The sequence below is a fragment of the Orcinus orca genome, chromosome 5 (genome assembly GCF_937001465.1).
Source record: "Orcinus orca chromosome 5, mOrcOrc1.1, whole genome shotgun sequence".
In the NCBI taxonomy this organism is placed as follows: domain Eukaryota; kingdom Metazoa; phylum Chordata; class Mammalia; order Artiodactyla; family Delphinidae; genus Orcinus; species Orcinus orca.
Window position 1 is genome coordinate 45,941,648 of NC_064563.1, and position 144,179 is coordinate 46,085,826.

At 39.9% G+C, this 144,179-nt stretch overlaps 1 protein-coding gene and 1 long non-coding RNA gene across 7 annotated transcripts; one reads left to right on the forward strand and one right to left on the reverse strand.

Annotated features, from left to right (window-relative positions):
* The first annotated feature begins 17,587 nt into the window (after window positions 1-17,587).
* Window positions 17,588-90,170, forward strand: LOC117197477 (uncharacterized). Its single transcript, XR_004478123.2, has 6 exons — window positions 17,588-17,766; window positions 25,688-25,892; window positions 57,948-58,117; window positions 62,594-62,728; window positions 87,295-88,545; window positions 89,519-90,170. It is a non-coding gene; the product is annotated as an uncharacterized LOC117197477 (long non-coding RNA).
* Window positions 90,171-109,845: 19,675 nt separating this feature from the next.
* SPTSSB (serine palmitoyltransferase small subunit B) lies at window positions 109,846-141,416 on the reverse strand. 6 transcript variants are annotated; one of them, XM_049710531.1, is made up of 4 exons: window positions 139,531-141,416; window positions 131,201-131,309; window positions 129,911-130,007; window positions 109,846-112,503 (listed from the first exon to the last, which is right to left on the reverse strand). In XM_049710531.1, the coding sequence occupies exon 4, from the start codon at window positions 112,469-112,471 to the stop codon at window positions 112,241-112,243; it is 231 nt and encodes a 76-aa protein (XP_049566488.1). In that variant the 5' UTR covers window positions 112,472-112,503; window positions 129,911-130,007; window positions 131,201-131,309; window positions 139,531-141,416; the 3' UTR covers window positions 109,846-112,240. The 6 variants fall into 6 exon arrangements, with proteins under 6 accessions (XP_049566488.1, XP_049566487.1, XP_049566484.1 ...); XM_049710530.1 differs by having other exon boundaries at window positions 131,201-131,337; XM_049710527.1 differs by lacking the exon at window positions 131,201-131,309 and having other exon boundaries at window positions 139,531-140,407; window positions 140,619-141,415.
* Between the last annotated feature and the right edge of the window lie 2,763 nt (window positions 141,417-144,179).

Below are 144,179 nucleotides of genomic sequence, written 5' to 3' on the forward strand. Positions count from 1 at the left end.
GCCTGTTTATTTTTGTACCTTCTTTTCTCTTTAACATTATTTTATAAATCTTCTCTAAACCGTTAAATTTTTTAAAAGGTATTTAATAATAAAACAATATTCCACTGGTAGATTGCAGAAATAGCCCCAATTCTTTACTCTTCACTGTGTCCATTCCCTTTACTGTAATTTTACAATAAGACTAAATAATAAACATTTAAGGATTTTCAGGTTATATGGTCTCTGTCACAACTATTCTGCTGTTGTAGCCTGAAAGATCCATAGAAAATATGTAAATGAAAGGAAGTGTCTATATTCTAATAAAACTTCATTTTAAAAAAAGGCAGGGGCTTCCCTGGTGGCACAGTGGTTGAGAGTCCGCCTGCCGATGCAGGGGACACGGGTTCGGGACACGGGTTCGGGACACCGGTTCATGCCCCGGTCCGGGAAGATCCCACATGCCGCGGAGCGGCTGGGCCCGTGAGCCATGGCCACTGAGCCTGCGCGTCCGGAGCCTGTGCTCCGCAACGAGAGAGGCCACAACAGTGAGGCCTGCGTACTGCAAAAAAAAAAAAAAAAAAAAAAATTAGTAGGTCACATTTTGCCTGTAGCCTATTGTTTGTTGACCCCAGATGTAACTTTGTAGTGCCCTTATACTCTTCTCTGGGTTTTGGTGATTAGAATGAGGTGGAAGTTCTGAGTGTAAGGCTCAGGAGGACTTGCACCTCTGTCTTAACTGTGAAAACATGCCTAGTTGAGTGTTGGAGGAAGAGATACAGGTGGCACAGACCAAGTTGCCCCATTGCCCTGTATGAAGCCAGCCAACCCTCAGACATTGAGCAAGCCCAGCTAAGATCAGCAGAACTGCTGAGCTGACCCCTGACTAACCCGACACGTGAGTAGTAAACTTATATGCCCCTGAAGGTTTGTGTTCACCTCATAGCGTTGTTGTGGCATTAGACAATTGGTAGACTGATGTGCCAGCATTTAATTATCCAATTTCTAAAGTTGGTCATTGCCAGGTGTTTTTCATTTTTTTCCTTTTCTTATAAAAATCTGTCCATTTTGCTCATTATTTTCTTAGGAGTGAAATTACCGTCAAAGAGCATGTATGAATCTCAGGACACATTACAAAAATCCTTTCCAGAAAGATGCTTTCCATGGGGTAGAATTTTTAGGAGTGTCTCTTTTACAGTTTTACTATTCTTGATATTGACATGTTTCTCTTTTCACTTAATATTTTCTGCTTAAGTAGGTGAGGCCCAGTCCACAGTGATCTGTTTGCTGAACTTCTGTAGCATTACTGTCTGTTCTACTTGGTTAGTTTTTACATGCCTCCTGAGTTATCATTACTATTTTTATGTGTATTTCTCTCTAACTAGACTGCATTTCCTTAAGGCAACACAAATATAATGCATAAGTCCTCAAATATATAGGTAGTAGTATGATTTGACTGAAGTCAATATTTTGAAAAATGGGTATGGTTTTGTTTTAAATAATTCCTTACGAGTCTGGCATGAAATAAGAAATCAAGCAGATCTTACTGGCGTTAGAGAGGCAGTAAGTGGGATTTGTAGGGAGAGTTGTTCATGTTGGTCAAGACTTCATTTTACTTAATAGAAACAAAACCTGCATCTAATTCTAAGCTTGGTAAATTTTATGTGAGTAGTGCTAATTATAATTAATTAACCACAGAAGTCGTATGTTGTAGTATTAACACCAACTGTTCAATGTAACACACAGTAAATAGTTTTCTTACTTTAGGGTACTTTATTGTATATAATAGCACAAATGGTATTTGTAAATGATCATGTGGACAGAGAAGTACAAATGACCTATGCAGGGAAGGTAGCTTGTAATCAGAACGATAAACTCTTGGGCAGTATTCAAGAAGTATGAAATATGTCTGGTAGTTTTCCTGTGTTTATGCATTTGGATCAGAATAATGTTGATGTGCTGACTACTTGACAGAGGCTGAGATAAATCAGTGTTCATTTGGGTTCTGGAGTGTCATCATAAACAAATGCTATAGAAGTCTCCACGGAGTGTTGTGAGACTGGGTTGGTGACACTCTGAATAGTCTGGAATGTGGAATTCTGTGTTTCTGAGAGGATCTTAAAAATATCTGTGTTCTGATTGTAGAGTTCCATTTTGGCATTTTTCCTTTTTATTTTTATTGGAGAATAGTTGGTTTACAATGCTGTGTTAGTTTCTAAGTGAATCAGTTATACATATACACATATCCACTCTTTTTTAGATTCTTTTCATATATATATATATATACCATTAGAGTATTGAGTAGAGTTCCCTGTGCTATACAGTAGGTCCTTATTAGTTATCTGTTTTATATATAGTAGTGTGTATATGTCAGTCCCAATTTCCCAATTTATCCCCCCCCTACACCCAGCCTTCCCTCCTGGTAACCATAAGTTTGTTTTCTACATCTGTGACTATTTCTGTGGCATTTTGCCTTTTATTTTGTGAGAATAGATAGACTCTGATCCTAGGTAAATTTGTAATTTGCAGAAAGTTTGTTTGGGGTTGTTCCCCCAGTCCCTTACTCTGCCTTCCCTAGTCATGTTTGTGTTTTCTTCTTTTCATAGGAAATGGTTTGATATTCATAGTAAGGGATAGAATAAATAGTTATGGAGTAAAGTGTTACTCCTGAGAGTATTTTCATTTTTGTTAGGGACTTAAGCAAAGGCACATTCAAATGGAGGAAATATATTTTGGGAGATAGCAAATCATCTGAGTGTGGTAGATTGAATTGTTGGTCACAATTCTTAATTCCTCTGTAAGTAATCAATAGCCTTATATTGCCCCAGTCCTTATGGTGGTGGAGTGTATTTCTTTGTCCGTTAACTTTGGATTTGGCTGTGTGACTTGCTTTGGCAGTGGGGTGTTAGTGGATATGGTAAGAAGATTAAAATGCCTTTGCTTATTTGCATTTGTGTTCCTGTCTTTCTGCCTTCACCACGAGAAGAAATGTCCTGAATAGTCACTGCCTCATCTGGGCTCAGAATGGAACATTTGAAGCAGTGTCACTCTAAACAACCCCGAGTGTAAGAATAAATGATTAGTTGTTAAGCCTTTGAGTTTTGGGGTGGTTTCTTATGTAGTATCATTGGCAATAGCTAACTGATAGTCTCTTCATCTTTAAAATTCATTAAGTAGTTGTCAGTGGATACCTTCTCTGATTGTAGAAATAGCCAATCTCCCTTCCTCCATTCATTGGATAGGGTTAAAGTTAAGATGATAGTGGATATACTCCTGTAGAGTCCCTTAATGCAGCCTGGCGTTTACTGCTGCTTGCACTGTTATGAACAAGTACAAAAATTTTATTGGGTTCATTCCCATGCATTCTCCTTTCTGTCTGTATTATAGGCTTTACTGGTTTAAATAATGGTACCTTGGGCAGATGGGGGAGGCCAAGAAGACCTAGCTCCATTTGTTCCCAACTCTGCTTCAGGCAAGCAGCTTCACTTTTATTTAGGTATTTGGTTTTCATGTAAGATTTTGTTAGGAAAAAAGTATTTTTTAGAAAATTTAAAATTGCTTATAAACAAACTTGTACATTCCTACCATGGGATATTATTCATCAAAAAGGAATGAACTCTTGATACACATAACTTGGATGAATCTCAAGGGAATTATGCTGAGTGAAAAGAGTCAATCTCAAAAGGTTATATATTGTGTCATTCCATTTATATAACATTCTTGAAACAACAAATTTATAGATAGAAAATGGCTTAGTGATTGCCAGGGTTTAGGGATGGGTGTGTGTGTGGAGGTTGGGTGTGGCTATAACTGGGTAGCACAAGGGAGGTTTTTGAGGATGGAACAGTTCTGAGGTTTGACTGTGGTGATGATCACATGAAACTACACAGGTGATAAAATTGCACAGACAGGCAGACAGATACACATACACATGCTTGTAAAACTAATAAGATCTGAATAAGCTCTGTGGATTGTCTCAGCGTCAGTTTCCTGGTTTTGGTCCTGTATTCTAGTTATGCAAGATGTTACCCTGGTGGGAGGATAGGTGGAGAATACACAGGACCTCCCTGTACATTTTTTTAATTTGTTATTTCAGAATTAAAAGGGGAATTAAAGGCATTGCCATGTGTAAGAGCTAATATTAGAGGAAAAAATTTTTCCTTTAATAAATCAAATAATCATAATAAATAAATGATTTATTTGAAAGAAATTTAAGTGAATATTGATACATTTTATTGGCAAGTTATTCATTTCTGATAATCTAAGATGTTCCTTAAAGTTAATGTGACAGAAGAGAGGGTGCATGTGTGTATGTGTGTGTCTTTATTCAGTTCTGTCAAGTGGAATTTATAGGAGTCCCACAAAAGGACCCATTGTTATTGCTGATATTAGCAAAAGGAAAGAGGAGGATATTAAGTAAGGGAAAAGAGAAGAGAGGGTCTACATTTTATGAGGCAGAAGGCAACTGACAGAGGACTAGCAATTTTCAGTTTTGGCAATCCAGGGAGACCTTTGTGTTAGGAAACTAAAAGCAGTTTTCTTTCCATTAGCAATGTTCAAAGCTGTAAATGTTCACAGTAACATGACCCCTTTCTGTCACATATTTGGGACTAAACTGAAGTTCACAGGAGTTGGATTGAGGCTTACTGGTTTGAGAATAAAATCATCTAACAGCCCCTAGCTTTGGACTCTAATCTAATTCAGTGATGTTAACATCACCAATGTCCTATACAAATTTCCCCATTGTTCTGTGATTTGAGAATTTCCAGTGCAAGCAAAAAAATAGAAATGCTTTTTTTAAAAAAGAATTTTAAAGATTGTGATATGATTTGTCTTAGTACTTCTTTTAGTTATTAAAAAAAAATAGTTTATGATGCAAAACAATCTAACATGAGTTACGGGTCTGATAATATGTTTACCCAGTCTGGTGCTTCCCACTGACTAAACCATGGAAAGTTGAGCATCAGACCTGTAGTATGAAATATGGAACCATATTTACCCCAAGCATATGAATGAATGTATCAAGAAGGAAGGGAGGTCAGTCATATCCTTTTTTGTATAACTGCTTTTTCATATTTTCCTTTTTCTAAGGTATGAGGATACAAAATAAAAGGCGCACAGGTGGTACTCAGCTGTCTTTACCGTACAGTCACATTTTCTTTTTTTATGTGACATCATATGGTAATACAGTTTTACTCTACTTATATGTGTGTGAAAGGAAGTGCAGAATATAGTTAAGTGCATAGGCTCAAGAGCCAAATGTCCTGAGTTCAGATCCCAGCTGTGATCCTCAGGCAAGTACTTCCCTTCTTTGACTCAATCTGCTTATCTGTAAAATGGGAATTCTGTTGTTTAAAATTGTAGTGTCCTATTATTGTGAGGGTAATAGAAATGCAGTATTTTTCAGATGGTCTGTACTGTCTCTACTCACATAAAGGGGCTGGAAGTGCAAAAAGGAAAACAAGTGGGCCTGGAGCAGTAAAAAGGAAGATGAAGGGATGATACCCAGAGATAGAAGTGCAGATGCTGCCGCCCTTGTGTTGACCTGCTGCTGTACTCTTGAAGGCACAGAGGCAGACCTGGATCTGCTGAAGAGGTGTCACTTAACCAAAGGCTGCTGCTGCTGCCCTGGCTGCTCATTTGGAATCCATTTCCATAGCAGCAAGAGTGTCTGCCAGCAATGGTCACACATTGGGAGCCAGGGCCTTTCTCTTTCTTCAGCTTCCTCAGTTCCTTTCAGTGCCTAACAGGATGCTACCTGGCAAGAGAACTTAGAAGTATAGTTTGATGTTTCCCAGCCCCAGATGTTCACAGTAGCATATAGAAGGGTAGGTGGGATGAAATATAACAGGTAACTAACCTGTGCAAAGACTATGTATATGCACGTATCTTCTATAATCAGTAACTGTGTCTCTAGGAAGGAGAACTTGGGGGCTTGAGCACAGCAGTGGAGGGATGCATTCATTTTATTCCTTGTCTTTGGGGCTTTGTTTTTAATGCCTTTAGATCTACAGAATTAAGTTGATTTTATTCATTTCATAACATGTTGATTTTTGTTCATTCAATGCATCATGCCATTCCTTTTTCCCATTGTCACTTATGCCATGTATGTCTACCTCCCATACTTTTATATAGATATATTGAAATTCTTGAAAGAGATTGGGCTGGCGAAAAGGTTCATTAGGTTTTTTTCTGTAAGATGGGCTCTAGTAGCACTTAGTTGTCTTTAACTTCATTCAAAACAATTTTGTTAGATTGTATGCGACAGCTGTCATCATTAGCATGCCTTTAAAAAAAGACCAAAATTGGTGAATTTTTGTGTAGCCATTTTAACACTGAAGATGGAAAAAAGCAACATTTTTGGCATATTATGCTTTATTGTTTCAAGAAAGGTAACGCAGCTGAAACGCAAAAAAAAGAGTTCTGCAGTGTACGGAGACAGTGCTGTGACTGATCGAACATATCAAATGTGGTTTGCCAAGTTTCGTGCTGGAGATTTCCCGCTGGATGATGCTCCATGGTCGGGTAGACCAGTTGAAGTTGATAGCGATCAAATCGAGACATTAATTGAGAACAATCAGTGTTATACCACGCGGGAGATAGCCGACATACTCAAAATATCCAAATCAAGCGCTGAAAATCATTTGCACCATCTTGGTTATGTTCATCACTTTGATGTTTGGGTTCCACGTAAGTTAAGCAAAGAAAACCTCCTTGACCGTATTTCTGCATGTGGTTCTCTACTTAAACGTAATGAAAACGTTCTGTTTTTAAAATAAATTGTGATGGGGGATGAAAAGTGGATACTGTACAATAATGTGGAATGGAAGAGATCGTGGGGCAAGCGAAATGAAGCACCACCAACCACACCAAAGGCCGGTCTTCATCCCAAGAAGGTGATGTTGTGTATATGGTAGGATTGGAAGGCAGTCCTCTATTACGAGCTCCTTCCAGTTAATTCCAACAATTAATTCCAACAAGTACTGCTCCCAATTAGACCAACTGAAAGCAGCACTCAATGAAAAGCGTCCGGAATTAGTCAACAGGAAACGCATAATCTTCCATCAGGATAACGCAAGACCACATGTTTCTTTGATGACCAGGCAAAAACTGTTACAGCTTGGCTGGGAAGTTGATTCATCCGCCGTATTCACCAGACATTGCACCTTCGGATTTCCATTTATTTCGGTCTTTACAAAATTCTCTTAATGGAAAGAATGTCAATTCCCTGGAAGACTGTAAAAGGCACCTGGAAGAGTTCTTTGCTCAAAAAGATAAAAAGTTTTGGGAAGATGGAATTATGGAGTTGCCTGAAAAATGGCAGAAGGTAGTGGAACAAAAGGGTGAATACGTTGTTCAATGAAGTTCTTGGTGAAAATGAAAAATGTGTCTTTTATTTTTACTTAGAAACCAAAGGCACTTTTTGGCCCACCCAATATGTAATGTTATCCATGGGTTAAATTTAAATAAATGCTGTTGTGCTAAAATTTTTATTCTGTATTACTTTTTTACACTTAGCATTAGGTTTCTGAAATGGATCCATGTTGCTGTATATAAATTTGGTTCACTATTTTTTGTTGCATGATATTCTACCATATACATTTATCACCCTTTCTCTTCTCATCTGTTTTCCCATAGATGGGCATTTAAGTTGCCTGCAGTTATCTTGCATACAATACTGCAGTGAGCAGCTTCATCCCTGTTTTATTTACTTTATATTGATCTGTTGAGAGTTTCTGCGGTGTATATCCAGTGTGGCAGGCAGCCTCAAAAATAGCTCCCAATGATCCCTGCCTCCTAATATTCACACCTTGTTTAATCTCCTCCCCTTTCATGTGGACTGACCCTAGCAATTCTCTTCTGGTGAATAGCATCTGGCAATTGTGATGAGATGTCACTTCCCAGATTAGATTTTTAAAGACCTGTGACTTCTGTCTTACTTGCCATTTCTCATTCTCTCTTCTTTGGGGGAAGCAAGTTGCTGTGTTAGGAACCACCCTGTGGAGAGGTCCATGTAGCAGGGAACTTAAGTCTCTGACCAACAGCCAACAAGCCTCTGAGATCTGGCAACAGCTTTGTGAGTGAGCTTGGAAGCAGATACTTCCCAAGTTACCCTTGAGGTAACTGCGGCCCCAGCTGACTCTTGATTGTGACCTTCTGAGAGACCCTACTCAGGCACCTGACTAAACCACATCTGGATTCCTGACCCACAGAAACTTTGAGATAATAATCTTGGGTAATTTGTTGCACAGCAATAGGTAACTAATATACCCAGAAATGTGATTGTGGGGCTGTGGGATATATGCATACTTAAGTACTGTCAGATTTCTTTCTTGTCAGCAATACTTGAGGCTTTTGTTTCCTCACACTTTTCACTAGCACTTACTTGCTAGTATCAGGTGTTTCTAAATAATTTTTCGCAAACCTGATAGGTGTAAAGTGATATCTCATTTTAATTATATTTATTTGATAACATGCTGAATATCCAGTCATATCCCTTTTGGTCAGTGCTTATTTATATTCTTTGATTTTTCTGTCTTGTGTTGATTTCATGAAATGTCTTATAATAGCACTTACTGGTTTCAGAAATTGCAAATATCTTCACTCATTTTATTAGTTGTTAAATTGCAAATAATGTCCTTCATTAAACAGAAGTATTTAACTTTGATGTAGTTATAACAAGAAATTCTTTCTCCTTAAGGTTTGTGCTTCTCTGGATCTTGTTCAAGCAGGACCACTGATATCTATAATTTAGATTTTCTGAATAAATAAAAGTCTTCTCACTAAAAACTGTTGGATGAATTGAAGCAGGTTTAAAGATATGGACAAACACTATGCTCTGCTGTTGCCCATTTCATCTGAATTTGCTTTGCAACATCACTGCAAGTACTTATCTTACATATAATGTGGTAACTTAACCCATTCATAAATCTGGATAAAGATGAGATGTGGTTGTGTTGCAAGTGACCTGAATTAGGTTAATAGAACCTCGTGGGAGTGAATTAATGCATTGGTCCCCAAGTTATAGAAACTATAAGATAAAGTATGTTGCAAAATAATAAAAGGTATTCTTCTACTTTCTTTTTATTTAAGTTAGAGGAGAAAGCCCCAAACTCTTTTAAATAATACTTTTAGCTTTAGTTTTAAAATGTCCACCAGATGGCACCAGTGCATGATAAGTACTTAATGAAAATCAGAAGCATTATTCTCGCACTTATCTTAAAATCTGTTGAAATAAGAATGTATTGACAGTGTAATTATGGAGATAATTTTGGCTCCCTATTAATTAGTCTTGAGGAAACCCTTTCTGAGGCTCTAGGTTGGGTGAGATATCTTTCTTCTGTAATTATTTACTAGAGTCTATTTCTTTCACTTGAGGTAGAGATCAGGACATTCTTGGCCTCACTAGGCCATGAATAGTGGGACTTTTATTTTTCTAGTAATCATTAGATTATGAGTTAAAGCCAGGTTTGGGAGAAGAGAAACCTAAAATATAGACTTTCTAATTTAAACATATCTTTCAACGTGTATAAAACCTGCAGGTTGGGAAAATCATGGAAATAAACACTGCATTGCTTTAATTTTATATAATGAATTGATAATGAAAAAAATTAGGCAAGATTATCCACCTCATTCACTGGACTGATCTACAAGTACCATTTCCTTTTGGGAAGTAAGCATAGAGAAATTTGTAGACTTTGAAAAATAAATATTAATTAATATATCCAAGGACCATAAGAGTAACTTCCAAGCAACAATCTGTACTCCAAGTATAAAACTTTCATACCATTTATTCTGAATGGTACTGATGACTCAGGCTCTGTGCCTGGTTCCAAACATCCTAGAAAAGTTTCTGTGAGCTCCCTCTCTCTTGTCTTTTGGAGACATGATATCTTTTCTATGTTACTAATACATTGAGAGGCCCAGCCAAGCATCAGGCTTTCCATCCCTGATATCTCCAGAACCTTCTTACTGCTGTTCACTTGCGGCAGGTACTCAGCATGTTTTCACTATTGAATTCACTTTTAAAAAATGATCAATGCCAATATTTCCCAAAGTGTGATTAGTGAAACGATAATCTTTCCAGAAGCTACTTGGAAGGTGTTCTGTGGTTAAGCAAACTTTTTTCTCAGCACCGCTCACATTATCATGTTAAAGATTCTCTGAAGCCTTTTAGCCATGATTCTCAGTAGAGTGGTACTGCCCCCTAGGAGATATTTTATAAATTATAAATTTGTCGGAGTGTTCTTGTCACACCAGTTGGCCCAGATGTCATGGACAGTAGATAGTGTGCAGTGCACAGTCTGTCCTGTAAAAACAAGAGTTCTCCCTCACCCCCTGGGACTTACTTTTGTCCCTGTAGCTTTAAAATCTGTTTATAATTAAGCTTAGGACCTAACCCTGATAGGCATTCTCATTCTGTAAATGAAACAGAAGAAGAAAGAATTCAGGTGACTCATCGTAGGTCACTCAGAGGCCTGGGCCAGAGCTAGGATGAGAGGCCTGATTCCCAGATCCATGCCCTTTCTTCTGTATCTTACAGCTCTGGAAGTTTGCCAATCCTAGCACAGACGTCTCTCCATTCCTCTGTGCTTCTATAACCAGGGAGTAAGTAGGCAGGGAAGAGGTTGAACGCTGCGACAGAGCAGCGTTGGGGCAGGTGAAGCATTCCCCTGGTAAGGGGCTGTCTGTCCAGTCTGAAATGCACCAGTTTCTTATTTCCCTATTCCTACTTTTTGCTGCTTGCCTTTCAATTTCATCACCCTTCTTATATCTCTAGATCAAAAGGGTGATCAAGGGAAGGGAAAGCAAATGAAATCGCAGCTCACTAGTTAAAACTACCAGATGGAGTGTGGAATCTGTGATTTAGCACTGCTTTGTATTACTTTGTTTTCCCATTATCTTTTGTTCTTCCTGGGGCTTGTGGTTGGCATTTGCATAACCAACTCTAGTTGTGATTAGAGACCTATAGAATGTCTTTATTCTTAGGAAGAAATAATAGCAAACAGTGTGTACTACAAGTCAGACATTGTTTTAAGTGCCTTATGTAAATACATTAATTCATGTAATCCTTGTAAAAACTTTATGAGGTAGGTAATAGTGTTATCTTTATTCAGATGAGGAAACTGAGGCAAAAGAAGGTGAAATTGTGTACTCAAGGTTACACAGCTAGTAAGTGGTGGAGAAGGGACAGTATTTTGCCCCAAGTCATACAGTGGCAGAACCCAGATTTTAACCTGGGGAGTCTGGCTTCAGAGAAAAGCTTATAAGATTACCAAAGAGAAACAGGCTAGGGTATACTCAGAACAAGACAGGTGGAATCTTGTGGTTCTCTTTTAGGATGAGTATTGCAAGAACTTCTATTGAAAACTTAGTTGGCTGAATGAAAACATACAACCCAAAAGTTGCGACGTACGTTTTATTCAGGGAGCTTACTGAGGACTGTAGCCTGGGAGACAGCCCTCAGATAGCTCTGAAGAACTATTCCAAAGAGGTAAGGGAGGAGCCAGGATACATAGGAGTTTTTGCTGGGGAAAGAAAAAAGTGTAGTCAAACATCAAAAGATTACTGCTAATCACAAAAAATAGACATCTCAAGTTAATGGTTTCAGTGCTTTCCTATGTATGGGAAGGTGCATGAGTCTGGGCTCACTGAAGTTATTCCTTAGATATGCATCTTATCTAGGACCTGTGTCCTGTTTTTCTCTATCCTGAATTCCCTCTCAGGGGACACCAGTGGGGGTGGCTGCTGTGGCTGAGGGCTTGATGGCGGGCAGTATTTACTGGAATGGCAGGCAACGTTTTTTTGTCTGCAACTCATTACCAAGTTTGAGCTTTGTTTTGAAATCTAAAAGGGTGTCATGGTATAAGCAGTCTTAGAAGGAACTTCCTACCTCTAAATCTCTCCATTCAGTTGTCATAGTCGCTTAAATTCTATCCATAAAGTGTCAGACCTTTGAGTTTTCTTTGGGTTCAACTGTTAGAAAGATATATTCTTAAAAGAGTAACATATTAAACTAATTGACAGACAAGTATCAGTTACTTAGTAGTTTTGAGCAAAGCTGCAAAGAGGTGAGGCTAGACCCTCCTGTCCATCTTTCTTCTTTCTTCCTTCCTTCCTTCCTTCCTTCCTTCCTTCCTTCCTTTCTTTCTTTCTTTTTCTTTATTTCTTTCTTTTCTTTCTTTCTTTCTTTCTTTCTTTCTTTCCTTCCTTCCTTCCTTCCTTTCTCTTTCTTTCTTTCTTTCTTTCTTTCTTTCTTTCTTTCTTTCTTTCTTTCTTTCTTTCTTCCTTTCTTCCTTTCTTTCTTCCTTTCTTCCTTTCTTCCTTTCTTCCTTTCTTCCTTCTTTTCCTCCCTCCCTCCCTTCCTTCCTTCCTTCCTTCCTTCCTTCCCTGTTTCCTTCCTCTGTCCTTTGGCTTTGTTTATAGCTGCAATCTGAGTAATATCAACAGCAAATATCAGCAAAAATAGATTTAAAATGAGGAGCAGGACATTTTTATTTGATGCTTGCTGTCAAGTTTTATTAAGCTTTTTTACTGGACTGTCTATTTGTCCCTCTGTGAGTTTGGTGTAAATGTATTACCCATCCAACATGTGGGCCAATGCTCTTTTTCAAGCTTGTGCTAATTAATAAGAGAGACCAGAGCTGGAACTCAGACAAGGCAAATCTACAAGTGGAACACTGGATGGGGAAGCAGGTGCATATCCTGTCTTGAGGTGGTAGCATGTGCGTGACTAGAGGTGAGGTGCAGTGGACCAGCCTGGGAAAGACGGGGGACCAGTGGGTGTGCACCGAGGGAGTGCCTGCTTGCTCAGGGTTGGGCCCTGGGCACTTTCCATACAATGGCAAACAGGTAAAAGACTTCACTGGCATCCTTCCTGGTTCCTGAATTCAGAGTTTAAAATAAGGGAGGGGCTTCCCTGGTGGCGCAGTGGTTAAGAATCCACCTGCCAATGCAGGGGACACGGGTTCAAGCCCTGGTCCAGGAAGATCCCACATGCCGGGGAGCAGTGACGCCTGTGCGCCACAACTACTGAGCCTGAGCTCTGGAGCCTGCTAGCCACAACTACTGAAGCCCACATGCCTAGAACCCATGCTCCGCAACAAGAGAAGCTACTGCAGTGAGAAGCCCACGCACCACAACGAAGAGTAACCCCTGCTCGCCGCAACTGGAGAAAGCTTGCATGCAGCAACAAAGACCTGATGCAGCCATAAATAAATATATTAATTATTATTATTAATTAAAAACGAAATAAAGGGAATATGTGGAGACTTTAAAGTCTCAGTTGTGATGAAATTTTCCTCAGAACTTAGCAGCACATCTTATCTACCTTAAAATAGTTATCCAAATTGTGATTTTAGATATTTAAAAGCCTGATATAAAGCTAGTTTTACATTCCTTTTACTACATGCCAAAGGTAACATGCATCATAAAGAAAAGATAGATGAGAATTATTTTGTTTCAAACACTACTATGAACACTTTTCGTAAAGTGTGTAATAGGTATTAAGAACTAAGGTGCTCTGAATGCTGAACAGTCAGCTACAGAGCAATTCGTCACCTGAGCAACTCACATGGAAAGCATCTGACAGATGAAATCTGGAAATGGCTAAATAAAATGAGTGGATCACAGTGGTATTCCTGGTGGCCATATTTGGCCAGGATTAGGAAACCACAGAACTGGGAATTAGCCGCCTTGGGCTTGCCTCCTGTTTTACTGTGGAACCATGGGAGGTGCAGTTAACCTCTCTGTTAGTGTCTTACCTGCCTACTTCATCAGGGATTATTAGCACCATATACAATGATGAGTGGGAAAGTATCTTAAAAACTGAAACTCTGTACCAATTAAGATATTGTCATTACTCGTTAATCTAGTTCATAATGCAAATAATTTCAGTGAGGCTCATTTTTCCTTAGCAAATGTATTTTCTGTTATAACATTCTATTGATAACACTTATTTAAGTAACAGAAACATCAGGCAAACAATAAGTAGCAGTGCTGCAGCTGGAGCCCTGATGACGTTTCAGGGGAATATATGAATATCCTGATTCATCCTGGGGTGTTTCTTTAGGGTCTTTAGGTCACCTGCATTCAGTGCTACTAGGGGTCTCACTTCCTCTAATTTTGTGTAACTAGCTTCTTGCTCAGTGAAGTTGCTATTTTGTCTTCTAAATAGTCAAGAGAGACAAACTTCTGGTTTTAATACATCCCCACATCATTTTTACGGATCATGGACTTCTTCTTCCCACATGGGCTTCAGTATCTGGGCTCCAGCCTATTTCCTATAGTTGACTGCAGGTAAAAGGGTATCCCCCATTTTATGTCTACACCCATATGTTCAGACTAGTCTGAGTCTTCAGGGAGGCTCTGTGTTTTGATGACCTCAGGAGCTGGGGAAATTGCACAGGAGATTCCTGCTGGAGGTGAGCACAGAAAGCTAGCTATACTCTTAGAGGCTCGAGTGGTTCCAGGTCGTCTCTTGAGTCCCAGACTTCTCCATCTTGGCTCTGACCCACCTCATCAGACTTGGATCTGCAGGGCCAGCCCAGAAGAACCCAGAAACCCTCTGAGGGAGCCTTAGAACTGAAGAGAGTCCTGAGGCATCTTCCAGGCTGAGCTGCATGGACCACTGGCTGATCTCGGTGGAGAGCTGTGGTTGTCATAAGTTCCCAATATATGTCCTCAGGGTTCTTCTAGGACATCTCCAGTACGTCCTAGGCTTCCTGTGATAGAGACTTCTGTCAAACAGTTAGCTCTGTCTGCCAGAGGGGCACTAGCAGCCCTGAACTCACTCTGGTCTCAGGCTGGGCTGTTCTTCACAGAGTCCTCACTGTGTGGTCAATTTCATTCTTGTCATTATAAGTTCCCCTGAGATACTGCTTCCTATTTCAAGGCCCAGCTCAAATGTCACTTTTTTTCCCCTGTAGGCTTCCAACTTTAACAGAATAAATTACTCCATAAAGTGCTATCTGTGCTCGTAGTTATTTATCTGTAACTCTAGTGAAACAACACACAGGCGTCTAAAATGTGTCTGCCTTTATGCTTAAAGGGAGCTGTAAACTTCTTGAGAGAAAAGATTACATGTAACTCATTTCATCTATTCATATATTTGCAAGGTCTTGCACTGTGATTGGAACAATACATGTTTATTGACTTAAATTCCTTTAAAGGACAATAAGATGGAGATCAAAGACAGTACCACTCTTTTCCTAATTAATTATTTCAACAAATTTGTTGAGAACCTACTCACATATTAGACACTGGCATGCCCTGAAGAGGCAATTATGAATAAGACACATAATTCTTACCTCTAGGGAGCTTATAGTCTTCTCTACTTTCATGCCTTGGTCTCTCAGTTTAGTGATAAATCAGTTGTTGCTTCTGGTGGTGGTGAGCTGAGCCAGACCACTCCTTCTCACATACCCAGGACATGGAAAAGTGCTGCTGCTGGTGGTGGTAGAAGAAACAGACAGCATGGCAGAATTGTGCCCTCCTGACTATACTCATGATTATTGTAGCATGTCCAACCATCACGTACTGTTTGCCACTTCTTCCCAAGCAGATGTCAGATAAGCATCTGGATAATGACTAGTTTGGTCTGGGAGCCTAGGCTTGATCTCCTGGAGTAGATACTCAGGGTGGATGAGCCAGGAAATACGGAGGGGGTCAAATCAGAGAAGCCAAGTCCATTTCAGATCCAAAGGACAAGCATGGGATGGACAGTGGGGGACAGTGTTCAAAGTTTAGAGGCAATATTGGACAGGAATAAATCTGGGAATTACAGGAATGGAGCTGGAGGTTAAGAGTTAGGTAGTTGATGGATCCAAGAATCTTGTGGTAAATAAAGCTGGGATGTCCACATTTTTCCATTCATGAATTTCTCAGTTTGCTGAAAGATACAGGGCTGAGCTGTTTGGGGAGTGATGTCAGCCATATGGCTGAATAAGACATCACTCATTTGTGGCCTTCCCCCAACAACAACAATTTGGCATCCATCCAGGGACACAAGTGCCTTTGTGGGAGCTGTGGGATCCAGCCTCATAGGTCAAGGGGTCCAGGAAGAGTCTTGCCCACTCATGTGACAGATAATAGGCAACTGGACCTTGGTCCTGGCTCTGGACCCTGCAATGACCTGTGAACCGGCTCCAGTCCCTCTTGGCTACAGTCCAGGAGCCCCTGGAAAACACTGTCTTAGTCATCCATGAGCAAGAGAGCCTTTGGGGAAGTCAAAATTTCCAGTGGAAAAATCCTAGCACACCACTGAAACAAAAACATATGAGTTTGGATGCAATGGAGTGGGTAAGAGGAACAATTTGACTACCTGCATCACCCCATCCCCAAGACGGCACTGCTTAGGGCCAAGACAGATCTTCTCAGCCTGTGATTTATCCAGTGGGGGTAATGAGAGTGTGTGAATGAGCACCTGGATTCCCCATTGTGTGGGACACTCTCGAGGCTCATTTCTCTCACCCATCCAGGGTACTGAGTTGTGAGCTGCATGACTGGGCAGGTGCAGGGGAAGACTGGGAGGGCACCAGATTGGACTCTTGGAAGGCCTCAAAGGGACACAGATTCTCCTGTGTCACAGACTCCATCAAGAAGCTTGCCCATGAGCTGCTGGGGGCACCTTGCCAGCAGATCCCCCCAACTGGCCTATGGGTACCCCCAGTGTTCTGTGTGCTTCATTCCCCCCCGCCACCCCCGGCCTACTGTGGTGGCTCCCTGTGCATGCTCCCACTGGTGGCAGCAAGAGTGAGCTTTGGCAAATGGCTAGTGAGCATGTACAGAAAATCGACCTGAATCTGCGGACCAGGGAGAACCTACAAACTTGAGTTTTAGTGCTACTTCTGTAAAAACAAAAAGGAGGCCATCAGTACTCAGCCTGGTTTGTTGCAAAATCAAGAGAAGGTATACAGGCATATCTTTTTTTTTTAAACATCTTTATTGGAGTGTAATTGCTTTACAATGGTGTGTTAGTTTCTGCTTTATAACAAAGTGAGTCAGCTATACATATACACATATCCCCATATCTCCTCCCTCTTGCGTCTCCCTCCCACCCTCCCTACCCCACCCCTCTAGGTGGACACAAAGCACTGAGCTGATCTCCCTGTGCTATGCGGCTGCTTCCCACTAGCTATCTATTTTACGTTTGGTAGTGTATATATATCTTATTTTATTGTGCATGGCTTTACTGCAATTTGCAGATTATTCTGTTCTTTATAAATTGAAGGTTTGTGGCAACCCTGTGTTGAGCAAGTCTATTGGTACCATTTTTCCAACCACATTTGCTCACTTTGTGTCTCTGTGTCACATTTTGGTAATTCTCACAATATTTCAAACTTTTTCATTATAATTATATTTGTCATGGTGATCTATGATCAGTGATCTTTGATGTTACTATTGTAATTGTTTTGGGGTGCCACAAACTGTGCCCATATAAGATAGTGAACTTAATCGATTGTTGAAATGACAACAAAGGATTTAGAATATTACATATATTACATAGACTTAGTTGATAAAGCAACGGCAGGGTTTGAGAGGATTGATTCCAATTTTAGAAAAAGTTCTATTGTGGGTAAAATGCTATCAAACAGCATTGTGTGCTACAGAGAATCATTTGTAAAAGCAGGAATTGACGTGGCAAACTTCATTCCTGTCTTATTTTAGGAAATCGCCACAGCCACCCCACACTTCAGCAACCACCTGCCTGACGAGTCAGCAGCCATCAACATCGAGGCAAGACCCTCCACCAGCAAAAAAAAATGCAACTTGCTGAAGCCTCAGATGATGGTTAGTATTTTTTGGCAACAAAGTATTTTTTAATTAAGATATGTACATTTTTTAGACATAATGCTATTGGACACTTACTAGACTACAGTATAGTGTAGACATAACTTTTATATGCATTGGGAAACCAAAAACATCATGTGACTTTATTGCGGTATTCACTTTATTGTGGTGGTTTAGAACTGAACCTGCGATATCTTCAATGTATGCCTATAAATTAGGAATTCTTCCACAAGAGGGAGCAAGAAGCATGGAGCAGGTAGAAAGCCTCAGAATCACTAGCAGGGCTGGTGGAAGGTATTTCTTTCTCAAAGGAGGTTAATAAAGACTAAAGGAAGAGACTGTTACTTCAAATGAGAAGATGGCAACACAAAACTTCAAGGACATGAAAAAATCTAGGAAACAGGACATCACCAAAGGATTATAATTATTTTCCAGTAATTGATCTCAAAGACGTGAAAATCTGTACTTTACATGATAAAGATTTCAAAATAGTTGTTTTAAGGAAACTTAATGGGCTACAAGAAAATACAGTTCAAAAAAATCAGGAAAACAATACATAAACAAAATGAAAAGTTTAACAAAGAGACAGAAATCATAAAGAAATGAATAAAAATTCTGGAGCTGAAGAATACAAGGAATGAAATGAAAAATGAAATGGAGAGCATCAACATCAGAATGGATCAAGCCAAAGGAAAAATCTATGAGTTAGAAGATAGGAACTTTGAAGGTATCCAGTCAGAGAACAAAGGAAAAAGAATGAAAAAGAATGAAGGAAGCCTATGTGATTTATGGGATACCATGGAAAAAAATACTTTGTGAATTATTGGAGTTCCAATAGCAAGAGAGGAAGAGAAAGGGGCAGAAAGCTTATTTAAGGAAATAACAGCTGAGAACTTCTCAAATTTGGACAGAGATTTGGATATCCAAGTTTATGGATCTCATAGGTCACCAAACAAACTCAGCTTTAAGAAATTCTCTTCAAGACACATTATACTAAAACTGTTAAAATTTAAAGACAAAGGGAGAATCTTAAAAGCAGTAAGAGAAAAGAAGCTTGGAAATTACAAGGGAACCCCCATAAGGCTACCAGTGGATTTCTCAGTGTAAACCTTACATCAGAAGAGAGTGGGATGATACGTTCAAAGTGCTAAGAGAAAAAACACTGCCAACCAAGAATACTGTATCTGGCAAAGTTATATTTTAGAAATGAAGGAGAGATAATGACTTTCCCAGAAAAGCAAAAACTGAGAGAGTTCAACACTACTAAAAATACCTTACAAGAAATGCTGAAAGGAGTTCTTCCAGCAGAAATGTAAGGATGCTAATTAGTAACCTAAAAAATATACAACACACTCTTAAATGATATAAAAAATAAACTCAAAATAGATTAAAGACTTAAATGTAAGACCTGAAACCAAAAATCCTAGAAGAAAACAAAGGCTTATAAGCTCTTTGACGTCAGTTTTAGCAATTTTTTTTTTTTTTGCATGTCTCCACAGGCAAGTGTAAGAACAGCAAAAATAAACAAGTGGGACTACATCAAGCTAAAAAGCTTTTGCACAGTGAAGGAAACCATCAATAAAATGAAAAGGCAGCTGACTGAATGGGAGAAGATACTTGCAAATGATGTATCTGGTAAGGGGTTGATATCCAAAATATATAAAGAGCTCAGACAGCTCAATATCTAAAAAAGAAACAACCTGATTAAAAAATGGGCAGAGGAGCTGAAGAGATATTTTTCCAAAGAAGACATACAGATGGTTAACAAACACATAAAAAGATGCTCAGCATTACTAATCATCAGGGAAATGCAAATCAAAACCGCAATGAGAACTCCCAACAAAAAAAAGTCCAGGACTAGATTGCTTCACGGGTGAATTCTACCAAACATTTAAAAAAGAGTTAACATCTATCCTTCTCAAATTAGTCCAAAAACTTGCAGAGGAAGGAATGCTTCCAGACTTATTTTACAAGACCAGCATTACCCAGATACCAAAACTAGACAAAGACACTATAAAAAAATAAAATTACAGGTCAATATCACTGATGGTCATAGATGCAAAAATTCTCAACAAAATACTAGCAAACTGAAGTTGACCATACATTAAAAGGATCATAAACCATGATCAAGTGGGGTTTATCCCAGAGATGCAAGGATGGTTTAATATCTGCAAATCAATAAATATGATACACCACATTAACAAACTGAAGAATAAAGCCTTATGATTATCTCAATAGATGCAGAAAAAGCTTCTGACAAAATTCAACATCCATTTATGATAAAAACTTTGAACAAAGTGGGTATAGAGAGAACATACCTCAACATAATAAAGGCCATATCTGACAAACCCACAGCTAACATCATACTCAAAGGTGAAAAGCTGAAAGCATTTCTTCTAAAATCAGGAACAAGGCAAAGATTCCACTATAGCCACTTTTATTCAACATAGTATTGGAAGTCCTAGTCACAGCAATCAGATGAGAAAAAGAAAGAAAGGGCATCCAAATTGGAAAGGAATAAATAAAACTGTCACTGCTTGCAGATGACATGATACTATACATAGAAAATCCTAAAGATGCCATCACAAAGATATTAGAACTCATCAAGGTATTCAGTAAAGTTGTAAGATATGAAATTAATATAGAGAAATCTGTTGCATTTCTATGTACTAACAACACTATCAGAAAGAGAAATTAAGAGAACAATCCCATTTACAATTGCATCAAAAAGAATAAAATACCTAGTAATAAATCTAACCAAGGAGGTAAAAGGCCTATACTCAAAAAAACTGTAAGACACTGATGAAAGAAATTGAAGATGACACAAACAAATGGAAAGATAACCCATGCTCCTGGATTGGAAGAATTAATATTGTTAAAATTACCATACTACCCAAGGCAATCTACAGATTCAGTGTAATCCCTATCAAAATACCAGTGGCACTTTTCACAGAATTAGAACAAACAATTCTAAAATTTATATGGAAACATGAAAGGCCCTGAACAGACAAATATATCTTGAGGAAGAACAAAGCTGGAGGTATCACCCTCCTTGATTTCAAACTATACTACAAAGCTACAGTAATAGTAAGGAAACTATCAACAAAATGAAAAGGCAACCTATGGAATGGGAGAAGATACTAGCAAATAATGTATTTGATATGTATCTGAAATATATAAAAAACTCAACATCAAAAAAACAGACAATACAATTTTAAAAATGGGCAGAGGATCTGAATAAACATTTTTCCAAAGAAGACATGCAGATGGCCAACAAACACATTTGGTGCAGCCGCTATGGGAAACTGTATGGAGATTCCTCAAAAAATTCATACCATACAATATGCCTGCTACCATACAATCCAGCAATTCTACTCCTGGGTATTTATCTGCAGAAAATGAAAACACTAATTTAAAAAATTGTATAAACTTCTATGTTCATTATGGCATTATTTACAACAGCCTAGACATGGAAGCAACCTAAACTCTCACGGATAGATGAATGGAAAAAGAAGATGTGGTATATATATATCCATATGTCTATTAATGAGCAATATTCATATATAGGTATATACCTATCTATATATACTCTGCCATAAAAAAGAATGAAATCTTGCCATTTGTGACAACATGGTTGGACCTAGAGGGTATTATGCTAAGTGAAGTGAGACAAAGACAAATACCATATAATTTCACTCATATGTAGAATTTAAAAAACAACACAAATGAACAAACAAAGCAAAACAAAAAAGACTCATAGAGGGAGTTCCCTGGTGGCCAAGTGGTTAGGATTCTGGGCTTTCACTGCTGTGGCCCGGGTGCAATCCCTGGTTGGGGAACTGAGATGCTGCAAGCCATGTGGCATAGCCAAAAAAAAAAAAAAGACTCATAGATACAGAGAACAAACTGATGGCTGCCAGAGGGAAGCGGGTGGGGAAGAGGAGTGAAGTAAGTGAAGGCGATTAATAGGTACAAACTTCCAGCTAGAAAATAAATAAATCATAGGGATATAATATACAACATAGGGAATATAGTCAATAATATTATAATAACTCTGTATGGTGACAGATGGTAACTAGACTTATCATGGTAATCATTTAAACATCAAATCACTATGTTGTACACCTGAAACTAACATAATATTGTATGTCAATTATAATTCAATTAAAAAAAAGAAAGTATAGAATATACTGGTAAAGGTAAGTTTATAGTTAAATTCAGAATACTCTAATACCTGTAATATGATGGTGTGTTAGCCACTTAAGTGTAGTGTAAAAGTTAAAGAACAAGAGTATTAAAAATAACTATAGGTACCTTAATTTGTTAACAAATACACAATACAAAAAGAGGTAACTGTGACATCAAAAACAAAAAAGGGGGAGGAGTAAAAGGGTGGGGCTTTTACATGTGATTGGAGTTAAGTTGCTATCAACTTAAAATGGACTGTTTGAGCTATAAGATGTTTTAGGTAAGCCTCATGGTAACCCCAAAAGCAAAAACCTTTAGTAGATTCACAAAAAATAAAGAGAGGGGAATCAGAATATACCACCATGGAAAATCACCAATTCACAAATTTAGGCAGAAAGAGAGGAAAAAGGGAACAATGGAACTACAAAACATCCAGAAAGCAATTAATAAGATGACATTAGTATGTCCTTAATTGTCAATAATTACTCTAAATGTAAATGGATTGAATTCAACAATCAAAAGGCAGAGGGGCTGGATAGATTAAAAAACAAGACCCAACTATATGCTGCCTATAAGAGACTCACATCAGCCTTAAGGATACACATAGGCTCAAAGTGAAGAGATGGAAAAAAACATTTCATGCAAGTGGAAAAGAAAAGAGAGCAGGGGTATATTATACTTATATCAGACAAAATAGACTTTAAACCAAAAAGGGTAACAAGAGACAAGCACAGCCTCATTCACAGCCAGCAGTCCATGCCACACAGTTCTCTCAGTTGGGAACCTCAGTGAGATCTGTGTTCAGGCCACAATTTCCATGACAACAGGTAAGGACAACAACAGAATGGCCAGAATTGCAGCCTAGTCAATCAACTTTCTTTTTCTGAAAACCTTATGAAGAATATCTCATGGAATTATTCCTGGCTCTCGTACTTCAGCCATCGGAAAGTTAAGAGTACGCCCAAACTCTTTTGTTTGACCGAAGAGTGGTGTATAGAAATGGCTGCTCCTTTGAGGTTGGCTTTCTACCACATGTGGATGACATGGATCAATCTGCCTTTGGGACTGGGAGAGTTTCCCAGCTTCACCTGGAGCTTGACTCACCTTGTTGCCTTCTGTTGCCCTGTCTGTGGCATGTTTTCCGTTCTGCTAGATTGCCCTTCAGTGACTGAAAGACGGCCAGTCACCACTTAGGCCTGTGCAGTCATGTAAGTCTTAGTACTAAGTGGGAGCCCCATATGTCTTGATGTCTCTCCCCAAGTTCTGCACTCAACACTTGCCTTTGTCTTAGGAAATTCAGAATTTTGAGTTCCTCTGAGGCATGAAATACGATGTCTCATTAATAACCAGCTTTCCTGTCCTTGCTTTGCTGTCAGGAGAGAACTGGATAGTAAAACCTATGATTTATTTGGACTGGCTCCATTAAGAACTGACAGAGTGATGACTTAATTCCAGTAATGCTTTATTCTTACTCTGCATTTTGACAATTCCCTCTAGCTGTTCCTCTTCTGGAAGTGACTCTTAGTTACTAATTCTAAACTCACTCCAAGAGTATAAAACAGTACACATCACCTAAAATTTCAGTGGAGTAACCTTTGTCACTATAAAATTTTGTAAGCCTTTCAAAGTCTTTCTCAAATTATTATCAGAAGATTGAAAAGTCCAGACAATTTACAGATTCTCTTTTTGACTGACTGACTTGCCCTTACAGGTGTTTCAAAAGGACCCTGCAGTTGTACAATGATGAATGTGTTGGTTAGTTCGTTCATCATGGGTTTATTGGGTGTCTGTTCTCTGTCATGCTCTGTTGTAGGTGTTGGTAATTGTTCAGTGAATAAAACAGAAACCTGCCCTCATTTAGTGATGGAAGATAGACAAAAAACAGAGGAAATGAAGTAATTGGTTATCTGAGCATGAGAAGAGCTCATGAGAAGGAGAGAATTGAATTGGGGAAGGAGATGTAGCTTGCTGGTTTGATGGAGACAAGTAGGGAAAGCATTTCAGTTTTAAATAGTGTTGTCTGGAAAGACCTCACTGAGAAAGTGACATTAGAGCAAAGGTTTGAAGGAGAGAAAGGAGTGAGCCATCTGTATAATGGGGGCAAAATTTGTCCCAGGCAGAGGGAGCAGTGAGGACAGGGGTCCTGAGGTAGGAAGTGTCTATTATATTCCAAACCAGGCTGATGATAACAGCACACAGACACAGTGCTTCCTGCATGACCCACACTGTTCTGAAGGCTTTATATCCATTATCTCATTCAGTCTTCCATATTTCCCCAGTCCCGATTTATAGATGAAGAAACTGAGGCACAAACAGCTTAAATAACTTGCCCAAGATTACTCAGCTAGAAAGTGGTGGAACCCAGCCAGTCTGGCTCCAGAGTCTGTGTGCTCAACCACTGCGCTTTGCTGCCTGGTGTTTAATCATTTGGAGATGCAGGGGGCACTGCTCATCACACTGCACTGTGCCCCTTTGCTTTCAGGAGGAAATATTTTACTGATCTTAATATTGGCATTAGTTGTGCTTGTCTTGAGCCACTGGTTTATTTCAATCTACTGAACACTGTGATCTGTGATGATTACTGATCATGATTTTATATCAGCCATTGAATACTTACCACTCTTATTTTTCTTTCTTACTTCATGTTATATTTTGTCTATCATTGTAAACTCCCTTATATCCCTTTAGATATAGGGAATGATGAATGAATAGAAGTACATTTAAAAGAAGACTCAGAGTCCTTAGAAGTTTGGAACTAGGTGGCAAGCAGCCCTGGCTCTGGGAAGAGCCACCCTGCAGCTTGGCCTTGCGCGACTAGGATTCCCATTTCTCCATTCTCCTGGCTATGGCCCTTCTCCTTTTGCTAATACTCGGGGCTCCCGCAGGAACTGACAGAAAGGGACAGAAGCAGGCTTCTCTTTGAAACTCCAGCCTGACTACTACAGTTCATGTGGCAGTTAGGAGCATAGACTGAGATGGGACAAACAATTCATACCCTGACCACCACCTATCTGGGGTCTGAGACCTCACATCTTCATCTGTAAAATGAAGGTAAAAATAGTGCCTACCTCCTAGAGTCGTGAGGATTAAGTAGGATAATGTTCACAAAGTACACAGCACAGAGCTGATGCATATAAACACTATGGAAATCTTAGCTGTATTATCATTAGTTACTCTTCTTTAACAACAAACAGAACAAACTACTGTCTTTAAAAACAAACCACTGTCTTTAAAAACAAACAAAAACCCCTGGGCTTGGTTGAAGTCTGGCTCTCCACATTATCCTGCCAGATGCCCTGTGGGGCTTCTCTGTGGTACTGATCCCTCCCATCTTGGCTCCCAAAATGGATATGGCCTACTGGAAACAGAATAAAACAGGTATGAAGAGTGAATAAAACCAACAAGCACAGCCAGCTTCCAACTTACTAAAAGACTCAGTCACGCTAAAGACAGGGTTTCTCAGAGATGCTGTGAGAGAGAGGACAAGTACCTCTGCTTTGTCAGCCTGTCCTCCTCCCCGCAACACCTTCTAATTGCTCAAGAATAGTCTAGGCTTCTTACAGCATTGGCATTGACTTTTTAAGGATTACTTCAAGTTATGCAAGAAGAAAATGATCCTGCAAAAGAAGCTCACAAAGTTCAGTTAAATATATTTTAATGAATTGTGTTAGAATGAAAGAAAAGCTTTTTCAAAAAGCTTATATGTTTAATTTTTTTTTTTTCATCCTGTAAGAATGTTGAACCCTGACCTTGGAGTGGAATGGCCCGGTACTGTGGAAAAAACATGTGCGTTGAACCCAACTCTCGGCTCTGCATTTGGAGGCTGTAGGAAGTTCCATCAAGGCCACCGCGTCCTCATCTGTACAATGGGAATAACACCTACCTCACGAGGCTATTGAGAGGATTAAGTGGCATGGCTCTAGGAACTTTCCTGGCAGGTAACGGATTTTCAGTGATGTTAATCTGATTTTTTGAAGCTTTTTCTTCAGTTATTTTGCTTTCTGCCACATCATTAGAACTGCTTAATTATTCAGGATTTTTTACATCCAGTTTATGGATTATCAAAGCCCTTTGCTAATAAGTCTGTCTCCTGCTGACTTTTATTTATTTATTTATTTTTAACATCTTTATTGGAGTATAATTGCTTTACAGTGATGTGTTAGTTTCTGCTGTATAACAAAGTGAATGAGCTATACATAAACATATATCCCCATGTCTCCCCGGTCTTGCGTCTCCCTCCCACCCTCCCTATCCCACCCCTCTAGGTGGACACAAAGCACTGAGCTAATCTCCCTGTGCTATGTGGCTGCTTCCCACTAGCTATCTATTTTACATTTGGTAGTGCATATATGTCCATACCACTCTCTCATTTCGTCCCAGCTTACCCTTCCCCCTCCCTGTGTCCTCAAGTCAATTCTCTACGCCTGCATCTTTATTCCTCCTGCTGACTTTTAAAATTGCAGTGTAACTGCTTATCAGCCTGTCAATTATGAGAAATAGCAGATGATTCAACATCAATATTGCTGAATGCCTTGGTAAAATGGTTTTATGAAAAAGTTTGAAGCTATAGTTAAAAGGGAGCTTTATTTATTTGTTTATCTCTGGACAGATTTTACAAGTTAATAGTTTTCTCATTTTTAAGATTTATTTTTTCTATTTTGTGCAATTATCACAAAAATGTGAAGGTCAGAATAAAATCACTCATTATTCTATTGCCCAGAAATAACCACTATTAACTTTTAATTTTTTTCCTTTTTATATTCATAGTTCTTTTTATGACTTTTTCCACCTAAAAGTCTATCATAAGTACTCTACCATATTGCTAACATTTGAATTACTTTCATACTGGTTATACTGCGACCTACATGATCATTTTTCCTAATTTAGACATTAACATTCCTCGAAACTTCTCTGCAAGAAATGTTTGGGTGTAAGCCTTTGTCTGCATTCCTGATTAGTGCCTGAGGATACATTTCTAGAAGCAAAATTATTGGATCAATATCAGGTCAATATTCTGTGTAACATGTCCTCCAAACTTAAAACCTAGTCACTTAAAACTTAAAACAGCAATCATTCACTTGCTTGCAATTTGGGGACAATTTGTCTTTGCTTCACGTGTTAGCTGGCTGGGGTGGCTTGGCTGGGGCTAGAGGATCCACTTCCGAGGTAACTTTCACATGACTGACAAGTTGGTGCTGGCTGTTGGCTGGGGCCTCAGTTCCCCTCCAAGGTGGGCGTCTCCACTGGGTTCAGAGAGGGAGGAGGTGGAAGCCTGCCAGTCCTCTTAAAGGTTAGGCCTGGAACTGGCACAGAGTCTCTTCCACCATGCGCTCTCGGTCAAAGTAGTCACAGGTCAGATTCCAGAGGCGGGGGAAGTGACAAGGAATTTGTGGCCATATTTAATCTACCATAGTCAAAGAGCATATTGGGGACTTCCCTGGTGGCGCCGTGGTTAAGAATCTGCCTGCCAACGCAGGGGACACGGGTTCCAGCCCTAGTCCGGGAAGATCCCACATGCCACGGAGCAACTAAGCCCGAGCGCCACAACTCCTGAGCCTGCACTGTAGAGCCTACGTGCCACAACTACTGAAGCCCGCGCACCTAGAGCCCGTGCTCTGCAACAAGAGAAGCCACTGCAATGAGAAGCCTGCTCACCGCAGCAAAAGAGTAGCCCCCACTCGCCGCAACTAGAGAAAACCACACACAGCAACAAAGACCCAACGCAGCCCAAAATAAAAAAAAAAGAAAAAAAAATTTTTAAAAAAGAGCATATTGTTGAAGGATCTTTATACACATTACCAAGTCACTTTCTAGAAAGGTGCTGATATGCAGTTCTACCAGCAGTTCATGAGAATGCACACTTAACAACATTAAATATTAAAAAGTTAAAAATCTCTACTTATTCAACATATGAAATGTGGGATATCATTGTTTTACTTTGAATTTACTTCATTATTCGTGAGCTTCCATATGTTTGATAAAAATTTATATTTCTTCCTTTGTGAACTGTCTGCTCATTTTGGGAGCAATTTGTTTATGTGTTAAACAAACTTATAGAATTACATGAGTTTATTACTGAGATTAAGAATGGGCCATATTTGTTGTAAATATTCCTTTCATTTCTCTCAGTTAAAAATCAAAAGCCTTTCCCTGTTATTTGAGAAAAAAGTTAGACAAAACTACTTTCTATTAAATTCACATGATTTTTATAAGAGTCTGGCAGCCATACATTGGTCTCAAAATATTGATATATATTATAATAAAATATTTTGGATAAATGTCAGTTTTACTCACCTAACATGTCAAGAGAAATCCAGGAGATAATTTGATTTATTAATTATCTTCATTTTGGAGGGACTGAACCAAAAAAGAGTTTAGATATCTTTACTGGAACAGAAATGGAGGAACAAAATTGTGTCAGTATACCTTAATTTTCTCTTTAGCCCTTTAGCTCTCTGGTAGGCAAGCCCATTAACCTCTCTGAGCCTCAACTTTCTTAACTGTAAAATGCAGATAATAGCGGGTATGCTCTGAGGCTTAGAGAAGATGTTTTTAAGGGGCCTAGCACAGGCAGGGGCCTGGTCTGTGGTGGGCACCATCAATTGTTTGCCTCTTATGTTCTGCCTTGTGAATCAAGAAAGACCTTACTAGGCCTGAATCTCAGAGTAAGTTCTCTGAATGGCTTTCCAGGCCAGGACTTGGATTGTGTGAATGACATTATTCAGCTCACCTCTGTCCGTTAGCCATGGATAGGTGTTACTACACAGTGCGTTGCACTGTGGTGCAAATCAGGTGCTTTGTTCCAAGTAGCACATCACGATTGTCAGGCCACAGCTGGAGCAAATGTCTGTGTTGTCATGTGGTATACTCCTTGAGAATGACCCTTGGAGGAGCTTCTCAGAGCAATCTGGTGTCCAATCTTAAGACTCTGAGAGTTCCATGCTAGTATTATGACTAATAATACCTTTTACTTGTATGGCACTAGACAGTTTTCACAGGACTTTCTTGTGTTTTGTCTCCTTTGATCTTCATAGCCATCCTGGGAGGCCTGCAGGTCAAGGAATATTATTTGCCTTATATGCGTACGAAAGTCAAGGCTTGGAGGCATTATGACTTGCCCAAAGTTACAAAGCTCGTAGGTGCCAGACCCAGTACCAGAGGGCTCCCACAGGCCCCATCCAGAATTTTTCTATTGGATCATATGCTGCCTAACTCCACCACCAAGGACATTGCAGCAGGTGACCCTAGGATGAGGAGATGTATAGGATGGATTTTTTTTTTTCTGTCTTCCATTAAAATGGGTGGGTGAGTGTAGTGGTCAGTATGGACTCTGGAGTCATTATCTACATTTGGATCCTGGTTCCATCTCTTGCTGGTTGTGTGTCCTTGAGGAAATTATTTAACCTCTCTGTACCTCAGTTTCTTCATATATACAATGAGAATACTGGTACCTAACTTATTAGACTGTTGGGGGTTTAAATGAGACCATCTATGAGAAACACTAGCACAATGCCTGGCATCTAAGTAAACACTAACTGAAGCCCCTGTTCTTACTTGGTGTGATCTGAGAAACTGAAAGCTTACTTCCCTTTAAAACATCTGCACTGCAAGCCTTCCGCTGAGCCTTGGACTTCAGGCACTGATTTCAGGAAGCCTCTGTTTGTAAGAGAGCCATCGTCCCTGGGAGAGGCAGCTGTCCGCACTATACTGCACTGCACTGAGTGTCCTCCACCACTTATCACAGTTTATCAGATTGGCCCTGAGGGGATGGAGCACAGGACAGGTAAACATTGATTGTTTAAAAAAAAAAAAAGCACCCATTTACCACAGTTAACATTTTGGTGTATTCCTTGCCCACCTTATACAACCTTTAAAAATTTTGAATTGAAGGAAAGTAGAATATGCTACCCCCAAATATGCCATTTTGGTGTATTAATTACTTTGGATTAAAGTTACCTAAGAAACAGCTGGTGCAAGAACACTCTGACCCTCCTTTGTACCCCTGAAAGCAGGAAATAAATATCCTATGTGAAAGGAACCCTCCTGGTACCAGGAGGCTAGAAGGCATCCTTATCACCAGAGACAGGGAATTTAGGGCTGAGACGGCTATATAAACAAACCTTGTTACTTCTTCACTAATTTACTACTCCAGGCCCAAACTCCTTTGTCTTGTCAATTCTTTACAAATTTATTGTTTCCTTGTCAAGCAGGTATAAAAGCTGCCTGCTTTGGTCACTTCTTTGAGTCTTACATATTTTATTGGGCTCCTGTACTTATGAAATTAAATTTGTTTTTCTCCTGTTAATCTATCTTATGTCAAGTTAATTATTAGGCCAGGCAAAGAAACTGGAAGGGAAGAAGGGAAAAGTTTTCTGCCCCTGCAGAATCATATTGTATAAAGACATTTTATGATTTGCTTTCTTCACTTCATATTTACATTGTCTTTCCATCTCCTTAGTAATCCTGAAAAGCCAGCTTGCATTGTTGCATTGGATTCCATAGGTGGAGACACTGTTATTACCAATTTGGTATGTGAGATAGTTTTATTTTTATATTATAAATAATGCTACAGTAAACATCCTTTTATGCATATTTTTGAGATCTTCTCTGATTATATCCTTAAAATAAATTCCTAGAAGTGGGATTGTTAAATCAAAGGTTATATGCATTTTGAGAAATATTGCCAAACTGCTCACTAGAAAGCTGTATAAATTTACTACTCCCACCAACAGTGTATCAGGGATGAAATCATTCAAGGCCTTCCACATTTTTCCTGACTTTTCTTTCCACCTAAATTATTCCAAATATATTCCTGTATAAAGCCTTTACTTCAGATCTGCCCTCAGTTACTGCTACATTGTTTTGATTTCAAACATCCTTCTGTGGGTACCATCTCAGGGCCTTTCCCATACCTTCCTGGAAATGTCTTCATCCTCTTCAGCCATCTCTGAATCATATGTCCTTAACTCAAATCCCTAGCCATCTGCAAAGCCTTTCCTTATTGTCAAATTTAGTAAACTACCCTTCCTTCTCTGAAGTCCTTCCATCTTCTATTGTCTGTGCCACCTGTATGTCAGTTGTCACATGCTGCCTAATCTTGTGAATTGTTTTTTTTTATGTATGCTTATACTGTTTCCTGAAAGACTCGTATAGTACAAACTTACACTTTAAAATGCTTTATATTACCCATTACATACACAAATGTAGCTTTGTATATGTAATTATATTGTAATCCGTATATGTATATAATAATATATAGTATAAAACTCCAGTGAGGGATCATAGTGAAAACTTAAGTCCCCTTTTGGGTAACTGTCCCGCCAGATCAAATCCTCCCCATTGTTTTAGTCACCAACAAAAAACAGGTATCCCTGTCGGGCCTGTCCCAGACATCCGGGAGGCTCGGACCCCAGCCTCTTTGAATTTAAACTTCCTTTGAACTATGCTTATCTAAATTAAAAATGATAGGAGCTCTTTTAAATCATAAAATTATGAAAAGAACAATCTGTTTAATGTCTAGAATCAGGAATTAAAGTCAATTTGACAAAGGATATATGCATATTGCAACAAAAAACCTTTAATCTGAATGATATAGGAAGTCTAGATACTGTTAGTGGTCAGAAATGATAGCTCTTTTAAGAAATACTAAGATTGAAAACATCTTAATTAAGTCACATTATATAAATAGTTACATAATGTGAACATACTACAAGAATCTGAAAATTCTGTAATTTCATGTTGCATTTAGATATAATGAGTGCTTCTTCATCATAACTAGATCATCATAACTAGATCACTAATGATCTAGTTAACTTTCCTGGCAATCTTAGAAGACAAGTTATATGAGAAAATAGTTAAAAGTGATATTCGTAATACTTTATAGAGTCCATCATCCTGCTGGAGTAGCATGACCATACTTTCAGAGAGGCATTAATTGTACAAATGAAGAATCGGAGACCTGAGGAGATTAAAACCTTGGTTAAAGCCATACAACCATAAGTGAGGTTCCCAGGTCTCACACCCAGGTCTGCCTGCTCTTAGTCTAGTTTACACTCAAGAATTTTTTGCCTTTTAATTTGCTTTATTTTCCTCAAAGCACTTCCCAGCCTCTGATAATATTATATATTTACTTGCTAACACTCACATGTAAGCTCTGCAAGGACAGGAGTAAAATTCCTAATAAAAATTGCTCTGGGGGACTTCCCTGGTGGCGTGGTGGTTAAGAATCCGCCTGCCAATGCAGGGGACACAGATTCGATCCCTGGTCTGGGAAGATCCCACATGCTGCGGAGCAACTAAGCCCGTGCACCATAACTACTGAGCCTGTGCTCTAGAGCCCACGAGCCACAACTACTGAGCCCACATGCCACAACTACTGAAACCCGTGTGCCTGCAGTCCGTGCTCAGAAACAAAGAGAAGCCACTGCAATGACAAGCCTGCACACCGCAACGAAGAGTAGCCCCCAATCACCGCAACTAGAGAAAAGTCCGCAAGCAGCAACGAAGACCCAATGCAGCCAAAACTAACTAACTAACTAAATAATTGCTCTGTTCCCTGCTGTATCCCAGACCTAGAGCAATGGCTGGCATCTAGAAGGCAATCAATAAATATTTGTAAAATGTATACAAATTAAAAAATAAATCCATGTAATTTCAAGTTTGAATTGATAGCAGTAAGATTGGCTTCTATGGCAGCAGTTTGAATGGCCTGATTCCTAGATCCGAGTTCTTCATTCATTCACCCATTCACTCTGCTTTGATTTTCTTCACATACCTTATCACACCTGAAACTTTAATATACACTTATTTATTGTCTCCTTCCTTTATTTTAATATAAGCTCCAAGAAAGAAGGGGTTTTGCCTGCCTTGTAAAGTGCTATATCTCCACGTAGAAAACTATCTGGCACATAACAGGTGTTTGAGAAATATCCCTTATCATGAATTAAATAAGTGTATTCATGTAAGAAACATTTGTTGAGCGCCTACTACACGGCTGGAACAATTTATCTTTAGTCTCATGAGGGAGTAAGACAAGTCAACAGAGAATTTTTTTTTTTTTACATCTTTATTGGGGTATAATTGCTTTACAATGGTGTGTTAGTTTCTGCTTTATAACAAAGTGAATCAGTTATACATATGTGCCCATATCTCTTCCCTCTTGCGTCTCCCTCCCTCCCACCCTCCCTATCCCACCCCTCCAGGCGGTCACAAAGCAACTAGCTGATCTCCCTGTGCTATGCAGGGGCTTCCCACTAGCTAGCTACCTTACATTTGGTAGTGTATATATGTCCATGCCTCTCTCTCGCTTTGTCACAGCTTACCCTTCCCCCTCCCCATATCCTCAAGTCCATCCTCTAGTAGGTCTGTGTCTTTATTCCTGTCTTACCCCTAGGTTCTTCATGACATTTTTTTCCTTAAATTCCATATATATGTGTTAGCATACGGTATTTGTCTTTCTCTTTCTAACTTACTTCACTCTGTATGACAGACTCTAGGTCTATCCACCTCATTACAAATAGCTCAATTTCATTTCTTTTTATGGCTGAGTAATATTCTATTGTATATATGTGCCACATCTTCTTTATCCATTCATCCGATGATGGACACTTAGGTCGTTTCCATCTCCAGGCTATTGTAAATAAAGCTGCAATGAACATTTTGGTACATGACTCTTTTTGAATTATGGTTTTCTCAGGGTATATGCCCAGTAGTGGGATTGCTGGGTCATATGATAGTTCTATTTGTAGCTTTCTAAGGAACCTCCATACTGTTCTCCACAATGGCTGTATCAATTGACATTCCCACCAACAGTGCAAGAGGGTTCCCTTTTCTCCACACCCTCTCCAGCATTTATTGTTTCTAGATTTTTTGATGATGGCCATTCTGACTGGTGTGAGATGATATCTCATTGTAGTTTTGATTTGCATTTCTCTAATGATTAATGAAGTTGAGCACTCTTTCATGTGTTTGTTGGCAGTCTGTATGTCTTCTTTGGAGAAATGTCTATTTAGGTCTTCTGCCCATTTTTGGATTGGGTTGTTTGTTTTTTTGTTATTGAGCTGCATGAGCTGCTTATAAATTTTGGAGATTAATCCTTTGTCAGTTGCTTCATTTGCAAATATTTTCTCCCATTCTGAGAGCTGTCTTTTGGTCTTGTTTATGGTTTCCTTTACTGTGCAAAAGCTTTGAAGTTTCATTAGGTCCTACTTGTTTATTTTTGTTTTTATTTCCCTTTCTGTACGAGGTGGGTCAAAAAGGATCTTGCTGTGATTTATGTCATAGAGTGTTCTGCCTATGTTTTCCTCTAAGAGTTTGATAGTTTCTGGCCTTACATTTAGGTCTTTAATCCATTTTGAGCTTATTTTTGTATATGGTGTTAGAGAGTGATCTAATCTCATACTTTTACATGCACCTGTCCAGTTTTCCCAGCACCACTTATTGAAAAGGCTGTCCTTTCTCAACTGTATATTCTTGCCTCCTTTATCAAAGATAAGGTGACCATATGTGCATGGGTTTATCTCTGGGCTTTCTATCCTGTTCCATTGATCTATCTTTCTTTTTTGTTTTTTTTTCTACGGTATGCGGGTCTCTCACTGTTGTAGCCTCTCCCGTTGCAGAGCACAGGCCCCGGACGCGCAGGCTCAGCGGCCATGGCTCATGGGCCCAGCCGCTCTGCGGCATGTGGGATCTTCCCAGACTGAGGCATGAACCCGTGTCCCCTGCATCAGCAGGTGGACTCTCAACCACTGCGCCACCAGGGAAGCCCTATCTTTCTGTTTTTGTGCCACTACCATACTGTCTTGATTACTGTAGCTTTGTAGTATAGTCTGAAGTCAGGGAGCCTGATACCTCCAGCTCCGTTTTTCGTTCTCAAGATTGCTTTGGCTATTCAGGGTGTTTTGTGTTTCCATACAAATTGTGAAATTTTTTGTTCTAGTTTTGTGAAAAATACCAGTGGTAGTTTAATAGGGATTGCACTGAATCTGTAGATTGCTTTGGGTAGTAGAGTCATTTTCACAATGTTGATTCTTCCAATCCAAGAACATGGTATATCTCTCCATCTATTTGTATCATCTTTAATTTCTTTCATCATTGTCTTATAATTTTCTGCATACAGGTCTTTTGTCTCTTTAGATAGGTTTATTCCTAGATATTTTATTCTTTTTGTTGCAATGGTAAATGGGAGTGTTTTCATGATTTCACTCTCAGATTTTTCATCATTAGTGTATAGGAATGCCAGAGATTTCTGTGCATTAATTTTGTATCCTGCAACTTTACCAAATTCATTGATTAGCTCTAGTAGTTTTCTGGTAGCATCCTTAGGATTCTCTATGTATAGTATTATGTCATCTGCAAACAGTGACAGCTTTACTTCTTCTTTTCCAATTTGGATTCCTTTTATTTCCTTTTCTTCTCTGATTGCTGTGGCTAAAACTTCCAAAAGTATGTTGAATAAGAGTGGTGAGAGTGGGCAACCTTGTCTTATTCCTGATCTTAGTGGAAATGGTTTCAGTTTTTCACCATTGAGGATGATGTTGGCTGTGGGTTTGTCATATATTGGCCTTTATTATGTTGAGGAAAGTTCCCTCTATGCCTACTTTCTGCAGGGTTTTTATCATAAATGTGTGTTGAATTTTTTTGAAAGCTTTCTCTGCATCTATTGAGATGATCATATGGTTTTTCTCCTTCAGCTTGTTAATATGGTTTATCACATTGATTGTTTTGCATATATTGAAGAATCGTTACATTCCTGGAATAAATCCCACGTGATCATGGTGTATGATCCTTTTAATGTGCTGTTGGATTCTGTTTGCTAGTATTTGGTTGAGGATTTTTGCATGTATGTTCATCAGTGATATTGGCCTGTAGTTTTCTTTCTTTGTGACATCCTTGTCTGGTTTTGGTATCAAGGTGATGGTGGCCTCAGAGAATGAGTTTGGGAGTGTTTCTCCCTCTGCTATATTTTGGAAGAGTTTTAGAAGGATAGGTGTTAGCTCTTCTCTAAATGTTTGATAGAATTCACCTGTGAAGCCATCTGGTCCTGGGCTTTTGTTTGTTGGAAGCTTTTTTTTTTTTTTTTTTTTTTGTGGTACGTGGGTCTCTCACTGCTGCGGCCTTTCCTGTTGCGGACCACAGGCTCCGGATGCGCAGGCTCAGCGGCCATGGCTCACGGGCCCAGCGACTCCGTAGCATGTGGGATCTTCCCGGACCGGGGCACGAACCTGTGCCCCCTGCATTGGCAGGCAGACTCTCAACCACTGCGCCACCAGGGAAGCCCTTGTTGGAAGATTTTTAATCACAGTTTCAATTTCAGTGCTTGTGATTGGTCTGTTCATATTTTCTATTTCTTCCTGATTCAGTATTGGCAGGTGGTGCGTTTCTAAGAATTTGTCCATTTCTTCCAGGTTTTCCATTTTATTGGCATCGAGTTGCTTGTAGTAAACTCTCATGATCTTTTGTATTTCTGCAGTGTCAGTTGTTACTTCTCCTTTTTCATTTCTAATTCTATTGATCTGAGTCTTCTCCCTTTTTTTCTTGATGAGTCTGGCTAATGGTTTATCAATTTTGTTTATCTTCTCAAAGAAACACCTTTTAGTTTTATTGATCTTTGCTATTGTTACCTTCATTTCTTTTTCATCTATTTCTGATCTGATCTTTATGATTTCTTTCCTTCTGCTAACTTCGGGGTTTCTTTGTTCTTCTTTCTCTAATTGCTTTAGGTGCAAGCTTAGGTTGTTTATTCGAGATGTTTCCTGTTTCTTAAGGTAGGATTTTATTGCTATAAACTTCCCCCTTAGAACGGCTTTTGCTGCATCCCACAGATTTTGGGTCGTTGTGTCTCCATTGTCATTTGTTTCTAGGTATTCTTTTATTTCCTCTTTGATTTCTTCAGTGATCACTTCGTTATTAAGTAGTGTATTGTTTAGCCTCCATGTGTTTGTATTTTTTTATAGATCTTTTCCTGTAATTGATATCTAGTCTCATAGCATTGTGGTCAGAAAAGATACCTGAAACAATTTCAATTTTCTTAAATTTACCAAGGCTTGACTTGTGACCCAAGATATGATCTCTCCTGGACAATGTTCCATGAGCACTTGAGAAAAATGTGTATTCTGTTGCTTTTGGATGGAATGTCCTATAAATATCAATTAAGTCCATTGTTGTTTAATGTATCATTTAAAGCTTGTGTTTCCTTATTTATTTTCATTTTGGATGATCTGTCCATTGGTGAAAGTGGGGTGTTAAAGTCCCTTACTATGAATGTGTTAATGTCGATTTCCCCTTTTATGCCTGTTAGTATTTGCCTTATGTATTGAGGTGCTCCTATGTTGGGTGCATAAATATTTACGATTGTTATATCTTCTTCTTGGATCGATCCCTTGATCATTATGTAGTGTCCTTCTTTGTCTCTTCTAATAGTCTTTATTTTAAAGTCTATTTTGTCTGATATGAGAATTGCTACTCCAGCTTTCTTTTGGTTTCCATTTGCATGAAATATCTTTTTCCATCCCCTTACTTTCAGTCTGTATGTGTCCCTAGGTCTGAAGTGGGTCTCTTGTAGACAGCAAATATATGGGTCTTGTTTGTGTATCCATTCAGCCAATCAGTGTCTTTTTGTGGGAGCATTTAATCCATTTACATTTAAGGTAATTATCGATATGTATGTTCCTATTCACATTTTCTTAATTTTTTTCAGTTCGTTATTGTAGGTCTTTTCCTTCGCTTGTGCTTCCTGCCTAGAGAAGTTCCTTTAGCAGTTGTTGTAAAGCTGGTTTGGTGGTGCTGAACTCTCTCAGCTTTTGCTTGTCTGTAAAGGTTTTAATTTCTCCATCAAATCTGAATGAGATCCTTGCTGGGTAGAGTAATCTTGGTTGCAGGTTTTTCCCTTTCATTACTTTAAATATGTCCTTCCAGTCACTTCTGGCTTGCATAATTTCTGCTGAAAGATCAGCTGTTAACCTTATGGGGATTCCCTTGTTTATTATTTGTTGTTTTCCCTTGCTTTTAATATGTTTTCTTTGTATTTAATTTTTGACAGTTTGATTAATATGTTTCTTGGCGTATTTCTCCTTGGATTTATCCTGTATCGGACTCTCTGTGCTTCCTCAACTTGATTAACTATTTCCTTTCCCATATTAGGGAAGTTTTCAACTATAATCTTTTCAAATATCTTCTCAGTCCCTTTCTTTTTCTTTTCTTCTTCTGCAACCCCTATAATTCGAATGTTGGTGTGTTTAATGTTGTCCCAGAGGTCTCTGAGACTGTCCTCAGTTCTTTTCATTCTTTTTTCTTTATTCTGCTCTGCAGTAGTTATTTCCACTATTTTATCTTCCAGGTCACTTATCTGTTCTTCTGCCTCAGTTATTCTGCTATTGATCCCATCCAGAGTATTTTTAATTTCATTTATTGTGTTGTTCATCATTGTTTTTTTCATCTTTAGTTCTTCTAGATCCTTGTTAAATGTTTCTTGCATTTGGTCCATTCTACTTCCAAGATTTTGGATCATCTTTACTATCATTATTCTGAATTCTTTTTCAGGTAGACTGCCTATTTCCTCTTCATTTGTTAGGTCTGGTGGGTTTTTACCTTGCTCCTTCATCTGCTGTGTGTTTTTCTGTCTTCTCATTTTGCTTATCTTACTGTGTTTGGGGTCTCCTTTTTGCTGGCTGCAGGCTCGTACTTCCCGTGTTTTTGGTGTCTGTCCCCAGTGGCTAAGGTTGGTTCAGTGGGTTGTGTAGGCTTCCTGGTGGAGGGGACTAGTGCCTGTGTTCTGGTGGATGAGGCTGGATCTTGTGTTTCTGGTGGGCAGGTTCACATCTGGTGGTGTGTTTTGGGGTGTCTGTGGACTTATTAGGATTTTAGGCAGCCTTTCTGCTAATGGGTGGGGTTGTGTTCCTGTCTTGCTAGTTGTTTGGCATAGGATGTCCAGCACTGTAGCTTGCTGGTCGTTGAGCGAAGCTGGGTGCTGGTGTTGAGATGGAGATCTCTGGGAGATTTTCACCATTTGATATTATGTGGAGCTGGGAGGTCTCTTGTGGACCAGTGTCCTGAAGTTGGGTCTCCCACCTCAGAGGCACAGCACTGACTCCTGGCTGCAGCACCAAGAGCCTTTCATCCACACAGCTCAGAATAAAAGGGAGAAAAAGTAGAAAGAAAGAATTAGTAGAAGTAGAAAGAAAGAAAGAAAGAAAGGAGGGAGGGAGAGAGGGAGGGAGGAAGGATGGAAGGAAGGAGGGAAAGAAGGATAAAAAGAAAGAAAGAAGATAAAGTAAAATAAGATAAAGTAAGATAAAATATAATAAAATTATTAAAATAAAAAAATAAGTATTAAGAAAAAAAATTTAAAAAGAAGAAAAGAAAAACAAAACGAACAAACAAAAAAACGGACGGATAGAACCGTAGGACAAATGGTGGAAGCAAAGCTATACAGCATAAATCTTTCTCTCAAAGTCCACCTCCTCAATTTGGGATGATTCATTGTCTATTCATGTATTCCACAGACATCAAGTTGTTTGTGGAGCTTTAATCCGATGCTTCTGAGGCTGCTGGGAAAGATTTCCCTTTTTCTTCTTTGTTGTCACAGCTCCCAGGGGCTCAGCTTTGGATTTGCCCCGCCTCTGCGTGTAGGTCGCCGGAGGGCGTCTGTTCTTCACTCAGACAGGACGGGGTTAAAGAAGCCGCTGATTCAGGGGCTCTGCCTTACTCAGGCCCGGGCGAGGGAGAGGCACGGAGTGTGGGGCGGGCCTGCGGCGGCAGAGGCCAGCATGACGTTGCACCATACTGAGGCACACCATGTGTCCTCCCGGGTAAGTTGTCCCTGGATCCCGGGACCTTGGCAGTGGTGGTCTGGACAGGCTCCCCGGAAGGGGGGTGTGGATAGTAACCTGTGCTCACACACAGGCTTCTTGGTGGTGGCAGCAGCAGCCTTAGCGTCTCGCGCCCGTCTCTGGAGCTTCTTTAAGCAGCGCTCTTAATCGCCTCTCCTCGCGCACCAGGAAACAAAGAGGGAAGAAAAAGTCTCTTGCCTTTTCGGCAGGTCCAGACTTTTCCCCGGACTCCCTCCCGTCTAGCCGTGGTGCACTAACCCCTTCAGGCTGTGTTCACGCCGCCACCCCAGTCCTCTCCCGGCGCTCCGACCGAAGCCAGAGCCTCAACTCCCAGCCCCGCCCCCCCCCGGCGGATGAGCAGACAAGCCTCTCGGGCTGGTGAGTGTTGGTCGGCACCGATCCTCTGTGCGGGAATGTCTCTGCTTTGCCCTCCACACCCCTGTGGCTGCACTGTCCTCCGTGGCTCCGAAACTCTCCCCCTCTGCCACCCGCAGTCTCTGCCCGTGAAGGGGCTTCCTAGTGTGTGGAAACCTTTCCTCCTTCACAGCTCCCTTCTCCTGGTGCAGGTCCCGTCCCTATCCTTTTGTCTCTGTTTATTCTTTTTTCTTTTGCCCTACCCAGGTACCTGGGGGGGTTTCTTGCCTTTGGGGAGGTCTGAGTTCTTCTGCCAGTGTTCAGTAGGTGTTCTGTAGGAGTTGTTCCACGTGTAGACGTATTTCTGGTGTATCTGTGGGGAGGAAGGTGATCTCCGCGTCTTACTCTTCCGCCATCTTCCCGGAAGCCCCCCAACAGAGAATTTTGACACAGGTAAGATTTAACTGTAGAAGAAGGAAACACAGAGAGACCCCTAACCTGACTATGATGGGTCACCGAGAACTTTCCAGGTAGGATTTGTCCTGAGTCAAGCTTGAAGGGTGACAGCATATGCAAAGGCACTGGGCCAAGTGAGAATATGGCAAAGTGTTGGGCGTGCAAATATTTTGATATGAGACTGGGAGTTAGGGTTGGAGAAGGAGCCAGAGAAAGCTGGAAAGCCAAGGAGCTTCTATGATATGCTGGGATGTTGGACTTTATTCTGAGGTCAATGGAAGATTTTAAGCAGGAATTTGATGTGAACAGATTCTCTTTATTATTTCACTGTAAGCTTGAGAGGAAGGACAAGGCAGCAAAATCGATCCTCATATCAGCTCCACAGAGTCATCAAGTTGTAGGTTTGACACGACAACTGAGCTCTTCAGTTTGTCAAGCACAGGCATGAGATGGAACTGTACAGCCCAATAGCCTCCTGCCTGGTTGGTGAAGAAAGCTGGTTATGGGCTCAGCCTTTCATGAGTGGGAGGCTGGGGTGTGCCATGGCTCCATGAAGATGGTCTAATTCCAGTACAGCTCCTGGTGACAGTTTATGGGTATTTTTGAAATGCCTGCCAGGAGATTTCTCACTAGTGTAAAACTTAGAATTAAGTAAAAATCTAAATATCTAAAAATCTTGATAAGCTAGTAATTAATACTCCAACTCTAGAGTGCCAGTGCCCTAAGACCTCAGCTTTTATCAGAACCTCATGCCAGCCCAGGAAATCACACTGTTGTCGTGTAGCTTGGAGTGGGCGGGAGTTGACCACTAACCCTGGTTCCCCGTACCATGAGATCAAAAAGTCATCTCCGCATTTGAAAGAGATGTGGAGTGTGTTCATGGGGGTAGTGGCTCAGCAAATCAGGTTTACTGGAGTCATGGGGCAGGTGGAGCAGGCTGGTCTCACCTCCTTCCCAACTTACCACTGATGTACCAGCCCACCGGCTCTCGTGGGTAAGCTCTCGACAGCCACCCAGCATATGCCATAGTCCTACACTCTTGCCTTCCTCCATCCATGTCATGTGAAAGGACTCTTTTTAATAAATGAGCAAGTGTCCTAAGCGACATTATCCAGAGATTGTCCTTTCCATCCTCAAATCCTGTGACTGGGATCACTCAACAGCACTGTGATGTATTATTTTCAATGAGGTGCCTTTCTTAACTGTCCACATGCTGCCTGTTTGGCCCCTAAATCAATAAAGTGTGTTGAATGTTTGTTAAAAAAAAAAAAAGTTGGTGACCTGTGGCCTTTTGGAAAGGCCACAGGTCACCAACTCCATGAAGTAGCGAATTGGTCCTTGTTTTGGAAAATCCTCCAGGTATTTATCCAGAAATATATGTTCATGAAATTCTGAAACATCATCATCAAAACTTGCTTCATTGTTAATTGGGAACTCCCACAATTTCCTCTCTTTTGTCCACTGGATCATCTCTTCAAAACCATTCTGAAAGTGTTCATTGACTGCCGCTAACTGCTTAGCAAATTTTTTTTTTTCATTTTGAAAAAACTATTTACTTTTTTCCAAATATTATTCCAAATACATGTTTTACAGGCCACTATGGGTCAGAAACATTCTATAAAAGAAAGCATTTTGATAGACATTGGAAATAATTTTAATAGAAGAAAAAGCTCGTATTTATCTAGATGTGGCTATGTTACACAGGAAGATTTCAGCATCCAAAGTGCAAAGACAAAATGACTGCGGCTTTTCTTGCCACTCAAAATATAGACAATCTTCCCTTATAGCCTACTCTTAATTGTTAGTTGGGTGCCAAAGAGACGGTACACTGACCTTTAGAAGTAGGGCTTCTAAATGGACAAGGGGGTGTGGGGTGTCAAGCATCAGAATGAATTCAACTTAGGAACAACCTGGCTTTGACCCCAACCAAACCCAAAGTCCAGCCAGAGGCCCATTAGAAATAAATATAAATCTTAGTATCACTTTTACAGGGTTGTGCCACTTAACACTATTAAACCTAATCAATTCAAATTAAAGCTAAGCACACTCCCATTATTAGTTCAGTCCTTACCATATAGGAAGATAAAAACTCTTCTTTCCCCACTTTAATCATGCATACAATTTTAAGTAATAATACAAATATTACGTTTAATACTTGGAGATTTTTTAAAATAATAAGGTGGGAAAGCAGAAAGTCAAAGTGATAATATGAATTAACTTTGAATCTCCAGTTTCTTGAGACCCTATGCCAATCTGTATCAGCAAAGCCTACTTCCACCTGTGTGTAATAGGGAGATAGATAATAGGGGGCCTGTGAATGTATGTTGGGATAGAGGGATCTGTGCCTCTGGGGGAAAACTCCCAGCCTAGTGAGAGAAAATGCTTGGTGAGGAGCGTGTCCGTTTACCCAGCTCACCTGTAGTTGGCCCTATGTATGAAAAGTATGATGTTAACTATATACCTATAGTAATCAAGGCTGGATGGTATTAAACAGACCCACATAAATATGTCCAACTTTTTTTAAAAAAAATTGAGGTCAAATTCCTATAACAAAATTAACATTTTAAAGTGACATTTAGTGCATTCACAATGTTTTGCAACCACTGTCTCTATCTAGTTCCAAAACATTTTTATCACCCCAGGGGAAACCCTGTACCTATTAAGCAGTTGCTCTCAATTTCTCCTCTCCCCTGCTCCTGGGCACTACCAATCTGCATTCCCACTCTATGAATTTACCTTTTCAGGGTATTTCATATAAATGGAATCACACAATACATGACCTCTTGTGTCTGCCTTCTTTCACTTATATAATGTTTAGAGGTTCATCCACCTTGTAGCATGTATCAGTACTTCATTCCTTTATATGGCTAAATAATATTCCATTATATATATGTATGTGTGTGTGTATATATATATATATATATATATATATATGTATACATGCTAAAAGTAGTGATAATACCAAATGCTGGAGAGAATGCCGAGAAACTGGATTCCTCATATATCGCTATTGGGAATGGCATAGCCACTCTGGAAAGATAGCTTGGCAGTTTTTTATAAAACTGAACATGCACTTACCATATGACCCAGCAATTGTACTCTTGGGCATTTATCCCAGATAAAGGAAAACTTACGTTCACACAAACATCTATACATGAATGTTTATAGCAGCTTTATTTGTAATACCTCCAAACTGGAAAAAAACTCTGGTACATTCATACCTTGGAATACTACTCAGCAATAAAAATTAATGAACTATTGATACACACAACAACCTGGATGGATCTCAAGGGCATTATGCTGAAAAAAGTCAACATCAAGAGGTTTTATACTTTAAAATCTTTAAAGGTTTTATACACACTTTATAATTTCATTTGCATAACATTCTCAAAATGGTAAACTATAGTTGGAGAACAGATTACTGGTTGCCATGGGGCAGGGATAGATGTTGGGGGGATGTGAAGATAAATGGAGAGTATGAGCAGGATCCTTTGTGATGATGGAACAGCTCTGTATCTTGACTGTGGCTACATAAATGTATATACATGGGATTGCATATGCATATAGTGCATAGAAACACATACAAATGAGTGCATGTAAAAATTGATGAACATTAAACACTGTCTGTAGTCTAGTTAAGAGTATTGTACCAATGTCAGTTTCCTGTTTTGATCTTGTGTTCAACATGTTGCCACTGGGGGAAGCTGGATAAAGGGCATTATAAATGTTTTAAAATAAAAAGTTTAAAAATTCCCCTAGGTAGTGAGTAAAAATGCTTATAAAAACATAGAAGTATCTGTATTTTATTAATAACTTGGAAAAAAAGGCAATAATGACTTTGAACATAAGAATAGAAGTGTGATTTTAGGCCTTGCTGAACATTCTAGGTGAGTTAGAGGGAGTCCTTGCCCTCTAGGTGCTTACAGGCAGTGGGGAAGATAGTTCAGTGAATGACACATTGTCTACTGGGAGGTGGGCATGTAAACAACCATATATAACTTCTGAGTCAAATAAATTGAATAATTACAAGCAAAGTGTGGCAGGAATTGAGAGGAAGGAGATTTTAAAGTGGTCTGAGGAGCTGGGGGGAAACTTATTGGAGGAGGTGATTTCTGAAGTGAAGCTTGAAGGATGGATCTGCTTCTGAAGTTACAGAAGAGAGTAAGGAAGTTTTTTTTTTTATGTATATCCTAGACTTTTTGGTTATTATTTTCTTATTCAAACTTCTACATTTTCTCCAAACATATTCTTTCATGCCTTTAGCCTATGGAATTAGATGTGTTTATATATGGTAAAAATTCACCATGGGGACTAGCTTGAGATGTTCTTTTTTTGAAGCCCAAAGAGCATTTAGAGTGACTTTGTGGTTCTTCAAAGAGAAATACTTTGAGAGAGAACTTGAAGTCCTGGGTTCTATTGCCATTTGCCTGGAGGTACCAACCTGCAGTCATGTAGCTGGGAACCCTGCTAGAATAAAAGAGTATTTCTTCCACCCTCATAGCTTTTTCTTTTTTTTTTTAGATCAGGAAGAACTTGAAAAATGAATTGAAATTGAAAACTAAGTACTGCTGACAATAAAGAATATTGCCCCAGATACGGACACAACAAATCATTGCAGTTAATATAGGTTTGATTTTATATATACATATATATAGTGTGTGTGTGTGTTTACTTAAATTCAAGCTCCAGCCCAGAGGAGCCAAATTCCAAAGGAAAGCTAAATGCCAGATATAAATAGACCTGGAGCACAGGCAGTTTATTTCATCATTTTTTGAAATGAGAGATTTACATTTTACTTGGGTTGACCTTATCTTATTGGCAAGTGTTAACTGTATTATTTACCTAGTGAAGTTTTACTCTATTTTGGCAGACACGAATTTTTACTTTAGGAGAAGATTGAAAGAGCCCTTTAAACTATCTGTAGAGAAAAGATGCCCTTACAGAGCCAACCATTAGAGTGCACGTGCAATTATAGAAAGAACCTTGGATGTTTGGCTGAAATGAGCCCTGAAGGTCACCTTATTCAATAGCTTTATTTCACAGGTGAGGAAACTGAGATCAGAAGAAAATGCTCCTTCTTCCTCAGAGAATAACTGGTTTTCAAGGTATTCATTCATTCGTTTGTTTGTTCAGTACCTTCTGAGCACCTAAGAGCCACATATTGCTCTGGGTGTTGAGGATATAGAGACCTGCACCAGGGAGCTTACCTAAGTGTGTTTGTGAAGGAGGGACTAGATAATTTTAAAAAAGTAAACAAATGAACTGCCCATTTCATCACAGAGTTAGGTGTTGTAAAGAAAAGAAGTCCAAGGAGAGGGACTTTCTAATGGGGGTGGGAGGAGCTCAGGGAGGGCCTTTTTGAGGAGATGACATTTAAGCTGAGGCTTGAATGATGAGAAGGAGCCATCTGTGTTAAGGCACTGTGGGAGATTGTTACAGGTTAGAGGAATTGCCTAGGCCCTGAGGCAGGAAGGCAGGTTCAAAGAGTCCGAAGCAGACCAGTGTATAGGGAAGGAGATGTGCTGTTAGGTGAAGAGCTTGAGGGTTGGACCCTTCAGGCCTTGTGGGTCTAGGGGGAGACTTTTGAGGCCATTGAGGGTTTAAACACAGGAGTTGTGGGAGCTGATTTATATTTTAAAAATATTTTGTTGAGTGTGATGTGGAATGGTAAAGAGGCAAGAGCAGAGGTAGGGAGGCTAGCACTGCAGGTCAGACCAGGCAAGAAAGTTCTGGCCCAACTAGATGGTGGTGACAGAGGCGAGCAAGAGAAGTGAATGGATTTAGGATATATATTTGGAGACAGAACCTTCGGACTGCAGTTCCTTTGGATGTGGGTTTGAGGACAAATGAGAAGGACTCAGAAGAACTGAGGTTTTGGCTTAAGCGATTGGGTAGGACTGTCTCCTGAGATGGGCACGTCTGGAGAGGAGCAGGTTGGGAACAGTGCCGGTGGGGTGAGAAATCATTTATCAGAAAAAAGTCAGTAGGTATTGAGATCGAGAAAAACAGGAGTAGATCCATTTTGGCAGAGCAGTTAATAAAGGCCTCACTCAGAAGTTGACATTTAAGGTGAGATATGAAAGGTACGAAGAGCCAACAGAGAGAACATTCCAGATAGAGGGAACCGTAGGTGCACAGGCACAAAGGGAGGAAACGACAAGTCAGAGGTAAGCAACAGGAACTATTGTGGCTTCAGGGTGGGGAGTGAGGTAATCAGAAGAGTGGTTTCTGTTTTTCATATTGCTCAGGGACAGGTTTAACACTGTAACTTAGATGTGCAAAGAGAAATATTGCTTTTTCTCTCTGTAGAGCTGACCTGAATTTTCTCACAGCTGCCACCCTGAATGAGAGTTGAGACTGAAAGAAGGGACCAGAAATTTAAACCTGCCAGTTTGTGATATATTCATCACTTTCAGGTGACTCCATTGTCTTTGCAAGGTGGCAGGGAAGAGAGGCCCCAGGTCCACACACCAGTTTTCTGCTGCCCTCTGGCTCCTCCTGTCTCCATCTTGATAGGTGGAGCCAGAGCTCTGGTCTTGCCCTTGTCCATCCAGTCCGGTGATGGGGTTGGGGGCACTTTGCTTACCTGTCTCTGGAGAACTCTCAGTCTGTTCTCTGGGCTCAGTTGGTCCAGAAGTCTTTCCTGCAGACTCACCCTACTTCCATTTTCTCTGATGCCACAGTTTCTTCTCCCTACAGTCTGAGGATGCCTGTGATTCCCAATTTAAAGTACTTCAGAGTGACCTCATCATTGCTCTGTGGTACCTTTGCCATCAGCAACATCATCTTCTCACATCCTTCATGGGATAGGCAGAAACCTCTAAATTTCTTCTGTGCCACAAGGAAGGCTCTGGGTAATTGATGCTCTCATTACCTAACCGGGCTGGGCTGCCATTTTCACTTTGTTGCATCGTTCATTGTTGGTGCCTTATGTGGTGACATCTTCCCAGAATTGTGAATGGGAAGTGGTTGAGGCTTCTCTACTTTTGGCTTTCTTCTTGACTCTTTACTGTCTGATACCAGCCGCTCAGATCTTATGGTCTGGGGAGGTGTGGTGGTGATCCCTAGCACATATGCATCTGACAATTTGCTTCCCCTACCTCTCTTCTCTTTCAAGTAAATTCTCTGAGCTGGAAGGAGTAGGTGTCCTTCTTCCTTATGGTGGTTGTGAAACGTGTCTGCAAATTCCTTGATGCTCTTTTCATCAAGAGGTGGAGTCTATGTCATTTCTTGTGAACCTGGGTGGACATTTGTGACTTGCTTAATGAAAAGAATATGGCAGAAGCGATGCAGTATGACATGAGGCTAGATTAGAAAAGGTCATGACATTTCTGCCAGTTTCTCTTGGGACTTGCTCTGGGAGCCTTCAGCCCCCACGTGAGAAGTCCAACTATCCTGAGGCCACCATTTGGGGAGAGCATGTGGAGATGGGAGAAAGAGTTAGAGAGGGAGGAAGGGAGGGAGCTGGGGGGGGGAGAGAGAGAGATCTGAGGAGCTTGAGCTGTTAGCTGTTCAAGTGTGCCCAACCCAGGTGCTGACATGCAAGTTAAGAAGGCTTCAAGATGGTATCAGTTTCAATCACTGTCTGACTGCAACCTCAAGAGACACCCTGAGCAAGAAACACCCAGCTAAGCCCATTCAATGCTCAGATTCACGAGCAAAAGAAATGATTGCTCATATTTTAAGTCACTCTTTTGGGGTGGTTTGTTCATAGATGACTGAAGCACTCACTCCTTCTGGAGCTCACATTCTTACCAGTCTTTCTCTTCTATCTTAAATAATCTCTACACTATGGCTCATAACTAAACTGTAGGTCCAGTCTCTAAGTGGAGCGACTGATTACCCTGATTTGGGACTGAGGGGGTTCCTGGGGTATGGGACTCTCAGTGCTAAAACTGGGAACATCCTGGGCAAATCAAGATGCGTTGGTTAAGGTTTGCTTTTGTTATATAAAGGAAGCTGAAAGAATTTAGAGATTTTAAAATTGGTGATTACTATTTTTTTAATAAGAAGCAGTTTTGGACACGGATGCTGACCCTTTGTTACAGATGGTATCTGCCCTCCCAAAGGAATGGATGCTTCAGAGTCAAAGAGTGGGCTCCCATAGGCAAGGATAATTGTAGGATATGAAAGTACTTAAAATATATCTCATAATATACAGATAGCGAAGCTAAATCCAGACCAGGTCACTGACTTTCCCAAGGGCTAATAGTGACTAGGTCATGATTGGGATGCAGATATTTGAACTTCAGCCCAGGGCTCTTACGCCCATATTATGTCATTTCCAATCCTTATCAATATTTACCACGTGAGTATGGTATAATAGTGAACCCTGGAAAATAATTAGGCTGAGGGAGAGGTGTCTTTACCAGTAAGATGGCTCACATCTTCAGCTCTAGGCAGCACTGATTAGACTAAAATCTAATCTCAGCCATACCTGGACAAACTAAGAACCAGAAAATACATCTGGCGTTAAAACAAAACCCTAAGCCAACTTCAGATCTGTTTTGAAATGACGTGTTTAACAATCTCATTAAATGTTAGTGAAAAATTGTTGGCTCTGGTGCTGCTGTCCCAGAAGAAGCCAGGTTAACTTTGGGCTCTGATTTTAGGGCCCAAACGTGAAGTATGGGAGGCTTCCAGCTGGCAGCACAGCCAGTGGAACTGGGTATGGGCTGATGAGCCTTCCTGAGTGTATCTTTTGGCAAAGAAACCCAGACTGCTTACACTAATAAATAGGAGGCTAGTAACTGTCTGCACTGCCTAGAGCTGAAGATGGCAAACTAGGTGGGAGGGAGGGTGGAGGAGGACAGCATTACTGACTTGGCTTGCCCCACCTCTGTTTAGAAAGTATACGTAGTGTGCTTGGGTGTGGGCTCTGTGTGTACCTAACAATCAGAGTAGAGCTTTTATCAAAGAAGGCAAATTGCTCATTGATATGACTCCAATGACTTGGCTACCAAGAGCCAGCCTCATCCTGTCCAAGGGAACCAGGAGGAAACTGTTCTGACGAGCAAGGCAACGGTAACTCGGCCATGAATCACAGAGAGATTAGATTCAGCTGTTGTGAGCAGGCATGAGTGCATTTCATGTAATGATTACAAGAAAGAGCCCTTAAATTTTGCACAACCCTTGGACCCATTCATGAGAAACTAAAAGTTAAAAAAAAATGAGTTAAAGCTCTTGGGGTGGGATACTATTTAGAGATTTTTAAACTTTGCTTTTCTTCTGTGTTTCCTCCTTTCTCTTCCTTCCGTTGAAGCCGAGTAAAGTCTGTTCTTTGCTTCTGTGGAGGGATATGGTTGGGAGAAAATAAAGCATAGTCTACATGTTTTCCTGGCCCTGTGGGCAGAGGTGGGGATGGTATGGGTCAGAAACAACATATTGGCCAGACACCCCCAAAAATAAAAACTTCTCTGATACTAGAGAGAGATTTTCCAGGGCTGGAGAGAAGGAACATAAGGAAAGCAGAGAGCTCTGAAGTCCTGGGACAAAGAAGGAACATGCGCCGAGTCTTTCAACATTCATTCATTCTTTAACTTCTGTATACACCATGCACTGGTCTAAGAGCAGTGAACAAATACACAAAGATCCTTGCCCTCATGGAGATTACATTTTAGTGAATATCAAAACGTGTGGGATTCTGGTATGCCAGACACTATTCTAAGTGCATGGCATGTATTTACTTCTTACAACCTGTTGAGTTAGATACTATTGATATATTCCCAGCTGACAAATGAAGAAACTGAGACATAGAGAGGTTACATAATTTGCTGATCTCATAGCTAGTAGGTATCAGAGCTGAATATTGAACCCAGGAAGCTGGTTTTGTTTTTCTTAACTGCTTGCTTAATTTCTAGGCAGGGCTTTGGGAGGGTGGAAAGACTGTAGAGTTGAGAAAGCTGCTTGGGGCAGTTTCATGGAGACTCCCAGGCCTCAGCTAGGTTACGCAGCAGTGGGAAAACTCTGAAATTCCAGGGACTGCTGCCTCTATGTTGGATGTCTCCAAGTCTGTCTTTCCCTGACTGCCTTCCACTGCCCAAGATTCTGGGACCCCAGCATGACCAGAGGGGAGGAACCATGGCTTGAGGCTGGGTTTCCTCCCTGCCCAGCATGATGGGAACCCAAAACAGAAATTAAGCTGAATTAAAAGAATAAAGAATAAAATGGAAAGAAGGAGGGAATTCCCTGGCAGTCCAGTGGTTATGCCTCTATGCTCTCACTGCCAAGGGCCCGGGTTCAGTCCCTGGTCAGGGAGCTAAGATCCCACAAGCCTCTCGGCGCAGCCAAAAAAAAAAAAAGAAAAGAAAGGAATGACAAAAATAATAAGAATAAATATTTTTTTTGTAATCCTGAGTTTGTGGGCTAAGATCCAGCTCCAATATTCTGGGAAGCGTGGAATTAGAAAGAACTAAGCGCAGCCAGTGGGAGGAGTTAAAAATCTGAATCTCCATCTCACATTTACCCCCTAATATTAGGGCCTTGTAAAAGGAGGAACTAGGATTTCATGATTGCTAAAGATGGAGACCTAATCAAGTCAGAATATTCACTCATTTTTTCAGAGTGGGTGTGGTCTACTCTGTGTGTCTATCAACATTCCATTAAGAAAATAAATGAACAATATGCAATATAATTATTCTATAATCAGTACAAAAACATTAGATTATTTAGTTTTCTCACAAAACACAGACCAGGATCTGTAGTAAAGTTTGGGAATGAACTCTCTGTAATCAGTGCCCTCAGCTTCCCACACTGGGAAAAGATTTTCAAATCTACCCTACCTGTTATAATCCAGAGACATAAAGAGATGCAGGTCCTGTCCACACAGGGGAAGCGTGTTCAATTTCTCTCTGTTTAAAAAAAAAATTAGAAGTCACTGCTAATGCATTGGTTTTTAAAGCCAACTTTTCTTAAGGTATGAGGCCATATCCCTTGAATAACTTTTGGTAATTCATTCAGGTGGCCTAAACTCTCTACATTATTATTATTTTTTTTTATCAAGTTGGATTACTGCAGATAATATATTCTGACTCAATTTGTCTTGCTCCTACAAAACTTGCTGTCCCTGGGCTGTAATTGAAGAGTATGCTCTTGTTTTCTTGAGGTTTTAAGAATGTCTCTATAAAACTGCTGCTTGAAGACATTATCTGTCTTGTTATAAATTTCCCTTTATATAAGAATCCAGTGCTTTGTTCTTTCTAGAATTTATGGACAGACAAATTTGTTTCCTTTTATGACAAGCAGTATGAACTCATGGTCCACACTCACTGGCTGTCTGATTTCCTCATGTCCTGACTGTGAATCAGCCCTCTAAAAGTAGGCTTTCTGCTCAGTACTCGCCCCCCTCAGAGGACCAGTGACTTTCAATTTTCTGTATTCCTCCTTCAACTCTTATCACACATGCTGAGTGGCTGTCTTGCTCTTCCTTATGTGTGCTCATGCAGAAACTTGCATCACACTGCCTTGTCTGTTCCTAAATGAACCTAAGGCATAAGGTGGTCTGCAGTGTCAAAGGGGAAAGAGGACAAAGGTGTTTGTATTAGTTTCCTATTGCCGTTATAACGAATTGCCACAAACTGAGTGCATTAAAACAGCAAAACTCTGTCTTGCACAGTTCTGGAGGTCAGAAGTCCCAAATCAGTTTCATTGGGCTAAAGTCAAGGTGTTGACAGGGCTGGTTCCTTCTGGCAGCTCTTTGGGGAGAATCCATTTCCTTGCTTCTTGCAGTTTCTATGGCCACCTTCCTTGGCTTTCTTGCCTTGTGGCCCCTCCCTCATCTTAAAGTTCATCACTACAAACTCTGTTTCTGATATCACATTACCTTCTCTCTGACTCTGACCTTTCCTGCCTCCTGCCTCCTTATAAGGACCATTGTGATTATATCGGGCCAAACTGGATAATACAGGATTATCTCCTTACTTCAAGATCCTTAACTTAATCACATCTGTAAAGCCCCTTTTGCATGTAAGGTAATGTATTCACAGGGTCTGGAGATGAGCATATGGATATATTTGGGGGACCATTATTCAGCCTACCACAAAAGATTGGTAGTGAACCTGCCAAACTGGGGGTCCCTCCAGCCCCCAGTACATCCAAGTCTGGGAGGTTCAGCAGCCCTGCCTCAGTGAGAACACTGCTCAGTGTTGTTCGGGAACTCCCAGCAGCTCTACTGCCCACTGTGATCTGTGATGCAACAACAGCTCAACACACCTGGTCACCCTGTCTTCCCTTCAGGGTTGAGCAGTGCTGCTCCCTGCTGCTGCTTCCTCTGTGTGTGTCCACATCCACCCTTCCCAAGGGTGTTAGTCAGGGTTGGCCAGAGAAACAGAACAATAGGATACCTGTATATATAGATATAGATATAGCCAATAGGATATCTATCTGTCTATCTATCTATCTATCATCTATCATGTCTATGTCTATACCTATATCTATATCTATCTATAGCTATAAGAATTGGTTCACACAATGATGGAGACTGAGAAGTCCCATAATCCGTTGTCTGCAACCTGGAGACCCAGGAAAGCCAGTGGTGTAATTTAGTCCAAGTTCAAAGGTCTGAGAACCAGGGAAGCTGATGGTGGAAATCCCAATCTGAGGACTGGAGAAGATGAATGAGGTGTCCCATCTCAAGCAGTGAGGCAGGGAAGAAAGGACAAATTCTTCCTTCTTCTACCTTTTGTTCTATTCAGACCTTCAATGGGCTGGATGATGCTCACCCATATTGGGGAGGGCAATCTACTTTACTGAGTCCACTGATTCAAATGCTCATCTCATCTGGAAACACCTTCAAAGATACACCTAGAAATAATGTTTAATCTGGGCACCCGTGGCCAGTCAAATTGACACATAAAATTAACCATCACATTGGTTAATGTGAGGCTGTGCCTGCGTGGACTTGCCACCATCCATTATGAAGCGCCCCTACTGGGCATGGCTGAGTTCTTATTGATCAAATTCCCTTTAGGTTGAATCGACCCAAATGTCAATTAGTGATGCACAGTCTTAAAACTGCAGGTTGTGTGAACTGCTCTTGAATAAAGCTGCATGGCCCATGTTTTATATTTTATATAGCCCAGAATATGTTTTTGTTTTTCTAGGTACATATCCAGCCATTTTGAATTGAATGGATTTTGAACTTGAGACACCACAAATACATGTCACTTCCCAAAGAGGAAACAATTAAAACTTTACACAGATTGATTGTGTTTATTACTACAAACTACACTTGTTTTCTCACCTGAAATCCCAAGTATTCTTTTGTATATGTTATCCTCTAGTTAGGGCATCTAGCGCATGGAAACCCCTGTTTGTGAATTCAGTCTTAGGTAGTCACCTGCTTCTCCTTCAGGAGAGGGAAGACTTCTGACTCCAGAAAGTGCTCCTGTAACATCCTGTACATATTTCAATTGCTAAATTTAATTCATTCCATTGTCATCATTATGTCTGTCTACCCTACTGGATGCTGGGCTCTTCAGGTCATTGTTAAATCGTCTATCTTTATATCAGCTCAGCGAGCATGGTATCTGAGGCATTGTGAGTCCTCCACAAATATTTGTTAAGTGGATTTGTTTATTGAAGGAAGAACTCATGTACTTTATTTGATTACCTGATGGGAGCTTTGCATCATTTTCTGGTTTTCTTTTCCCTTGCATGACAGAAAACTTCAAGCCAGATTTTATGCTCTGCTGTGATAATAGCTACCTTATCCCAATTCTAAAAGACTTCTGCTTATTTTTCTTTAAATTAGCCTGACTACATATTTTTATTATAAGTGATGTCAAATGCATTTTAGAACTACAAATAACATAAATTATAAAGATATTTGGCAATTTTGGCTCATCTCTGATTCATGTTTAAGGAAAATTAATGCCTTTCGCCATAGTGAACTTAATCGCTGTGATGGTAGCATTAAGAAAAATTGGGCTTCCCTGGTGGCGCAGTGGTTGAGAGTCCGCCTGCTGATGCAGGGGACACGGGTTCGTGCCCCGGTCCGGGAAGATCTCACATGTCGCGGAGCGGCTGGGCCTGTGAGCCATGGCCGCTGAGCCTGCGCATCCGGAGCCTGTGCTCTGCAACGGGAGAGGCCACAACAGTGAGAGGCCCGCGTACCGCAAAAAAAAAAAAAAAAGAAAGAAAAATCAAGAAGCAACAACTATTACATAAGCGTGGGAAGGTGGTATGTATTATGCTTATAAATAGGAAGGAAAAATGAGGATCATTCCAAGAATTGACTTCTGATGTATAAACTATAAATACATATATTTATATGGAGAGAGTTGCTGAAGTTGGTTTGGTGTGGATGGATATTATGTAGCTGGAAGAACCATGTGTTGAAAAAAGTATTTTACCTTTAGTTATTTAATCGTTTTTATTTTTTTTATATCTAAGAGAAGGAGAAAAGGACATAGAAAATCCAAAGAATTTCTCAGAGGAAAAGGAATATTATAAACCTGGTGAGAAAGCTGCACAGTGGTCCAATTACGAGAAAGGCAGATATAAGATATGTGTAGTAAGGTCAGACAGCACAGTCTGAAAGGTGTACTTCTATCCCAATGGGAGAAAATCAGTATTAGATTTGAGATTGGGGAATGGTTGCCTTGGCTAGTTACAGTGACATAAATCAACAAGAATATTACTTTGTGAAGCGAGGAGGATAGTCTTTGTCAAGTTACTCTTGGTTTTGTTACAGGCTAACCAAAAGGTCTAGGGCCAGAGTGAAATGGGAGAACAAGAAACAATAGGAGAGAAAAGAAAAATCAAAATGCTTGATGACAAGCCAGAGCTTTATTTATTAAAGTTTTACTTTGGAAAATTTGAAGAAGTTAAGTAGTCCAGCATTTTCTTGAGCTGAAAACAGACCATTGGTCTTACTTCTAAAGCAAACAACACTTTCTAAATGAAAACAAATAAGTGAAAGAATCAACAAAGAAGCAGTCATCTCACCACGAAATGAGTCAGTATTTGCTCTTTATGGTAACCAGAAATATCTGGTTTTGTTTTTTAAACCTGATGCTGTAACATTGTAGAAATTCTTACTAAAGTTTAAAAGAGGTACGTAGTCCCACCTTTAGTAAAAAATTGGCAAGAGGTTTGTAGGAGAGGTTTGCTCTTACAAATGAACTCCAGTTTTAGAATAAAAAGTGTACTCATTTAAAGTGTTTTTGTTTGTCAAAGTTGATAGAAATGTCTAGACATTGGGAGGTGGGAAAGTAACATGCCTGTGGAAGGTGCTGGGGTGGGAAAGAAAGCTCCGAGGGTGTTGGCTGAGCTTGGCCTGTAGTGAGAGCTCTCATCCTTGACAGTTGCTCTCAAAGGGCACAAAACATTTAGGCCTCATTATATTTGAAATTTCCTATATTCATTATTAACATTTAATCATGAAATTTCACATGCAAATCCACATTTCTGATTTCTCTTGAAAAATCTGATAGCATTCCACAATAGTAGCTCTCACTGAATAAGACTGAATAGTGACTGCTCATTTGGGACAGAGCCAGTTCCCCATTGTCCATTCCCCTCTCACCCTTTTATTTTCTCCAGACGTGGAGGCTGAATGTCAGTTGTAATCCATCCATCCATGTGATGGTTATTTGTCTGATGGTAGAATTAACAGAATATTAGAATATGTCTGATAACCTCATTTGTATCAAAAAGCATGATGCAGACCAAGATGCCACATGATTCAAGAACAATGAGAGAAAGCATATTTCCTTGTGGAAGTGAGAGTATCCTAGGGATTCATATGCATTTAAATAGATCTCTGCAGAAATTACCTGCATGTTTTGCTCATTTACTCACTTATAGACTTTGTGTTTAAGATACCCAGTTTAGCTTTTGTACCTGTGATCTTATCTTCAGGCACGGATCATCCCTGAGGCTGAAATAATATGTTTATTATTCCAAGAGACGTTCCCCTTTTCTTTCTTTTCAATGAAACTCTGAGATTTTTTATGGTGGCAAGGTGTGTATAGCTGGGTCTATGCCTAAATTTTTAATCACATTCCTGTATTTCTCAGCTTCTCTTGTTTCTAGCCATGTAACCCAGTTCTAACCAATGAGATGTAGGCAGAGGACGCTGATGAGCCGGGGAATATTTTTTTTCTCTATAAAAGACGACAGGCACAGTTGGTTTGGCCCTTTGACCATTCCCCCTTTCTTCCTGCTTTGAAATGAACAAGTTCTCTGGAGATGCAAAACCTACCTTGTTCCCATGGGGAGATAGCCATGGGAGCAAAAGCCAATCTGTGAAGAGTACTGAGCAGAAGTAAAGCAAGAGTCTTGGCCCTTGGGTGCGACTGAGTAGTTAAACCAATTGCCAGTACCTGTTTAGTTTTGGTTATACGAGAAAACTAAATTCTTCACTGTTTAATTCATGGTTGTTCAGCTTTTCTGTTACTTGCAGACAAAGGCATTCCTAGTCGATCCATTCCTTTTCCCTCTCCTCCACTCATATATGCACAATGCTTCCCACCATTCCTGTACATCCCACATTTGCCAAATTATGCCGACACCCCAATTCAGTTCCTACTGGACAATATTTGCAAGGCGTGGCACTTGGAGTGAGGGTTCTACGAAGATAAGACAAATTATTTGTCTTTAAATAGCTTGTTATCTAGAAGGGAAAATTAGATACATGCACACACAGTTGCAACACAAAGTAGAATAGGACAGTGTTATGGAAGTGCAGGTTGTCGTGGCGTGTTCGGGGTGGGGGGTGACATAAGTGCATTTTTTGGTTCACAGCCTCCTTGGGAGCTTCCTGGGTGTAATCTGAAACTGGCTCCCATACACAGGGGGCATCAAGAGAATCAAGAAAGAGGCAAATCACTCTACATTGGTAGGTGACAAATTAAATAAGGGAGGGAACAAACCTACAATGCTTGTTTGGGGCGGCCATAAGATGAGTAGATTTTCGCACCCGCTCACCAGAATCTTAAAATGGAGGGCAGCTTTTATTATTAGAGACCTTTCAGTGTTCACTAAAGATAGACCTTGCTGGCTTTCACTGAAGACTTGCTGGGTGAATTTAGTAAGGGCTTCTGTGTATGCTATAAGAATTTAGTAAGGGCTTCTATGTGTGCTATAATGTCCTCCAGGCCAACAGAGGGAACAAATGGTAGCCAAATGATTGTCCAGTGGAAAACAGAACATGCCCCCCTGGCCTTCAAGGGAGGGAGGTTGGCAGCTTTAGGAAACTGACCTGGCTGTGCACACCATACATGCTGGCTGGGGAGGCAGCAACCTCAGGCACGAGGAGACGGACTGGGGGTGAGATATACCAGACCAGAACCCCCACCTTCTCCCCTCTTTCAATGGTGTGTGTTCCATTTCAAGTATAATGTGTTTCAACAGGTCCAGCTTGCAGCAGGACAATGGGATCCCTGAGAAGACTGCATAGTTTCCTTTCACCCAGGGGTGCAAAGTCTCTGATCTGGATGAGATGTCCTATTGCGAATTCCAGGAGGCAATTCCCAGGTGTGATGGAGCCCGGTGTTCTCAACAGCATAGCAGGTTGATCCATGGTGAGAGTTGGGGCAATGGCTTTTTCCTGCCATTTCCATACCTCTACAGTATTGGGTGCCTTGGCAGAGGTCCCTAGTCTGGCATGTGGGACAATAGGCCATACTGGTTGATCATTCAAATGTATTAAAGCCTAAGACAGTACTTTAGTTCACCCTGCCAAGGTGATTTTACTTGATAGTAATTTAATCTGCTGTCTTAATATTCCATTTTTCCTTCCTACCAGCCCTGTTGCTTGCAGATGGTAGGCGAGATGGAACCTCTATTTAATGTCATGTTCTTTTGCCCAGTCTTGCACATCGTGGCCTTTGTAATGTGATCACTGATCACTATCACTGATACTCAAAAAGAGTATCCATACATGGTACTCAGCTTCTCTAATCCCCTAACAGTGGTAGCCTGGTCTGTGTGGCTTAGGTTAAACCAGACCCAGTGTCCACACAAACCAAGACATGTTTAGACCCTCACTTGCAGGGAAGGGGCCAATATAATCAATTTGCCAGTCCCTCCCCAATTGGGAACTACAGTGGAGGGGTCCAATCATCCGTAACGTTGCCTTGTGCATTGCTTAGAACACACAGGACATGTTGTACTGCCATTAACCAAGTCACTGTATTTCAAGGGCAATTTGACATCCTTGGCAATATGCCATCCTACCCAAGCATTGTGGTGGCTGCTCCTTTCATACACCCAAATCTGCTGTATCTACTAAAGGGTCAGTTGCTAGGGCTTGTATCTGAGCTGGAGCATCAGCTTCCTGATTGCCAGGGGGTGTCAGTGCCTTACTAGCTGGGATGTGGAAAAGAATGAGGATTGCCTCAGGCTCTTGGAGGCAAACCCAAATGTCCTGACCAACAAGGACCCACTCATGAATCATATGCCCTTGTTTCCGTGACCAACAAGGACCCACTCATGAATCATATGCCCTTGTTTCCCATTGTCCAGAGCTGGGACCAAAATCCGAGGGGCACTCTCCCCTCTGTTGTCTCTGTCACAGTGCCTGACCCATACCTTCTGGAGTCACAGACGCCTCTAGCCCAAATGCTAGTTCTGCTTGGTAGATGTGCAGAGCTTTCATCTGCTTCTCTAGCATTTTTGCCTTCTCAAAGGAGGCTTGCTGCTCTGATCCCCAGTCCCAAATGTGCCCTTTCCTTACCAGGTGGAGGCAATGTGCTGGGTAGGGAATAAAAGTCCTCCAAAACCCTAAAATCCCTACAAAGGCTGGCATCTCTTTCACATTCTTAGGGGTTGGATAGGCTTTGCATCTCAAACACAGCTTTTGGGACAGCACATGTCTTACCTGACCGAACGACTCCCCCAAAAGCTTTGCGATGGTGCCTGGGCCTTGACTTTTCTGTAAGTTCACTGCACATCTCCCTTGCAGATGTTCTAGCAAAGCCTGCAGAGTGACCTGCAGCAGAGGCAATCATCAATGTAATGGGCCATTTTACTAATGTGGGGAAGGGGAACAGGGACAGGTCTTGGCTACCATCCCATGACATATTGTGGGGCTGTGCGGGTAGACTTGGGGAAGCACTTGAAAGGTCCATTACTGCCCCTCCTATATGAAGGCAAATTGATCTTAGTTATCAGAAACCTGTACTTGTCAAAATCTTTTCCATGAATCTCCTTGAAGATAAAGCACTTTTTCAGTAAGTTTGTCAAAGCATCAGAGTAAAACAATAACTGCCTGCAAATGACAAAAGACAAAAAGTAGCCATGGTTAAAGATCTGATTAGAGTTCATTATAATGCAGTTGTCAAGAGAATTTGGTTATTTTTGTGACATACATTTTAAAATTATGACTGATAACATTATACCAAGACATGTTAGGTTTTTAGGAATTTCATATAAGTATACCCTAAAGAAAGTGTACCACTTCTTAAATTTGACAATGCTTCCCATGAAATTTAACATATACAAAAAGTTATATGGTTGTAAAACACTTAGTTACTTTAATAGAGAAGGCTCAGGTTTCTTAAGTAATCAAGGACCTGATAAAAGACAAAACACAAAATCTTTGTTTTCTAGACAGATTACATTAAAGGCAAAGAAAAGCCTTTATTTATAATTTCTTACTAGAGCAAGCCAATAATCTAAGAAAACTTTGTCCTTTTAACAGAGAGAAAACCAAATTCTAATTTTGCAGTGTACTTTCGATATTAAAACTCTCCGTTTTTTCTTTTTAACTTAAATCTATTTCAACTTTAGCTTGACTACACATAACATTTCTTTCTCAATATTTTTTTCTGCGAAACTGCAGCTTTCTATATCCATTCAGCTTTTGTCCTTTTTTTTTTCCAATCTTGGAACAATCATTTTACTTTAGGACAAAATTGCTTTCTTTTTTTCTTTACCAAAACAAATAATATCCTTTATCTAAAAAAAACCACGTTCTATTTTTTTTACCTACTTTTCTTATACAGTCATTTTCTTTCAACCTTATTATTTCTAATAGATTTGTAAAATACCTTATCTCTTTTACAAATAAATTTTGGTAATACCCTCTGCAGGTAGCAAAACATCACACATTCACAATACACATCTATAGACATATTACATAAACATACAGACAGACACAAATGGAAACTCCATGGCTTTCATTCCAAAACTTAAGCCATGAATCAGGTACCCACTCACATGGCTAAAGCTTTTTACTGATATTTGTGATCTTATGGAGGCTGTGGACTAGATTTTTGGGCAAAGGAACTTCTACAGCAGTCTGTATTTTAAAAAAAGCCTCTTTCCCTGCCTTTTAAAATTAAAAAAAATTTTTTTTTACCGTCTCTGTGGGCAATGTTTTGGTTATCTCCAGGGTGTTTATATTTCAAAGACACAATAAGATTTACAACTTCAGAAAACAGAGAAAGAATGTAAGTTTTCTCCTAGGGGTTTTGAGGTAATTACTATTTAAAATTTTCCTTTGTAATAGGAGGCACAGGGTGTTTCACCTGCTTCCTCATCAATCACCATAACATTATCCTCTTTATTCTCATCACATTCCCAGGGATTCCACCCCTTAGTGTCTCAGTCAGGCTTTGTCACAAGCACTTGGAGCTTAATCCACAGCAACTTGCACCCTTCTAGCTCTGCAAAATGGTACACTAAGGTCTCCAATTTATTATCCTGCTCTCCCACCTTGTCTGGCAGCCCCGAAGCTAGCAGAGTAGTGGACAACTGCATGCCTTTCTCTAACCTCAGCTTTTCTTCTAACTCTCTAACTCAAGCTCCAGCCTCCAGTTGGGCATTGATATCCAGCTGAACTGCCCACAGTAGAGTACAGCCCATTGCAAGAGCCCTTCATTTCCCTTTGCTGCAGTGTGCTATGTGCAGTTTCTCAAGCAAAAAATGACAGCTGGCATTTTTGGGACATCCCCATACTCATGGAGCAGTCCACAAGCATCTAACATATGGGCCACCCTTCCCCACATGAAGATTTTTTTTTTTAGCATCTTTATTGGAATATAATTGCTTTACAATGTTGTGTTAGTTTCTGCTTTATAACAAAGTGAATCAGCTATATGTATACATATATCCCCATATGCCCTCCCTCTTGCGTCTCCCTCCCACCCTCCCTATCCCACCCCTCTCGGTGGTCACAAAGCACCGAGCTGATCAGGCTGTGCTATGTGGCTGCTTCCCACTAGCTATCTGCTTTATATTTGGTAGTGTGTATATGTCCACCCACCTGAAGATTGATGGCTAACTCAGGATTTCCCCTGTGGATGCCTCTTTCCCAAGGCTAGGGAATTTAAGAGGCTGGTATGGGCCACCCCTCCCCACACAGAGGTCCATGGCCACCTCAGGATTTCCCCCATGGATGCCTTTTTCCCAAAGCTCATTTGTTTGGTCTCCTGCCTGGCTTGCCAATTATAGGTTTGCAATCTCCTCAGGAGCTTCCTGGGTGTAATCTGAAACTGACCCCCATACACAGAGGGCTGGGAGAGACCCAAGAAAGAGGTAAACTACTCCAGATTGGAGGGTGGCAAGTTTAATAAGCAAGGGAACTTACTTACAAGGCTTGTCTTTGCTCAGCTGCGTAGATTTCTGCACCCACCTGCCAGAATCTGAAAACTTTATATAGAGGCCTAAACTGGGTTCAGTCACATACACTGTCCAGATGGTCTCAGGAATACCTTGCTTTCTCTGTGTCCTTGGAGCAGCTCCCACTGTGGGAATGGTAGGTAGAGTGTACATTCCAAGGACAGGGGAGGCGGTAAGAAGGTTTCAGCTCAACGGTCATGTCTTTTCGATGACCTTCCCCAACACTACCGCACCTAGTTCCTGGCTGGAGTTGTCAGGAGAGATTTCCTAAAGAAGTTGGGACTTGAGATGAGTCTTGAATGTTGGATAAAATTTTAGAGACTGGCAGGAGGAAAGTCATGGAGGCAGGAACATGTGGATCATCCTGGGGAGCGTGGGTTCTGCAGCTCCCTGTTCCCACACTCCAGGCCCACTGGCCTCTGTTGTTCTTCCAGTGAGCAAGCCTGTCCCAGCTCTGCGTCCTCACACGTGCTGTTCCTCCTGCTCGTGGGTCTCCCTTTTCCTCCAGTCTGCTGGCCATCCTGAGAATAATGTTTCCTTAGAGAGAACGTCTCTGAGTACCCAAACAAGTAAGTCCCAACTGCTTTCTCTCTCTTGTACTGTATTCTTTGCCTTTACAAAGTTTATATGCTCACTTGTTTAGCAATTGTTAATACGTATTGAAGACCTGTTGCATTCCAGGCACTGGATTCCTTTAGTAGCTACATTAGTGAATAAAAAAATCAAGTCCCATGCTTGTACCTTCAGATAGAGGGACAGACAATAAACAAGCAAGCACACAAAATTGTTACCTATTGTGTTAAATGCTAGGAAGGAAATAAGTGTAATCTGCTTGGGAGAAACCTGGGTACTGTTTATTAACTCTGTTAATAATAGGACCTATTCAAATGACTTTGTAATGATAATAAAGATAATATACATAAAGAGCTAAATAGAATGACTGACACATAACACTAAAGTTAGTAATTACAAATTTGTGTGTGTTTCTAAGTAAACATTTTCTTGAAATACATGTACAGGAGAGAGCACAAAAGTGTGTGCTTCAAGAATTTTTATAAGTGAAACACACATATGTAACCAGGCCCAGATCAAAAAACAGAGTATGACTGACTCAAAGCCCCATCATGTTTCCGTCTAGTCACTTTTCAACCTGAAGGGTAATTACTATTTTGACCTCCAACGGTATAGAATGATTTTGCCAGCTTTTTGAACTTTACGTAAATAAATTTAAGAGGTATGTATCCCTTAGTGCTTGCTTCTTTTTCCCTCTTAATAAATGATGTATTTAAGAGTGTGGGAATTTAAAAAAATTATATAAATTTCAGGTGTACAGCATTATAATTTGACATCTATATACGCTATAAAGTGATCACCACCACCACTCTGGCCATCCTGGGAAAAATAATGTTTTCTTAGAGAGAAGGAGACATATAGTTGACCCCCTTTGACTGTTTTGCCCACCTTCCAAACCCCTTCCCCTCTGATAACCACTAATCTGTTCTCAATATTTATTTATTTATTTATTTTAAAATCTGTTTGTCGTGTTTGTTTTTTTAGATTCCACATATGAGTGAAATTACATATTTGTCTTTTGCTGTCTGACGTATTTTATTTACTATAGTACTTTCAAGGTTCATTCATTTTGTCCCAAATGGCAGGATTTCACTCTTTTTTTCACTGTTTTTTATATATATGTGTATGTGTGTGTGTGTATATATATATATATATATGGTTGGCCCAAAAGTTCGTTCGAGTTTCTGTAAGATGTTATAGCAAAACCCGAACGAACTTTTTGGCCAACCTTATTTTTTTTTTATATATATATATGTACACACATATATGTGTATATTTATATACATAGAAATATACACATATACCACTCCTTCTTTATCCATTCATCCATTGATGGACCCCCTAGGTTATTTCCATATCTATTGTAAATAACACTGCAATGAACACAGGGGTGTATATATCTTTTCAAGTTAGTGTTTTTGTGTTCTTTGGATAAATACCCAGAAGTGGAATAGCTGGGTCATATGGTAGTTCTTTTCTTAAATTTTTGAAGATCCTCCATACTGTTTTACATAATGACTGCACCAATTTACAGTCCCACCAACAGTGCACAAGGGTTCCCTTCCCTCCCCATTCTCTCCAACACTTGTTATTTCTTGTCTTTTCCATAATAGCCACTCTAACAGGTGTGAGATGATATCTCATTGTGCTTTTGATTTGCATTTCCCTGATGATTAGTGATGTTGAACATCTTTTCAGGTGTCTGTTGGTCATCTGTATGTCTTCTTTGGAAAAATGTCTATTCATATCCTCTGCCTATTTTTAATCAGGTTGATTTTTTGTTGTTGAGTTGTGTGATTTCTTTATATATTTTGGATATTAATCCCTTATCAGATATATGATTTGCAATTATCTTCTTCCATTCAGTAGTTTGCCTTTTCATTTGGTTGATTGTTTCCTTCACTATGCAGAAGCTTTTTAGTTTGATGTAGTCCCATTTGTTTATTTTTGGTTTTGTTTCCCTTGCCTGCGGAGACATATTCAAAAAAATATTGCTAAAATTGATGTCAAAGAACATACTGCCTATGTTTTCTTGTAGCAATTGTACAATTTCAGGTCTTACATTTAAGTCTTTAATCCATTTTGAGTTTATTTTTGTACATGGTGTGAGAAAGTAATCCAGTTTGATTCTCTTGTATGTAACTGTCCAGTTTTCCCAACACCATTTATTGAAGAGGCTTTCTTCCATTGTATGTTCTTGCCTCCTTTATTAGATTAATTGCCCATATAAGTGTGGGTTCCTTTCTGGGCTCTCTATTCTGTTTCCATTGATCTGTGTGTCTGTTTTTGTGTCAGTGCTGTAATGCTTTTGATTACTATAGCTTTGTAGTATAGTTTGAAATCAGGGAGTGTGATACTTCCAGCTCTGTTCTTCTTTCTCAAGACTTTTTTGGCTATTCAAGGTTTTTGTGGTTCCATACAAATTTTAGAATTATTTGTTCTAGTTCTGTGAAATATGCCATTGGAATTTTGATAGGTATTACATTGAATTGGTAGACTGCTTTGGATAGAATGGACATTTTAGCAATTAATTATTCCAATCCATCAACACAGAATATTGTTCCATTTATTTGTATCATCTTCAGTTTCTTTCATCAGTGTCTTACAGTTTTCAGTGTTTAGGTCTTTCACCTCCTTGGTTAAATTTATTCCTAGGTATTTCATTATTTTTTGACACAGTTATAAATGGAATTGCTTTCTTAATTTCTCTTTCTGATAGTTGTTTTATTTTGTTTTGTTTTAATATTTATTTATTTATTTGGTTGTGCTGGGTCTTAGTTGCAGCAGGTGGGCTCCTTAGTTGCAGCTCACAGGCTCCTTAGTTGCGGCTCATGGGCTCCTTAGTTGTGACACGCATGTGGGATCTAGTTCCCTGACCAGGGATTGAACCCGGGGCTCCCTGCATTGGGAGCACGGAGTCTTAACCACTGCACCACCAGGAAATGTGGGATCTTTCGTTGCAGCATGCTGGCTTCTTGTGGCACGCAGGCTTCTCTCTAGTTGTGTCGTGTGGGCTCCATAGCACATGGGCTCTGTAGTTTGTGGCATGCAGGCTCTCTAGCTGAGGTGCACGGGTTCAGTAGTTGTGGTGTGTGGACTTGGTTACCCCATGGCATGTGGTATCTTAGTTCCCCAACCAGGGATCGAACCCATGTCCCCTGCACTGGAAGTTGGATTCTTTACCACTGGACCACCAGGGAAGTACCTCTGATAGTTTGTTTTTAGTGTATAGAAAAGCCACAGATTTCTGTATGTTGGTTTTGTATGCTGACACTTTACTGAATTCATTTATTAGTTCTAATACTTTTTTTAGTGAAGTTTTTAGGGTTTTCTATATATAATATCATGTCTATATATAATAATAAATAGTGACAGTTTTACTTCTTCCTTCCCAATTTGGATGCCCTTTCTTTCTTCTTCTTCTTCTTTTTTTTGCCTAATTTCTGCTGCTAGGACTTCCAATATTATGTGGGATAAAAGTGGTGAGAGTGGGCATCCTTGTCTTGTTCCTGATCTTAAAGGGAAAGCTTTCAGCTTTTTACTGTATGGTGTTAGCTGTGGGTTTGTCATATATGGCCTTTATTATGTTGAGGTATGTTACCTCTATACCAACTTTGTTGAGGGTTTTTATCATAAGTGGATGTTGAATTTTGTCAAGAGATTTTTTTGCATCTATTGAGATGATCAAATGGTTTTTATTACTCAGTTTGTTAATGTGGTGTATCACACTGATTGATTTGCAGATACTGAACCATTCTTGCATCCCTAGAATAAATCCCACTTGATCATGGTGTATTATCTTTTTAATGTATTGTTGAATTCAGTTTGCTATTATTTTGTTGAGATTTTTTGTACCTATGATCATCAGAGTTATTGGCCTGCAATTTTCTTTTTGTGTGTGATGTCTTGTCTGGTTTTGGTATCTGGGTGATGCTGGCCTCATAGAATGAGTTTGGAAGTGTTTCTTCCTCTGCAATTTTTAGAATAGTTTGAGAATGGTAGGTGTTAACTGTTCCCTAAATGTTTGATAGAATTCACCTGTGAAGCCATCTGGTCCTGGACTTTTTTGGGAGTTCTCATTGTGGTTTTGATTTGCATTTCCCCAATAGTTAGTGATGTTGAGCATCTTTTCATGTGTCTATTGGCCATCTGTATGTCTTCTTTGGAAAAATGTCTATTCAAATCCTCTGTTCACCTTTTAATTGGGTTGTTTATGTTTTTGACACTGAGTTGTACGAATTCTTTATACATATTTGGATAGCAACCCCTTATTGAATATATCATTTTCATATATATCTCTCATTCAGTAGGTTGCCTTGTCACTTTGCTAATGGTTTCCTTTGCTGTGCAAAAACTTTTTAGTTTGGTGTAGTCCCATTTACTTATTTTTGCTATTGTTGCCCTTGCCTGAGGAGATATATCCAAAAAATATTGTTAAAACTGATATCAAAGAGCTAACTGCCTATGTTTCTTTCTAGAATTTTTATGGTTTCAATCTTAATTTAAGTCTTTAATCCAGTTTATTTTTGTACATAGTTTAAGCGTGTGTTGTACATTTTCATGTTACTAATTAGCATCCTCTTATTTCAGCTGGAAGAACTCCTTTCAGTATGTCTTACTACCATTTCAGTAAGGTAGGTCTACTGGTGATGAACTCCCTCAGCTTTCATTTGTCTGGGAAAATCTTTATCCTCCTTCATTTCTGATGGATAACTTTGACAAATACAATATTCTCGGTTGGCAGTATTTTTCTTTCAGCATTTTGAATATATCATCCTACTATCTCCTGGCCTTTAAGGTTTATGCTGAGAAATCCACTGATAGCCTTATGGGGAGTTCCCTAACAAGTTGTTTTCTCTTGTTGCTTTTAGGATTCTCTCTTTATCCTTAACTTTTACCATATTAATTATAGTGTGTCTCTGGGCTTATCTTATTCAGAACTCTCTGGGCTTCCTAGACCTGGATGTCTGTTTCCTTCTCCAGATTAGAGAAGTTTTCAGCCAGTATTTCTTCAAGTAATTTTTCTGGCCCTTTTTTGTTCTCTTCTCCTGGGATCCCTATAATGTAAATGTTATTCCATTTGATTTTGTCTCAAAATCCCTTGAGGTATCTTCACTTTTTAAAATTCTTTTTTTCATTTTCCTGCACTGTGTGGGTGAGTTCAATTGTTTTGTCTTCCAGCTTGCTGATTTAGTTTTCTACCTCATCCAGTCTGCTGTCGAACCCCTGTAGCATATTTTTCAGTTTGATACTTCCTTGTATTTTCTATCTCTTTGTTGAAGTTCTCACTGTGTTCATCCATTCTTCTTCTGAGTTTGGTCAACATCTTTATGACCATTACTTTGAACTCTTTATCAAGGAGATTGCTTATCTCCACTTTGTTTAGTTCTTTTTCTGAGGTTTTATCTTGTTCTTTCAGCTGGAACATATTTCTCTGTCTCCTCATTTTGCCTAATTTCTTGTGCTTATTTCTATGTATTAGGTAAATCGGCTATCTCTCCTAGTCTTGAAGGAGTGACCTTATTTAGGAGATGTCCCGTGGGGCTCAGAAGTGCAATCCCACCTGTCCACCAGAGCCAGGAGCTCAAGGGGTGTTCCCTGTGTGGCCTATGTGCACCTTCCTGTTGTAGTGGGACCACAGCTGCTGCGGTGTGCTGATGGGCTGGGCTATTGCCCCACTCCCCCAACCGTGAGGCCCAGCTGAGGTGTAGGGAGGGGCAGGGCTCTCAATGGCCATGCCCACTGGTGCTAAAAGGTTAGAGGGAGAATTCCAAAACGGCGCCCTCCAGTGCTGGCATTAGTAAGGTAGCCTGAGATCACAAAAATGGCTCCCATCAATGTCTCAGTCCCTGGAGAGTGTCCCAACTGGTTCCTGCCTCTCCAGCAAATGCATTAAGATTAGTAAGTCCCCTTCACCTATGGTCCATGTGCTTTTCAGTCTGGTGTTTTTGTGCTGGATTTTGGGTCAAGTTAGCCTGCACATGAGCTCTATGAGAGTGGATTTTCTGTTACCTGCAGTTCTATAGTTTTCCTGGGCATATTTTCCATTGGTTTTCAAAGTCAAATATTTTGGGGGTTCATTTCTCTTGTGCAGGATCTAGGGGCTGGAGTGCCTGATGTGGAGCTCAGATCTCTCATTCCTCAGGGAAAAGATCCATACCTTTGTGATTCCTCTTAATAGTGGATCACTGTGGCTGGGATGTGCATTTTTTCTTGGTTGGACAGTATCTCTGCCTCTCCTCCGTGTCTTGATGTGGTCCTTTTACCGTTTGTTGTGGAAGTCTGTTCATCCAGTTTTCAGGTTCCTTTCCAAGGGAATTATTCTATATGTAGTCATAGATATGTTGTTTTTGTGGGAGGAGGTGAGTCAGGATCTTCCTGTGCTGCCATCTTGAGCACATCCCCATGTGGGATTTTTTTAAAATGTTTATATTGTGTCGAAAATACTGATATTCAAAAAAGTGGTTTTGGATATATTCTAAAAATTTAGATGTCACCAATTAATTAAAATCAGAAGTGTTGGTTTTATTGTTAAAAGAAATATTCATTCCTATAAGACTTAACTGAGACTTAATTTCTACCTGAATGATTGCTTGCTAAACAAAGTATCAAATATGAATTGTAGTGTAGCAAGAAAATACATGGGCATAAATAATTATTTACACAGCAAAGGAAACAATCAACAAAGTGAAGAGATAACCTACAGAATGGGAAAAAATATTTGCAAACCGTATATCCAAGAGGATGGTTAATATACAAAATATATAAAAAACTCATTCAACTCAATAGAAAAACAAACAAATAATCCAACTTTAAAAATGGGCAAAAAACCCGAATAGACATTTTTTTCAAAGAAGATATAGGAATGACCAACAGGTACATGAAAAGATGCTCAACTTTATTAGTCATTAAGGAAATGCAAATCAAAACCACAGTGAGATACTACCTCACACCTGTTAGAATGGCCATCATCAAAAAGAGAAGAGATAACAAATGCTTGTGAGGATCTGGAGAAACGGGAACCCTTGTGCACTACTGTTGGTGAGATTATAAACTGGTACAGCCACGATGGAAAACAGTATGGAACATCCTCAAAAAATTAAAAATAGAACTACCATATGATCCAACAATTCTACTTCTGGGAATATATCAAAAGAAAACAAAAACACTAACTGGAAAAGGTATCTTCACCCCTATTTTCATAGCAGCATTATTTACAATATTCAAGACAGGGAAACAACCTAAGTGTTCATCAGTGGATGAATAGATAAAGAAGTTATGGTATACAAGTAATAGAATATTATTCAGCCATTCCTGCTCTTTGCAGCAACTTGGATGGACCTTGAGGCATTATCCTAAGTGAAACAAGTCCGATGGAGATAGACAAATACCATATTATTTCAGTCATATGTGGAATCTTAAAACAAAACAAACTCATAGAAAAAGAGATCATATTTGTGGTTACCGGAGGTGGGGTGGGGGGAGGTAGAATTGGAAGAAGGTGGTCAAAAGGTACAAAGTTCTAGTAATAAGTAAGTACTAGGGATGTAATGTATAATATGATGACTGTAGTTAACAGTGTTGTCTGATATATATGAAAATTATTAACGGAGTAAATCCTAAAAGTTCTCATCACCAGAAAAACATTTTTTTCTTTTTTTGTTTTTTAAAAAATTGTGTCTATATGCGATGGTGGATACTACATAAATTTATTGTGGTCATCATTTCACAGTATATGTAAATCAAACCATTATGCTGTACACCTTAAACTTATACATGTATCAATTACATCTCAATAAAACTGGAAAAAAAGGGCTTCCCTGGTGGCGCAGTGGTTGAGAGTCCGCCTGCCGTTGCAGGAGACACGGGTTCGTGCCCTGGTCTGGGAGGATCCCACATGCCGCGGAGCGGCTGGGCCCGTGAGCCATGGCCGCCGAGCCTGCGCGTCCAGAGCCTGTGCTCTGCAACGGGAGAGGCCACAGCAGTGAGAAGCCCATGTACCGTAAAAAAAAAAAAAAAAAAAAAAAAAACTGGAAAAAAAGAAAAAATAATTAACCAGTAGCAATAATCCAGACTACCTTTTCATGAATTTTGGATACACAAAGAATGGGAAAATATTGTCATAAGATTTTGCAGCATACAAAAGCATTTGATCCTAATTCATCATTGTTAATACTCCTGTTTTCTTCAGTAGTGATGGACCTAAGTTATCGTCTGCCAATTTATTTTATTTTTTGTTTATTTTATTTTTATTTTTTTTCTGGCCATGCCACCACGGCTTGCGAGATCTTAGTTCCCCTACCAGGGATCGAACCCGGGCCCTCGGCAGTGAGAGCGCAGAGTCCTAACCACTGGACAGCCAGGAAATTCCCTCATTAGGTTTATTACATGAGCCATAATGCAGGCATATGTGCAGGATAGGTCTTGAATGCCAACATCTTCCATAGGCTGCTTTAGTAAGAAACAGGACTTCACCGTTGATTTCATTTACTAGGCATATATCCTTTTCCTCTGAGATGTATCATGCTACTCTTCTGGTGTTTTTTTCTTCAGGAGGTATGAATGAGCTGTAAGGTAGACAAGTAATGCACTTAACTACTAGAACAGGCAATAAGCAAAGCAAGGCAGAAGAGAAAGCCATTCTGACACTGTGAACTCTGAGGGGCTGCGATGGCTCAGGATACACTGGAAGCAGCACCTTTCCCACACAGGCCATGTTCTCTAGCACTTCTTCAGAGTACCTTTACCTTTAGTTGAAACTGCCGGTTCTGCATCAGCATTGGTTGCCTCAGTCTTAGCTGGGCCATTCTGTTGCCTGTGGTTGTAGCTTGTTCATTTCTTTGCTGTATAGCATTCCATCGTTTGAAACTGCCACAATTTATTTATCTATTTTAATATTGATAAATTCTTTCTTTCTTTTCTTTTTTTTTTTTTTTTTGCACGGGCCTCTCACTGTTGTGGCCTCTCCCATTGCGGAGCACAGGCTCCGGATGCGCAGGCTCAGTGGCCATGGCTCACGGGCCTAGCCGCTCCGTGGCATGTGGGATCCTCCCGGACTGGGGCACAAACCCGCGTCCCCTGCATTGGCAGGCGGACTCTCAACCATTGTGCCACCAGAGAAGCCCGATAAATTCTTTCTTAACATCTGTCATTCCTCTAGGCCGCATGTCCATACAGAGTTCAACAGATTTTTGTTGGATAAATGGCTACTAAGTAGGTGATGTGAAATAATACTGGAAAGCTATTTGGGGCCATAATGTAGAGAAACCTAAAAGTCTAGTAAGAAATGTGCACTAGTTTCTTGGACAAACAAGCTTCAGGGAGGAGAGGTTAAAACAATGGACTATGGAGCAGACTATTTGAATTTGACAGCCAGTTCTACTTACTAGCATTTACTGTCTATATAAATTGGGGCAACTTACCTAATATCTCTGTGCCTCAGTTTCCTTATCTAAAACAAATGGGTATCATAGGGTAATTGTAAAGATTAAATGAGTTAATATTTATAAATTGCTTAGACCAGTACCCAGCACTTAGTAAGTTTTATAGCAGCAATTGCTAAGTAAAATGGGCGTCCACTGTAGGTTTCTGAACAGGGAAGTGGCATTTTTGGTGCAGGGTGAAAGGCTAATAAAGGGAGGGCCAGCAGTCCAGTTACAGCTACTGTTTTTGTCAGGAAGCTGACTCTCATTGACCCAAGGAATTTTGCCTGAATAAGGAACGCTAGTGAGCAACTCACATGAAGAGAAAAAACTTGAAAATTAGAATGAGAAATTTACATTTCAAAGATTCCATCCTTTGCCTCCACAGACAAATTGTGAATGGGTGGTTTGGAATTATAATCTGTAATTAGAAAATTTTCATCTTTTATAACCATCAGTTAGTGAGCAAACTATAGTTGTTACAGCAGTGGAATTTCAGACCAGCGGGAGAGGGATTTCTTTCCATTTCACTGAAATGGCACAAAGTAAGAATTGCCCTCTTGCCTAAGCATCTGGCTTGTCTGGTGAGATTTGCAGAAATTTCCACTGGAAGTTTCCTGCAGTGAAGTTGTCTGTGTTGTGCTGGGTTATCTCATGGAGCCAAACTATGGAACAGTGAATATAACGGAGTCTGGGAAGAAACATGCTGCACTCCAACAGCATAATTTGAAAATAATTTAAGAAAAGGACCACTTATGGAGTGAGGAAAAACAACAAAGGATACTGCAGAATCTTAGACTAGAAACCCTGGGAAGACCTGACCACCCTAGGCTGAAGGGGAAGTGGGAGGAAGTGTTTACCAGAACCTGGAGAGGGCTGAGGACAGAAGCCGTGGGCTTTGGTTGAGGAGGCATCCAACCAATGGCTCCCTGGTAAGGAGGGAGCTGCGAGAATGAACACGGCATAAATACCAGACTTTCCTCTTACCCCACCTCCCAGTCTCCTGCCAGCACACCCATTGGCTGAACCTGTCTGGAAGCTGGAAGGTGTGGGGGTCCATTGATGCAGTTCATAAGGGTGAGCCTTCCTAAGGCTCAGAGCACGTGGAGAAGGCAGAGGCGTGGACCTGAAGGGGCAAATAACGAATGTCCAACAGAAACAGAGAACAATGGCATGGGCCAGGTAGCCCATGTGGCTATTTCCAGAGTCAACCTAATCTCATAAAACAGCCGTAATTAATATTAGTAGTAATAACTGGTATAGTAAAAATGTGGCTTTTATCTATTGGGCATACCCTATGGGCCATGCAGTGTACTCAGAAAGTTGCATACTTTATTTTATTTAATCCTCACAATATTCCCATAGCTAGTATCACTGCTATCTTGCAGAATAGAAAAACTGAGGTTTAGAGAAGTTGGGTGATTTGCCCCAAATCCCATAGCTCATAAGAAACAGGAAAATTAGTTTAGTCTCATGTTTTCTAATGCCAAAGTCCATGCCCTTTTTACCACTTCATTGGTAATCAGTAAAGTAATTTACTGATTACTTTTATTTGTGCATTCACTTAAAGTATTTTATACTCAATTAAGTGAACTTATTTGTATAAAAATAGAAGCAATGCAGAAATTATAGGTTCAAAAGTTCAGTTTCATCTCTGTCCCTCAAAACATGTCCCTCCTCAGGAGTTTTCACTGTTAATGGTAGGTTATGTCTCCTTCTTCCAGAATCTTTTTTTCCTATGTATTTACAAATTTGTATATAGGTGAGCACCTACATAGCTATTCTATTTTACATAAACAGGGTCATTTTGTTTATAATTTGTTCAACTTCTTACTCTGGCCTTTTTTTTTTCCCCTCTTTGGACCCCTCCCTACCATAGTGACTTATGTTATTATCCTGTGACTTAAATACATACAGTTATATAATTAGGTATAAAATTCCTAATTTTGTGCTTCTAGGTGGTATACAACTATAAAACCCAAATAAAGAACCAACAAAATTTCAAAGTAAAAAATTAAATTATCAATGTTAATGTAATGCAGTTTAATGTAATTGAAATTAAATTGTCAGTTGTTCAGTTTAGTAATAGGAAGATGTTTTATCTTTTACTTGTTGACTTTATCCTTTTGATTTTGAGCATGATGGGCCATTATTTATGGCATCATCATTATCATTTTATTATTTTTCCTTTTAAACAATAAACAATACACTCTCTTTTGATCCTGTGAGCAATTAGTGTAATAGTGCATACCCAAATATACTGAAAAATTTTAAAAGGACCATTTAACAAAAACATTGTCTATGCATCTCTATAATTATGTGTTCTGGTAGTGAACTTTTGCAAGCTAATTAGATCAGAGGGAGATACATACAAAGAATGCACTTTCTTCCTAAATGGTATTAACAATTATACTGCTATATCTGGATTAATGTCTATAGTATGACACAACTCTCCAACAAATATTTCTCTCCTCAAACTATTGTCAAACTTTTAGGTAGGACAAAATGAGGTAATTTTTGGCCTCCAGTTGACTTAGGTGCCTTATTTCCATTCTAGTTCTGCCTCAATTCTTTCCTCATTAGACTGTTCCATTAGAGTATACTACTGAACACTGTCATTTTCATGATGTATAGCAAAATCCCAATTTATTAAGTTACTTAAGAAACTAAAGTTTTAGTCCATGAAAATGTCTTTCAATTTTGAGTATCACTGCAAATCTCAGGATTTATCTTTATAATTGGTTAAAATAAATGACCTAAGTACAACAGCAGATACAGAATGTTGTCATTTGGATATCAGGACATGCCAGCTCAAATGCATTCAGTTACGCCTATTAGAACATAGAAGTTAAATGCTACCTCTTCAAATGATCAGTTGATAATAACCTGATTATAAACCACTGTGCAAAAATGAGAACACTGGAATTAGTATCTGTTTGTGGGTATTGAGTGGTCATCCTGATTGACCCAGAATATATCTATGTTATTTTTTTCCAAGAGTTTCAATCAATCATGTGAGAATAAAGAATTATAATAATCTCAAGGTATTTGTGGATACGGCTTCCCCCGCCCCCGCCCTGGTGTAAGTGAGCATTTCCCAGTTTGAGAATCACTGTGCACTATGTTCTACTTTCCTGCATGGGGTACAGAGGCCATCAGGATTGGTGGCAGTTACCACCCTGCTAGTTTGTACTGTGGCTTTGAGGCCCTTTTTTCCTCTTTCAAGATATACTCACTTACTCTAAAAGATAAGAGGGAAAGTCATAATGGTTATATTGGTATGTAATGACGTCAGAAATGTATTATCCTGCTGTGTAACTCATCCAGGTGGCATGACTGCCAGAAATGTGTTTTGTTTCTAGATCTTTCCTTAGTATTCAATATGGGAATATCTCATTGAAAAGAAAGTGTCCCCTTAAAATGCTACTTGTTTTCAAAGTTACTGATAGTTAAGAAAAAGACACAAAAGGTTAATTTTCCTTTTTTTCCCCTCCCTCCCTCCTTTCCCTCTTTTCCTTTCTCCTCTCCTCCTCCTTCTCCTCCTCTTACAACTTCTTTTTTTCTGAAAAATATACTTTAGGCTACTTCCTTTGACTTGAAAGTATAAAACAGACATATTCCCAAGTTGATAAAACTTGTTGGGGGCAGAACTGTTACTAGACTAGGATCTCCAAGCCTCCCAGGACTGTGCTCTACATACTAGATATCTGCTGAGGAGCATAAATCAATAATATATTAAGAAACATGCAGCCTTACACAATTCCAATTAATAAATATAGTAGGAATGAGGGAACTATAAAACCACCATTAGGCAAATACCACAGTAATAATTGTTGCAGGCAAGATCCACTGATGGATAAAATCAGTGGGTGAAAGATAGGGTAGAAATAGCATATTAGCAAAATCTCAAAAAAATCTCCCCCCCACGAAAAATGATAACTTGTAATAGTAATTTGCAGTGAAGAAACCCAACAGACGCCATAATGACCAAGTGTTCAAGGTCAATGTCCCTGGTACTGAGACATATCAGTATCTCATACCTCTTGATATCATGCACTGAGAAGTACACAAGATCACTTTTGCAGTAATCTTGCCAGAAAAGAGACGAACTTCTCTTTAATCATGAGAAAACATCACATAAACCCAAATTGAGCAACATTCTACAAAATACCTGTCTACTACTCCTTAAAAGTATCAAGGCCATGAAAGACAAGGAAAGACTGAGGAATTGTCATAGACTGGAGGAGACTAAGGAGACAACCAAATGCAATGTGGGGTCCTAAATTGATCCTGGAACACTAAAAGGACATTAAGAGAAATACTAGAGAAATTCAAATAAGATCTGTAGTTCAGTCAACAGTATTGACTGAATATTGGCATATTAATTTCCTGGTTTTGTTACATGTTAACATTAGAAGAAGCTAAGTAAAGGGTATATGGAAACCCTTTGTACTGTTTTTGAAACTTTCAAATTATTTCAAAATAGAAAGTTTAAAAAAGTAAAGAAAAGGTAGAATTGGTTCAAGATGGTCGGGATAGAAGGACATGTGCTCACTCCCTCTTGCAAGAGCACCAGAATCACAATAAACTACTGAATAGTCATGACAGGAAGACACTGGAACACACCAAAAAAGATATCCCACATCCAATGACAAAGGAGAAGCTGCAGTGAGACGGTAGGAGAGGCGCAATCACAATAAAATCAAATCCCATAACCTCTGGGTGGGTGACTCACAAACTGGTGAACAGTTATACCACAGAAGTCCACCCACTGGAGTGAAGGTTCTGAGCCCTATGTCAGGCTTCCCAACCTGGGCATCTGACAATGGGAGGAGGAATTCCCGGAGAATCAGACTTTGAAGGCAAGCGAGATTTGATTGCAGGATTTTGACAGGACTGGGGAAAACAGAGACTCCACTCTTGGAGGGCACACACAAAGTAGTGTGTGCATCAGGACCCGGGGTGAAGGAGCAGTGACCCCATAGGAGACTGAACCAGGCCTACCTGCTAGTGTTGGAGGGTCTCCTGCAGAGGCTGGGGGAGCTGTGGCTCACCACAGGGACAAGGACACTGGCAGCAGAAGTTTGGGGAAGTACTCCTTGACATGAGCCCTCCCAAGTCCGCCATTAGCCCCACCAAAGAGTCTGTAGGCTCCAGTGCTGGGTTGCCTCAGGCCAAACTACCAACAGGGAGGGAACTCAGCCCCACCCACAACAGACAAGTGGATTAAAGTTTTACTGAGCTCTGCTCACCAGAGCAACACCTAGCTATACCCACCACAAATCCCTCCCATCAGGAAGATTGCACAAGCCTCTTAGATAGCCTCATCCATCAAAGGGCAGACAGCAGAAGCAAGAAGAACTACAATCCTGCAGCCTGTGGAAGGAAAACCACATTCACAGAAAGATAGACAAAATGAAAAGGCAGAGGACTATGTACCAGATGAAGGAACAGGATAAAACTACAGAAAACACGCTGAGACACATAGTAATCAAATTGACAAAAATTAAAGGCAAAGAAAAATTATTAAAGGAAACAAGGGAAAAACGACAAAGAACATACAAGGGAACTCCCATAAGGTTGACAGCTGATTTCTCAGCAGAAACTCTACAAGCCATAAAGGTGTGGCACGATATATTGAAAGAGATAAAAGGGAAGAACCTACAACCAAGATTACTCTACTTGGCAAAGATCTTATTCAGACTGGAAGGAGAAAAAGCTTTATAGACAAGCAAAAGCTAAGAGAATTCAGCATCACCAAACCAGCTCTACAGCAAATGCTAAAGGAACTTCTCTAAGTGGGAAACACAAGAGAAGAAAAGGACCTACAAAAACAAACCCAAAGCAATTAAGAAAATGGTAATAGGAACATACATATCGATAATTACCTTACATGTGAATGGATTAAATGCTCCAAGCAAAAGACACAGCCTTGCTGAATGGATACAAAAAAAGACCCATATATATGCTGTCTATAAAAGACCCACTTCAGACCTAGGGGCAGATACAAACGGAAAGTGAGGGGATGGAAAAAGATATTCTGTGCAAATGGAAATCAAAAGAAAGCTGGAGTAGCAATACTCATTTAAGATAAAATAGACTTTAAAATAAAGAATGTTACAAGAGACAAGGAAGGACACTACATAATGATCAAGGGATCAATCCAAGAAGAAAATATAATAATTAAAAATATATATGCACCCAACATAGGAGCACCTCAATATATAAGGCAAATGCTAACAGCTATAAAAGAGGAAACTGACAGTAACACAATAATAGTGGGGGATGTTAACACCTCCCTTACACCAATGGACAGATCATCCAGACAGAAAATTAATAGGAAACATGAGCTTTAAATGACACAATAGACTAGATAGATTTAACTGATATTTGTAGGACTTTCCATCTGAAAACACCAGATTACACTTTCTTCTCAAGTGCACATGGAACATTCTCCAGGATAGATCACATCTTGGGTCACAAATCAAGCCTCAGTAAATTTAAGAAAATTGAAATCATATCAAGCATCTTTTCTGACCACTACGCTATGAGATCAGAAGTCAATTACAGGGAAAAAACCGTAAAAAACACAAACACACAGAGGCTAAACAATATGTTACTAAATAATCAAGAGCTCACTGAAGAAATCAAAGAGGAAATCAGAAAATACATAGAGACAAATGACAATGAAAACATGATGATCCAAAAACTATGGAATGCAGCAAAAGCAGTTTTAAGAGGGAAGTTCATAGCAATACAATCAAGAAACAAGACAAGTCTCAAGTAAACAATCTAACCTTACACCTAAAGGAGCTAGAGAAAGAAGAAAAAACAAGACCTAAAGTTAGTAGAAGGAAAGAAATCATAAAGATCAGAGCAGAAATAAATGAAATAGAAACAAAGAAAATAGCAAAGATCAATACAACTTAATGCTGATTCTTTGAGAAGATAAACAAAATTGATAAACCATTAGCCAGACTCATCAAGAAAAAGAGGGAGAGGACTCAAATCAATAAAATTAGAATGAAAAGGAGAATTTACAACGGAAACTGCAGAAACACAAAGCATCACAAGAGACTACTACAAGCAACTCTATGCCAAAAACTGACAACCTGGAAGAAATGGACAAATTGTTAGAAAGCTATAACCTTCGAAGACTGAACCAGGAAGAAAGAGAAAATATGAACAGACCAATCACAAGTAATGAAATTGAAACTGTGATTAAAAATCTTCCAACAAACCAAAGTCCAGGGCCAGATGGCTTCACAAGTGAATTCTATGAAACATTTAGAGAGGAGCTAACACCCATCCTTCTCAAACTCTTCCAAAAAATTGCAGAGGAAGGAACACTCCCAAACTCATTCTACAAGGCCACCATCACCCTGATGCCAAAACCAGACAAAGATACTACATAAAAAGAAAATTACAGACCAATATCACTGATGAATATAGATGCAAAAATCCTCAACAAAATACTAGCAAACAGAATCCAACAACACATTAAAAGGATCATACACCATATCAAATGGATTTATCCCAGGGATGCAAGGATTCTTCAATATACGCAAATCAATCAATGTGATAAACCATATTAACAAATTGAAGAATAAAAACCATATGACCATCTCAGTAGATGCAGGAACAGCTTTTGACAAAATTCAACAGCCATTTATGATAAAAACTCTCCAGAAAGTGGGCATAGAGGGAACCTACCTCAACATAATAAAGGCCATATATGACAAAGCCACAGCAAACATCATTCTCAATGGTGAAAAACTGAAAGCATTTCCTCTATCTAAGATCAGGATCAAGACAAGGATGTCCACTCTTGTTGCTGTTATTTGACATAGATTATGAAGTCCTAGCCATGGCAATCAGAGAAGAAAAAGAAATAAAAGGAATACAAATTGGAAAAGAAGAAGTAAAACTGTCACTGTTTGCAGATGACATGATACTATACATAGAGAATCCTAAAGATGCCACCAGAAAACTACTAGAGCTAATTAATGAATTTGGTAAAGTTGCAGGATACAAAATTAATGCACAGGATACAAAATGCAGGATACAAAATTTTGCACATTAATGCAAAATTAATGCACAAATCTCTTGCATTACTATACACTAACAACAAAAGGTCAGAAAGAGAAATTAAGGAAACAATCCCATTCACCATTGCAACAAAAAGAATAAAATACCTAGGAATAAACCTACCTAAGGAGGTAAAAGACCTGTACTCAGAAAACTATAAGACACTGATGAAAGAAATCACAGTTGACACAAAGAGATGGAGAGATATACCATGTTCGTGGATTGGAAGAATGAATATTGTGAAATTGACTATGCTACCCAAAGCAATCTTCAGATTCATCACAATCCGTATTACATTACCAATGGCAATTTTTACAGAACTAGAACAAAAAAATCTTAAAATTTTTATGGAGACAAAGAAGACTCCAAATAGCCAAAGCAATCTTGAGGGAGAAAAATGGAGCTGGTGGAATCAGACTCCCTGACTTCAGACTATACTACAAAGCTACAGTAATCAAGACAATATGGTACTGGCACAAAACGAGAAATATAGATCAATGGAACAGGATAGAAAGCCCAGAGATAAACCCATGAACCTATGGTCAACCAATCTATGATGAAGGAGGCAAAGATATACAATGGAGAAAGGACAGTCTCTTCAATAAGTGGTACTGAGCAAACTGGACAGCTACATGTAAAAGAATGAAATTAGAACACTCCCTAACACCATACACAAAAATAAACTCCAAATGAATCAAAGACCTAAATGTAAAGCCAGACACTATAAAACTCTTAGAGGAAAACATAGGAAGAACACTCTCAACATAAATCACAGCAAGATCTTTTTTGACCCACTTCCTAGAGTAATGGAAATAAAAACAAAAATAAACAAATGGTACCTAATGAAACTTAAAAGCTTTTGCACAGCAAAGGAAACAATACGAAAAGACAACCCTCAGAATGGGAGAAAATATTTGCAAATGAGTCAACGGACCAAGGATTAATCTCCAAAATATACAAACAGCTCATGTAGCTCAATATTAAAAAAACAAACAACCCAATCAAAAATGGGTAGAAGACCTAAATAGACATTTCTCCAAAGAAGACATACAGGTGGCCAAGAAGCACATGAAAAGCTGCTCAACATCACTAATTACTGGAGAAATGCAAATCAAAACTACAATGAGGTATTATTACCTCACACTGGTTAGAATGGGCATCATCAGAAAATCTGCAAACAATGAATGCTGGAGAGGGTATGGAGAAAAGGGAACCCTCTTGCACTGTTGGTGGGAATGTAAATTGATACAGCCACTATGGAGAACAGTATGGAGGTTCCTTAAAAGACTAAAAATAGAATTACCATATGACCCAGCAATCCCACTACTGGACATATACCCAGAGAAAACCACAATTCAAAAAGACACATGCACCCCAATGTTCATTGCAGCCCTATTTACAATAGCCAGGTTATGGAAGCAACCAAAATGCCCATCGACAGACGAATGGATAAAGAAGATGTGGTACATATATGCAATGGAATATTACTCAGCTGTAAAAAGGAACGAAATTGGGTCATTTCTGCACATATGGATGGACCAAGAGAGTGTCATAGAGAGTGAAGTAAGTCAGAAAGAGAAAAACAAATATCATATATTAGCACATATATGTGGAATCTAGAAAAATCGTACAGATGAACTGGTTTTCAAGGCAGAAATAGAGACACAGATGTAGAGAACAAATGTGTGGACACCAAGGAGGGAAAGTGGAAATGGGGTGGGGAGGGTGGGATGAACTGGGAGATTGGGATTGACATATATACACTAATATGTATAAAATAGATAACTAATAAGAACCTGCTGTATAAAAAAATAAATAAAATTAAATTAAAAAAAGATTTGAAAGGTAAAAATAAATAAATAAAACTAAAAAAAAGGTAAAGAAAAAAATATTCAGGACAGAGATTCTCTCCTCTTGAGAAGGGAAGAAAAGTTTGAAATTTTTAGGACCATCTTTAGAGGGTCAGTCAAGTTGACAGGATAAAGTTCTTTGAGAACACTTATATACTGTAGTTTGCCTGAGGAATTCTTTTTTTTTAACTTTTAAGAATATATGTTTATTTATTTGGCTGCGTCGGGTCTTAGTTGTGGCATGTGGAATCTTCGTTGCAGCATGCGGGTTTCTCTCTAGTTGTGGCGCGTGGACTCCAGAGCACGCGGGCTCAGTAGTTGTGGGCTTAGTTGCCCTGCGGCATGTGGGATCTAAGTTCCCCTACCAGGGATCAAATCTGCGTCCCCTGCATTGGAAGGCAGATTCTTAACCACTGGACCACGAGGGAAGTCCCATGAGGAATTTTATTGATTTCATTTTGTCTTCCCTTTCCTATTCTCCACCAGAATATCTTGCTATTCCTTAACAAGTGTGACTTGAAAATTGTGTTGTATATTAAATGTTATTTTATAAAATTCTGACCACACAAATTTTTCCTGTTGAGAACTCATTTCCAACTTTACAGGGAGATGAAATGAGTTTTGATTCCCCCAGTTATCTGCGGTAGTCTGCTTTTACGGACTGTATCTCATCTTTTAAATGAGTCACAGTTGTATCTAAATCTGATAAAGTTAATTAATCGGCAAGTGTCTACTTACCACTTGCTGAGAACTCAGAACATAGCCACAGTCCTCAATAAGCTCACAATGTCTTTGAAGAAAGAAGATGAACACAGAGAAATCAGGGCAAAACCCTTAATGAAGTCCTGAATGAGGTCCTGGTGTAGAATTTAAGCACTGTTGGAGGAAAGGGGTTAGGAACTGGAATGGTCAATGTAAGTTTCCTGCATAAAAAATTATTTGTGTCAATACATCAAGTTGTACCTCTTAAATAAATACAATTTTTATATGTCAAAGATAATCTCAATAAAGCTGTTAAATAAGAAATTATTTGATCTAAGTCTTGAATTGTGGGCAGAAGTCCATAGATGGTGGAGAAGGAAAGGATTTCAGATAGAGAACAAGTCATCACTGGAGTGGTCAATGGCAGGAACAGGCTGCCTAGGTGTTGTGGCAGTGGATGTTGACCTGAGGTTGGATCAATAGTCAGTGGTAGGGGAAGAGGGGAGACTGGATTATGGAGATTCCTGAAAAACAAGTCAAGGATATTAGAGTACAAGCCTGCTGCAGATAATAGAGAGCCTTTGCATGTTTGGGAATAAGGAGGCTGTTGTAATAATCCAGATGGGACCTGAGACCATGCTAGGTTTGCATGTTGATAGTGGGGATGAAGAATGGATATGACTTAGAATACCATGGGAAACATTAAGATTTGATGAGTATGAGGGAAATGGAAAGGAGTGACAGAGAACTTGAAGATTTTAGGCTCAGATAGGTGGATGCCAGTACCACTGACAGCAGGAAATTCAGGAGGCAAAGAAATTTAGGGAAAAAGGATATCATTCTGGTGTAAAGTTTGAGAAATTGCAAGAGGTTCAAATGAAAATGTTTTAATAATAGTTTTATAAACTCATTCATTCAACAAACGATCACTTGTTTTGTGCTGGAATTTAATGCTAGGTACTGAGGATAAAACAAACCTATGATATGGGGCTTATCCTAAGGGAGTCTGGTAGAGACAAACATACAGGCTATGGTTGTAGGGAGGATGAAAAGGTTCTAGGAGCACAAAGGAGGGACAATTTCCCCAAGGTTTTGGGAGTATGGGATTATAGGTCAGGCAAAATATGAAAGACCTGAAAATTTTTAAGTCATTAGCAAGAAGTAGTAAGTGGTATCTTAGATTGGCTAAGTCCAATTTTTTTTTAATTAATTAATTAATCTATTCTTGGCTGAGTTGGGTCTTTGTTGCTGCGCACAGGCTTTCTCTAGTTGCAGTGAGCGGGGGCTACTCTTCATTGTGGTGCACGGGCTTCTCATTGCGGTGGCTTCTCTTGTTGCGGAGCACGGGCTCTAAGTGTGTGGACTTCAGTAGTTGTGGCACGCGGGCTCAGTAGTTGTAGCTTGTGGGCTCTAGAGCACAGGCTCAGTAGTTGTGGCACATGGGCTTAGTTGCTCCGCGGCATGTGGGATCTTCCTGGACTAGGGCTTGAACCCGTGTCCTCTGCATTGGCAGGCGGATTCTTAACCACTCCGCCACTAGGGAAGCCTGCTAAGTCCAATTTTAATGAAAGAAAAAAAGGCAGACAATCAAGGTGTGAGTCCTGCTGATAATCTTACTGAGAGAACAGGAGAAAGTTGAGAGTCAGAGATAGAAACAGAGAAAGTACTGGAAAAGTTGCAGGAGAATTTGTAGTGGTGCCACAGACACTGAGAGAGTTTCAAGGAGGAGAGAGTTTGCCAATTGTTTGGATTTGAAACAACTTTGAGGGGATTATTTCAGTGAAGTGGAAAGGGCAGAAGTTGGAGAGTAACTAGAGAGGAAATAAAAGCATTGAGCACTCATTTGAAAAGTATGTAATAAAAGAAAGCTGTAGGGCTTCCCTGGTGGCGCAGTGGTTAAGAATCTGTCTGCCAATGCAGGGGACACAGGTTAGAGCCCTGGTCCGGGAAGATCCCACATGCCGCGGAACAACTAGGCCCGTGAGCCACAACTACTGAGCCTGCGCGTCTGGAGCCTGTGCTCCGCAACGGGAGAGGCCGTGACAGTGAGAGGCCCGTGCACCGTGATGAAGAGTGGCCTCTGCTCGCCACAACTGGAGAAAGCCCTCGCACAGAAACGAAGACCCAACACAGCCAAAAATAAATAAATAAATTTATAAAAAAAAAAGAAAGAGAAAGAAAGCTGTAAAATAGGAAGGTAACCAGAGGGGCACCAAGAGCGAGTGCAGTAAAATCTTCTCCACTCATTCACTCTACTCAAAAAATGTTGAGTCATTTGCCAGACACTGGGATGGGTACTTCACATATATTTTCTCTTTTAGTCCTCACAGTTTTTTGAGTGGGTATTATCTCTTCAGCAAATATTTATTGAGGGCTCCTTGGTGCCAGATAGTATTTCAGGTGATGAGGATACAATAGTGGACAAAAATAGTCACAGTTCCTGCCCTCTTGGTGCTTATTGTCTAAAGGGAGAATTGGCATTAGATAAATCATGTCACACATTATGAAAAATTGCAACAGGAAGAAAGTATACTATTATGGGATAGTGATCATTCAAATAGGGCGGTGCTCCAGTTCACCTTTGTCCTGTGACCAAAAGTTTTGCTCAACAAGTTAATAGAGGAAAGGTCATGACATCTTTATGAAAAATGTTCCAGCTTGCAGAGAAGTGTGCAAATGGGCACACTGGGTTTGCTGTGACTTTTAGGGCCACTATGATTGTGGGCACTGATGTTAGATGACTTCAAGTGGAGACCTGTTCTGCTGCCCTCCTGAATCTTTTGACTCATCAAAGGTGCCTTTTCAAAGTCAAGAATGGTTCCAAGATTGTGCTCCGAAAGTGGTGGAGCTCGTGTTTAAATCTGAACCTGGGAAGCTGGTTCAGGTTGACCAAATGTCCTCTTCTCCCCAACCATCCTGGAATTTAGAACCTCCAGACAGCCCACCCAGAGGTGGGAACCATGGAGTTTCTGGGCAGCATTCCTACTCCAGCCTCTGGAGTTTCTCATTTGGTCTTGACTCCCTATTTCTGTTCTCGTAGTTCCTGATTATTTTCCTTTTTGCCCAGATGCTGATCTCAGTTTTTAACTCCTGCCCGGTAAATTGAAATCACCTCTGACTGGTTTCTTGTTTGTAAGTTGGTTTCTGTCTCTGGAAGAATTGTGCTCCCATCTCCTGATAGGTTTCATCATTGTTTCCCCTTGCCCGTCATCTGGGAGGCAGGCAACTTCAAGTTTCCAGGATATATGATCATCTTGAAAGCAGATCGACTTTTGAGCTTCGTTTAGTGTCCTATTATGGTGATTAACCCAGAGTCATCCTGGTGTGGCTTTGAAGAAGTGAAATGCATCCTCCCTGCATTCTTCTCTGAGCTTCTTAGTGCTTTCAGGTCTTACAGGTAAATGTGTCTTACAAGGCTTGTATCTTTGTGTGTCTGTGGAACAAGTTACCATCATGAGCAGGTTGAAAATTATTATTGTAATAAATTTGAAAAATAAGACTGTTAAATAAATTCATGATCACCAAACCAGAAACAAAAGTAAGGCTCAAACCTGGTCCCTTTTTATCCTCTCCCTTAGCAGCATGCTTTCCTGTTAGCCCAATCCTCCCTAAACTAGGTCTCAGAGTGTAAAAGTGGAACCAATTTTTATTTGTCTGGAACTCACCAAAATGTAGCATCTTTTCCCTCACATCCTCATGGAGTTACCAGCTCATTATGTTTGATTTACTGGAGAGTCTGAAGCTCTTGACCGTAAGAAGAAATGATTTCCCACACTCTCTTGTGCCCTGAAGTATTTTCTTCTTTCCTCATCAAGAGTTTTATTAAATCTTTCCCTCCCTTTCAAACGACACAAGAATATGACCTGGAAGTGACCTTTTAAAGCTTTTCATATGTAAAGCAGTTTACCATAATTACGATAGGACTGAACTTTTTTCTTGAGTTTGAGGAAAATTTAATATGAGTCCATTCATTTTATTTATTTTATGTATTTTTAATTTTTATTTTAAAAAATAAGTTTATTTAATTTTGGCTGCGTTGGGTCTTCGTTGCTGCACACGGGCTTTCTCTAGTTGTGGTAAGCTGGGGTTACTCTTTGTTGTGGTGCGCGGGCTTCTCATTGCTGTGGCTTCTCTTGTTGTGGAGCACAGGCTCTGTGTGTGGGCTTAAATAGTTGTGGTGCGAGGGCTCAGAAGTCGTGGCTCGAGGGCTCTAGGGTGCAGGCTCAGTAGTTGTGGTGCACGGGTTTAGTTGCTCCACGGCACGTGGGATCTTCCCGAACCAGGGCTCAATCCCGTGTCCCCTGCATTGGCAGGTGGGTTCTTAACCACCGCGCCACCAGGGAAGTCCAGAATCCATTCATTTTATATTTAAGTTTGTGAGTCACACCCATATTATGTCCCTGGTAAAAATTCTGAAAGGCCACAGCAAGAAGCAGAAAAGGGCCACCTCCATAAGAGTGTCTGTCTATGAGCCCATGTTTGCTTTCCAACCCTAAACAGAAACGCCTGACTCAGCACTGTCTGGGAAAATCAGCCTTTGATTCAAAAAGATGTTGTTCAATGATGGTGTCACAGTCCCAGCCATAGCATCAGCCCACTAGGAAGTCTGAGGAAGGGAGGCAGGCAGCCAGAAGGACAGAACTTTCTTCTCACCAGGAAGTACCTACCTCTAACCGAGAGATGGATCACTTGGTGCCACCAGGGGAAAGATAATTTAGCCATTGTGTTCACGATTAAGAAGCATTCCTCTTTACTCATGGAAGACTTTCAGTGTCACTACCGCCTGGAACCAAATGAAATCCTCCCAAGCCATGGTTGGGATCGAGAATTAACCACAGAACATGGTCACAGTGGGTTTCTGGCCCGGGCTGGGCACTCTGTAATTGAGCTTGGGTCGAGACCAATCTTCTCCACGGTCGCGGTGGCCCTGTGCCATTAGTATGGTGCCCATGAGTGGAGGAGGCTGCAGCTCACTGAAGGTGCCAGCCGTGAAAATGGCTCAGAAGAGATGGCGCAAACAAGCTGCTGTGCTCAGGCTCGGGTCCATGCTGTTGGTGGCCAAGCAGGACAAGTCAAGGTCGTAGAACTGAGATAGGCTGGGACCTGGGACCCTTTACTGGAGTGCTTGCCCTTGCACCCGGACAAACGTCTCCTCGAGCAACAGAACGCAAAGCACCTATAAGGGACTGAAAATCACTGCACGCATACACCAACTACCATTTCTGAGGTGCTGAGAGCAAAAGCAGGGTATTATGCATGGTCCCTGCACATACCACCACCAAGGGGGCGGGCAGACCCCCTAAGCCACCCCTCCGGCCCAACCCACTGATATGCCCCCACCCTCATCCCATTTAAGGGACCAGCCTGCCCTCCTCGGAGAGCGAGCGAGGGCACCTGTTACTTGTTTTCTCTCCCTTGTGCAGCAGCGCAAGTCCCAGTAAAATGTTGCCTGAATTCCTCATCAATTTCTATTGATTAAAGAGTCCAAGGACCCAGGTCAGTAACGGAACAACTTGGGACTTAGGGCATTGCCCCCAAGGAGCATCAGCACTTGGGGTTCTAGTGACCAGGCAAAGAGACCCTCCAGGTGTCTGAGCACACCCTCCAGTTCTGCCAGGGTATGTTGGCATTTCTGCTGCTCGCCTCAGCAGTGGCCAGAGGTTTCTTCTTCTCCCTGTCCTCTGCCAGGGACTGCACTTCCAGCTCTGGAGCCGCCATCACGACCCCCAGGACTGAACTTTATTCTTGCAGGTAATTTAATATTTTCTTTGAGTTTGGGGGAGGGATAGTCAACTCCGTTTATAAAAGGATGTATCCTGGGGTCCAAGCAATATAACCAATTGGCAAGGGAGAATGTTTGTATTAGAGAACAAACGGACCCTAACTGCCGATTTTAACGTGGTTAATTGGTATTTATTCTTTAATAACTCAGTAACTCAGGCATCACTTCATGTAGGAAGCCTGTTCTGAATTTCCCCACCCTCATCCAAAGACACTGAGTCAGCAAACCAGGATGTATGGTCACCCTCTATAAAGTTATGCCTGAATCTCAAAGTACTTACCACACTAATCAATCTTCTGTAATCACACAATCAGAAAATGATAGAATGCAAATAACAAAGTATGGTGTAGGGGATGGTTGATTTGGATATTCAGAAATGTGTTTACCATTGGATATTTCATCCAATGGTAAACACATTTCCCTAGAGCAGACTGCCTCAGTTCAAATTTAAGCTGTCTCACTGACTGTGTAATATTGAGCAAGTCACTTAATCTGTGCCTCGGCTTTCCCCATCTGTAGAATAGGAATAATAATAGTATCTACCTAACAGGGTTGCTGTGACGATTAAATGAATTACTTGTGCAAGATGCTTACAACAGTGCCTGAAGCGTAGTAAATGCTACCTAAGTATTACCAATTATTATTATGGCATGTGGTTGGTCCAGTAGAAGAGGTAGAATTTGAAAGGGAGCTGAAGGATAAGTGTGCTAGGTAAAGACAGCTTTTTACCAGTATGCGGGGACACACTTTTTTAGGGCTGTAAAGGTTAGCAGCTAAGGTGATGTAAATAGTTGTTTTCATTTTATTTCTACTGGTCTCCATTCACTGCTTTGGTTTGGGAAAGTAATTCTCTGGTTTTTGGCCCAATGGAACTTAAACTCCACTTCCCTTCTCCTGAGCTCATGACAGACACTGATATGTTGATAATGGTATTTTTTCCAGTGAGCAGATGAAGCCTCAGAATGCTTCTCACCATGGCCCTCCAGAAAGGTCCTGCCAGTGCGACTGAAAAGACAAGAACACATACGCCATTCCCAGGTGAGTCCCTCGTTTCACAGCAGAGGGACCTGGAGCCTAGAGAAGTAAAGTGACTTGCCCAAGCCCACACAGCCAGCCAGAGCAAGAACTGGAACTTGGGTTTTTCCCCTCTTTGGTTGGTATTTGTCTTGCCATCATGTATGGTGGTATTTATTTTCCTAACATATCACTTGGTTAGCTTAGTTTCTGATTAGAATGGCCCCTGCCACCAATTACATTGATGTAGCTTTAGATGGTTAAATATATATATATATATAAAATATACATGTGTGTGTGTATGTATGTGTGTATATGTATTGTCCAAAGTTCATAAATAACAGAAGTAAAACCAATGAATCATTGAAGTAGTAATCAGTAAAAGTTTATTGTGCACATAGCTCAAAGACAGTTTATGAACCAGAAGCACTCAAACCAAAACATGGAATGAGGCTCAAGGTGTACTGTTAAAAAACAAATTATATACTGGGAAGGCAGTGACTGTTTCTTCTTCACCATGATTGGTTATAATATTACAATTTTCTTAAATGATAGGGAATTGGTTAGTGGCCACTGCATATCAGTTTGGAGAAACAGTTTAAGTTTTGCTTATGATTTTCAAAGACATAAGCAAGAAATGACCCAGGTCAAGTTAGTCTTGCAAAATGAGCTAAATTAAGCTTTGCTTGTATGATTAAACTGATTTTGTCTGCTCAGGGACTTTTCCAGGCTGGTCTCTTTGGTTTTGATTTTAACAATATCACATTGTATATTTATTACGTTAAAGACATATGGCTGCAAATAATTAAAAACAAAAGGAAGCAAGGTACAATCATTCATCCACGAGATGCCCTACAACACTGTAGTGAAATTCATAAGCCTTGCTTGCTCTGCAGCAGTGCTGATGGCACTATCTATCTGGCTTAACCAAATTATTGTGGCATGATCTTGTAGTCAGGTTGCAAATGAAGAACTCCAGGCTAATCAACAGCAGACTGAGTGTACTTAGAGCTTCGTGCCTATAAGCATAAATTGTGATATTTTGCTGCTTTTAAATGATGCATGATGAAATGATTGAAGACATCATTACATGGAACAATATCCAACAGGGAATGTGATATTCTTAATGATTTAGCACTTCCAGCTCTTATGGGAGTGTTAAGTCCTTTTACTGAAGAACTGTAGGGAAGTGGTGTGTTTTAAGATTAAGACTGGATCTAGACAAACAGTGGAGTCTTGACCATATCACAGACATGTTCAGGGAACCTGGCAAGTGGGTGAAAGTGGAGGGTCTAGCTCTAAGCTGGATCTGAGTGATTTAATTAGCATTGCTGAAACCCTAGTAAAATGGTTCTCAATCTTGGCTGAATATTAGAATCACCTGGGGAGCTTTTAAACCTCCCATGCTGGGGCCCCCTCCAGGGATTGTGAGTTAATTTTCTGGGTGGGGCCAGGCATTGAGGTTTCTAAAGCTCCCAGATGATTCTAATGTATAGGCACAGAGGTAAACCAATGGTGTGGTCCTTGAGGAGCAAATACATCAGCCTTTTTTGGATCCTCCTCCTTTTTAACAACGCTGGTGTAGGGATTGCTGTGAGAATAAATGCAGGAGCAGAGAGAAGGCGAAACAGGTAGGCGAATACAGGGGAGGGTCAGCAAGTTCTCAAAACCTTCACCTACTTGTTCAGAGTTTTAAAACTCTCCTCATAGGTGAATCATTCGATACAATTTCTAAGGACAAATCATGTCTGGAATATGACCCTATGCCTTCTAACCTCGAATTGCAAAAAGGACTTAATGTATTCATCAATCCGTTCACTTAATGAGCTTTTACAAGAATACCTGGGGCAAAAAAACAGTATGTGCTCTCCAGAAGCAACACCTGCATAACTTTTTGGAAATTGACACAGGAGAGGCACAGAATATGCATATATGGGCAATGGACTTTTCTTCTTCCCTCTCCTTTTTTGGAGCCAGGTACTTTCTCTGGTTCACGAAAACGTAACTCAGGACTGGGAGGATGGTATTGCCTTTGCATAATAAGGTGCAAGAGATAAAACTACCAGAAGGGCATATTCGACAGCTGGTTTTTTTGGACACTTTGCCTGTTGGCTACACCAGGACATGAACCCCTTCCCTTTTTTTTTAACATCTTGATTGGAGTATAATTGCTTTACAGTGTTGTGTTAGTTTCTGCCATATAACAAAGTGAATCAGCCATATGCATACATATATCCCCATATCTCCTCCCTCTTGAGTCTCCCTCCCACCCTCCCTATCTCACCCCTCTAGGTGGTCACAAAGCACTGAGCTGATCTCCCTGTGCTATGTAGCTGCTCCCCACTAGCTAGCTATTTTACATTTGGTAGTGTATATATGTCCATGCCACTCTCTCACTTCGTCCCAGCTTACCCTTCCCCCTCCCCGTGTCCTCAAGTCCATTCTCTATGGCTGTGTCTTTATTCCTGTCCTGCCCCTAGGTTCATCAGAACCTTTTTTTTTTTTTTTTTTTGATTCCACATATATGTGGTAGCCTATGGTATTTGGAGGTTCCTTAAAAAACTAAAAATAGAACTACCATATGACCCAGCAATCCCACTACTGGGCATATACCCTGAGAAAACCATAATTCAAAAAGAGTCATGTACCACAGTGTGCATTGCAGCACTATTTACAATAGCCAGGGCATAGAAGCAACCTTCCCTCTTTTTTGATTCTACTTAGAGCTGTACTTCCTCAGCCCTGATCTCTCATGTTCCTCCCATCCAGTGGTGAAAATTGAGGTTGCAGAGAATGACAGTAAACCCTTCCTGGGGCTGCATGTAAGAGTTGACAGGGTGAGGGCCATGAGGAGGTTGAAAGGACTGAGGGGCTAATGGAGGATTGGGCGGAGGGGGTATGGAGTAGGGGCAGCTACTGAAATGCAAGCCGAACCCCACAGGGAGGCCTCTCCCATAAGCCCACCAACCACTGAATGAATAGATTTTCTCACTTCAATCTCAGGTAAAAGACTGATTGATTGCTTTTTGGGATTTTGTATATTTGTTTGCTCTTTTGTTTTTATTTATAGACTATATTATATTACCTTTCACAACAATGATGGTTAGTGCTGGGGTAATAAAGGCCATAGAATTTCAGAGAAAGGTCAGGCTCCTGTCAATAACCAAAACTTCAGGAAGCTGAAATGCTGAAAGTCACTAGAATTTCATAGACTATAGACTTTTTAATTGGAAAAATCACTGGAGAGACTTCACGCCACTCACTAATTTTCTAATGAAGTGACCGAACTTCTAGAAATAGTGAGGGAGTGGGGTCGAGATGAGGTGAGACAGAGGGAACCTTATAAGCCAGGCTGTAAGATGAGGGAAGACATAAGACCCACTGGAGGATGGAGAAATCGGCCGCCTGGTTATTCAGGTTTGCTTTAACCTTGGGCAGAAGTGAATTATTTTAACAAAAGAAACTGAAATATTAATATGAACAAGATGTAAAGCACTTAGATATGGCTCATGTTAGGAAAAAATATGAGATCAGGGAAGTTCTGTGAGGGATAAGGGCAGAGGAGAAGCATTGCAATTTACTTGGAAGTGAGACCTTCCCGTATAAACTTTGAAAACAAAAGGATGACGCTGCTTCCTTTTCCTTTTTCCCTCTTCGCTGCTCTCCCCCATCCTTTCTCTCTCCTCTTCCCCCCTCATCACTTTCTCCAGTCCAGTGTCATCACTGAGTGGGAATCCATGTTGAGTGACATGAGGCTCTCCTCAGTCAGTGCTTCCCTAGTGATCAAGACCGTGCCATCCAGGGAATTAACCTGCCATGTGTGTGGGGGTGGCTGTGCAGGCAGAGGCTGGGAAGGTAGGGCACAGGGAGCTCTCGCCTATATTTAGCAGTCTCCCTCTGTCCCACACTCAGACATCTGGGTTGAGTGCTACCTCTGTTAGAAATAAAAATACAATAATAAAAAGGAGCAATTTGAATTCTGAATTTCATATGGAAATGATTAGAAGTGTGAATATTGTCAATGGAAGATGTCATCATTGCTACAGAAATAGGCTTTGTCATTACAGTAAAGGCAACTGTAATTTTATTTTGGAACTCCTTCTGCCTCCTCTTTCCTTATAATCTCCAAGAAAATAATTGAAATTAAAAATTGGTCCACTCTGCCCTGCTAACCCCACCATTAAATCTTCTCAATACTATTATGTTCATGATTCTCAACATCATAATTCAGGAATGAATCAAAGAGAACCCAAACACTGAAGTTTTCTCACAAGACCTTTACAAGATCCAGAATTACTGTTGGGATAATTTAATCCCTAGGAACAACCAGGCTACTGATATTTTGGTTAGTCAACTTTGACGATGCAATGTATCAATACCTAGAGAATAACGGTCTGTTTCATGGTAGAAAATTGGAGTCCTTACTTCCAATCAGAAGTATAAGGACTCTTGATGAGATACAGTGAAGCTTCAAAACCTGGAAAAAGTGGGTAAAAATATATAAGGTTTGTTTCCTTCAACATATCGAAAATGTTCTATCCTTTTTTTTTTTTTAAGTTTATTCCCAGGTATTTTATTCTTTTTGATGTGATTTTTTTTAACATCTTAATTGGAGTATAATTGCTTTACAATGGTGTGTTACTTTCTGCTTTATAACGAAGTGAATCAGCTATACATATACATATATCCCCATATCTCCTCCCTCTTGTGTCTCCCTCCTACCCTCCTTATCCCACCCTTCTAGCTGGTCACAAAGCACTGGGCTGATCTCCCTGTGCTATGAGGCTGCTTCCCACTAGCTATCTATTTTACATTTGGTAGTATATATAAGTCCATGCCACTCTCTCACTTCGTCCCAGCTTACCCTTCCCCCTCCCCATGTCCTCAAGTCCATTCTCTACATCTGTGTCTTTATTCCTGTACTGCCCATAGGTTCTTCAGAACCTTTTTTTTTTTTTGATTCCATATATATGTGTTAGCATACAGTATTTGTTTTTCTCTTTGACTTACTTCACTCTGTATGACAGACTACATCTCACTACAAATAACTCAATTTCATTCCTTTTTATGACTGAGTATTATTGCATTGTATATATGTGCCACATCTTCTTTATCCATTCATCTGTTGATGGATACTTAGGTTGCTTCCATGTCCTGGAAATTGTAAACAGAGCTGCAATGAACATTGTGGTACATGACTCCTTTTGAATTATGGTTTTCTCACGGTATATGCCCAGTAGTGGGATTGCTGGGTCGTATGGTAGTTATATTTTTAGTTTTTTAAGGAACCTCCATACTGTTCTCCATAGTGGCTGTATCAATTTACATTCCCACCAACAGTGCAAGAGGGTTCCCTTTTCTCCATACCCACTCCAGCATTTGTTGTTTGTAGATTTTTTGATGATGGCCATTCTGACTGGTGTGAGATGATACCTCATTGTAGTTTTTTTTTTTAAATTTTTTTGCGGGACGCGGGCCTCTCACTGTTGTGACCTCTCCCGTTCGGGAGCACAGGCTCCGGACGCGCAGGCTCAGCGGCCATGGCTCACGGGCCCAGCCGCTTCGCGGCATGTGGGATTCCCCCGGACCGGGGCACGAACCTGTGTCTCCTGCATCGGCAGGCAGACTCTCAACCACTGCGCCACCAGGGAAGCCCCTCATTGTAGTTTTTTTTTTTTTTTTTCCTCATTGTAGTTTTGATCTGCATTTCTCTAATGATTAGTGATGTTGAACATCCTTTCATGTGTATGTTGGCAATCTGTATATCTTCTTTGGAGAAATGTCTATTTAGGTCTTCTGCCCATTTTTGGATTGAGTTATTTGTTTTTTTGATATTGAGCTGCAAGAGCTGCTTGTAAATTTCGGAGATTAATCCTTTGTCAGTTGCTTCATTTGCAAATATTTTCTCCCATTCTGATGGTTGTCTTTTTGTCTTGTTTATGGTTTCCTTTGCTGTGCAAAAGCTTTGAAGTTTCATTAGGTCCCATTTGTTTATTTTTGTTTTTATTTCCATTTCTCTAGGAGGGGTGTCAAAAAGGATCTTGCTGTGATTTATGTCATAGAGTGGTCTGCCTATGTTTTCGTCTAAGAGTTTTATAGTGTCTGGCCTTACATTTAGGTCTTTAATCCATTTTGAGTTTATTTTTGTGTATGGTGTTAGGAAGTGTTCTAATTACATTATTTTACATGTAGCTGTCCAGTTTTCCCAGCACCACTTATTGAAGAAGGTGTCTTTTCTCCATTGTATATTCTTGCCTGCTTTATCAAAGATAAGGTGACCATATGTGCGTGGGTTTATCTCTGGGCTTTCTATCCTGTTCCATTGATCTATCTTTCTGTTTTTGTGCCAGTACCATACTACCTTGATTACTGTAGCTTTGTAGTATAGTCTGAAGTCTGGGAGCCTGATTCCTCCAGCTCCGTTTTTCATTCTCAAGATTGCTTTGGCTATTTGGGGTCTTTGTGGTTCCATACAAATTGTGAACTTTTTTGTTCTAGTTCTGTGAAAAATGCCATTGGTAGTTTGTTAGGGATTGCATTGAATCTATAGATTGCTTTGGGTAGTATGATCGTTTTCACAATGTTGATTCTTCCAATCCAAGAACATGGTATATCTCTCCATCTGTTTGTATCATCTTTAATTTCTTTCATCAGTGTCTTACAGTTTTCTACATACAGGTCTTTTGTCTCCTTCGGTAGGTTTATTCCTAGGTATTTTATTCTTTTTGTTGCAATGCTAAATGGGAGTGTTTCCTTAATTTGTCTTTCAGATGTTTCATTATTAGTGTATAGGAATGCAAGAGATTTCTGTGCATTAATTTTGTATCCTGCTACTTTACCAAACTCATTGATTAGCCCTAGCAGTTTTCTGGTAGCATCTTTAGGATTCTCTCTATCATGTAATCTGCAAACAGTGACAGCTTTACTTCGTGTTTTCCGATTTGAATTCCTTTTATGTCTTTTTATTCTCTGATTGCTGTGGCTAAAACTTCCAAAACTAAGTTGAATAATAGTGGTGAGAATGGGCATCCTTGTCTTGTACCTGATCTTAGTGGAAATGGTTTCAGTTTTTCACCATTGCGAACGAGGTTGGCTGTGGGTTTGTCATATATGGCATTTATTATGTTGAGGTAAGTTCCCTCTATGCCTACTTTCCGGAGGGTTTTTACCATAAATTGGTGTTGAATTTTGTCGAAAGCTTTTTCTGCATCTATTGAGATATATGTCATATATTTTTTCTCCTTCAATTTGTTAATATGGTTTATCACATTGATTCATTTGTGTATATTGAAGAATCCTTGCATTCCTGGGATAAACCCCACTTGATCATGGCGTATGATCCTTTAAATGTGCTGTTAGATTCTGTTTGCTAGTATTTTGTTGAGGATTTTTGCATCTATATTCATCAGTAATATTGGCCTGTAGTTTTCTTCCTTTATGACATCTTTGTCTGGTTTTGGTATCAGGGTGATGGTGGCCTTGTAGAATGAGTTTGGGAGTGTTTCTCCCTCTGCTATATTTTGGAAGAGTTTGAGAAGGATAGGTGTTAGCTCTTCTCTAAACGTTTGATGGAATTCGCCTGTGAAGCCATCTGGTCCTGGGCCTTTGTTTGTTGGAAGATTTTTTTTTTTAATTAATTTTTACTGGAGTATAGTTGATTTACAGTGTCATGTTAGTTTCTGCTGTACAGCAAAGTGAATCAGTTATACATATACGTATATCCACTCTTTTTTATATTCTTTTCCCACATAAGTCATTACAGAGTATTGAGTAGAGTTCCCTGTGCTATATAGTAGGTCCTTATTAGTTATCTATTTTATATATAGTACTGTGTATATGTCAATCCCAATCTCCCAGTTTATCCCTCTCCCCACCTTCCCACTTGGTAACCATAGTTTTGTTTTCTACATCTATGACTATTTGTTTTGTAAATAGGTTCATTTTTACCATTTAGATTCCACATATAAGTGATATCATATGACATATCACTACTTTAGATTTGGCATCAGTCATGCCGATTTTGTGGTTTAGAATCTAGACACTAGACACTCGAGTGCCCCTTTCAACTCCAGCTTCCTGCCATGATGATTTTAGTCTTTACGACTGGGCTTTTGCCTTTGGATTCTCACCCTGAACCAAGGTTACTGGTTGATACCACAGCCAAGCCCCTAACTGACCTATTTGTTTGGATCCCTGACATTCTACCCTGCCGTTGACATCACTCTCTCCCACAGAGTTAAATATTGTTCTGGTACTCAAGAGCTACTAGCTTCATCTTGTTACAGGGACTGATTACCTGGAGGCACAGCCCTTCTGCCCACCTGAATTAGGGTGCTCTGCTTCCTAGGCTCCTCCTACTATTTCTTGGTTAGATCTCCATTAAAAAAACACTTGCCTGAACTTTGACCTCTGTGGCCAGATCTTCAGAGGTAACAGATTAGAATGCCAGCAGTGCATTGGATTGAACACAGTAGGACCCAACCCTTCAGTCTGGTCAGTTTCTTTTTTTTTTTTTTAACATCTTTATTGGGGTATAATTGCTTTACAATGGTGTGTTAGTTTCTGCTTTATAACAAAGTGAATCAGTTATACATATACATATGTTCCCATATCTCTTCCCTCTTGCGTCTCCCTCCCTCCCACCCTCCCTATCCCACCCCTCCAGGCTGTCACAAAGCACCGAGCCAATATCCCTGTGCCATGCGGCTGCTTCCCACTAGCTATCTACCTTACTACGTTTGTTAGTGTGTATATGTCGATGACTCTCTCTCGCCCTGTCACAGCTCACCCTTCCCCCTCCCCATAACCTCAAGTCCGTTCTCTAGTAGGTCTGCGTCTTTATATTCCTCCCTTACCCCTAGGTTCTTCATGACATTTTTTTTTCTTAAATTCCATATATATATGTTAGCATACGGTATTTGTCTTTTTCTTTCTGACTTACTTCACTCTGTATGACAGACTCTAGGTCTATCCACCTCATTACAAATAGCTCAATTTCGTTTCTTTTTATGGCTGAGTAATATTCCATTGTATATATGTGCCACATCTTCTTTATCCATTCATCCGATGATGGGCACTTAGGTCGTTTCCATCTCCGGGCTATTGTAAATAGAGCTGCAATGAACATTTTGGTACATGACTCTTTTTGAATTTTGGTTTTCTCAGGGTATATGCCCAGTAGTGGGATTGCTGGGTCATATGGTAGTTCTATTTGTAGTTTTTTAAGGAACCTCCATACTGTTCTCCATAGTGGCTGAACCAATTCACATTCCCACCAGCAGTGCAAGAGTGTTCCCTTTTCTCCACACCCTCTCCAGCATTTATTGTTTCTAGATTTTTTGATGATGGCCATTCTGACTGGTGTGAGATGACATCTCATTGTAGTTTTGATTTACATTTCTCTAATGATTAATGATGTTGAGCATTCTTTCATGTGTTTGTTGGCAGTCTATATATCTTCTTTGGAGAAATGTCTATTTAGGTCTTCAGCCCATTTTTGGATTGGGTTGTTTGTTTTTTTGTTATTGAGCTGCATGAGCTGCTTGTAAATTTTGGAGATTAATCCTTTGTCAGTTGCTTCATTTGCAAATATTTTCTCCCATTCTAAGGGTTGTCTTTTGGTCTTGTTTATGGTTTCCTTTGCTGTGCAAAAGCTTTGAAGTTTCATTAGGTCCCACTTGTTTATTTTTGTTTTTATTTCCATTTCTCTAGGAGGTGGGTCAGAAAGGATCTTGCTGTGATTTATGTCATAGAGTGTTCTGCCTATGTTTTCCTCTAAGAGTTTGATAGTTTCTGGCCTTACATTTAGGTCTTTAATCCATTTTGAGCTTATTTTTGTGTATGGTGTTAGGGAGTGATCTAATCTCATACTTTTACATGTACCTGTCCAGTTTTCCCAGCACCACTTATTGAAGAGGCTGTCCTTTCTCCACTGTACATTCCTGCCACCTTTATCAAAGATAAGGTGTCCATATGTGCGTGGGTTTATCTCTGGGATTTCTATCCTGTTCCATTGATCTATCTTTCTGTTTTTGTGCCAGTACCATACTGTCTTGATTACTGTAGCTTTGTAGTATAGTCTGAAGTCTGGGAGCCTGATTCCTCCAGCTCCTTTTTTCGTTCTCAAGATTGTTTTGGTTATTCGGGGTCTTTTGTGTTTCCATACAAATTGCAAAATTTTTTGTTCTAGTTCTGTGAAAAATGCCAGTGGTAGTTTGATAGGGATTGCATTGAATCTATAGATTGCTTTGGGTAGTAGAGTCATTTTCACAATGTTGATTCTTCCAATCCAAGAACATGGTATATCTCTCCATCTATTTGTATCATCTTCAATTTCTTTCATCAGTGTCTTATAATTTTCTGCATACAGGTCTTTTGTCTCCTTAGGTAGGTTTATTCCTAGATATTTTATTCTTTATGTTGCAATGGTAAATGGGAGTGTTTTCTTGATTCACTTTCAGATTTTTCATCATTAGTATATAGGAATGCCATAGATTTCTGTGCATTAATTTTGTATCCTGCCACTTTACCAAATTCATTGATTAGCTCTAGTAGTTTTCTGGTAGCATCTTTAGGATTCTCTCTGTATAGTATCATGTCAACTGCAAAGACTGACAGCTTTACTTCTTCTTTTCTGATTTGGATTCCTTTTATTTCCTTTTCTTCTCTGATTGCTGTGGCTAAAACTTCCAAAACTATGTTGAATAAGAGTGGTGAGAGTGGGCAACCTTGTCTTGTTCCTGATCTTAGTGGAAATGCTTTCAGTTTTTCACCATTGAGGCTGACGTTTGCTGTGGGCTTGTCATATATGGCCTTTAATATGTTGAGGAAAATTCCCTCTATGCCTCCTTTCTGCAGGGTTTTTATCATAAATGGGTGTTGAATTTTGTTAAAAGCTTTCTCTGCATCTATTGAGATGATCATATGGTTTTTATTCTTCAATTTGTTAATATGGTTTATCACATTGATAGATTTGCGTATATTAAAGAATCCTTGCATTCCTGGAATAAACCCCACTTGATCATGGTGTGTGATGCTTTAAATGTGCTGTTGGATTCTGTTTGCTAGTATTTTGTTGAGGATTTTTGCATCTATGTTCATCAGTGATATTGGCCTGTAGTTTTCTTTCTTTGTGACATCCTTGTCTGGTTTTGATATCAAGGTGATGGTGGCCTCGTAGAAGGAATTTGGGAGTGTTCCTCCCTCTGCTATATTTTGGAAGAGTTTGAGAAGGACAGGTGTTAGCTCTTCACTAAATGTTTGATAGAATTCGCCTGTGAAGCCATCTGGTCCTGGGCTTTTGTTTGTTGGAAGATGTTTAATCACAGTTTCAATTTCAGTGCTTGTGATTGGTCTGTTCATATTTTCTATTTCTTCCTGGTTCAGTCTTGGCAGTTGTGCATTTCTAAGTATTTGTCCATTTCATCCAGATTGTCCATTTTATTGGCATAGAGTTGCTTGTAGTAATCTCTCATTATCTTTTTTATTTCTGCAGCGTCAGTTGTTACCTCTCCTTTTTCATTTCTAATTCTATTGATTTGAGTCTTCTCCATTTTTTTCTTGATGAGTCTGGCTAGTGGTTTATCTATTTTGTTTATCTTCTCAAAGAACCAGCTTTTAGTTTTATTGATCTTTGCTGTTGTTTCCTTCATTTCTTTTTCATTTATTTCTGATCTGATTTTTATGATTTCTTTCCTTCTGCTAGCTTTGGGGTTTTTTTGTTCTTCTTTCTCTAATTGCTTGAGGTGCAAGGTTAGGTTGTTTATTCGAGATGTTTCCTGCTTCTTAAGGTGGGCTTGTATTGCTATAAACTTCCCCCTTAGAACTGCTTTTGCTGCATCCCATAGGTTTTGGGTCGTTGTGTCTCCATTGTCATTTGTTTCTAGGTATTTTTTTTATTTCCTCTTTGATTTCTTCAGTGATCACTTCATTATTAAGTAGTGTATTGTTTAGCCTCCATGTGTTTGTATTTTTTACAGATCTTTTCCTGTAATTGATATCTAGTCTCATGGCGTTGTGGTCAGAAAAGATACTTGATACAATTTCAATTTTCTTAAATTTACCAAGGCTTGATTTGTGACCCTAAGATATGATCTATCCTGGAGAATGTTCCATAAGCACTTGAGAAAAATGTGTATTCTGTTGTTTTTGGATGGAGTGTCCTATAAATATCAGTTAAGTCCATCTTGTTTAATGTATCATTTAAAGCTTGTGTTTCCTTATTTATTTTCATTTTGGATGATCTGTCCATGGGTGAAAGTGGGGTGTTTAAGTCCCCTACTATGAATGTGTTACTGTTGATTTCCCCTTTTATGGCTGGTAGTATTTGCCTTATGTATTGAGGTGCTGCTATGTTGGGTGCATAAATATTTACAATTGTTACATCTTCTTCTTGGATCGATCCCTTGATCATTATGTCATGTCCTTCTTTGTCTCTTTTAATAGTCCTTATTTTAAAGTCTATTTTGTCTGATGTGAGAATTGCTACTCCAGCTTTCTTTTGGTTTCCAGTTGCATGGAATATCTTTTTCCATCCCCTTACTTTCAGTCTGTATGTGTCTTTAGGTCTGAAGTGGGTCTCTTGTAGACAGCATATATAAGGGTCTTGTTTTTGTATCCATTCAGCCAATCTGTGTCTTTTGGTGGGAGCATTTAGTCCATTTACATTTAAGGTAATTATCGATATGTATGTTCCTATTCCCATTTTCTAAATTGTTTTGGGTTCATTATTGTAGGTGTTTTCCTTCTCTTGTGTTTCTTGTCTAGAGAAGTTCCTTTAGCATTTGTTGTAAAGCTGGTTTGGTGGTGCTGAACTCTCTCAGCTTTTGCTTGTCTGTAAAGGTTTTAATTTCTCCATCAAATCTGAGTGAGATCCTTGCTGGGTAGAGTAGTCTTGGCTGCAGGTTTTTCTCCTTCATCACTCTCAGTATGTCCTGCCACTCCCTTCTGGCTTGTAGGCTTTCTGCTGAGAGATCAGCTGTTAACCTTATGGGGATTTCCTTATGTGTTATTTGTTGTTTTTCCCTTGCTGCTTTTAATATGCTTTCTTTGTATTTAATTTTTGACAGTTTGATTAATATGTGTCTTGGCGTATTTCTCCTTGTATTTACCCTGTGTGGGACTCTCTGTGCTTCCTGGACTTGATTAACTATTTCCTTTCCCATATTAGGGAAGTTTTCAACTATAATCTCTTCAAATATTTTCTCAGTGCCTTTCTTTTTCTCTTCTTCTTCTGGAACCCCTATAATTCGAATGTTGGTGCATTTAATGTTGTCCCAGAGGTCTCTGAGACTGTCCTCAGTTCTTTTCATTCTTTTTTCTTTGTTCTGCTCTGCAGTAGTTATTTCCACTATTTTATCTTCCAGGTCACTTATCCGTTCTTCTGCCTCAGTTATTCTGCTATTGATCCCATATAGAGTACTTTTAATTTCATTTATTGTGTTGCTCATCGTTGCTTGTTTCATCTTTGTTTCTTCTAGGTCCTTGTTAACTGTTTCTTGCATTTTGTCCATTCTATTTCCAAGATTTCGGATCATCCTTACTATCATTATTCTGAATTCTTTTTCAGGTAGACTGCCTATTTCCTCTTCATTTGTTAGGTCTGGTGGGTTTTTACCTTGCTCCTTCATCTGCTGTGTGTTTTTCTGTCTTCTCATTTTGCTTATCTTACTGTGTTTGGGGTCTCCTTTTTGCAGACTGCAGGTTCGTAGTTCCCGCTGTTTTTGATGTCTGTCTCCAGTGGCTAAAGTTGGTTCAGTGGGTTGTGTAGGCTTCCTGGTGGAGGGGGCTAGTGCCTGTGTTGTGGTGGATGAGGCTGGATCTTGTCTCTCTAGTGGGCAGGTTCACGTCTGGTGGTGTGTTTTGGGGTGTCTGTGGCCTTATTATGATTTTTGGCAGCCTCTGTGCTAATGGGTGGGGTTGTGTTCCTGTTTTGCTAGTTGTTTGGCATAGGTTGTCCAGCACTGTGGCTTGCTGGTCGTTGAGTGAAGCTGGGTGCTGGTGTTAAGATGGAGGTCTCTGGGAGATTTTTGCTCTTTGATATTATGTGGAGCTGGGAGGTCTCTTGTTGACCAGTGTCCTGAAGTTGGCTCTCCTACCTCAGAGGCAGAGCCCTGACTCCTGTCTGGAGCACCAAGAGCATTTCATCCATACGGCTCAGAATAAAAGGGAGAAAAAGTAGAGAGAATTAGTAGAAGTATGAGGAAAGAAAGAAGGAAAGGAGGGAAGGAAGGAAGGAAGGAAGAAAGAAAGAAAGAAGCAAAGAAGGAAAGAAGGCAAGAAGGAAAGAAGGGAGGGAGGGAGGATGGAAGGAAGGAGGGAAAGAAGGAAAAAAGACAAAAAGAAAGAAGATACAGTAAAAATAAAATAAAGTATAATAAAGTTATTGAATTAAAAAATTCTTATTTAGAAAAAAAAAGGGACGGATAGAACCTTAGGACAAAAGTTGGAAGCAAAGCTATACAGACAAACTCTTACACAGAAGCATACACATACACCCTCACTAAAAGAGGTAAAGGGGAAAAAATCATAAATCTTGCTCTCAGAGACCACCTCCTCAATTTGGGATGATTCGTTGTCTAAAGGAGGGAAGGAAGGAAGGAAAGAAAGAAAGAACGAAGGTGAAGTATAATAACGTTATTAAAATTAATTATTAAGAAAAAAATTAAAAAAAAAAACCATGGACGGATAGAACCCTTGGAGAAATGGTGGAAGCAAGACTATACAGACAAGATCTCACACAGAAGCATACACATACACATTCACAAAAAGAGGAAAAGGGAAAAAAAAATCATAGATCTTGCTCCTAAAGTCCACTTCCTTACTTTAGGATGATTGGTTGTCTATTCAGGTATTCCACAGATGCAGGGTATATCAAGTTGATTGTGGAGCTTTAATCCGCTGCTTCTGAGGCTACTGGGAGAGATTTCCATTTCTCTTCTTTGTTCTCACAGCTCACCGGGGCTCAGCTTTGGATTTGGCCCTGCCTCGGCGTGTAGGTCGCTGGAGGGCATCTGTTTTTTGCTCAGACAGGACGGGGTTAAAGGAGCCGCTGATTCGGGGGCTCTGGCGCACTCAGGCCGGCGGGGAGGGAGGGGCACGGGGTGCGGGCGGGCCTGCGGCGGCAAAGGCCGGCGTGACTTTGCACCAGCCTGAGGCCCGCCGTGCGTTCTCCCGGGGAAGTTGTCCCTGGATCCCGGGAACCTGGCAGTGGCGGGCTGCACAGGCTCCGCGGAAGAGGGGTGTGGGGAGTGACCTGTGCTCGCACAGAGGCCCCTTGGTGGCGGCAGCAGCAGCCTTAGCGTCTCCCGCCCGTCTCTGGGGTCCGCGCTTTTAGCCGCGGCTCGCGCCCGTCTCTGGAGTTCCTTTAAGCAGGGTTCTTAAACCCCTCTCCTCACGCACCAGGAAACAAAGAGGGAAGAAAAAGTCTCTTGCCTCTTCGGCAGGTGCAGACTTTTCCCTGGACTCCCTCCCGGCCAGCCGTGGTGCACTAACCCCTTCAGGCTATGTTCAAGCCGCCAACCCCAGTCCTCTCCCTGCGCTCCGTCCGAAACCCGAGCCTCAGAGCCTCAGCTCGCAGCCCCACCCGCTCCGGCGGGTGAGCAGACAAGCCTCTCGGGCTGGTGAGTGCCGGTCGGCACCGGTGCTCTGTGCGGGAATCTCCCCGCTTTGCCCTCCGCACCCGTTGCTGTGCTCTCCTCCGCGGCTTCGAAGCTCCCCCCACCGCCTCCCGCAGTCTCCGCCCGCGAAGGGGCTTCCTAGTGTGTGGAAACTTTTCCTCCTTCACAGCTCCCTCCCACTGGTGCAGGTGCCGTCCCTATTCTTTTGTCTCTGTTTTTTCTTTTTTTTTCTTTTGCCCTACGCAGGTACGTGGGGAGTTTCTTGCCTTTTGGGAGGTCTGAGGTCTTCTGCCAGCCTTCAGTAGGTGTTCTGTAGGAGTTGTTCCACGTGTAGATGTATTTCTGGTGTATCTGTGGGGAGGAAGGTGATCTCCGCGTCTTACTCTTCCGCCATCTTCCTCTCATTCCTCTGTTGGAAGATTTTTAATCACAGTCTCAATTTCACTGCTTGTGATTGGTCTGTTTATATTTTCTATTTCTTCCTGGTTCAGCGACGGAAGGTTGTGCTTTTCTAAGAATTTGTCCATTTCTTCCAGGTTGTCCATTTTATTGGCATATAGTTGCTTGTAGTAATCTCTCATGATTCTTTGTATTTCTGCAGTGTCAGTTGTTACTTCTCCTTTTTCATTACTGATTCTGTTGATTTGAGTCGTCTCCCTTTTATTCTTGATGAGTCTGGCTAATGGTTTATCAATTTTGTTTATCTTCACAAAGAACCAGGTTTTAGTTTTATCGATCTTTGCTATCGTTTTCTTCATTTATTTCTGATCTGATCTTTATGATTTCTTTCCTTCTGCTAACTTTGGGGTTTTTTTTTGTTCTTCTTTCTCTAATTGCTTTAGGTGTAAGGTTAGGTTGTTTATTTGAGATGTTTCTTGTTTCTTCAGGTAGGATTGTATTGCTATAAAATTCCCTCTTAAAACTGCTGTTGCTGCATCCCGTAGGTTTTGAGTCATCATGTTTACATTGTCATTTGTTTGTAGGTATTTTTTGATTTCCTCTTTGATTTTTTCAGTGATCTCTGTGTTATTAAGTAGTGTATTGTTTAGCCTCCATGTGTTTGTATTTTTTTTATAGATTTTTTCCTGTAATTGATATCTAGTCTCATAGTGTTGTGTTTGGAAAAGGTACTTGATATGATTTCAATTTTCTTAAATTTACCAAGGCTTGATTTGTGACCCAAGATATGATGTATCCTGGAAAATGTTCCATGAGCACTTGAGAAGAAAGTGTATTCTGTTGTTTTTGGATGGAATGTCCTATAAATATCAATTAAGTCCATGTTGTTTAATGTATCATTTAAAGCTTGTGTTTCCTTATTTATTTTCATTTTGGATGATCTGTCCATTGGTGTAAATGAGGTGTTAAAGTCCCCCACTATTATTTTGTTACTGTCGATTTCCTCTTTTATAGCTGTTAGCAGTTGCCTTATGTATTGAGGTGCTCCTATGTTGGGTGCATAAATATTTACAACTGTTATATCTTCTTCTTGGATTGATCCCTTGACCATTATGTCGTGTCCTTCTTTGTCTCTTGTAATAGTCTTTATTTTAAAGTCTATGAGAATTGCTACTTCAGCTTTCTTTTGATTTCCATTTGCATGGAATATCTTTTTCCATTTCCTCACTTTCAGTCTGTATATGTCTGAGGTGGGTCTGAAGTGGGTCTCTTATAGACAGCATATATATGACTCTCGTTTTTGTATCCATTCAGCCAATCTATGTCTTTTGGTTGGAGCATTTAATCCATTTACATTTAAGGTAATTATCGATATGTATGTTCCTATTACCATTTTCTTAACTCTTTTGGATTTGTTTTTGTAGGTCTTTTCCTTCTCTTGTGTTTCCTGCCTAGAGAAGTTCCTTTAGCATTTGTTGTAAAGTTGGTTTGGTGGTGCTGAATTCCCTTAGCTTTTGCTTGTCTGTAAAGGTTTTAATTTCTCCATTGAATCTGAATGAGATCCTTGCTGGGTAGAGTAATCTTAATTGTAGGTTTTTCCCTTTCATCACTTTAAATATGTCCTGCCACTCCCTTCTGGCTTGCAGAGTTTCTGCTGAAAGATCAGCTGTTAACCTTATGGGGATTCCGTTATGTTATTTGTTGTTTTTCCCTTGGTGCTTTTAGTATTTTTTTCTTTGTATTTAATTTTTGATAGTTTGATTAATATGTTTCTTGGCATGTTTCTCCTTGGATTTATCCTGTATGGGGCTCTCTGCATTTCTTGGACTTGGTTGACTATTTACTTTCCCATATTAGGGAAGTTTTCAACTATAATCTCTTAAATATTTTCTCAGTCCCTCTCTTTTTCTCTTCTTCTTCTGGGACCCCTATAATTCGAATGTTGATGCGTTTAATGTTGTCCCAGAGGTCTCTGAGACCGTCCTCAGTTCTTTTCATTCTTTTTTCTTTATTCTGCTCTGCAGTAGTTATTTCCACTATTTTATCTTCCAGGTCACTTATCTGTTCTTCTGCCTCAGTTATTCTGCTATTGATGCCTTCTAGAGAATTTTTAATGTCATTTATTGTGTTGTTCATCATTGTTTGTTTGCTCTTTATTTCTTCTAGGTCCTTGTTAAACGTTTCCTATATTTTCTCCATTCTGTTTCCAAGATTTTGGATCCTTTTTACGATCATTACTCTGAATTCTTTTTCAGGTAGACCGCCTATTTCCTCTTCATTTGTTTGGTCTGGTGGGGTTTTACCTTGCTCCTTCATCTGCTGTGTGTTTCTCTGTCTTCTCATTTTGCTTAACTTACTATGTTTAGGGTCCTCTTTTCTCAGGCTGCATGTCCATTGTTCCCTTTTTTTTGGTGTCTGCCCCCAGTGGCTAAGGTTGGTTCAATGGGTTGTGTAGGCTTCCTGGTGGAGGGGACTAGTGCCTATGTTCTGCTGGATGAGGCTGGTACTTGTCTTTCTGGTGTGCAGGACCGCATCCAGTGGTGTGTTTATGGGTGTCTATGACCTTATTATGATTTTAGGCAGCCTCTCTGCTAATGGGTGGGGTTGTGTTCCTGTCTTGCTAGTTGTTTGGCATAGGGTTTCCAGCACTGTAGCTTGCTGGTCGTTGAGTAGAGCTGGGTCTTAGCTTTGAGATGGAGATCTCTGGGAGCACTTTCACCATTTGATATTACATGGAGCTGGGAAGTCTCTTGTGGACCAATGTCCTGAACTCGGCTCTCCCACCTCAGAGGCACAGGCCTGACACCTAGCCGGAGCACACTTAGTCAGCGCCACGGCTGCTAGTGTTGGAGGGTCTCCTACAGAGGCGGGAGGTGGCTGTGGCTTACCATGGGGACAAGAACACTGGCAGCAGAAGTTCTGGGACGTGCTTCTTGGCATGAGCCCTCCCAGAGTCCGCCATTAACCCCACCAAAACTCTATCCTTTCTTATGGGCAGCTGATTGGCTCTGGAAATAACTTTCCCAAAATGAGGAGGATGTTTCCTTTAGATGAGTTAGATGTTTTTAAAAAAATACGTTGTGTATTTAATGAAATTCCTCCTTTGATCCACCCATAAGCAAGATTTGTTGACTTTCTAGCTCCAAAAACTATGTCACATCAGACCGTGTGTCTCTGTCTCTGATGCCACCATCTTAGTCTGGCTCTCATCTGCTCTAGGTCCTCCTGCTCAGACTCATGCCCCATCCCATCCACTCTCACAGCAGCCAGTGTCCTCATCTTACTTTGTACAGGACCCCACCCTCCACATCGCCCCCCTTCTTAGAGACCTGCAATGAGAGAAGTTTGAATTCCCCTAATGCAATGCCCCTTCTGTGCCCCACTGTCCCCCACCCTCTGTTACTTTCTCTCCAGCCCTCTGCTGTTTCTTTCATAAAACCTTATAACAATTTATAAATAGTTCATTTGCTTATTTTTTTCTTGTGTCATCTTGCCTACCAGATTGTATGATTCATAAATTCAGGGATGTTTCTCTTTCTGTCTTGTTCATCTTTGTTTCTTAGTGGCAAGCTTAATGACTAGTACATGGTGGACTTTTTCCCCAGCATTTTTTAAATAAAAAATTTCAAACTTACAGCACAGAGAATTTTATAATGAACACCTGAATACCTAACCCCTAGTTTCTACTGTACTTTCTTCATCACATATCTATCTCTCTCTCTATTCCTGTATCTACCCTCAACACGTGGTTGACTTTTAATACATTTGTTGAATGAATGAACAAATGAAGACTGTTACTCTTTTGGTCAATAGCCTGAAGCTATACATCCTGAGCTTCCTTGTTTCTGAGTGGAAAGAGGGTATGGGGAACTACGTCATGTTTCGTGGGATGTGTATCTGCTCAGCTCCGTACCAGGCATTGGGCCAGAAACTGAGGATGCAGAAATAAGGACAAATTTCCTGCCTTCCAGAGGCACAGCCTCCACTAGCGAGAAGACCCAAATATGTTAGTGATAGAAGAAATAAGCAGAAAATGTTGACTAGCGATTTTTTTCGCTTGTGTGACTTGTTAATAAAAACTGACCAGTCCTATCTTGATGTTCAAACTGCCTGATTTCTTGGCCTTTTGTGTTTTTTGTTGCACAAGTAGACAAAAGCGATTGTTTACTTGGCCAATGCCAGTGAAGGAATATTTTATGATTCCTAGTTTAGTGAGTGACAAATGCAAGCCCATTTGAACCATGAAACTCTTAGCTTTATTTTTTTTAAAAGTTCTGTACATACCATTGAAATATACAAATAACAGAAGCAAAAGAAAAGCATATAAATGTTCCTAATCTAGGCTAACTATGGTCAAGGTAAAGAGCATCTCTGCTTAGTCTAGAAAATTGACAGAGCAGAGCAGGTAGAGCTTTCTTCCCTTCTGCATGCAGATAGTTTTTTCTAAACTATGTTTGATTATATTTTTTGGACCCTGTGTTTATTATTTTGATCGCTCAGAGGAAATGCTTACCTTTGAAGTAACATCCTAGGGCAGTGCTTTGCAATATCCTTTATTAAGCTTTACTGTGTCTATTCACATTTATAATATTTTGATTCTTATTTTAGAAGGAGGATTTTTAGAAGGTCAGTGTAGTATCTTTGTGATTGAATTCCAAGAGTACTTAGCAGGGGTCCATGTATATAAGGGTGTTGAATCATTGTGAACTGGGAACGCATTCAAGTTCAAGCTTAACTGAGAATCCTCTGTTAAATATTTAAAAGTGAAGCATTCTTTTAAAAGAGGCCTATGGGCCTGGACAGCATAGAAATGGGTGAACACAGCACCGCTAAGCCGCAAAAGCAGAGCTGGGACCTGAGCTTGTTACTCCAACCTTGGCTGTCTCCTCAGCCCCTCACCCCTTTTATTGATGGCGTTCTGCTTTCTAACACGTTTGGGATCCCCAGCCCATTAACTTTCATTTGCTCACATTGTCCTTCCATGGGCTTCCATGTGGCACATATTTCAGGGCCCAGTGTGGTCCTGACCTGGATTTGCTTCCTGGCTTTGCCACTAGTAGTTAAAGGACCTCGAACAAGAAATGTACTTTTTCCAAGTTCTAGGTCCCTTACCTGTAACTGGGAGACCTTAAAACCTACTTCAACATGTAAAACATGTCCACCATGGAGAAGACTCTTGATAAATATATCAGTAGTTTTACCCTACCATCTTAAGATCAGTTACCACCTTGGATCACTAAGAAATGATGTTTGCAGAGAAATATGGATGTAAGCACCTAGATATTTAGTGCAATAGGAGAAAAAAGCAAATCTGAAGGTGGATATTTTATTTATAAAATTAAACCTAATTTATTTTGCAAAAATCAACACATACATGTTCAGATCTGGTTTATCTTCAAAACATGTGTTTTTGGTTTTTTAACAAACATGCAAGCTAATTTGGCATGCCAAACATTTTTCTCTTTAGCTCTCCTTGGAAAAATTTTTTTTCATAACACAAACAAGGGTGCAAATATTGTTCAAAAACTATTTACATTTTTACCCTTCAGAATTACTAACATTAAGATTTATTGAGAGGAAAGAAAAACTGCAAGGTTTTGCCTTTGGCATTCACATTTGATTCAGCAGTATAATTAAAAACTTGTATTTGTTTTTAAGATAAACACTTCGAAGGAAATTTAATAAGTCTTGGTTTTGCTCTGCAAAGGAGCCACTGTATCAAAACATTTAACTGGAGCTGTCAAGTTCCTGCTGGTAGAATATTACTTCCAGCCTATTTATTAGCTTTTCTTCCTGTAGCCCAATATATGATTCCCCCCACCCCACCCCTCCACTGAGTGAAAGCACAGAAAGGATGCAATTTCTTGTCTCTTTTCACCCAGCATCATGCAAGGCAAGGCAGCATCACAAGTCACAGTATCTGAATTTACTTTGTATATTTTTTCTTACACTTAAAATGATTTTGTATTATAATACTTACTGGGTCATCTAAAATCAACATTGTTGATTTTAAACTGTTATAAAGCCATACTTTTAGAGACATTTGAAACAATTCATGAACCATGTCTGAAAGGAGATAATTACCTTCAACCTATTCTTTTGTGCTTGAAGTAAAAGAATTTTAGGTATCAGCAGGTTACTAGAAAATAAGACTTTAGGGGGTCTATATAATTTATTCAGATCTTTTTGTATATTGTAAACAAGGATAGGATACTTTTGACAGTAGTGTATGAACAATTTTTTAAAAAATATATCCTTATCCTTCACTATAGAATAGGTGTCAAGAGAGCATTTTAAATATGATTCTGATAGGTCTCTTATGAGCCTACTTCCCAGAAAAAGTTGATATGAAATTTCCCAATTAAAAACAAAATCTAAAGTCATAGATTTAAGCTGAGAGAATATGGTATGTGAGGTAAGGTCATTGTGTTATCTATGGTCTGATGCACAATGTAGCACGTACAAAAGAACCTAAAGAGACATCTATCTCAAATTTCAGGCAGGATATAAGAGTGCATAGAGAGGAGAGAGCTTTTCAGGTGAGACAGTGAAAGAAGCTACAGTATTCACCTAAATTAATACATTGTAAGCAACGTACACATATGTAATGCCAGTTCACAGTTTACAAACAAGATCAATTAGAAATTGTACTGTGATAGCCACACATTTTGGAGAAAAATTCCCAAGCCAGGCGAATGTGGATTGGGATAAAAACATAGGCGGTGTATACCACCATAGCAAAAATGGTTAGTAAGATGGTATTGAACATGGATCGCTCCCAGGGCTCCAAGACAGCACAGCAGCTAATGATTTGGTATTGATAGTAGAGCCAGGAGAAATAGTCCTTCACACGTTTGAAATCCATGGCTGGTTCCTTCAAGCTGCAGAAAGTCTGTCCTGTTAAAAAAGGTAACAGATTAGAAGAAAAAAAAAAATAAGGCACTAAACACAGAATCTTCTGATATTTTCATGATCTCAGCATGTCAAAAATTTTCAAAGAATGTTAATGATCATTGAGTGAATTACTAATAGGAATATTATATGGAAATAATAACAACATATTAATCATAGGAATTAATAATATTGCCATTACTACTAATAATTACTACTAGAATGAATAGCAATAATATTATTAACAGTGACATCTAAAAATAATTGCTAGTAATAACTCTAGTGATAATAATATCTACAGTTGAGTCTAACCACATTTTCTTTAGCCCTGTACATTTAGAGAGATAAATGTGAGTTTTCTATTTCCTACAGCATATATTCTGGTAGAAGATTAAAGAATAGTGTGCAGAAAAGAGTTAATATAGCAAACCTGAGGCTGCTATTTTTAGAAGGGCCCTTGGCTGGCATCTGGGAACTTGGCTTTTGGAATGTTCTTTCTGTTCCCTAATGGATAAGGATGATTCACTATGCCTAGACAGTGCAAACACTGTAATTTATGGTGAATACCTGCTTTATTCTGGGAGTCTGGAATTTTTGTAATTGCCAGGCAAAGAGTGTCCATGTGAGCAGCCCCAATAAAAACCTTGGTGCTGAGTCTCTAATGGGCTTCCCTGAGCAGAAACATTGACATGTATCACTGCACTTTTTGCTGGTAAAGAAAGAGGCACACTTGGTGTGTCCACTCATGGGAGGAAGAGAACATCTGAAGCCTGTAAATGGATTTCTTCAGACTCCAACCGTGTCTGTCTTCCTGACTGATCCTGTTGTATATCTTTTTGCTATAATAAACCTGAGCTGTGAGTGCGAATATATGTTGAGTCCTATGAGTCTTTCTAGTGAGGCACTGGACATATAGATGGTCTTGGGACCTCTGAAACAAAGGTGAAGCCCAAAGTGTACCTTTGGGTGGTCATTTGGTTTTTGGGTAGAGAACTTATGAAAACCATATAAAAATGTTTTGTTGGCCCTCAGATAGGATCACAGTTAAAACTATGTGGAAAACCTCCTAGAAGGAAGGGCATCTATCATTTCTTTTTTTTTTTTGATATACCAATTTTTTTTTTTTTTTTTTTTTTTTTTTTTTGTGGTACGCGGGCCTCTCACTGCTGTGGCCTCTCCTGTTGCGGAGCACAGGCTCTGGACGCGCAGGCTCAGCGGCCATGGCTCACGGCCCCAGCCGCTCCGCGGCATGTGGGAACCCCCCGGACCAGGGCACGAACCCATGTCCCCTGCATCGGCAGGCGGACTCAACCACTGCACCATCAGGGAAGCCCGATATACCAATTTTTATTTATTCATTCATTTCTTAAAGATTCTTGGGAAGATTTTGCAGACAGAGATATGGTGGGTGTCCCTGGGGAGACAAGCTGGCCTGTACCTATTGTGCTTACTCCTAGGAGTATCATGCTGCTACATCATCTAAGTCCACCTTGATAACTTTTATTATTCAAATCACAGTTAAATATTTTTGAAGATCATTCCTGTGTTCTGACCTGAATGTATCTCTCTTTTATTTGATTCTCTTTTGAGTAAAAGCAAGATGTTTTTGCTCCATAAGACTGTGGACTCAGGCTATGGGGAGACTCTCATGATCCTAATGCCTGGCACAGAGACTGTCATCAGTAAATACTTGCTGAACAAATGAGTAAATGAATGAATGACAAGTAACCAACTTAAAAAAATAATTATAGATGACTCACAGTCCCGACCTAAGTGGGATACGGTAGGCTATTGCTGACTTTCAATAACTTGGCTTTGATAGTAAGGAACACTTTCTGACAAGGAAAGTTTCCACAAAAACTTAAAGTGGGAAAGTCTCTGTGTTTCCAGGTCATGATTATTTGTAATAATGGCCAGAGTAATCCAAATAAGTAGATAATACCTTTACTTAGTCTCCTAGAAGCCAGAGTGGAGACGAAGTAATTGGATTTGAATGGTTTGTCCTGGCAGGTGGACTTCAGTGAGAAGTTACCTCCAATGTTCTTTTTCACTCCTAACTCTGGTTGCAGAGAAAGAGCAAAGGTCAAAGGTTTAAAAGAAAATGAGTGACAGAAGAAGTGATAATTTCAGTGAACAATATTATCCAAGCAAACAAGACTTTCCACTGATAGGCTGAAAGAGAGAAATTAGGAGGTATCCCTATTTGAGCTTTTCGGCTGTCCCATGAGACAACTGTATATTTCAAACTAAATTTAATTTTTAAAAATCTTATTGATGGATACCCACACTTGCTCCTCTTCATTACCTAGACAGAGTTTGGGGTGGCGCCAGGTAACTGATCAGGAGTGTGAGAGTCCATTCACCAGGTATGAAGTTCCAGACTGTGCTGGGTGAAGGTGGGAGAATGATGGCTCAGACAGGCCCAGACCCACCTCTTAGAAAACTTGGTCCAGTTGGGAAGACAGGTAGCAATCAAATAATGTATACAAATATATAATTATCTACTGTATTATGCCCTAAAGGGCAAGAGCAATGTATAAGGGGCTGTGGGAAACCTAATCCAGTCTGAGTATGTCTCTGGGGAAGAGATATTTGAGATAAAATCCAGGAGATGATTGTGAATCTAACAGATAAAATGAGTAGTCAGATGGGGAGAATGGACAAGACATAGGGATCAACTTGTGTTTGTGCAAAGGTTAGGGGTGGGAAGGAGCTTGATAGGCGGTCAAGGGAATGACCAGAGTGAGGCCAAGTGCCCTAGGGCCTTAGCTGAGTGGGCAAAGTATTTTGTCTTGATCCTATGAGTGAGGGGACTCCAAAGGTTTTTAACAGGGGAATGCTGTGGTGGGTTTGAGAGGATGAGCCTTTAAGATCATATGGACATGTTGCCTTCCCTGCATTCTAAAGCCAAACTGAAATGATTTTGAATACCAATCATTTCAGTAAATCTATGCCTCTGCTGTCTCATGGGTGTTACTCATTCAGAATCAACCATATACTGAAAATCTGTTTAAAATATTCTTAATATTCTTTTTATTTTTATAAATGAGATAAATTACTCATTTAGAAACATCATTGACTTCTTCTCTCTATATTTTAGCTTTTAAAAATTTACTAATTAACTGTCTGCCTATTGCTTTCTCTTCAAAAATTAAATTTCTTGCTTGGGCAGCCCCAGTGGATACCTTGACTGCATCCTTGTGAGGGACCCTGAGCCAGAGGCATTAAGCTAAGTTGTGCCCAGATTTCTGAGCCGTAGAAACCGTGAGGTGGTCAGTGTTCATTGTGTTAAACTGTACAAGTCAGTCAGTCAGTCAAGGAGATGACAGTTCTAAAGCAGACCAACATGCATTACACCAGAGCTGGATACCTGTAAGAACTTGGTCACATATTGCTAACAATTTAAAGAATTAAGATTAAAAAATTTTTTTCTTGCCCATTTCTACAGTACGCTGGATCATTTCCCAGCCCTCTCAGTAGTCAGCTCTGACATGTAAAAAGTACTTTATTGTCACATCTCACTTCAGTCTCAAGTAAAAGAGTCAATAAAAAGCATTGATATCCCCCTTTTCTTTGATACTTTTCCCCCTTATTAATGAAAAGCAATTTTAAAGATTATCTATTCATTGTTTCTCATGAAAAGGTGAGAAGAGAGTTGGTTATTGTTGGTAAATGATCTGCTACAACCTATTGTTAGAATATGCACTATATTGAGGTCTGGATTTGCTTCAGTAATATGTTTTACTTCCTTTTGAGTCCATTTTTAAGTCTCCTGTGGCAGGGGTCCCCAACCCCTGGGCCATGGGCCACTACTGGTCTGTGGCCTTTTAGGAACCAGGCCGCACAGCAGGAGGTGAGCAGCAGGCAAGCGAGTGAAGCTTCATCTGCAGCTTCCCATTGCTCCCCACTGCTCCCCACCGCTCCCCAATGTCACATTACTGCCTGAACCATCCCCCCCTACCCGCACCCCCGAGAAAAATTGTCTTCCATGAAACCGGTCCCTGGTGCCACAAAGGTTGGGTACTGCTGTCCTATGGGACAACATGGAAGATTTAAGACAACCACTTTAGACAATTTAAGATGAGTAATGTGGGAAGGAGAATTCATTCATTCATTAAATAAGGGTATTTTGAGTATTACTATGTGGTTTTCTCTTAGTAGTAACAGCCTCAGAAGGAATCTGTTCCAAAATGGCATTGCAGACAGGAGATGCTCTTCTAGGCAGCAGCAAACTGGACCATGTAACAAACATGCAGTGATGAGGGGCCAGGAATTAGCACTAAATAGGGGGAAAGAGCATGGAAAAATGCTAAGGAGGAAGCTAGGAAAAGAGGCTGAATTTGAGAAATAAGATGACAAAAATGGCATGAAATTAATTATTCACAGGTAACCTAGAGCTAGATGACAGCAAACATCTTAATGTCTTAATCTTTCACAATCAAATGTGAAATTAACTTGTCCTTAAAGACCTGATGGCATATCCCAGTAAAGCTAAACAAGAGACTTAAAATGCTTACTTTATTCAAGCACACCACACTTCTCCTTGTTTTTAATTATATGTTTTTTAAAAGGTGATTTCCCGTATACGGAAAAGAGGGAGGAAGTAGTTTGTTTCTTCTCCTTCTCCTCCTCCTCCTTCTTTTAATTTTTTCTCTAAACTTGGTGATTTTTAAAACCCTCTTAAATCTTTAATGAGGTTGTGCATTCAAAGTTGACACTGCCTAAGCACATTGTGGTATGTCTTCAGTGGTACAGTGGCCTGGATGGGCTTGACTCTTAACAGCTGAAGCTGTGTGGTGATGCCTTCAGGTGACTGGGGAGGGTTGTGAGCCCCTGTGGGACACAAAGTGGGTGAAGCTCTCTGTAAAAAGTGGGGGTGAGGCAAGGGCCAGCACTGTTACCTGGAGGGATGGATACTGAGGCCTGAGGAAAGGCTTTTTCTGGGTCATTGTTTGTTTGCTTGTTTGTTTTTTAATGTTCCTTTTTTTCTATTGATGTATAGTTAACTTACAATGTTGTGTTAGTTTCAGGTGTACAGCACGATGATTCAAGTTATATGTGTGTGTGTGTATTCTTTTATAGATTCTTTTCTCTTATAGGTTATTACAAAATATTGAAAATATTGAATACTGTACTATACAGTAGGTCCTTGTTGGGTATCCATTTTACATATATAGTAGTGTGTATATGTTAATCCCAACCTCCTAATTTATCCCTCCCCACCCCCTTTCCCCTTTGGTAACCATAAGTGTGGTGTATATATATATATATATATATATATATATATATATACCACAACCAAACTATATATACAATGGAATGTTACTCAGCCATAAAAAAGAATGAAATAATGACATTTGCAGCAACGTGGATGGACCTAGAGATCATCATACTAAGTGAAGTAAGTCAGACAGACAAATATCATATGTCACTTATGTGGAATCTAACAAAAGGATACAAATGAACTTATTTGCAAAACAGAAATAGACCCACAGACATGGGCCATTGTTTTAAAAACAGGATAACATCTCCTTCTTCAGGAGGATCCATGTAGTACCACATTCTAAGATGCTTAATGGACTTGATTTATCAGGGTTTCTCTTGTAATAACAACAGAAACAATTTCTGTTTTCATAGGATTATCTGTAGCTTAGAAAGTGCTTTTTATTGCATTTTCATAATGGGTTTGGGACTAAGGACAGGCATTGGTTCAAGTTCTGACTTCTCCACTTGCTGAATATGTGACCTTGGCCCAGTTACTTAAGTGTTCTGGGCCTCAAGTTCCTCATCTGTAAATGGAAATAATAATCCTTTATGTTTAAGGCTGCTGTGAGGATTAGCAAAAATGCAAGCAAAGCATCAATTAAAGGGATTTGTATATGGAGGAAATACATAGATAGGAAGATGGAATCTAACTGGTGAAAGGCTTTCCCTCTCCCCCACTTCCTTTTATTTATTAAAAATAATTATTACCATGCTGGTAATCGCACCAGGAACTGGAGATGCCATGGTGACTGAGACAGTCATGGCCATTGCCCCTAAGGATTATCATTCAGCTGGATATATTCCACAAATATATATTTTAGACAATATTTACCACATGTATTAGGTAGCTAAAGTGGAATCCTAGAATATTAGCAGCTGGATGGACCGTAGAATCCCCTAGACCCAATCACTCATTTTAAAGAAAAGTACCAAGACTATGAGGCTAACAATAAATTGATATTAAATTGGTTGACATCAAATTGGTTTGTCAAACTGAATTAAAGTGACTGGACTATTCCAGGTGGTGAATACCCTGTGTTTCGTGAATTGACATTGGATGAAAGAAGCAAAAATTCCAATGGAGGTTTTCTGTGGTCTTCAAAGTTGATCAAGGACATTGAAATCAAGTGTGTAGGTATCTGGAAGACTTCAGCCTCACCCTCTCTCAGTTTCCCCAGGCTCTACTCTTCTCTTACTCAAGACTCTTTCCTGAAATCCCACTGTTCAGCTTCTCCTCTAGTAAAATGAAGGTCTGGCAAAGTCTTCATTTATTGCAAGTATTACTGGGAACTGGCAAAGGCTAAGGTTCTTGTTAGTAGTGTACAACTTAGCATGGATAAAAGACCCGAATAAGAGTTTTGCCAGGTTGGGGGAGAAACGGGGGAAGGAAGAGATTATTAGAGAAGGATTATGAGAGTCTTGGGAACCAGAAAGAGAGAGAGTGATTTCTAAAGGGAACCCAGTGAATGAATGGGGGACACTGATCGTAGAAAACAGTGAGGACTTGGAATTCCCCTAAGAAGTTATCTCATAATTGATTGGAGAGTAAGTGGCTATTTTTTATTTCTGAATGTCACTGAATGTATTTTTCTCTCACTAGATTTGTGTACAGTGGGGAAAAGTAAAGTTTAATCTCCTCTGTCACAATGAGAAGGTGAATTCTGGGGACTTGTGATCCACATTACTCAGGGGCAAGCCTTTCTTCTGGCCTGAACAGAGAAGAAGGTTAGAATAAATAGAGCAATAAAAAAACCCACATGCTCTCATGAACCCATGTATATGAGTCATGAAATGAGAACGCTGTAAAAGGGAACGTGCGGGGCGGTGGCGAAAGTAGAGACTGGGCTTGCTCAGGAGGCTTTTTGGTTTTGGTTCTCTCCGTGGGAACAGGAGTGGTAAAAGGTTAGGCAACCACAATGAAAGATGAGTAGCAGAGGATTTGTTAGGGTGGCGCTTTCCTTGGAAATACTGCAAACGACTTCATCCTGCAGCCCTCCTCTGCCTAAAGAAAGTACTCCAAATTATTGGATTTTCTAAGGAAGGGATTTCCCTTTCTAAACATTAGCTAAAAATGAACCTTCCCTCCGGAGGAGGGGAAAAAGACTTAACACATTTTGGTTTAAATTTCCTTCTAAAATGTCAGAATCCGGGGCTGAAGAGAAAAGTCAGAAGGATTTGCAACTGAATTTGGGTTAACTCCTTCTCAACTTATTTTGGAATTCTACGTCAATCACCCAGCTTTTTTTGTGCTTCATATTTGGAACTTGGAAACCTGAGAAGGGGAAAAAGTATCCTGCCTGCTGCTGCAGAGAGAGATGCTGTATCTAAAAAGAGACTGTGTCTGTACTGGGAAGTAGCTTTCTTTGGAAAGAACTCAATAGATTTACTCAAGTTCAAGGCTTCCTTTAATTAAGGAATTCATTTAAAGAAGGAGCAGAGTGATGTCCTTCCAAAGAGTACAGTGTGAAAAAGGGTGATAAAAACGAATAAATTTACAATAGAGGAGACTGATAAGCGCTACCTCAGCCAGCTGATCAGGGCCACCGTCAACAGTGATAACTCATGTTGGTAGTATGTATCCATGATATGATGGCATGAAAATGGCACTTTACTTCTTTGGTCTTCCTCCCCCAAACCCACAACCTCAGTCTAATAATGAGAAAAAACATCAGACAAATTTTAACAGAAGAGCATCTTAAAAAATACCTGACCTTAAATTCTCCTAGTACCTAAAACTCTCAAGATCATCAGAAACAAGCAAAGTATGAAAAATTGTCACAGCCCAAAGGAGCCTAAGGAAACATGACCATTAAATGTAATGTGTAATGGATGGAATCCTGAAACAGAAAAAGGATTTTAGGTAAAAACTAAGTAAATTTGAGTAATGTATTGGCTTTAATAATAGCATACCAACGTCGGCTCATTAACTGTAAGATGTGTCATACTAATGTAAGATGTTAATAGCAGAAACTGGGTGCAGGGTATATGGTAATTTGCTGTATTATCACCTCAATTTTTTCATAAGTCTAAAAATGTTCTAAACAATAAAGTCTATTAAAGTTTTTTGAAGGCAAAAAAATAATTAGGAAAGTCTTGAAAGGTCCAGAGTTACCCTTATTCCAAACTCCAATGAACTTTGCTTATGCTGTTCTGCCTTTCTGCAAAACTCTTCCTCATAACTTTGAACATAATTAAATAATAGTCTTCCATAAAGGACTGGCTTTCAAATATTTTCAAACACACCAGAGATGAAAAGTACATTTTACTTTTGATCCAGGGTACATACACGTACACATACACATACATATACCCATATAACTGAAATAAACATCTCTCAAAATAATACTCTGCACGTTGATATCTTATTTCTTATTCCATTCAGTTTCATTCTGCTGTGTTCTATGTTATTGTCTTCATTCATTACAAAATACCAATCGTGAGCTACCATATCGATTTCTTAACCCACCAATTGCAACCTGCAGTTGGAAAAACCCTCCTTTAAGGCTTATCTCAACTGCTAGCTTCTCCAAGATGTCTCTGCATTGTCCAGTTTGGCAGACACTAGTCACATGTGGCAATTTAAATTTTTTGTGCTCATTAGCCACATGTGGCTTGTGGCTACCATATTGGACAGCACAGATATAGAATATTTCCATCACTGCAGAAAATTTTATTGGGCAGTGCTGTGGACTCTCTCCATCTCTCACTTGGACTAATGAAATAGCCTACCAACTTGTCTCCTTTTCACCTTACAATCTTCCATGCTGCTGTTGCAATTAACTTTCTAAAATTATAGATTTATTTTTCAGTTGCTCTCCATTTCCTATGAAATGAAACATTCATGTAAGGTCTTTCACAGTTTGATCCCTCCACCTCTCCTGCATCATCTCTGAACTCTCCTGCTAAATGCCATTCACTCTTAAGCTTCCATGTTTTAGTTCATCCTCTTTTCTTTTCTAGAAATATTTTTGTGCCCCTCTTCTTTTAGATAAAATCCTATTCATTTTCAAGACGTAGCTTCTATGTTCTCTCTTCTATGAAACATTCTCAGGTCAGGAAGACCACCCTTCCAAGGAATGTATATTGCTTTCTTTTATGGGTTACCATTGTAGCTTTTATACTGTATTATAATTAGCCATGTACAGTGTTTCCCCATTAGACTATGAGGTCTTTGAATACTGGGAATATGCCATGGTCATCTCTATATCCCCAGTGCCTGGAATGTGGGATACTTATACACTGGCTGGTGGGCTGGTTGGCTGACTGAATTGTAAGGCTGTAGAAGGTAGGGACCACACTTGTACTTATTTAATATTCCCATAGCACAATGTGGGGTACATAAAAGGTACTTATGAATTCTCATTGTCTGCTTTCAGGCAATAAGTTTTAGACAGATTGTTTTCTAAATACTGTCAAATTCAGTACAATCTGTTTTTTTGTAGGATGAAAGGGAGCTGGTACTGATAGGACAAATACTTTTAAAGTTTCCAATACTGTTGAAAGTTCATGGACTCTGTGGGGGAATTAAAAAGCACTTCTATAGTGGTTTTAAATCCCATTAAAATGGCTTTTTACAAGGGCTTACTCTAGGTGAGTAAAAATTTAAGATTGGTAGAAAAGTGGTTCTAATGGAAAAAAATCCCAGGATGAGAACATCTGGAGACCTGAATTCTATTACAGCTTTTTTTCCTCTTCATCTTTTCTTCTCATCTTTATTTCTCTTCATTCATTCATTCATTTTACTTTGTGTCCTTGGGCAAGTTCCAAAGTCTTTCTGGGTCATAGCTTCTCTGTGTAAAATGAAGATAATTGATAATTGCTTCTAAGTCTGTCTCAGTGATATGGTAAGGAATGTGGGGATAGTTTGTGAGCTCTTTAGAAATATTTGTAAGAGTCATAATGATAGTAATAGTAGTGTTTGTTGTTGTTCCTTGTGGATTGGTACAACTTTAAACTACTTGCAAGATTTTATTATAGAGTCAAAGGGTCTTCATAGAATGTTCTATAACAGTTACCTCAACAATGGAGTGCTTTGGATATTTTACAGGGAAAAAAACCCCTCAGCCCTTATTTGTTTGCTGAATGAACTTCCTGGTACATTGAGTAATAATAACAAAACAACACATGTATATAACCATTAACACAAGCCACTATTTGAAAGACATTGCAATCTTTACACAAATCTTTAAATGTGTGTTGGGCAGGGCCACCACATTCCATTGTGTGGGCTGTGCACTGCACAAACTTGTGTCATGGTTCTTGGAGACCTGATCACAAACTGCTTCTTTATGTAAACACAATTTGATTCACAAAGATACAAATTTATATGATTAAAGGAAAAACCTCACATTGTGTCTATGTACAAATCAGACACAACAATAGTTTATTGGCTTCCCAGTTTCCAAATGTCTTGCTCTAAGTTTTCTGTGGGTGACTGTAATGTTTTCTGTGTCTCACAGAAGGTTCTATTCTTGCTTAACATTTTCCAGGGAATTTCCTTGTCATCTTAGAATACTCTCCAGTCACCCTTTGGCAAGCAATTCTTCATGCTGATACTGAGGTGAATATTGGAAGTCAGACCAGAAGTGATGGACTTGAAGTCCAAGTCTTCAGAGGGAGCTAAAAGAACCAACTTAAAGGTTTGTGATAAATCAAAGCCAGAGAAGCAAATCAAACAACCATAGGGCAATTAAGGAACTTTCTTTATACATTCATGAATTGCTTGCACAATTTATAGACTCCTCAGAGAGGAAAAAACAAACAATTGTAAGTAAAAGCATGCTTCTGCTTTTAGGCAGCTAAGTTACTCAATGTTTTATAATCTTAGAAGTGAGTTACTGAAATAGTGTACTAAGAGGAAAAAGTCTCACCAACAATTTAGCCAAGTTGTTGGTATGGTGTTGGTTTGAGTAATACACAAGAGTAGAGTGTTTTTGTGGAGATCTGAACCAACCTTTTGGCCTCCAATTTCCATTAACACCAACAAAAGCAGAACAACAGAAAACATGTACTTCTAGTCCAACTATCAGCTGAGGCCGCTGGGCATCACAGTGTGCGTTGAGTAACTGTAATTTCAAAGCAGTCCTGGTTGTTTGGCATTTCATGACAGACTCTAGAGGGATTTATGAATGAAGGACTTCTGGCTGGGAAAGGAAAGTTGGAATTTGACTTTAACAGAAAATTTCATAATAGTTTAGGAAATACCAAATTCACGTTAGATCAATTTCAATGTTGTGTGGCTATCAAAAAGGAGATACATATAGTGAAATTAAAACTGAGAAGCACATAGGTTAATGCTGAGTAGATGTTATGAATAGGAAGAGAAACTTGTAATAGGAGAGGACATACCTTGCCTTTTTCCTGGTGTCCTGTCCTTGACTCATATAGAAACAGGGCAAGGGGAATTCCCTGGTGGTCCAGTGGTTAGGACTCCGTGCTTTCACTGCCAAGGGCACGGGTTTAATCCTTGGCCGGGGAACTAAGATCCTACAAGCCAGGCAGCCCAAAAAAAAAGAAACAGGAAAAGTATCCTTCTTTATTCCTGCCAGTTTGGGAGTGGAGAGTAAGGCTTCCAGGTCAAGATTTTAACTGTAATGTCATTTCCTAGGATGAACCTCTTTATTACTATTTTATTTTTTTTAAAAAAAGAAAGAAAAACCCCATTATCCTAAGGAAAGAGGAAAGAATATAGCTTCTGGGTGGCTTTTTCCTTCTGTAGATATTGTTCCCAAGGGCTGCCAATTTGTTTTTAGAGGTAAAAAGTGAACAGAGTTGCAACACTAACAGTGGACTTAAAGATGTTAATAACCGTTTAAATAGGGGGATCTATGTATACATATAGCTGATTCACTTTTTTATGCAGCAGAAACTAACACAACATTGTAAAGCAATTATACTCCAATAAAGATTTAAAAAAAAATAGAAATGGAGAGAATAAAAGCAGACCAAAAGAAAAAGTCATTAAATGTATACACATGTTAAAGCGCATTATTCAAGATAGCCAAAAGCAACCCAAATGTCCATTGGCAGATGAATGTATAAACAAAATATAGTATATACATGCAATGGAATATTATTTATCTTTTAAAAGTAAGGAAACTCTGACACATGCTACAACATGGATGAACCTTGAGAATGTTATCCCGAGTGAAATAAGCCAGTCCTAAAAAGACAAATGCTGTATGATTTCACTTATCTGAGGTATCTGGAGTAGTCATCTCATAGAAACAAAGTAGAATAGTGGTTACCAGGGGCTGGAGAAAGGGAGAAATTGGGAGTTGTTCATTGGATGTGAAATTTCAGTTTTGCAAGATGAAAACATTCTGGAGACTGGTTGCACAACAATGTGAATATATTTAACACTACTGAGCTGTACACTTAAAAATGGCAAAGATGGTAAAATTTTGTTATGTGTATTTTACCACAATTTAAGAATTTTAAATGTCAGTGAATAACTAAAAATTAAGAAGGACTGAAATTTAAAAATACAATTTAAAAGTAGTCTGAACAATATTTTTTAAAAGTCATTAAAAGTCATTGAGAGTCTCAGGACTTCCCTGGTGGCTCAGTGGTTAAGAATCTGCCTGCCAATGCAGGGGACACGGGTTCGAGCCCTGGCGCAGGAAGATCCCACATGCCGTGGAGCAACTAAGCCCATGTGCCACAACTATTGAGCCCACGTGCCACAACTACTGAAGCCCACGCGCCACAACTACTGAAGCCCACGCATCTAGAGCCCATGCTCTCCACAAGAGAAGTCACTGCAATGAGAAGTCTGCTCACTGCAATGAAGAGTAGCCCCCGCTCGCCGCAACTAGAGAAAGCCCGCACGCACAGAAACGAAGACCCAACAAAGCCAAAAATAAATAAATAAATAAATAAATTAAAAACAAAAAAAGTCATTGAGAGTCTCAATTTGTAGTGGGGCATTACTAGTCTAGCAAAATTGCTTGGATGTACCATCCAACACTAAGTAAATGAATAACCCCAAAGGTCTTCAAATAATAATTGTGAGGTTCCAGTTGGGGTTCCCTTCTTCTTGGCTTTCATGACATAAGAGGAAAATTGGAAACTGATGAACTACAAAGAACTTTCTGAGAGGAGTGTTGACCTGTTTAGGTTGATTCTTGGCATCAGTGAAATTCTCAATTTCATTCCCTATAGTACTTGTGGGAATTAAAATTCTGTGATATGCTAACCTGTTTTTGACAAGGATGTGAAATAAAGAGCTCATAAGATCCCCAAACCCAGAGTATTTAAAAGGGAGTAAGAGTGGAAAAGTGGCTAAATCGTTCAACTGAAACTACTTTTCTACTGTTATTACAAACCCCTTTCCTGGCAACTATGTGCCACGTATGTCATAACAGTTCTGCCTTTCTCTTTTCTTCCCCAGCTCTTTGCCATCAAAACTACACTTTGGTAAAGGAAATACCTGCTTACTGTCTGTTCCTAAGGACTCAATTTTCTTAGAAGCTAGAAGCCTGAGCACAAAAAAATCAAGATTTTGTCTCATCCCTGCCTATTGTCATTATATTTCATATGTCTTCAGAAATAGAAGACTTTTTTTCCCAAGGAGGAGTTTGAGGGCAAGGAAGGTGAGTTACTGCAATACTGATTTGTCAGTTACTGCAATACTGATTTGTCTCATACCTGCTGAGCACTTGTTCCCAGTGTTCTGCCAAAAGAAATCCGGTTGCATAGGCAGCTGGTCAACCAGGACTCTTCCAATAGTATTTTCTAATACTAGTTTTCTAGGTTGTGTTTTTTGCAGTTTTTTTGGATAGCATTGAATAGATTTGCTCATAAAACTTTTTATTGTTTTTGTTTATTTTTCTGTTCTTCTTCCTCCTCCTCTTCCCCCTCTTCCTTTTCCTTCTCATTCTTCTGGCCTGTTCTTTATTTCTTATTACATTGTCTGGAAGGCTTCTGGTGATGAGTTCAATGTTTTTGGTGACCAGCAACACTGAACTTTCATGGGTGTGATTTTTTTGTGACAATAGTAAGACAGCCTGTTGCTTTTTTACTGCCCTCAACTGACCTGCTTCTGTATCTCAGTTATTACTGCTTTTAGGAAAGTGAGTGGAGAGCTAGCCTGACTCCAAGGGTCATGGAGATAGACACAGCACTGTTGAGGTGTTCTCTCTGCCAACCCCCAGATCAAGGGACATTTCCCTACTGCATTGGTTAGCATTCTAGGTCAGCTAGTTTCTGAGATGGGGCAGAGGGAGGTGAGAAGGGAAAGGCAGGAGTGATAGAGCTATGTCAAGACATGTCATTGCTTTTAGACAGTTAAATTAATTAGATTTTGCAATCTTGTACTTAGAAATGAGTTACTTAAGTGAGATAACAAAAGAAAAAAGTCTCAATGACAATTTAGCCTAGTGGATTTCTCATTCTCCTGGTCAGAACGGCATTGACATATTATGCTGGCTTCATTCTCTTTCACCTGCTCCCAGGTACATGGGTACCTGCATGCTTCTAGTGAAAAGTGGAAAAGGGCTGAGCTCCAAGATTATTCTTTTAAATGAGTAACAATTGTTCATTTCCTAAGAACTTTGTTGATTCTCAAGTAAATGTGGAGATGGCTAATGGCAACTGGGCATATTAAGAAAAATATTTTCAACCAATAGATTTGGAACCAGTTTAACTATACACTCAAACTGGGTGAGATGAAATGTTCTTTTCCCTCTTTGAATAAATGTGGGTTTGTTTGTCAAGAATACCAGAGGGGACTTCCCTGGTGGCACAGTGGTTGAGAGTCCGCCTGCCGATGCAGGGGACATGGGTTCGTGCCCCGGTCCGGGAAGATCCCACATGCCGTGGAGCGCCTGGGCCCGTGAGCCATGGCCGCTGAGCCTGCGTGTCCGGAGCCTGTGCTCCGCAACGGGAGAGGCCACAACAGTGAGAGGCCCGCGTACCACAAAAAAAAAAAAAAAAAGAATACCAGAGGAAATCTGCCAAGATAGAAAAATATTTGGGTTAAGATATTGTAGTAGGTTGAATGGTGGCCCTCCAAAAGATATGTCTACATCCTGGAACCTGTGAATGTAACTTTATTTGGAAAAAGTGTCTTTGTGGAAGTAATTAAGTTACAGATCTCTGCAAAAACTCATCCTGGATTACCCAGGTCAGTCCTAAATCCAATGACAAGTGTTCTCAGAAGAGAAGGCTAGTGAAGACAGAGGCAGAGATTGGAGTTATGTAGCCATAAGCCAAGAAGCCATCAGAAGCTGAAAGAAGGAAAGGAGAATTTTCCCCTAGAGTCTTTAGAGGGATTGCAGCCCTGCTGATATCTTGATTTCAGAATTCTAGCCTCCAAAACTATCAGAGAATAATTTTCTCTTGTTTTAAGCCACCAACATTGTGGTACGTTGTTACAACAGCCCTAGGAAATGAATTCAGATCTCTTCCTTAAAACCACTAGAACTGTATAATGTGGAATTCTCTTCAGGGGACAGAAACAGCATTTATTAAGTACCACTGTGGCAGGCACTGGCTAAATGCTTAACTTAAATGATTCCAACTTTAAAGATGAAGAAACTGAGGCCCAGAGTCTCACGGTGACCACATGGGGAGCTGGGTGAGAAGCCTCCCGAGAGGCAGTGTGGTGAGTAGTTACGAGCTCTGGCTCTGGATCCTGTCTGTGTTTGACCCTGGCTAAGTTGCTCAACCTCTCTGACTCAATTTCCTCTACTGGAAAAAAAGGAATGATAATAGAACTTCATTCATACAATTTCTGGGAAGATTAAAAGATGTAAAGTATAAAGAATAAAACATAGGAAGAAGGCCTAAGTGAATGTTAACTGTTATGATCATTATACACTATACTAACTTAATATTGCTAAGCCTATGAATACCAGACAAAGAATAGAAGAGAATGAGATCATTTTTAAGGCAGAATGTGTCAACTTTATCAGTTGTTAAGATCGAAGCCACTTTAAGAGAGATTATTCTTCAGAATGTTTATTCAGTTCTGGTGTGGCTATCACAGAGTAGATAAAAAAGTATATTGCCTCATTTCAAAGATGAGGAAACTGAGACTCATTACGTTTTTGTACTTCACTACTGTCAGAAGCCAAGGCGGAAACAACACTGAGACCCAGTCTTGGGATTCTCTCACTCCAAAGTGCTCTTTCTATCATGCAAATGACTTTATAAATGCTTTACAAATGCTAAGTGTCCAACAAGTATTTTTTGAATTAGAAAAATCAAGCCTCATTGTCAGTAACTTTACAGTAATAGTGGAGCTTCCCAAACTATTCTGAAGAAATTGTTGCCAACTGTTTCAAAACCATAAATCTCTTAAAATATTGCAGCAAAAGAGAAGGATTAAGAAACAGAAGATAAATCTGTTTCTTTTCGTCCACACCCTCTACCTTTTCTTTTTTCCCCATTTACTATAGATTTAATAAAAGTGGGTAGGTGGCTAGTGGTAGTCTAGGTTTTTTCCACTCTATTTCCTTTTCTTTCTTTCTTAAAAATAAAATAAGCGGAAAGAAAGTGAATGTCCCATATGAACACTGACCAGGCTTACTTTCATTAACGTTTTTTAAGAAAATGTTTTCAGTGTATCATATTCCTCTCTTCATTTGTCCCATCTGGTTAGCTAAGTACTTTTTGAAACATTTACTCCTTTCTTGTATCAGAGGTCTTCCAGGATAAGATACTGCTCCATTTAAATAAAAAATGAAGGATGCCGAAACAGAAGCAGTTTTAACCAGCAAACCCATAAATAAGACAGTAGTTAGTGCTATGTAATCCTGACACTGGCACTTGTACTGAAATTGGCCAGAGGTTCTTAACCAGGAGGCCAAGAACTTGGTTGGGGGGCTGGGTTGTGGAATCTGTGAACCCCTTGAAATGTTTGCGAATTTTGCATAAACATTTTTTGGTATACACTTCAAAGGAGCCTGTAATGTCTGTAAGCTAAGAACCACTGTTTCAAGGCCTCATTACTAAAGCTAATTGCCACATTTCACTCCTTTGTATCATCTTAAATGCCATTATAATAGCAAGTATATCATAAATGTTTCTTGGTTGCTTAAACGAGAACCAGAAGCTTCATCTTGTTAAAGATGTCATCTTATAGGCAAAAGGGGCAGAGTTCTAAAAGCGAGACTCTATGATGTAATCAATCAGAAGAATCTACCTGCCTAGAAGGGTCCAGGTCTGGGTTCTTGTCCTTGCTTTCCTGAGGAATGATTCTGTGTGTGTTACTTCTCCTCTCTGGGTTGCAGCTTCTTCATCTGTGAAATTAATATTTGAATTAAATAAACCCAGATGCCTTCAAACTTTAAAACAATTCTATTCTGTGTAAAAGATTATTAAACCTCTTAGAGAGATGATCTCCCACAAAATTTTAGAATGTATTATAAAAACAAAGCATCACAAGCTAGCCTTATTTTAAAATTTATTTTTAGAGAAGTTTAGTTTGAGGACATGCCATCGGCTAGTGATTTCCCAATGTACTCTGAGGACTATAAGGTGCCACATTACCGTCTATGGCAGGGTTGAGGAGAGGCCCCAGATGGGACAAAGAGACAGAAGCTAAGAGCCTCACATCTCACTTCTATCAGAGTAGCCTGCTTTTAATCTGCTTTATACACTAGGTTTCTGGGTGAGATTTTGTTTGTAGAAAGTGTTTCATAATTTTAATTTTCATAATTTTAATTATTTAAAATAAATTTTAATTATTATTAAAATTTAATTGTTGATATCTATGTGGGGGGAAAAAAAAGGAAAAAGAGATTAGGTTAATCACTGTATTTAAACATCCATCTTTGAAAAGGCACTGGAAACAGTCAGAAGCCCTAAGCCTTGTTTCCTATCTTGTCATTTATTAGCTGTGTCACATCAGGCATGTTAGATAGTCTTTCTGAATCTTTGTTCTCAAATATAGAATGATGATAATATCTTTTCCACAGGATAATTGTAAGAATTAAATGAAATAATATTTGTGAAAGTGTTTTGTAAATGGGGAAGCATTATAAAGATGGTGAGTGGGTCTTTAGTGGTGAGCTCCAGGGCTCTGCATTTTGTCCTGACCATTGTAGCATCTTTTTCCATCTCAATTATGTCATAGAAAGTAAGGGTGATCAAATTTGCAGACGAACCAAAGTTATGGGGTGGAGTTCTAAAAGACTTAGCAGATTACAGAGTCCCAAAAATGACTGAGGGTAAAACTTTGGGAAAAATACAAAGTCTTGTTCTTCAGTTCAAAAAGTCAATTGTCCAAGGGTAAGATAGGGAAAAATGTGGCCCACGATCAGTTCAAATAAAAAAGACTAAGGAATTTTACTTGCCTTCAAGTTCATTATGAGCCAATAGTGTTGTGAAATGGTTGACAAATAAGTGATCCAATTGTCTTAATCTGTTTGGACTGTTATAACAAAATACCACAGACTGGGTGACTTATAAACAACAGAAATTCATTTCTCACGGTTCTGGAGACTGGGAAGTCTAAGATCAAGGCGCCAGCACAGTTGCGGTCTGGTGAAGGTCCTCTTCCTGTTCCTAGCTGCCACCTTCTGGCTGTGTCCTCACATGGTCTAAGGGACAAGGGATCTCTCTGGAGCCCTAAGAACACTAATGTCATCATGAAGGTCCCATTCTCGCGACCTAAGCACCTCCCAAAGGGCCCACCTCCTAATACCATCTCCTTTGGTGGTTAGGATTCAACATATGAATTTTGGGAGGACACATTCAGACCATAGCACGAATATTCTTATATATTTATAGAAGTACTGTGCCACCAGCTCTTGGCTTTGATTAGCATCCTTCTAGCTGCTGAAAATAGTCACTCCAGCAAGTTGAGCACATCCTCAGGAAGCTAGATGGCGAAAATCTGGAAGGTTTCCAATGGGAAACATTGCAAGAAGATTTTGGGGGAGGGACATATCAAGGAGGTCTTAAAAGATCTAAGAGGTTTTAAATGGTGTTACAAGCTATTATGGAGGGAAAGGTTTGGAATTGTTTTATTGTTTTCAGAGGTTAATCTCAGGAAAATCTGGGGAATTCCCTGGCGGTCCAGTGGTTAGGACTCGATGCTTTCACTGCGGTGGCCTGGGTTCAATCCTTGGTCGGGGAACTAAGATCCTGCAAGCTGTGTGGTGTGGCCAAAAACAAAAACAAAAAACTCAGGAAAAACTTTAAACAGTAAGAGTAATCTAAAGGGGAAAGTGTTGGCTGATTGAAGTAGTGAGAATTCCATTAGGGAACTGTTCAAACAGAGTCTAGACAGCACCTTCTGAGGGTTGCTACCCATCAGAAGGAAGGGTTTAAGAAGAGATTACTAAGCTTTCATCACATCTAAGGTACTACTTCTATAATAGCATTCAGTATCCCATTGGAGAATGATTTGCTTCATTAAATTTTTTTCCATAATAAAAGAATATGGATTTTGAAACTGGCAAACTGGAGTTTGCTATAGTGTGTTATTCTGGGTGTTGTTTAACCTCTGTAAACATCAGTTACGACATCACTAACACAGAGATGGTTAGTTATTTCTGTGTTGTTGCGAAGATTACACAACATTGGTAAAGGATGCTTAATGGTGCCTGGTTTTAGTAACGGCTCAAAGCTGGTAACTTTTATCACAATATTATTTGTTCCTCTTATTTTCTACATGCATTTTATTTCTTCTCCTAAGAGATTCCTTTCAGGTGACTCTATTGAACCCATAAGATGCAAATGATGTAAGTAGGTAAAATGGTGACTCACATGAGTCTGGGAGAAAGAATTTGCCCTATAGGTCATGGGGGTGGGGAGAGGGTACCATATCATCTGTTTTGTGTTTGCATCAGGGTTTCCTCTTAAATGGAAGAAACCTGTGGAACAACATTTTTGTCCTGAATTATAACCTGATTTTCCTGCCCATCAAGACCAGAACTAGACCAACCTGACTGATTTTTTTCTTTGTTTAAAGTTTTAGACAATAAAATATCCTATTAAAAATTTAATGACTGGGACTTCCCTGGTGGTCCAGTGGGTAAGACTCTGAGCTCCCAATGCAGGGGGCCTGAGTTTGATCCCTGGTTGGTGAACTAGATCCCACATGCATGACACAACTAAGAGTTCGCACACTGCAACTAAGAAGTCTGCATGCCACAACTAAGAGTCTGCATGCTGCAACTAAGAAGCAGTTTACTATTCTTAGAAGAAGATAAAAACATGAGATTCCCCCATGTTTGGGGAAGAGGCCAAGAGAATTCTCTTTAATAGGAGTAGAGGGAAGTACTAAAGTTACTAGGTTTCCATAGATGGTCACAGGTTAGCATTTCATCTTATTTAGAAGGTAATAGATAAACACTGCATGTGAGGAGGCACTAGGATAATTCTGACTAAAGATCTTACGCAAAAAGAGGATTATCAAACTTTCAAAAGAAGCAAAAAAGACAATATAACACTCTTAGGTTTCGATAAGGCTTGACTTCAAATAAATTTTTTTTCCCATTTTTCTGTCTTCTTCTGCATCAGTGAACATTTATTGAGCATGACATTCTGTGAGGCACAAGTATGTTCCAGAACAGAGATGAACTGGCACTTTGGCTGGTGGGTGTGAGAGCAGTAGAGGTATTATTGCCCCAGAAAAATTGCTTTGGACGTGCCATCTTGAGCTTTTTTCCTTCTTTCTTTTTCTAGTCCTTCAAATTTTCTTGTTCAATATTCTACTTATATTCATTCTCAAATTCTCTTTATAATCTTTTCAGAGATCTTGAACCCAAAGTGATAACTTTAGTTTAGAATTCCTAATGGACATCCTTCGATCTTATAATAGAGCTGAAAGGGCAGGGATGCAATATTTGAGTAGCAAACAGTCACCCAGGAAACTGCCATTCTGTATCGGTAATAATAGTGGATATTTATTGAGCAACTTATGTCCCAGAACTTTATATGTATTACCTTAGACCGTTCACTTAACAACATTATAATAGAGGCACTATTTCTATACCCATTTTACAAATGAGGAAATTGAGGCATTGGGAAATTTCAATATTAACCCAAAGTCTCACAGTTAATATAGAGCACACACTCTTAATTACTACTCCGCCAGGCTGCCTCTCTATGCAAAGACCTCTGGTTACAACCTGGCAAATCACCATGCATGCATGCATGCATCCATCCATCTATCCATCCAATCAAATATTCAGTAAGCATGTACTAGGGATATAAACTATGAATAAGACTGACGTACGCACTCTCCTCAGGCCACTTTCTAGAGAAGAGGAGAGACAATTACACAAGTGTCCTACATAGTGCAATAAGTGCTATGATAGGGAAGTGTAGGGTACTCTGGGGCATAGAAAGAGGCTCTAACCCAGCCTAGAAGGGGGTGTCAGGACAGGCAGGTCAAAAAGATGAACCAGTTTGCAAGGCAGAAATAGAGACACAGACATAGAGAACAAATGTATGGACATCAAGGGGAGAAAGGAGGGGTGGGATGAATTGGGAGATTGGGATTGACATATATAAACTAATATGTATAAAATAGATAACTAATGAGAACCTGCTGTGTAGCACAGGGAACTCCACTTTGCTGTACACTAGAAACTAACACAACATTGTAAACCAGCTAAACCCCAATTAAAAAAAAAAGTTCTGTCTTCATCACGGTGTGTGCTTTGACTATTTTGTAACAAAAAGCATATAAGGTAACCTCAAGAAAGAAAGGTCTTTGAAAGGTCTTTGACCTTTCTCAGGAAAGAAAGGTCGGTGTTGTTCCCCCAGTACTTGGCACATAGTGGCTGCTCAATTAAAATCTGTTAACTAGGGTGGGATAGGGAGGGTGCGAGGGAGGGAGACGCAAGAGGGAAGAGATATGGGAACATATGTATATGTATAACTGATTCACTTTGTTATAAAGCAGAAACTAACACACCATTGTAAAGCAATTGTACCCCAATAAAGATGTTAAAAAAAAAAATCTGTTAACTAAATGAATGAGAATTCTAATGCTCCATAATAACTCCTTTATAACAGGGAGGTTTTTGACTTATTTCTAATTTGATTCAAATGCTTCTCCTCAAGCCTGAAATAAATGTTCCCTTTTGACTTAAAAAAAAAAAATCAAGTCCTTGCTCCCTTTTAAGCCATTTTCTAAAAGTTCTATTTCAGGAGATCTGCCACACCCATTATATTTTACTAGAACAATGTGTCCTCAGGTATCTTTTAAGCCAGGTGCCCTGAGGAGAGATTCTAGGAAGGTCTGGGAAAGCAGAGGCTCTCTGGTTGCTTTTCTCCTTTTTTCCAGTTGATCTGTGGGGTTCCGTGCTCTGTTACGTAGTTCTGAAAGATTTGTTCTCCTTTCACCTTTCCAGAGTGTCCTGGAAATTTTTCTTTCTCTCAAGCTCTCCCCCACCCTCTTCACTCTTTCAAAAGGTGTTAGCTTTGGGAAAGTGGTCCTTAATTATTTACCACACAATCCTCTGGCAGACTACGAGAATCCAGGGCAAAGCAAGAGAGAAAGGCCACAAGAAAACTGAAAGCCCAGGCTAATGATTTCCCATAACAAGAATTTTTGTTGTCATAAGGCGGTGTTTTATTTAGGTTGTAGTTCTTTAGAAAAGACATGAAGTTATGTCTTCCTTGTGCTTGCTTGGAATGTTGGGGCTAATGTAATATTTTCTTTGGTGAAACAGCAGTAAATCCAAGGTAGTAAAACAATGCTGACGGGAAGGGGAAACCAAAGCTCCTCGGGGGAGAAGTTAACTTGGAGCAGGTAATCCTTACGGCCCATCCCATACATGACCTTTATATTATCTAATTACATAATTTTACTTCCTAGCCTGATGCCACAGTTTAAAGTTGTACCTCGTTCCCTTCCCTGCTTAGTTTTTCTCCAGAGCCCTTATCTCCTACTCATACACTGTATAATTCACTTAAAAATTATGTATTTATATGACAGCCCCTCTAGAATTTGAGCTCCTGAAGGGTAGGACTTTTTGTCTGTTTTGTTTATTACTCATCCAGGGCCTAGAATTGTCCTGGTGCAGGGTAGATGCACAATAAATATGTTGAATTAAAGCATTATTAATCCGAATCAAAGCAATATTAATAAGTAATAACTATGATCAGGTTTTTCCTACATGTACTTAATTTATAGACAACTGGTTGGACATTTAAAATTAATTTTTAGAAATCTGACAAGATATGACAATAGGATCTCTACAAAAGCTTTGATGGTCGAAAACTGCGTGAAACCCATTTTCATCAGCATGGTATGCTCTTCTAAACTTGTGCATGGAAGGATGAACTTGGCCTGGAGAGAATGGAAAATCTTGAGGTTTCCTGATGCAGGTAGACTTATTTGAATCCCTAAAGCTAAAGGTATACTTTGGCTCAGTGTACTCATAACTGTTGCTGGCAACAAGTTCAGGTGTTGCTTATACCCCCATGAAACTCAGACTCGCTACTTTTATATTCCCATTTCTGGACAAAGCATTATCATCCAATTCCACAGTTCTTTACTGGTAGTTTATGGGAACACAAAATATAGAAGATGAATAGAGGAGAATATTAATTATTTGGGAGCTTCTATATTTGAGATTATTATAATCACTGGAGATGCTTCCCAGCAGTGACATGTCAGTGTGTTCTGAGTACTACAGTGGCCGCTCCAGCTCTTCCTTTACCCCCAAGACTTCTACTTCCGGGCCAATCTAGTGCAAGTGAAACCGGGTTAGTCTGTGTGGCAGACAAGTACACTTTTGGCTGAGATTCAGGTACCCTCCCTCTCTCACCCATTGTGGCCTCTTTCAACAACTGGCCTAAAGAACTGATAAAGAACTAGACTTATCTAGAAACAGGAGGAACAGCTGGCCTCGCTGAGCTTGGATTAATATAATGAGTGGATGAGTCCCAAAAGTTAGGGCATTGCAAACAAATTCTCTATAGGACTGCATCAATGACATTTGACATTTCTAAACAGAAAAGCTTGGGCAGGTGTGTAAACATATACAAATCATATAATATGTATCCCCTGTGTCACTCAATTATTTCGTCTATCTCATGTGGCCCTTAGGAAAGATCTTCACATAAACTATTGGTCTGGTGGTACATGAAGATTCATGAACTCCAAGTTCTAAACCCACATGTTCTTTTAACAGCTTTATTGAGATATAATTCAAACACCATACAATTCACCCAAAGCACACAATTCAGTGGTTTTTAGTATACTCAAAGTTATGCAACCATTACTAATCAATTTTAGACCATTTTTGTTACCCCCAAAAGACACCTTGTACCCTTTAGCAGTGGCTCCCTATTCCTGCTCATTGCCACCCCCATCCCCTCCAGCCATATGCAACCACTAATCTACTTTCTGTCTCTATAGGTTTGCCTATTGTGGATATGTTATATAAATGGAATCACACAATATATAGCCTTTCACTTAGCATAATCTTTTTGATGTTCATCCATGCCATAGTACATATCAGTACTTTATTCCTTTTTATTGCTGAATAATATTCCATTGTTCCATTCCATATCTCATTTTATCTATCCATTCATCAGTCAATGGATGCTTGGGTTATCTTCACTTTTTGGCTATTATGAATAATGCTTCAGTGAACATTTGTGCACAAGTTCTTACAGGGACCTAGATTTTCAGTTCTCTGGGATGATACCTAGGAGTAGAATTATATGGGTTATACGGCTGGGTTATATGGTAACTCTATGTTCAACTTTTTGAGGAACTACCAACTTATCTTCCACAGCAACTCACCCATTTTACATTCCCACCAGCAATATATGCTGGTTCTAATTTCTCCACCTCCTCTCCAACAATTATTATTTTCTTCCTTTTTGATTATAGCCATTTGGTTGGTGTGAAGCGGTATCTTGTGTTTTTGATATTCATTTCCCTAATGACTAAATGATAGTAAGAACCTCTTTGGTGATTGGCCGTTTGTACCTCTTTAGAGAAATGTCTAAAATCCCTTGCCCATTTTTAAATGGGTTATTTGTCTTTTAGTTGTTGAGTTTTTCCTCTTTTGCATTAAGAATGCGGGATGGTTGGAAGGAGAGCCTCAGATCTTTCACATGCTCTTGCCTAGGGTAGAGCTTCTGCAACACTGGTGGTGGATGAGATGCTTGTGGCCTGCTTTCCCAGGGATATACCATAGCCCTATGCTGGGATCTAGGCTGAGAGGGAGTCCTGTGTTCTTGGCTGTACCCCCCCCCCCCCAGAGTGGAGCACCATCACATCCAGGTGGAATTGGCAGGGAAGTGGGTTGTGGTTCAAAATCCAAACTCTTGCTGTTCTTATGGAAATGTAGTGGATTGTCTTGAACAAAATTTTCTACATTTGTTGTATTTCCTCAGGACAATTTCTAGAGACTAAATAGTTGTGTACCTACAATTTTCAACCGTAATTTTATAGTATTGTTGTTTTGCTAAGGGGTGGGTTCACAGAGCTCCTCATACCACCATTCTGGAAGTTGAGTCCCATTTGGATAATTTTTAATGAAGATTTTGCATCTTGTATACTTGGTGGTGAAATAGTTTATGCTGACATAGTAGATATAGAATTACAAAGGACAGTTTTTTACAAAAGTATTTGCAAATTTACAAACAGTGGATTAAGAAAACCAGTTGAAGTTGAGAATTGGTTGACTTTCAACTTCATATCCACTAAATTTCTAGAATACCCACCCATTTGGTTTGATGAACCACTGTTAATTTATTGTTATTAAATAGTTGTGTAGAAATCTTTGGGTAATGAGGGTGACAGTACGTTTCATATGTTTGTTGTTACTCTAGTAATCTATGTGCAAAACCATCACAGCCATTGAAACAGTCATCAGAATGATACCTGTTTTAAAAAGCATAGAAATAATTTAGACGTGAAAATCAAATTATTCAAACCTCATTAGTTTTATGCACTAATCTAAAAAATTCACAAGCAAAACTGATCATGTATTTCTTAACTTTTGTTTAATTCAAAAGAACTACTGGGCCACAAAGTCTTGTAGAAAAACAATTTTCCCAACTTCCCTGGCGCATTTATTTGTAGTTTTAAGGCTAAGATTTACATTTAACAATTCTTCAAATTCTTTATTTGATCAAGGGCTGGGTTCATATGTTCATTGCCAACCAGTTGAATGTCATTTTAGTTGAAACAGATCTAGAATCTCTGCTCTTATCTAAACCCTTCTTTATTATACCACATCCCCACCCGCATGTCAAAGTTATCTATATGTACCTTTCTCCTTGGGTTTAGAAGTCTAATTACTTATAAATGAACACAATCATCTTTAAGAAAATACATCCTGCGTAATAATCATGAAAAAATGTTAAAACGTATTCCTTGTTGGAAACTCTTCACTTTTTGGTCAGTTGACTTGTGTGTATTATTGGCTCAAGTAGCAAAAATAGGCAAAAAATATTGTATCAGAGCATGAAACAAGATAAAGATGAATATTTAAGAATGAAATCAAGCACCTCCCAATGACATGTCTCTGAATAGTTATTACTGAACTATACAAAGATAAAGAATGAAAGTAATTAACAAAGTAATTTTCTCTTCTTTTGGCTGGGAAAGTTTTAATAATAAAGTTTGACTTCTGTTGAGTGAAACATCTTAGTTTCTAACATAGTTAAAGGCAAATGGAAAAGCCCATTCAATTCTTAACATTTTTAACGCAGTTAAATAATAAGCTGGTACATTGCATTATGGCTTGGTATTATTTTTTCCTTATAAAGACAGGAATTCTATCCTTCTAAAGCTACTTTACAGTTCAAGCAGATATTTGGAAGATGGAAGATGCTTACCTCCCAGTTGGGTGTATCTCCTTGCGGCTTAGGTGAGCACCAGTGCTTTGGCTTCTCCCCAACTGCTGCGAGCTTCCCACTGCGCTGGGCGCCTCGAGGCTCCAAGAGTTAGGTGTTCGGCCCCGCCCTCTGCACTATTGCTAAAACTCCAATTCTGCCAGACTGATTCCGGTGATTAATTATTGACAAAAGGAAAACACTCCCAGGCAAACTTGTGTCCAACGGCACTGCTCCCAACGACTCCTTCCAGAAGAGAATGCCGGCTGCACCACTCCCCTCCCCCCTTGCTCTATGGTCCCAACTTCCCACACGCTGCCACTCTCAGTCCTGGGCGACCAGGCTCGTCCTCGGAGGAATGCAGCCCAGCGACTTCTACATTTTTAAATTTGGTTTCCTGTAGCTCGTTAGCACTTCTCCGGGGAAGAGCCTCTCAGGAGGGGGTGCTTTCCGGATGCAGGGGAAGCCGGGGCTCTGAGAGCAACGGAGCAGGCTAAGGCGTCGCTGTCACCTCCGGCTGCTGCAGTAAAACCCCGAGTCGCGGCGGGGATGGGCAGGAGGGGGTAGGGAGGCGCCCTCCCCCTCGCTCGGATCGGAGCCCCGACACTACCGGAGGGGCACGTACTTCGGTGGTAGTGGTGGGAGCGAGCAGATAAACAGGAGGCGAAGGTGGGAGCTTTGGGGCTTTAGCCTAAGCCAACGTCAACCCGCCCAGGGAAAGCCTGCGCCCAGCATCCATCGATCTGCAGACTTCGGCAAGGGGGTGAAGCCGGGCGGATGCTGAGGACTGCGGTCTGAAACTCAGCGGCAGGCTGCGAAGTGAGCCCAGGGCTCCGGGCCGGGGCGGCAGTCGGCCCAGCAGGCATCCCACCGCATTCGTCTGTCAAAAACGGAAGAAAACAAACCCTTTTAGCTTTGGCAGTTAATTTTGGTGCCTTTGAACGTGCAAAACGCCTCTCCCCGCCCCACTCCCTCCATCCAGCACCTTCCCTCCTCCCCGTTGGCTGGGCGGTTAATCGTTGAAAGGCTGGACCCCCTCGGGGAAGCAGATGGAAAGATCGTGCCCAGCGAACTTGTGTGTGCTCACTCACAAGTGAAGAGAATTTGGGCCCGGACTGCGGCAGGAAGGCAAATTGGGGAGAGAGGGCTGGGAGGTTCGTTGTCTACACTCGCGGCGCAGGCTGCCGCGGCTCCCGGACCGGCGACCCCAGCGCTCGCGCTCGGTGCTCAATTATCTTCCCGGGGAGACGCGGGACCGCGAAGAGCATCTTCCCTGAAAACCAGCATCCAGAACACCATCGATTCCTTTTCTACCAAGGACACAGTGCTTAGATTGAACGCCGCGGCTGCTTGCTGAGAGCGCAGAGGACCTTGAGGCTCCTAGCCCCGATATCTCTGTAGCCGAGACTCTGCCCAAGACCTAGTGGGGTCCGGGGCGAAAGAGTCTTTTGATTAATGAGCATTCGGGCAACATCTGCCTGTCAGCCCCCATCGCCTAAGGAGGACACGTTGCACACGCTCGGCCTCATTGTGTTGAAGCGCGAATTTTAGCTGCGGGCAGGTTTCCGTTCACTTCACAACGCGCTTCCAGCAGATTCCAACCTGCCGGTGCAGCGAAGAGAGAGACTCATGTAACTGGGTGGGGGTTACTGCAAGCCGGGGGGAGGTGTCCCCAAAGGAAGCCGAAAGTGGTTGGGGCCAGGGAAGGGAACCAATGGAAACTGAGCACCTTGGAGCATCTGTGTTGGCCGTTTTACGTCGTTATCTTTTCTGTGTCTTGTATCTAAATAGTAGCAACCTCTGCTAATATTTTTTATTTACCACTTTATGTTGTTCACATTCCTTATCTTCTGGCTTCTCCTGACAAACCTTGTCATGTTGGCAGCACAAGTATGACCACCCCCATTGGGAGATGAGGAAATAGAAACCCTGAGGAGTGACTTGTTCAGGTCGCCAAGCCCCTACTGCGGTGGTGTCAATACTATTTACACTGGTTTTTAGGTCTCATTATTCATTATCTGGTTTTCTTATCAGATTGTGACATGCCTACCCCCATACTCCCCGTGATTGTACATTTGCGGGAGTATAGAAATAGGTCTCTTCCTGCCCAAAGTTTGTGAAATGGCTATGAGACCTTGCAATTATTTGAACTGTAGGTGGGGAAAAACTGCTATAGCTTGCAGAAGCATCTAGGCCATTAAAAATAATCTTAAATGACATATGTAATATAACCACACACAGATACACCTTTATGTATATCTTTGCAACCCAAAGGGAGAATAGGTGTTTTTGTTTTTTAATAAATTTATTTATTTATTTATTTATTTTTGGCTGTGTTGGGTCTTCGTTTCTGTGCGAGGGTTTTCTCTAGTTGTGGCAAGCAGGGGCCACTCTTCATCGCGGTGCGCGGGCCTCTCACTGTCGCGGCCTCTCTTGTTGCAGAGCACAGGCTCCAGATGCGCAGGCTCAGTAGTTGTGGCTCACGGGCCCAGTTGCTCCGTGGCATGTGGGATCTTCCCAGACCAGGGCTCGAACCCATATCCCCTGCATTGGCAGGCAGATTCTCAACCACTGTGCCACCAGGGAAGCCCCGGTGTTTTTTTTTTTTTTTTATTACAAACAGAACATTCTCAAAACTTAACTAGATCACAAAATAAAGATGGACACTTTTTTTTTTATTAGATGGACACATTTTAAGTGGCAGAAATCATACACAGCTCATTTCCCCCTGATTGACATAGCACAATTGGAAATTTAAGAATACTTTAAACGTAGGTTAAAGGGAAGCACAAATGGGAAACTACATTAGAAACAGAAGAAAAACAAAAGTCCTACATAAAATCAGGAGAGTATAGAAAAGCCATACAACATTCAATGTATTTATTGCAAGACAAGGTACAAACCAAGAAGCTTAGAAGAAATTACAAAAAATTGTGTTAACTCATGTTAAAAATAAAAGCAGAGGGCTTCCCTGGTGGCGCAGTGGTTGAGAGTCCGCCTGACGATGCAGGGGACGCGGGTTCGTGCCCCGGTCCGGGAAGATCCCACATGCCGCGGAGCGGCTGGGCCCGTGAGCCATGGCCGCTGAGCCTGCGCGTCCGGAGCCTGTGCCCCGCAACGGGAGAGGCCACAACAGTGAGAGGCCCGCGTACTGCATAAATAAATAAATAAAAGCAGAAATTAATGAAATAGAAAAATAAAAAACAAGGAGAATTGATCAATGAAATAAAAAACTTATTTATTGCAAAGAACAAGAAAAAATCAAGAAACAAAGGTACAAGCAACATTAGAAAAGTGGTATAACCACAGATGAGTTGGATATTAAAAACAAAACAAAGAAAAGATAATATTATTTTTCCTACAGAGAGGATCCTCCCTTTGTGCTGATAACTAGAAATAGTGAGATAACAAATGGTTAAGACATACCACAGCTTATAGAAAAGGGAATAAGATTTGAAGAAGAAGGCAAAATTTTTTAGAATGTAAGAATGTTAAGAATATAAAGTAATTCTAATTGTATCAACTGAACATTTGGAACCAGGCCTTTCATCATCATTATCATAAAGCAGCTGTTGAAGAACTAAAGGACACATGCTTGCTGGAGTAGAAAATCTTATAAAGTAATCAAAGTTAAAAGTAATAAAAGACTATATGCTCTCAAGGTAACCTGGGAGGTTTGAGGACAGGTATTACAGGGAAAAGAATAAGATCACTTTGTAAAAGCTGTATTTATGACCCAGAAAGTTTGTTTGGAATATCTCTGGAGTTCAGAACACCAGGAAGGAGAAAGGACATGATGTGAGAATCCACTGAAAATGACCAGCCTGAAAATGGTCTTACCTCCAGGGGACCAAAATTAATAGCCTGAAATGTGAGTTTTTTCAAGCTCCAAACCTGCCCAGGGTGGCATGGTAGAAAGAGTATGTACTTTGGGGCAAAGTCTGGTTCTACTAACATCTTTTCTACTAAGAAACTGTAGTCTGAGACAACTTGTCTAGTATTTCTATACCTTAGTTTTCTCATTTATGAAGTGGAAATAATATTGCCTCCATGGGGTTCTTCTGAAAAATTAAAAGAGCCACTGTTCACAAAGTAATTGTATAGTTCTCTATCTTCCCCACTCCCTACTCCTCCCCTCCCTCCCCCAACTCCTCCTTCTCTAAACACCATCTTTCAGGATCTCCTCTTCTGTCCATTGACATCTCTTCTACTTTGTCAGTAAGACTCTACCTTCCTTCCCTTCCTTTCAGTGACCCAGCTACCTCCTCCATGACTTTTTAGCAATTAGGAATCCAAACATGATGACTGAGTACCTTTGGAATGCTTTGGAGAGACACCCATGAATCTAAAAATACTCAGCCCCTCTCTTATAAAGTGAATGGCAAAAGCAGGATTGCCCTTCCTCCCTCCCTTCCCCCTCCCTCCCTCCCTCCCTCCCTCTCTTCCTTCCTTCCTTCCTTCCTTCTTTCCTAATTCATATATTTTTTATGTTCCTATGTGGCTGTGTTCTAGCAGAATGAGTGTCATTGCTCCAAATCACTGATTATAATTTAACAGAGATGCAGTGCTTAGGCTGAAGTCTTTAATGGAAAGACCCTAACATTTAACCATTCTTACTTTTAATATTAGAATAAAGATCATAATAGTAATGA

Coding starts and splice junctions, on each gene's coding strand:
- SPTSSB (XM_049710529.1), bottom strand. CDS start 112,471: ATGGATTTCAAACGTGTGAAGGACTATTTCTCCTGGCTCTACTATCAA.